Source organism: Silene latifolia, chromosome Y (assembly GCF_048544455.1).
Source record: "Silene latifolia isolate original U9 population chromosome Y, ASM4854445v1, whole genome shotgun sequence".
NCBI classification, from domain to species: domain Eukaryota; kingdom Viridiplantae; phylum Streptophyta; class Magnoliopsida; order Caryophyllales; family Caryophyllaceae; genus Silene; species Silene latifolia.
The window spans coordinates 289966597-290110775 of record NC_133538.1 but is presented as its reverse complement, the minus strand read 5'-3'; the positions used below and the strand labels follow the sequence as shown (position 1 = coordinate 290110775).

The window sequence follows — 144179 nt, the reverse complement described above, 5'->3', positions numbered from 1 at the left end:
ACACAAATGACAATTGAGATTGCGCATAGTTTCTGACAAAACCATAATCAAAACACATTAGGATGGTTAAGATACCATTGTGGCTATGTTATTTTTTCTAGAATCGTTCTAGGCAATAAAGAACAATGAGAAATATTTACAACGGAAATTGAGTACACTTGAAATCATGGGATGTGCAAGAGGGATGAATCACGCACACTGTGAAAATAGTGGGAGCTATTCTAAGGCTAGAGGGCCTATGTCTAGATTGGATCTAGACACGTACTCAGAAAGTTTTGTAATGCAAATGTATACATTACAAAGGAAAATGAGTATGTAGTAAGGTTGAGCAAGGTACAAGAAGTTGATAAAACCTACTAACCAAAGCCTTCTCATAGGCTTAACATGATGAGTCATGTCATATGTCATTTCAATTGGATTGAGATGAACAACTACATACAAGATCTACATTGGATTATAGAATATGAAGTAGTAATCAAGTATTGACTACTCATATGATAATCACATTTGTCGTTTGAGTTTTTAAATCAAAAACTCCTTTTTATACTTTGTTACATCCAAACGGGTTGTGGAGACAATATTGAACCCCGTTAAAGTGAACCCGGATTAACATGGTATTTGCCCATAGTCACTTGTATGAGGTGACGTCTCGAAGTGACTAGAGTGTGATGCGATTGATGGCAACTTCAAGTGCCATAGAGTCATATGAGATGACTAGTCGATCACATAGGCAGACTGTTAGGAACACTTTATCGGGCCTTATGACCACTTATAGAGTTCTGGCAAATTTATATAGCCTGGTCGTGGCGAGAGCTACTATAGTATTCTAATGATTCGATTCTTTTGACTAAAGACCTGTCGCCTAAGGTGGCACGATTTGATTAACTTTGATTTGTGTTACTACGACCTTCGTAAATGGGGTTAAATGGGCATATTTTGGGTTATGATGGTTGTGGCTAGTCGAAGGGAATAAGTGCGATAGGAATTGTCCACCCCCTTGTCAGGGTTAAAACAATATCTCAGGGCCACTCGAGGAGTAATGAACTGGAAATGCGTGGCCACGCTCGGAAGGTATCTATGGTAGATAATTCCGGTCAATAAGTTATTCTCCAGATCGAGGAAACCACTCTTGATATGATCACTTGCAAGTACGACCTGAAAGACACCTTGCATTGAGTGGGAGATAGTAATAGGACAAGAGAATTGGTGACGCACACTTGTCGAGGACAAGTGGGAGATTGTTGGAATATGTGTCCTCCGACAATAATGCGATCACAACTGTTGATCATGATGATCACATGTTTAAATCTCATTTTAAGAATACATGTGGGATGTAATATTTTACAGTCAACTGGTCCACACATATCGGTAATGATTGGCTGACTAGAGTTTGACATTACTTGTCTGCGACGGTGGTGATCAGTTGATCCCCTTAGGTCATACCTATAGGGAAATACTCTTAATTGATTATATAATTAATCGTATGCCGATACGAGTTAATTAAATTGCTTAAAATTGACGGGTTATATTGTGAGTAAAATTAACGTGTCTTATTGTAATTCGATTATATTAGATACGGTCTAAGTAATTGAATTATTTTATTACTTAGATAAAATTATTGTTTACGAAACAATTGAAATTGAATGAATAATTTATTATAAATACAAGACGTTGTGATTTATAATTCAATAAACCATTTTGGTACAAGTAATTACGAATTACTAGTCGATTTTGTATATGACATATTTTTATTAGTATGTTGATTTTTAATGGGTTAAAAATGCATAAATGTGAGACATAAACATGTAACATGTTACATGTGACATTGTGACAAAATTGACAAATTGACAAAGATAAAATGGAACCCATTTTATCTTATAAATACTGAAATAATGGAGGGAGTATGAGGATTAATATTGTGTTTTTATTTTAAATAGGAACATGATTATTACCTCTAGGGACTAGCCTTACATGCCTATTTTCTTGGGTAGAAAAACAAGCCCATGCATAGGGCACTCTTTTCCCTCCAACCGGTTTTGGCATGAGAAAAAGGCCCTCTCTATGTTCATTCATTCATTTTTGATATAGAATTTCTAGTGTAAGAAATTACTATTATTCTCTCTACATCTTATGAAAATTCTAGAGAAATAAACTTCACAAATACTCCCTCTTGAACCGATTTTTCAAGAGCAAAAGTAATAATTTTTGTGTCAATTTTATAGTAAGACTTATATTATTTCTAGTACAAAATAATATTAGTTATTAAGAGGTTTCCTTGGGTATATGCTTTTGGGAGAGATTCTAAACTTGAATCTTGTTCATCCATTATTGGAAAGCTCAAGAACTAACAAGAAAGAGATCTTGTTGGTGCCCATAAAGCCGAAATCATATAGTAAGAACAATGATTTCTTCTCTTATCTTATTTATGTTTGCATTCTTAAGATCTAGGTTTAATTTTATGACTAAATTAAAATGTCACATATATGAATATGTAAATTAATTAGATTAATTATTCTAACAGTATTCATCATCCTCAGGAAAACAAATTTTAATTATTATGTATCAAAACAAATCTCTCATCTGATTTCTATCTTTCTTTTTTAAACGAATAATGATTTAAATTTGACTGAGATGGTGTTGTGTGAAAGTGCTGAAAAAGCATTAATGGTTGTGTCTGTGAATTTAGTTTATTAATTTGTGTGAATATTTCGTAAAATGTGGACGGGTTTTTCTTAATTAATGAGGAATGTGCTGCATCATCATCTTTTTCTGTTCCTTGTACATGTTTTGCTCATATTTTGCCTCATTCTTCTCTTTTTCTTATATAATACAGTACTACTGCTTATTCAAAGTTTGAGCTGTTCATATAAAAAAATTGTTGAGATTGAAATTATCTTAATATACTTATTAAGATCTATATTTTATTTTATTTTTGGTAGATTGATGTAGATGCAAGTATTGATATGGAAACTGCCCTACACCCATCTAATTCCAAATCTCGTGTACAACTTGAGAATGAAGCCTTTAACAAAGTAATGTACGGCAAGGATACCCCTACACGTCCAGTTGGTTATGGATATGGTGTAAAGCAAAGTGATGTGTTTGGAGTACATAGTTTCTTAAGAAAAGAGGGATTTGGTTGTGGAGCCAGTAGTAGTCTAGCCTTAGAAAATATGAAGAAGGATGTGGATGATGTGACCAAAGAAAATAAAGAGCTAAAAACCCAGTGCAATGAGAGTAATGGACTGTTGAAAAAAAATGACGACACAGTTTGCTCAAATACTGGACCTCTTTAGTACTGGAAAAGCTACGACTGAAGTTATAGACATGGCAAAATCAGTCTTGAACATGAACATGGGCAGTACACGGGTATGAGTAATTTTTTTAACTTCTCCTTGTATTTTTTTTTTTGCCATAGCATAGAGCATTGCTTTGTTTATTAGTTTGAATGCCGCTTAATATGTGGAATTCACCCTATTCGCTACTCATTCCCGACGTATTTTGGTGTTGATGAATCCCTCATTGAATTGGGCTTGGTGAATTGTGCTGTGAATCCCTCATTGAATCCGCATTCATGTGTAATTTTGCTTCTTTTGTTGATAGCTTGGTCATAATGCAATTTAGAAGGTGCTTTTCCTTTGAATCAGTAACTTAGGGTAGAATACCGGTGCTTTTCCCCTCCTACAATATAATGTGACAGAAACTAGGCAGTTGGATTGGGTTTTCAGTTGCAGCAGTTGCATTGGGTTCTTGACTTTTGGTAGTATACTAGCATAACAATATATTCGGAAATTTTATAAAAATCAACTAGTGTATATTTTTTTTAACTCGCCATCTATTATCTGACTAGAATGTTTTATAATGCATAGTGATGATACAAGAACTTCTATTATCTTTCCGTTAGCTTGCTGTTACTTTTTTTCTTAATTTTATTATGCAAATAATTAATAATGACGGTCAGTTTTCATCGTTGCTGCAAATTTTTGTTGGTACAGGGTAAGTTCTATAGGGCGTGATAGGTTTCGGAAACTTATATCGAGTCTTAGTCCATTAATAGAGAGAAATTTAAGAAAGTTTGGGGTTGTTTCGTTATTGTTCGGTTGTTCGATGTCGAAATTGACATGCTTCTTCGTGGGTCTAGGTTTATAGTGAAGCCGGATGTTCGTGCTTGTGCTTCTACATTTACTTGTTCAATTTAGTGCTTTAGGGTCATTTTCCCATTGTTGTTGTGGTTGCTAATGGAGAATGATAAGAATGGTATGAAAATTGCAGAAGAGGCAAAGATAGAGGATGAAAGTGCCTCAGAAACTAAATGGCAAAAAAAGTAATCCACTACCAACACCTCGATCTGTAAGATCGTATGCATTAGACATGCCTGAGTGAAGAGACAAATTAAATTTATCTAATACAAGTAATTGAATAAGGGAAGGATGTATGTAATTAGTAAATTAGATTTTGATTGTTTTTGTGCTTTATTGAGCTGAATCTGAATATTGTTTAGTAGTCTCATCCTTTCGCTAATTTTCTCTCTTCTTACCTTTTGATGGGTAATTCTATTCAGCACAATTTTGAAACATTGTTGTGAAGTGTATATGTACTAATCAAATATATTCATATAAATTATATATTCTTTGCCCGTTATAGGTTTCAGATTCATTAGATGGTGATGATGCCCCTTCAAATGTTGATTGAAGATGTGCCTTCATATGTTGATTGAAGTCTCTTTGACATTGCGCCTACATGATTGAAGCCCCTACCACATTCAAATTATATTCAGTGTCCTTGTCTAGCTAGTTACGTAGCATTTTTTACGATTTTTTGGACTTTTACTATCTTCCGGATCCCTTTTGATATTTTTGATTTTGGTACTATAAATTACGTACTAGTTTATATTAGTTAAATTGTCAATGCTAGCTAGCCATAGTATTTGTGACGGAGACGGTATATGTATCAAATGTATGATTATTTATACAAGTACGTGGGTACGTTATTAATTATATATGGAGTATATTGCATTATTATGTTTTTTTTTTATGATTTAGTAATGATAGCTAGTAGTACTCTATTATTTATAGATGTATTTAATTAATCTCTACGTACGATTTTATCAGAAATCAAAAAGCCGAAATTATACACAAGAAGAAGTGTCAATATATAAATAGTTGACGCCTAATTCCGTCTCATCGAGTGACATATAAAACTATCAATAGTCGCTGATGACGCTTAAAAACATCAAATTTGTCGACAATTAAAAGCGTCAACGGTCCATGAAGACGTTTAAAAGCATCAAATTTGTTGACAAAAAAAACGTCAATAGCTACCAAAGACGCTTAAAAGCGTCAATTTTGTTGACAATTAAAAGCATCAGCAGTCCAAGAAGACGTTTAAAAGCGTCACATTTGTTGACAATTAAAAGCGTCAATAGTCCATGAAGACGCTAAAAAGCGTCATAACTATTGACTAAAAAAAGCGTCAAAAAATAACGACGGCCCAAAAATTGACGCTTTTATAAAGCGTCGGTAAAAAAAATTGACGCTTTGAAGCGTCGAAAAACGCCTGAAAAAGCGTCACCATTGCAAAGTATGTGTAGTAGTGTCACAATAAAACAGAAATCAATACAGCTCAATCGTCACATCATCCCAAACTCCATCACCAACTCCTCAATACTGACTACACACCTAAGTGTGTAGCCCTGTCAGAGTACCCATCGCAGCAGGTTACTCCTCGCCGCCAGTAGGGGACCGCCGCTGTTCCCACCTAAGCCCCGCTCATCTCCATCGAGCGATAAACCCAAATCCATTAATGTGCACATCCCTTCTGTGGCGGGTTCCACAGAAGGCGAATCATGGGCGTGAAGCCACTCCCGCAAGTGACTCAACTCGGCCAGGGATGCACCCCGAAGAACACAGACAGATACAATCAGCAACAACCAACAACGATAAAATCCACAACCGTCACAATACCTACATGATATGATACTTTAACAACAATCACAGTCAACACCAAACCACATTATGTGACTAATACTGAGTAGGGAAACCCTACCTGGAATGCAAACACAAGCAGACGATCTCAACAGCTGAATCAAAACCTCTCCTCTGCGAATCCTCCTCCTATCACATAATCACATAATTACTACTAGCACAACTAACCATAAAAACCCCCCAATCCCCCAAATTAGGGTTTAAACAAAGTCAATTAAATGCTATAAAATTGGTAAGTAGATCTTACCCTTGACGCAAGGATCACTAAGACGCAAAGAATGATGAAATCCGACCTCTTAAGCTCCGGGATTTGTTAATAACACGGATGAAGCGAACAACGTAGTTTCAATATCCCTTTTAAGTTTATTAGGTTTGTAAAAGTGTTTAGGGAAGAAGACGATAAGAATTATATACTAATTCGTGTTATTAACAAAACCCGTCAAAATAATAGCCGTTAACCGGCCTACTCGATCGAGTAACTAACGTACTCGATTGAGTGCCACTTACTCGATCGAGTACCCAGGCTACTCGATCGAGTAACCTACAGGCAGAATACTGTTTCTAAAATCAAAACACCCTTACTCGGCAGAGTAAGGCCCACTCGATAGAGTACCCAGAGACTCATAAAACTGTAGTATTACAGTCTTCCCTCCTTAAAAAGAACTTTGTCCCCGAAGTTCAAACCACAACAAAACAAAACACACTACCACACTCCCGACACTACAGCCAAAACAAAACTCAATACAAAAACTCCGACACATGCTACCAACCCAAACTCAACCCGACACAACTCACTACTAACTATACCAAAAACAACATAAAAAGATGCAAAAACTCTTCGCGATCATCTGCTACCCCCTAAAAGAAACAAGGTTACGTCCCCATAAACATACATACCTGATAAAAAAGGAACGGATAGCGCTCTCTCATGGACTCCTCTGCCTCCCATGTAGCTTTCTCAACCTCATGATTAGACCAAAGAATCTTAAACAAGACTGTCTCACCATTTCTAGTCTTCCTAACCTTCCCCGGTCAAGAATTTTCTTAGGCACCTCAAGGTAAGACAAGGACTCATCTAGCTCTATGTTCTCTGCCTCTAACACATGTGACGGATCACTCACATACTTCTGCAACTGAGATACATGAAACACATTATGCACCCTATCCAAAGAAGACGGTAAAGCCAAACGGTAAGCAACCTCTCCAACCCGGTCTAAGATCTCATATGGTCCTATGAACTTCTGACTCAGCGTGCCTTTCTTCCCAAATCTCATAACCCCACGCATAGGAGACACTTTCAGAAGAACCTTGTCCCCAACCTGAAACTCTATATCCCAGCGATGTAGATCTGCATAACTCTTTTGCCTATCCTGAGCTGCTCTCATCCTCTCCCTGATCATCTTAATCTGCTCAACCATCTCATGTACCATCTCTGGTCCTAAAACCACTGCCTCAGCACTGTCGTCCCGACAAATCGGACTCCTACATCTCCTCCCATATAAAGCCTCAAATGGCGTCATGCCAATACTAGTGTGATAGTTGTTGTTGTAGGAAAACTCAATCAAATCTAACCTCTGTTCCCAGCTACCACAAAAATCCATCACACAAGCTCCTAACATATCCTCAAGAGTCTTGATTGTTCTCTCTGTCTAACCGTCTTTCGCAGGATGAAATGCTTTAATCATCTTCAATTTCGTTCCCAAAGACTCCTGCCACTCTTTCCAAAATCTTGAGATAAACCTCACATCTCTGTCAGATACTATGTCTTTAGGCACCCCATGTAACCTTAGCACATACTTCCGATAAGCCATAGCTAATTGTGCCTTAGTCCATGTATATTTAATTGGAACAAAATGAGCTGACTTGGTCAATCGATCCACTATAACCCATATCATGTTGTTACCCTGCTGACTCTTTGGAAAACCCACGATGAAATCCATGGAAATGGATTCCCACTTCCACTCAGGTACCTCTAAGGACTGAATCTTACCTTGTGGTTATCGCTGCTCCCCTTTAACTCTCTGACATGTTAAACAACGGGCCACAAACTCAGCCGTTTCTTTCTTCATCCCAGGCCACCAGAAAGTCTTCTTTAAATCCTTGTACTTGTCACCACCTGGATGTACCGAATATGGTGTACAATGTACCTCTGTCATGATTGTCTTTTTCAGCTCCTCATCATTAGGGACACACCACCTCCCATAAAACCTCAAACTACCGTCTGCATGAATAGAGAATTTGGACACTATCCCTTTCTCTACTCCAGCTCTCCACTCCACCATCTTGGGATCTGACACCTGTTTACCTCGAATATCATCATATAGATCAGGCTGCACTGTCAAATCTCACATGGCATCGCCTTTCTGGATCATATGTATCCCAAACTTCCCAACCTCATCTCTCAACCTCATCAAGGATATGGCTGTGCACAAAGAATGTACACTTTTTCTGCTCAAAGCATCCGCAACTACATTGGCTTTCCCTTCATGGTAGATAATATCCATGTCATAATCGCAAATCAACTTCATCCACCTCCTCTGTCTCATGTTCAACTCCTTTTGAGTGAAGATGTACTTGAGGCTCTTGTGATCTGAAAATACCTTAAAGGTCGCCCCATAAAGGTAATTTCTCCAAATCTTGAGACCAAACACAACTGCACCCAACTCCAAATCGTGTGTAGGATAATTCTCCTCATAAGGCTTCAATTGCCTAGAAGCATAGGCAATCACTTTACCGTTCTGCATCAACACACATACCAACCCATTCTTTGAGGCATCAGTATAAACCTCAAAGTTCTCACTCCCTTCAGGCTATGCTAAGATTGGAGCTGTGGTCAAACGCTCCTTTAATGTTTGGAACGCCGTCTCACAACTCTCATCCCAACGAAACCTGATCTCTTTCCTCATCAAAGCTGTCATAGGTCTAGCAATCTTGGAGAAATCTTTCACGAATCGTCTGTAATATCCAGCTAAACCCAAGAAACTTCTGATCTCAGCTACATTCTTTGGTGCTTCCCACTTGGTAACTGCCTCAATCTTTGCCGGATCCACAGCTACCCCATCTTTAGAAATCACATGCCCCAGAAAAACAACTTTCTCCAACTAGAACTCACACTTGGACAACTTTGCATACAACTCATGCTCCCTCAAGGTCTACAACACAATCCTCAGATGCTCCTCATGTTCCTCCTTAGTCTTGGAATAGACTAAGATGTCATCAATGAAAACCACCACAAACTTGTCCAAAAACTGACTGAAGACTCTGTTCATCAAATCCATAAACACAGCCGGCGCATTAGATAACCCAAAAGGCATCACCACATACTCATAATGGCCATACCTCGACGTGAAAGCTGTCTTTGGTATGTCCTCCTCTCTAACTTCACCTGATGGTACCCCGACCTCAAATCAATTTTGGAAAAGACTGATGCACCACTCAACTGATCAAACTGGTCATCTATCCTTGGCAAAGGATACTTGTTCTTCACCGTCACTCGGTTCAGCTCCCTGTAATCTATGCACAATCTCAGACTCCCATCTTTCTTCTTCACAAAAAGAATTGGTGCTCCCCACGGTGATACACTAGGTCTAATGTATCTCCTCTCTATCAGATCATCTAGCTGCTTACTGAGCTTCTCCAACTCCTTAAGACCCATCCGGTACGGTGCCTTAGAGATTGGCTCCGTCCCCGGTTTCAGCTCAACACTGAAGTCTATCTCCCTCTTCGGTGGCAACCCCGGAATCTCCTCTGGAAAGACATCTGAAAACTTCCCCACAACTGGTATCTGATCAACTGTCGGACTCTCCATCCTGTCATCTCTCACATGGCACAAGATCATCGGGCACCCCTTCCTCAGATAGGACTTCAAGGTCACAGCTGCAATCAACTTAACTTTGGGTTTGACAACAAACCGACTATAAGACACACTAATGCCCTTAGGACCTCTCATAGACACTTTCTTTTGATGACAGTCTATCTTAGCTTTGTACTCTCCTAACCAATCCATCCCGACTATCATCTCAAAACCGTCTAAGGAAAACTCTAGCAAGTCCACAGGTAGATCAACTTGCCCAAATATCATAGATACATCCATATACAGCCTCCCACATGATACAGACTCCCCCGAGGGTATAAAAACTTTCTCACTTACAGACTCATATTCCCTCAGACCCAACTGTTTAACAAGACTCGAAGATACAAAGGACTGTGATGCCCCCGAATCAAACAAAACAAAGGTATGAACACCATTAACAAGAAAAGTACTAGTGATAACATGTGCGTCGTCCTCAGCTGCTGGTCTTCTGCCCACCTCCCTGGATAGTACTGGCAGAGGTAGTCGGCTTAGTACCCGACCCTTGATTGTTGTTGGTGTTCGTAGCTGACTTCTGATAAGAATTACCGCCATTGCGGTTACCTCCACCGTTGTTGCTCTGACCTCCCCGGTTGTTTTATAACCCAGCTGGTCTGTTGCTCGCATAACTCTGTGCCGGACCCTGAGAATAGCTCCCCTGAGCCGGTCTCTGAAAACCTCCCGGCAACACACTAGTACACTCATGCCTCTTGTGGCCTACACCACCACAGCCGAAACCGGTCATTCCCCAGCTAACACTCCCACTCCCACAGCCACGCCCAAAGGAAGCCCCAGCACTAAACCCCGAACCAGATGAATATGATCTAGCCTGAGTGTGGTTGCCCTTCTTGTAATTGGATTGGCCACCACCCTCACTCTCAGCCTTTCTTTTCTCAGCTTCTCTCTCTCCGGTCATCTCTACCAGCCTCTCAGCTCTCCCAGCCCTCTCATAAGCTTCCTTAACATCTGTAAGGATTCCCACGGGTAGATTCTCCATTATCTTGGGGGTCAACCCCTTCTCAAACCTCAGAGCTAGGTTCTCATCACTCAATCCCATATCCTCAGCATACCTAGACTTCTCATTGAACTGTCGGTAGTACTCAGCTACCGACATGTCAGATGTCATCTTAAACCCATCGAACTCCTCTCTCAGCTTACTCCTCACATGCTCAGGTACAAACTCCCTCCTCATGGCCCTCTGGAACTCTTCCCAAGGTATAGCAGGCAGCCCCTACTTCGCATACATGTCCCTAGCATTCACCTTTACCTTGTCCCACCACTCACCTGCCGCTTCTCTCAAGTAGAACGCAGCTTGTTCTACCCTCATCTCATCCGGACAATGCACCAAATCCAGGATATTCTCCATCTCTCTGTGCCAATTATCTATAAGCATTGGCTCCCCGGTCCCCTTATACACTTTCGGGTTAAACCTCGCTATGTAGAGACTGATCTTTGAGTGATCAAACTCCTTATCCTTCCCCACTCTCTTTAAAGCTTCCGTAAGAGCATCTTGGTGCTCCAACATCTTAACTATGTCATCGGTGGTCATGCTCTCAGCTCTAGCGTACAGGGCGTTTCTCTTAGGCGGCATCTTGAAACTATATAAGAAAAGCTAGATATAAACACGCATACCACATTCCAAAACACGTATATAAACTGCACAGAACCCACTCGACCGAGTACCAGAACCCACTCGATCGAGTTGAGGCTACTCGATCGAGTGCCCAACCTACTCGATCGAGTGCCTCGACTCCAGAACCTAATCAGACCTCCTTATCACACACATACTCGACCGAGCTGACATGCCACTCGATCGAGTGACTCCTACTCGATCGAGTGCCCCTATGTACTCGATCGAGTACCCAAAAATACGGTTAAAAAACATCAAACTAACCACTCGATCGAGTCAGACCCACTCGATCGAGCACCTCACCTACTCGATCGAGTGCCCCCCACTCGATCGAGTCATGCAGACTCGTAAACAACTACCCGCATATTATCTCACTTTCCCAAACATACTATGCAATCTTTATAATTTTAACCAAAATAAACATGACTACGCATGCAAATCTACGCAACTCTTATATAATCACCAAAATGATCTATTCATGTTATCAAAATGCCACATTATAAACATCCAACATACTTTTCATTCAGTTCAACATGTAAATACATCTACTCCAACGTTTATTCATACTTCCAATTCTCCACATCTAACATCCAACAATTCACCACACATGCCGTTATGCACACATACAAACCAAAAGACAACACACACGAACCTGACACATATCCCCATGTGACCGGTTCAAAATTGCAGGGCGAGTTTGCGACTTTAGGACGTCTCCCAAGCCTTTGCATTAGCTCCTACAACTTTTACCCCGGGTTCATTTTAATTGACTCCCTATGTTCATTAGATTCATTGGTTATAGGTTTTAGGATCGTCGCTCTGATACCACTTTGTCACACCCCCATACTCCAAGTGCCTTACCAGTACCACTCAGGTATAAGAACGTCACCATCACAGTTTCCCGAGGCAATGATAATCAAAAGACAATAACGAAACATAATTTAAATAGTAATAAAGTTTAAGTGATTAAAATCCAAAACCAATCTGATGAAAGTATAATACATGTTCTCCAAAAACCAAAAGCCCAATAACTAAACAAAATATCTGACAACAGCGGAAGACTCTTCTAACTGCAAGTGATGACTCGTCCCAGCTAGCCCATAAACACCATATCAAATCTGCTCAACAACTGCTCACCATACCCGAATGGATCACCACAGTTTTATAAAACAAAGACGGGGTCAGTACTAATCACACAATTATATAATCACAATAAAACAGAAATCAATACAGCTCAATCATCACATCATCCCGAACTTCATCACCAACTCCTCAATACTGACTACACACCTAAGTGTGTAGCCCTGCCAGAGTACCCATCGCAACAGGTTACTCCTCGCCGCCAGTGGGGGACAGCAGCCGTTCCCACCTAAGCCCCGCTTATCTCCATCGAGCGATAAACCCAAATCCATTAATGTGCACATCCCTTTTGTGGCGGATCCACAGAAGGCGAATCATAGGCGTAAAGCCACTCCCACAAGTGACTCCACTCAGCCAGGGACGCACCCCGAAGAACATAGACAGATACAATCAGCAATAACCAACAACGATAAAATCCACAACCGTCACAATACCAACATGATTCTTTATCAACAATCACAGTCAACACCAAACCACATTATGTGACTAATACTGAGTAGGGAAACCCTACCTAAAATGCAAACACAAGCAGACAATCTCAACAGCTGAATCAAAACCTCTCCTCTACGAATCCTCCTCCTATCATATAATCACATAATTACTACTACTACAACTAACTATAAAAACCCCCAATCCCCAAAATTAAGGTTTAAACAAAGTCAATTAAATGCTATAAAATTGGTATGTAGATCTTACCATTGACGCAAGGATCACTAAGATGCAAAGAATGATGAAATCCGACCTCTTAAGCTCCGGGATTTGTCAATAACACGGATGAAGCGAACAACGTAGTTTCAATCTCCTTTTTAAGTTTATTAGGTTTGTAAAAGTGTTTAGGGAAGAAGTTGATAAGAATTATATACTAATCCGTGTTATTAACAAAACCCGTCAAAATAATACCTTTTAACCGACCTACTCGATCGAGTAACTAACGTACTCGATCGAGTACCCAGGCTACTCGATCGAGTACCCTACAGGCAGAATACTGTTTCTAAAATCAAAACACCTTTACTCGGCAGAGTAAGGCCCACTCGATAGAGTACCCAGAGACTCATAAAACCGTAGTATTACATCACAACCACATATAACTCATGTCCTCCCCACCGAACTCATATCCATCACAAGGTGTTACTCATTACATCATAAGATCTGGTAACTTAAACATCAGAACCAACACATACGTAAAACAATGCATAAAGAAGCAAAAGAACGCCTTTGAATTAAACATGATATGCGACGAGGTAAAAACATAAGCATATGACCCAAAACAGGGGTTACTAAATCGAGTACAACCTACTCGATCGAGTAGGTGAAGGTCAGAAGCACGTTTAAAAAATTACTAGGGCTACTCGGTCGAGTAACAAGAGATGCACTCGATCGAGTAAGGGCCACTCGATTGAGTACCCTACGCAGTTCTCAGCACTGTCCAATTTTTGTAAAACGGTCATATCTCACTCGTTTCTTGGTCATTTTGGGCGTGTGACCTATCGTTAAAATCGTAAAAGAAGAAGCTATCACCTCTAATTAGAATCACGTCAATATCACTAATACATCTCAAGTTATAACAGTTTAAAGACAACTTCTCTATAATTGGACAACATAACTATTTAATTTTTACTTCCAAACAACTTAAATAACAACAAAGTAAACAAAAACAACTCAATGCGCATAAAACCAGTATCCCTAACCACAAGTTACTATCTTCAAAAGCCAAGCAACAACATCCATCATGCACATATATTATTCAACTTGTTAATCATGTATTACCCACATGCTGTTATTCTATAATTTTCCGTAAGAACAATAACATAATATATAACATCAAATTCTCCATTCATATGTTACTAGCATAACAACATTATAAAAATTCACTTCCGTCATATAACCATGCTTAAATCATGAAATCATTATAACAACATTACTTCACCTTTTCCACCGAATCATCCATCATACACTTTATCCAACATATGCATATGAAATAACAGTAAACAAGTAGCTTAACGACTAATCATATTACTATATACGATTACTTTCATCCTTTCCACCACATCCTCCATTCAACCACATACCATTCATCCAACAAATTCATATATACATATTCATTCAACATATGCAATTGAACATTAGTAAACACATAGCGATCCCATGACACCCCATAGTGCCTGGTTTAAAGTTGTAGGGTGAGTTCCCGACTTTAGGACGTCTCCCAAGTTTAGCTCATAACAACTCCTACCCGGGTTCATTTTAATTTGACTCTCTATATTCATTGGGCTCATTAGTTACAGGTTCCAAAATCGTCGCTCTGATACCACTTTGTAACACTCCCATACTCCAAGTGCCTTATTAGGACCACTTAAGGCATGAGAATTTTACCATCTCAGTTTCCCGAGACAATGTATATCAAATAGACAATAATGAAACGTACTTTAATAAATAAATTTAAAGTGATACATTTCCAAACCAAAACTGTTAAAAGGAAATACAACTGTTCCAAAATGCTAACTCAAATAAAGTAAATGTTCAAAACACAGCGGAAGAATCTAGAAATCTCGTGGTGACTCAACCCAGCTATCCCATGCGCTTCCATCTCATACATGCTCAATAATTGCTCACCACCCCCGAATGGATCACCACAGTTTTCAAAACATTTAAACGGACAAAAATAATACAATAGAAACAATATACAATTATTCAATCTCCATCATAACTCCACACACCTGACTACACACTAAAGTGTGTAGTCCTGCCAGAATACTCATTGCAACAAGTATTCCACACCGCCAGTGGGGGACCGCAATCGTTCCCACCTAAGCCCCGCTCATCTCATCCGAGCGATAACCCATGTTCCTTAATGTGCACATCCCCTCATGTGGCGGGTTCCACAGAGGGCGAATCAAGGGCGTGAAGCCACTCCCGCAAGTGACTCCACTCAGCCGAGGACGCACCTCGAGAACCACAGACAAACAATCACAACCAACCACATTATACAACAACAATTACCAATCACCAATTCCATCACGATATGAATCAACAGCAATAAACAACCATCAACAACACTATGTAATCAATAACCGAGTAGGGAAACCCTATCTGGAAAGGCAAACATCAAGATCGTCATAATCAGCTAATCAAAACCGTTCTTCAACGCAATCACCTCCTATAATCACACAATCATTTAATCACTATCTAATACACATCATACTCCCAAAAACCCCCAAAATATCCAATTAGGGTTTCAACCAAACTCAACGAAACGACATAAAAACTGTACAAGGATCTTACCCACAATGCGACGGTATCAACGGCGTAAAGAACTCAACGATCCGACGACTCTAGCCCTTAGGATTTGATAGCAATGTGAGAAGGGAAAGCTACGTAACTTGTGTTCTCTTGTGAAAAGTTTAGAATGAAGTAAGAGTGAAAAAGAAATGACAAATATGTTTTTATAATCTTCTCGCGTTGCTATCAAACCCCGGCAAATAACCCGTAAAAAGTAACTTACTCGATCGAGTAAGTAACTTACTCGATCGAGTGACCCTTACTTGATCGAGTCCCCAACTTACTCGATTGAGTACCCATCAGCAGAACACTGTTTCGTAAACCAAACATACTTACTAGACAGAGTAAGCCCCATTCGATAGAGTACCCAAAGACATAGAAAACCGTAGTATTACACCAAGTGTAAAGGATCTTAAAAAAAGTTGAAGGTTGGTGATAGAAAAGTTGTGTCGTCGATTAGGTTTAGGAAGAAATGAAAAAGAAACTGATTTGGGTTTACGACTTCACGATTTAGAACTTATCGTTGAACTCGTCGTACTCAATCGAGTATGGGACTTACTCGATCGAGTGGCCTCTATTCGATCGAGTCACTAGACTACTCGATCGAGTAGCCTACGCTAGATCGAGTTCCCACATCCCATAGGTTACTATGACGCAAGGTCGCTTGTCTAAAAGGTTCTACGGGTCTAACATGTGTTCAAGGTCAATCAACAGGCAGTCAACGGGTCCCTAACAAGTCGGGTATTACAGTCTTCCCTCTTAAAAAGAACTTCATCCCCGAAGTTCAACCCATCGTCTCCCACAAACCAAAAGTGTATTCTAAGTTAAGATAGCCAACCACAACCTAACCTCCCACGCCGACTAATCATCATCATCCTCTCATGCGAACATACTATCAACCACAACTTGATTCCGAGTCATCATCCACATGTTAACAATTAAGAAGGTACACAGCCACAAACTATTACTTCCATTTTACCAAACGGATTTAACACCATAAAACGTCATACACCATACCAATTCGACACAATCAATTTACTTATTCAACAAACAATTAAACTATTAAATACTCCATGCATAAATTATTCAACAAGCGTTTAAATCATCTAATCAATAATTAATATTACCTACCATATGATTAAATTACTTCAGAAATGATTAAATTACTTGAACAACAATTAAATTATTTAACAGGAATAACAAATAAATTACCAATAAAGTACTTAAAAGACGACATTTTTGGCATTTTTCACGCGCGACATTACTCTTCCCCTCTTAAAAGGAACTTTGTCCCTGAAGTTCACCTTTAAGATGAACCATATTACGATAACACGTAACCATCACCTATCCTTGACATTACGAAATTAATATGCATTCATGTGGGCATATAGGAGGAAAATAAATAACACAAAATCATTAAATTATGCGCAGCAATACCACCCGATATATGTAAAAATTAAAAGTAATCTGGCCATGTGACATCATTATATTATTGCCGTCAACATAGTGCCAACGTAATCATCCTAAAAAAAATCACCAACGATTAAAGGAACTTAACAACTTCATAGAACGATCATTAAAGAAAATAAATTAGTAACCATACAAAATTACGACCACTGTTTATCTCTTGGATACAACCCATACAAAAGTATAAAACTCGATATAATGATCAATAATCATAATAACAACATGTAACGTCAACAAAGTACTCCCATAATGCCAAGTAAAACTAGAAAACGGTTTTTAAACACAAGCAGAGGCACTCGATCGAGTACAGAGTTGGGTACTCGATCGACTTAGACATACTCGATCGAGTATGCACAGGTCAGAATGCTCGCAAAAATGCATATACAGGCTACTCGATTGAGTTGAGGGCACTCGATCGAGTATCCTTAGTTCAGAATGCCCTCTTATGCGATATCAAGCAAGGAAATACACCCAATTCCGGGGTTTCATCCCGGACATCATGTACCTACATCACAAGTCTAGAAAATCCAACAAAAAATAAGGTCGTATGGTCAATTACAAACCGAATAAAATCCAATTACCAACAAAAAAAATGTAACAATCCAACACAAGTCCGCTAAAACAAGCATAAACAAGAAAGATCAGTCGAGGTCACCGCCTCGATCCTCCTCCATATCATCATCTCCTCCTGCTCCGGAGGTGCCAGCTCCTGACATGTCGCCTCCAAACCCTCCTCTGGTAGCTGCTCCCGTTCCTGGGTCTCCTCCACTCCTCCATGGCGCTAGGCATCCGTAAAGGTAGCTCTCAGGAACTCCCCATGTAGTCGGATCCACTCCGTAGGAGTAAAAAACACCACTATCATTTCCTACGCCGCGCCACCAAACCAGTTGGGCCAGGTTGGTCCCCACACCCTGCACATAAGCCATCTCGTGAAGGTTCCGGAGCACCAAGGCGTTGGACACTCTCTCTGTAAGCTCGCTCACATGCATCTGAGGGCTAAAGGAAGAAGGGTAGCCTGAGTACTGGTACTGAGGAGGTCCCTACTGCACAAACTGAGACTCCCCAACCACCTCTCTCACTCTCCGGGGTCCTCTCCCCTGTTCCTCCTAGCATGATCTCCCCCAAACGGCTCAGACATCTCTGCCCAAAGATCATCCATGATCAAGTACATCTGATCAGGAAGGGAAGCCTCCGCACTACCAGGGGCAGCCTCAATCAACGACTCGATCACAGGTAGGTGGTCTGGGTCGGGCACTCTCATCCAACTCCTTCCTTGCACTCTCCAAGCTAAACCCCCATTATCTAAAACTCGCAACCACTTCTGATGAATGAAGTAGGCCTTATCCAAGGTCGGGACAACCGGGGCCAAAGGTTTGAGGTCCGAAGAAGCCCCAAAACTGGTCAACCTCTCAGCTAGGCGAGTGGCGATAGCGCCGCAACTAAGGTAGCGGGCCGAAGACCTAGCCATCAATGCTAAACTGGCACATACTATCGCTGGGGCTCTGTAAGCAAACCTCTTCTCCCGGGTGGGGTTAAGGTAAGATATAAACAACATCACTTCATGCGAGTTAAGCTTACTCACATCCTTCCTCTCGTAAAGTAAACAAGTCAAGGATCGGAGAAAGATCTTTAAGGTCATGTGCTGAACATCATTGATCAGCATAACACTCGAGGTCGGGGCAGATCTACCGGTAAACAAAGGTAGGTAGCTACTAGCACCACACTCAGTCGGCACATCACTAAGATATCCCTTCTTGGCCCGGGTAAGTCTCAGGTGATCGGCAAACTGGTCAAGGGTTAGATAAAAACTCGTGTTCATCAGCCGAAAACCCACCATCTTCTCAGCCACATCATAGGTAAAAGAACTCATAAACTCAAAGGTCAAAAAGGCATACGAATGCTTCCTCAAGTGGTACAACCCCTCCAAACCCAACACCTCAAAAATGTGACGGGCATCTACCTCTATTTTCAACTCCTCCAAAATAATCGGGTCCATGCACCTTGTTGGTCTCAAGGTGCGGTCTAGCAAGCTAACAAAGGCACCCCTCTATTTAAAGTCCGCAAATATTACCGTCGGATACCCAGGTACCGGCGGAACAATGGGTCCTTGGCTTCCTTCCCCCACCTCTACCTCGGTGGCCGGTGTTTGAACGGGTCCCCTTGCTCTGTCGTGTAGCAGCAGTTCTCGGCATCTGTTTCAACATAGTTTAGCCATACATCGGGTTTTACAAATTCAAAGCAGAAACTTTCAATTGTCATATACAAAAAAGATGATTCTTAAGACGTATTTTCTTGCCAAAATATGTAGAATTGAGAGCAAAACATGAATTTACCAACTCCCTTACTCTTTGCAATCTATAAAAGATGGTTCAAAATCTCAAAATACGAAGTTTAAGCAAGTTATTGAAGTAACCGGGCTGCACTTTCACCAAAACTAAGCTCAATAAGTCGATTATTGTAGTGAAATTGGGACAAAATTTCAGCTTTGTGCACTTTTAAGGCGGAGTTTTAAGACGAAATTTTTGATGAAAATAACCAAAATCAAGCACCAAATATGATACTACTAGCATCCCTTACCCTTTTTCAACACTTTAAGATGAATTTGATGAACAAAATCGAAAATTTGGGGCAAACCCTAGAAAAATACGGGTTGATTATTGTCACAAATCGGGTTTAGTTTGTAATTCCTAACATCAATAACAATGATTCAAGGTAATTTCTATCAAAATCCGACAATTACAACACAAAATTAGGGTATAAAAACGGAATTTTCAGAAGATCCAACACCAACACCTGCTTCAAATTGCTTTAAAATCAAAAAAAAGGGTAGAAGTTTACCTTGAATTAGTTTGCAAACGAAATTGAAGGATGAAGTAGGATGATTTGGAATAAAACCAAGCACAAATACACCAAAGCTTTGTAGAGAAAGAAATTCTATGAGAGTTTTGAGGTTTTGAAAGAAGTAATAAGAAGAAAGAATAAGGAGAGTTAGGGATTTAGACCCCGAAAAGTATAAAACACGTGTTCTGTAGCAGCGGTACTCGATTGAGTATCTGCGGTACTCGATCAAGTAGCCTCTACTCGATCGAGTTGGGGTTGCTCGGTCGAGTTTTAACGTTGACAAAATTAACATTGATTCTGTTTCCTAGCAAACTCAATCGAGTGACCCACCTACTCGGTCGAGTAAGGCCTACTCGGTCGAGTACACCCTCGTACTCGGTCGAGTAAGTCAAAATACTCAACGAAGATTACGAATTGTTTGGTTATTCCTGCAAAATAACAAATCGTTCGGAGTCTAAGATATACTTAGAACTCATTACTAATTATCTATATACTATTACTACTGATTATCATTACTTTACATATAACACAAATACCGCAATTAAAATATTATAACTCTACTCTATTACATTCCAAACAACATACGATTCGATTCTGCCATTACGTATTTTAATTCACATATTCACTCATAACACTAACGATATTCTACCTTGTTCAGCTGCATGTCAAATTTTACAACCCAACATAGCACAACATGTTCGTATAATCTATCAAATATAGCAAACTCGTAAACCATTTACCAACTTTCATGTCACCACATATCCTCATGTATACTTCTAACACACCTTACCGTTCATCCACACACTTACGCATATATAACTATATAAGCAATTACGCATCACAGGTTCGATCATCTACACAGAAGACATTACCTTTATACAGATATACACCGAATATTACACACAATTCCCGACTCCATATCCCCGTTCGAAGTGGCTAGCTTAAGCATATTGGGGCCAGGATTTTGGAATGAGGGTGCCTTCTCACCCAAAATCAAACAATTCAAGGGGATCCCAACACACATATACTAGGTTCATTTTATTAGACAAACTACGTTCATTATGTTTATTGGTTACAGGTTCCAAAATAGTCGCTCTGATACCACTTTGTAACACCCCCATCTACCAAGGAGCCTTAACAAGATCTTCCCTAGCAGATACGGGCATTACCATCTCGGTTGCCCGAGGAATAGTATATCATAACGTCAATAAAAGAACTATTTAAAGTTTATTACAAGTTCAACTCCAAAGAAAGATACAACTGATTAACAAACAACTATCAACTATGGTGAGACTACTCCATGCCATGACTCGGTGAAAGACTCGTCCCTCCAATGCACCCAGCTAAGCTCCACATATCAACACCTGCTAAGACTGACTGCTCAGCATAATGGATCACGGCAGACACATAACAAGAAAGAAAGACAAACAAAACCACGCAAGGTCAGTAACTGAAGAACAACAAAACAAACATAGTACAACACAATCACCAATCTCCAACTCCAATACTCTGTCAATCACCTGACTAACCCGAAGGTAAAGTCCTGCCAGAATATCCATCGCAACAGATATCCACATCGCCAGTGAGGACCGCATCCTTACCACCTAAGCCTTGCTCAACACCATAGAGCAAATAACCATGTCCATTAATGTGCACATCCCCCGTGTGACGGGAACCACAAGGGGCAAATCAAGGGCGTGAAGCCATTCATGATGATGACTCCACGCAACCAGGGACGCACTTCGCACAGAAACACAATGATACTATCACACATTCAACGATGCTACACATCACACATAACAACCAATCAACAGTACTGAGTAGGAAAACCTACCTTTAGCAATTAGCAACAACACCGCATACATCCATATGAAGACAAGACAATCTCCATCAACACCTATCACCAACAGCAAGGAAAACCCTATTACTAGCAACCATAACCATAAAGGAACCTGAGGATGATAATGATGACTTACCTATACTCGGCATTCCGGCGACAAGACCGCTACCCGACTCAAATCTCCATCCCCATGGTGTCTCCAAGTGTAAAGGATCTCAAAAAAAGTTGAAGGTTGGTGATAGAGAAGGTGTGTCGTCGATTATGTTTAGGAAGAAATGAAAAGAAACTGATTTGGGTTTACGACTTCACGATTTATAACTTATTGCTGAACTCTCCGTACTCGATCGAGTGGCCTCTACTCGATCGAGTCACTAGACTACTCGATCGAGTAGCCTACGCTAGATCGAGTTCCCACATCCATAGGTTACTATGATGCAAGGTCGCTTGTGTGAAAGGTTTTAAGAGTCTAACATGTGTTCAAGGTTAGTCAACAGGCAGTCAACGAGTCCCTAACAGGGCGGATATTACAATTAGCGGGTCAGGAATTTCAATGTTTCTACTTAAAAATTTCAAACTTACTTTTTCAAACATTTTTTAAATCATTACCTGTTTGTCCTTGTCGTGATCAATTTCTGAGTCCGCAACTGTACATGAGTAAATGTCCTAAATCAAATTTTGTAGGCTATTTCAAAACTAAAATTAATGTTTTTAATTGGTCAAATATATACGTTCTATAGTATGCGTTTTTTGTACGAGGAGAGTAGTTTCAGGCTAATTAATTTTCTACGAAATTATCTTTAAGGTCAATTAAGATTCAAACAAACTCCTTCAATTCGATCTCCAAGACAGCAGAACACCAACTAATTTGTGCCCAAAACAATTTGAAACTTTCTCTCATGCATAAAGAACCTCACAAATCGACTCTCGTAGAATTGTGCTCACTAAGAGGTGATAACGTGTAATACTCCGTATTCCTTGAAGTGACTCGGTCGAGTACAAGAGGGTACTTGACCGAGTGGGTAACTTACTCCGTGGGTAACTTAGAATGTGGCTAATTTACTCGGCCGAGTAACTCACTTTGTGGGTAACTTACTCGACCGAGTGGGTAAATTACTCGATTGAGTCGATCTGGTCAAGGAGAGCTCCCTCGGTTTTCTTCTATTTTAAGGCGGGTTTAAGGGTTCTTATAAATAGCTTACATTCTTCTAAGACCACCACAATCAGTTTTACTCATTCCAAACACATTTCTAAAACTGTATACTCACCCCCAAACACATCTAAGGAGAATATTAGTAGATTTAATTAGCAAGTATTCATCTCTTCCTAAATCATCTTTTGGTAAGTTTTCTTCAAACCTTCATCTAGATTCTAAGTGTATGCTATATACTTCTATTCTAATCATCCTTATGAGGATCTAGACTGAAGATTGGGGATTTCTTCTAATGTTCTTGAGTTCTTGAGTTTTGACCTAGAAATTGGGAATTTTCTTATGTTGTTGAGTCTTATGAGACCAAACCTTAACTTTTGGGGGGTTTGGGGGAAATTAGTATATAAATGGGCAATAGATTAAGAATGGAGTATGATTGTATGTTAATATGTTCATATAGGTGCCGAATTTGTGTGGAATCGGTTTAGATTGCTTGGTTGTTAATTCATGGAGCACTTTAATTGTTGCTAGCTTTGAAGAAATGCTTAAAAAGGTAGAGACTTTCTCTACTCAATCCTTGGAATTATGTATATGTTTATGTGATAATTATGGTTGTTATTGTATTTGTGACAATGATTCTTGATATTATGACGATGGATGAGGGATATTGATATTATATGGATGAGATATTGATGTGTTTATTGACTAGGCTTTGGACTTTGTATTGTTGGGGACCGATACGAGTAACTAGGAGGCACAGTTGTACGCGGAGGGCCGCCTGCTGAGTCTCCCCTTGTTGGCCCGCCATAAGGGGGATGTGCACATTTATGATCCGGAGAGTGATTGTAGTCGAGCACGTTCGCCGTGTGATTTGAGTACCACTGTGGTTGAGTACGTTCGCCGTGTGATTTGAGTACCACTTATTTGTCGTGTGAGTTGTAGCACGTTTGTTAGGGCCACTGTATGTGTTGTAACACGTGCCCGAGTCCATTAGCCTAGTCAATCATATGCCTTGATAATTACTTTGTTGTTGTCATATGTTGGTTGTGATTTGAGGAAATGAAATTTGATTGTGCTTAAGGCACGGATTGAGATTGTTGGTAACATGTATTGATTATTCTCACTTTAGAGGTTTATTTGTGCATGAAATTTCTCTACTCAACCTTGTGTTGACTTGTGTGTTGCTTGTGTCCAAATCATTTTTAAAATCGTGATGATCCATATGATATTTCCGATCATATTGGGGAGCAGCTAGACTTGTAGGTATTGGATGATGATGATGCTATGGATGTGGTTGGGGCCATGGGACAAGCTCGACGTCACGTATAGAGTCTAGCTTAGATTGTCAACATGGTGACTATAGGCCTATTTCTTATTTTCGCGGCTAGTTGTATTTTGTAATTTGACATTTGGCTTGTATTAATCATTAATCTTTGGACTTTTATTAAATGTTTCTTAATTGAAATTTTTGATGCATGCACTAGGAAACCGAGATGGTAGCATCCCCGTTTACCTTGACCGGGTAAATGGGGATGTTACATAACGAGTCGATCCCGAGCTTGGCCTTACCCAGCTTGTGGTCGTAAAACAAAACTCGAGCTCACCCGAACTTGAAAAAATTGAGCTCATTACCATGCTCGCGAGTTTTAACCCGAGCTTGAGCCGAGTTCCAACTCAACTCGAATCTATATATAATTGTTAAATTGTCTTTTTTTTTTTCTTTTGATATTTCCAATCTAAGAATTTCAAGGTAATGTATATAAATATTGGACAAATCGGTGGAACATTTAATATGGTTATACAAATATATAATCATGATATATATATTTTTATAAAATAAGACGAAGATATTATTTTATAGCACAAGTTCAGGCCGCTCACGAGCTTTTCGCGCCGAGCCAACGTTAGCTCGGCTTGATTCTTTACGTTATCGAGTCGAGTACAAACAAACCGAGCTTTTACCGAGCCGATCACTCAAGCTTTCTCGTCTCATTATCACCCCTAATGCTCACCAATTTTCTTCCTTTCATAAAAAATCTCACAAAGCGGCGCATAATCAGATGTTGGTAGCGTGTCTTGAGGATCCATTAGCTTGGCTTGTACATGAACAACTCAATCTTACCGTCAACACTACCTTCCTTACACAAACTCATCAAAAGCAAACCAGCTTTCAAAATATTCGCTCCCAACATCTTTTCACCCGAAAATCAACAAACCGAAATAATGCCTAAAACACAATGCGGAAGTAGAAGAAATCCAAGTCCGAACATTGGATTCTAATACCAATTGTTATAAAAGAGACGTCATGTTACTCAATAGTTAATTGATTAATGGCAACACGGACAATAAATTAACGAATGTAAAGAACCTTGACGTGAAGATTTACGTGGTTTATTATAAAATCAGTAGCTACGTGCACCCTGCGAGGATATCAAATTTCATTATTGTTAGAGAAAACTGTTAATTACAGCCTTTTAAAAACCACTTTTTGAAAATTACAGCCTTATATAATTTTTTTTGTAAATTACAGCCATAATATCACTTCTGATCAGAAATTACATCCAAAACATTAACTCCGGCGGAAAATTGACGCAAAATTGAATTTTTGTGACTTAAGTTCATTTTTTAAGATCAAAATACCCTTATCTTCAACCTTTGTAACCCCACATGTTCATCCCCTTCATGAGATTTCACAACTCCATCTTCTCTAATTTTCCATTTCTTCAACAATACCACATAATCTAATTCATCCATTTTATTTAAATTCTAGCCTAATCAGTTTAATTGAATTCTAGTTCTATTATTTCCATTTTCTAGGTAGTGTTTGGATACTTCAATTTTATTCGATAAACATAATTTTAAATATAAAATCTGAAATGAGGATTTCAAAATCCAAATCTTCTGTTTGGGATGGCCAAAACTTTCAAATCCTCAACTCTTAATTAGACTATCGATTCTCATTTACTATTGTAAATTTGAAAACAACAGTAATCTAATAATTTCTGGAAAAAAAAAGTTTTTTGCAACAATTTGCTAAAAATACCCAAAACAAGTAATCGAGGAGAGAGATTAGAAAAAGTTATCAGAGAGAGGAGATGATGGAGCTGCTCTAAACAAATGACGGAGGAGAACCAGACCTATGTCCTTGATGAAGAATTTCAGAAAGACAGCGGGTTAGGGTGTCATTTCAGATTGTATGTTTTCATGAAGAGTCGGAATTTACTTGAATTTAAATCAAATCCAAATTCAAATCCTCTCATCTTCCAAACACTAGATTTGACCCAAATATGTATTTGCAAATTAAATGTCTATTTCCAAACATACCATAAATTAATGGGCAATCTTCATCATCAATTTTCTCCAAAAAATAATTAGGGTTCTTCATGTTTGGTAATAATGGTGAGGAATATGAGAGGGTTTGGGGTTAAATGAGAAGTAAATGATAGGTAAAGTGAAAAGATTTGGGTAGGGTAAGTAGGCAAACAAATATGCAAGGGTATATCGGTCACTTTTTGACAAAATTCACCGGAAACGTCATCGTGGTGCAATTTTCAAAGAAAAGTGATATTATGGTGGTAATTTTCAAAAAAAAATTATATAAGGCTGTAATTTTCAAAAAGTGGTTTTTATAAGGCTGTAATCAACAATTTTCTCTTATTGTTAAGATCATTAGTACAACAGCAGAGCGATTGGTATACACACGTTTTTAAGACAACACAACACCAACCAATTAAAGCTCGGGAAAGAAAATCTCAAAATCACAACAAACATAAGATGGGTTGGGTCAAAAATAGTAAAAGTAAACCTGCCTGCTAAAGGTCGTCGACAATTTACTAATTATCGTCGACAATTTTAATGAACTTCCAAAACTACCCCTCCCTCACCCCCCCCCCCTATATTTTTTCCGTCTTGTTTTGTTTTCGTAAAAAAATAATTAATAATTACTAATAAACCCCGTTCGGGGATAGTTCGTTTTATTTTAATTTTTTAATTTATTGAAACTTATTTTAATTAGCAATTATCGATCCACGCACCCAAAACTAATTTAAGACGGAAATTAATAATTTTTTTTAAAAAAAAAAATTGTTGAAAAAGGGCCTGGATGAAGAAATTTTTCGTCCGAGGACAAAGTCCTGGACAAAGAAAATTTTCGTCCGGACCATGGTCCGCATAAAAATATTTTCCGTCCGCACCAGTCCAGACATGAAAATATTTCCGTCACTGCAGACGAAAAATATTTTCGTCCGGAAAAAAAAAAAAATTCTAAATTTTTTTTTTTAAAAAAAAAAAAAAAAATTCCGGACGAAATTTTTTTTCGTCTGGACCTGGGTCTGGACGAAAATATTTTCCGTCTGGACTTGGGTCTGGACGAAAAATATTTTTGTCTGGACCATGGTCTGGACGAAAATTTTCTTTGTCCGGACCATGGTCTGGACGAAAATGTTTTTCGTCCGGATTTTTTTTTTTTTTTTTTTTTTTTTTTTTTTTTTTTTGAAAAAAAAATCATTTTCTGACTTAGATTAATTTTTGGTGCGGTAATCGATAATCGCTAAGTTCTCGTTCATGTTGTTAATTACAAATCCCGCTTTTTTTTTTTTTTTTTTTGAAAAACAGTCTTTTTTTTTGTTTGAAAGATTTTAGTGAGACGTTAGTGAGATGGAATTTGACTTGTGTTTCAGTGAGACGGAAATTGCATTTTAGTGAGACGGGAATGGAGTTATGTTATAGAGGGCAAACTTGAAAATTTACATTAAATGTCGACGATAATTAGTAAATTGTCGAGGACATATAGCAGGACCCAAAGTAAAAAGGGCAGCCCAACGTAGAATGAATCCAAAGGCCTAAGATAGACGACATTCTGAAACACAAGAGTTTGTATAAAAATGCGATTGAGTAGGGTTTTAGATTTGTAGGGTTCTTATCGCTTGCAGTCGCTTCGCTACACCACAAGCCACAAGGTTATCTCTCTTCTACACTTTGTCTTTCGATCTCAATCGCATTTTTTGTTTGGATGTGGATTTGAAATGTTTGTAATCTAGATTGGAATGAATACTTCCGTTGTTTCGATAGTAATTTTTTGTTTGGATGTTGATTTGATTGTGTGTTTTTGGAATGAATGAATGAATGTAGGTAAGAGAAGAGAAGAGAAGAGGAAGATGTCTCACAGGAAGTTTGAGCACCCAAGGCACGGTTCCCTTGGGTTTCTACCAAGGAAGAGGGCTTCTCGCCAAAGAGGCAAAGGTTCTCTTCATTTTCTCCTTCCTTCTCTATTCTGCCACCATCTGTTGATGTATAATATTAGTAATCATTGTTGGTGGATGTGGGACTAAACTCCATAGTTGATCGCTCTAGATTTGGACCCCACTACCTTTGTCCATATTGTAGAGGATTGTGGTTGTGGGTCACGTGAGGGTTGAGGTCATTGTGCAAGAGTGTAAATGCAGAGCAAAATAGGTGCTCTGCTCTTAACATGTGAGTCTTGAGTTAGTGAAGGGGAATAGGGCGCTGGAAAGCTGGTTGAGGGGAAAGATTGAGGTTATATGTGGGTACTGGCCCAACACTCTGTAGTTAGCTTTTCTATTACTGTCATTAGAAATCTCATACAGAACTTGTTCATTTGTTTCCAGTCAAGGCTTTCCCCAAGGATGACCCCACCAAGGAACCAAAGCTCACTGCTTTCTTGGGTTACAAAGCTGGAATGACCCACATTGTCAGGGAGGTTGAAAAGCCTGGTTCAAGTATGTCACTTATCCATTATCTACTTGATTCATCATTCGTTTCTGTCTAAATTTTTCTTCAATGAGATTTATGGTTATGTTTGTGTTTCTATGATGCAGAACTCCACAAGAAAGAAACTTGTGAGGCTGTCACCATTGTTGAGACCCCTCCAATGGTTATTGTTGGTGTTGTTGGTTACGTGAAAACACCTCGTGGCCTACGCACATTGAACACTGTCTGGGCTCAGCATCTCAGTGAGGAGATCAAGAGGAGGTTCTACAAGAACTGGTGCAAGTCCAAGAAGAAGGCATTTACTAAATACTCCAACAAGTATGAAACTGATGAGGGAAAGAAAGATATTCAAGCTCAGCTTGAGAAACTCAAGAAGTATGCTACTGTCATCAGGGTTTTGGCTCACACTCAGGTAACTTACTAAATATGTCTCTTTTTATTTTTTGTTTTCTTAAATCTGAAACTTGCTAGTCCTATGCTGCCAATAGATAGGTTTGGTTAGTTTCTCGTGTACTAGTTCCAGGTATCACATAGAGCTGGACTTTTTTTTAAAAAATTCTCTTTGAGAAATTAATGGTTTCATTGTTTAAATTGCTTGACTAAAAACAAAGTAAAATGGGGACAAAAAATCCGATGAAGGTTGTAGTTTTGAGCTGTTAATGGTTTCATTGTTTAAATTGCTTGACTAACAAAGTAAATCGGACAAAAATATCTGATTATAGTAGTATTTTTGAGCTGCAAGTCATGTTACTTTTTATCAACAGATTCGGAAGATGAAGGGTTTGAAACAGAAGAAGGCTCATATCATGGAAATTCAGGTCAATGGTGGCACAATTGCCCAAAAGGTTGACTTTGCTTATGGCTTCTTTGAGAAGCAAGTACCAATTGACGCTGTTTTCCAGAAAGATGAAATGATTGACATTATTGGTGTGACCAAGGGTAAGGGATATGAAGGTGTTGTTACTCGTTGGGGTGTCACTCGGCTTCCTCGTAAGACTCACAGAGGTCTACGTAAGGTTGCTTGTATTGGCGCTTGGCACCCTGCCAGGGTTTCATACACTGTTGCCAGGGCTGGTCAGAATGGTTACCACCACCGTACCGAGATGAACAAGAAGATCTACAAGCTCGGTAAGGTTGGTCAAGAGGATCATACTGCCATGACCGAGTATGACAGGTTAGTGCAAAACAGCAAAACTCTTCTATTTTCTTAACAATCTATATATATATACCTCAATTTCTTCGTGTTATCATTGGTCAAGATATCCTGCCATGACCGAGTAACTACTGTCTGTTTTCATAATATGTTCTCGTTTGGTGACACTCCCTTGGACCCTTAATATCTGAAAAATACTAGTAATAAAAGGTTGATAATAAAATTGGAAGTCAAATGCTCTGACAGACGTTATATTATAGACATCATAGAGAGGGATTGTCTCATACGGTATAATATGTGTCAATCTTCCCATATCAGGCAGCTTCATTAATTCATTTTGTAATATGTGTTATTCATGTATCACTAATCTTATTGTTTTGGTCTATTTGATAATTTAGGACTGAGAAGGAAATAACTCCAATGGGCGGTTTCCCTCACTATGGTATAGTGAAGGATGATTACCTTTTGATCAAGGGTGGTTGTGTTGGACCTAAGAAGAGGGTAGTAATCTTGAGGCAGTCTCTTCTGAAGCAAACATCTCGAGTTGCTCTTGAAGAAATCAAACTCAAGTTTATCGACACTTCCTCAAAGTTCGGTCATGGTCGTTTCCAAACTGCTGATGAGAAGGCAAAGTTCTACAATCGTGCGAGTGCGAAAGCCTAAGTCACTGAGCACTTGAGCAGTTCCTGTTTTTAGTTTATTTATCTAGTTCACTTCGAGAGAACTTGAATTTCCTAAGGATTCTATTGTTGCCAACTGAAATACCTTCTGTTTATTCGAATTGAATAGCTGAAGTGCTCTGCTTTATTGGTCGTATATTATTGAGGACCTTCGACATCAAGTTGGATCTAGAGTTCATTCGAATTGAATTATTGGCTCAATGAATGAAAGCTCGCTTTCTCAGTTTGCCCCATTGCCAAAAATGGTTCTATGATGATGTCTATTATAGTAACTAAAAATTCATGTTCCGCAATAAAAACAGATATCTGTAAGACTGTAATATTGAACAGTTAGGCTTGGAGATTCGTTCACACTAACTCATAGAGGTCTGCGTAAGGTTGCTTGTATTGGTGCGTGGCATCCTGCTAGGGTTTCATATACTGTTGCCGGAGCCGGGCAGAATGGATACCGCCATCGTACTGAGATGAACAAATAGATCTACAAGCTCGATAAGACTGGCCAAGATCATACAGCTATGACCGAGTATGACAGGTTAGTGCAATTTTTTTCCTTGATGGTACTTAAGCGTCCGTAAAATTATGTTCCCAGTTGGGATTTTGATAAATAAACTTTCGCAAGTTTTGTGCGTAAAAATTATTTTGAAAATTCCCCAAAAGTCTATCATCATACATGACAATTATTGATGGAATCCGTCACTCAATGGGTCCCTTCAAACAACTCGGGTTGCACCCAACCCCGTTTTCTGGTTTCCTTAGAGTCTTAGACCCTTTTCGTTATAGTTTGCTCCCAACCCCGTTTTCTGGTCATTCCGGTTGGAAACATTCGGGTGTCTGAAAGGTTATTCTGTGTAGGGTTATTATACTCGCTTTCATTATACAGGATAGTTTGCACCCAACCCCGTTTTCATTATACTTGCTTTCAGATTTGAGTAGGTTCAGATTTTGTGTAATGGTTAGTTTGGGCTGTTGGTCCTAAGAAGAGGTGGTCACCTTAAGACAGTCCCTTCTTAAGCACACATCTAGGGTTTCTCCTGAGGAAATCAGACGTAAGTTGATCGATACATCCTCAAAGTTTGGTTGTAGTTGCTTCCAAGACTAGTGATGTGAAGGCGAAGTTTTACAATCTTGTCAAGACCAAAGTTATTTACCATATAGGAGGGGCAGAAAATGGCCTTCAATTAGATACAAGGAATTTTAGTCTCTAGATATGGAAGATGTTTTGAAACCGACTCTTGAGAATAATTTCCAAGTTCCGAAAATACTCCAAAACTTTACACGAATTTCAGCGGGATCATATCTTGTGCAGTCAGATTACCTACCATGACATTAAAAATTGGTAACTCGTGCCAACATTATTGAAACTGAATTTTGGGTCGTTTTATCATCCTATTGATAAGAACAGGTCTTGAACGCAGACAAGGCTGATGGCAGTTTGCCAGTGCTGTTAACGACTAACCAGTCTCACCTATCATGACATTGTTATTGTGATTGTAAGCCCATATGAAAAAGCAACAAAAGAGCTCTCACAACATAATGTTCCAATTTAACGTTCAATAGGTTTTGGTATAGACGGGTGGGGCGAATCTACATATATAAAAGCCAAGTTTTTTCTTGGCTTTTGATTGGCTGGTTAGTTTTACATGTGGGCCTCGCCATGTCTCCTATACTATTTAATTACCTTCTCTCCTCAAATCAATTCCTCTTATTTTTATCTCTTATTTCTATTTTAATTGCTTATGTTAAAACATAAGTTAAAATGTCATAATTTATATAAATGTTGCAATTTACAATTTTACATACATTCAACGGGTCTAACATGTCAAATACCTTTAATATAATTCTAACAAAATACGGTTGTATATTATCTGATATTTAAATCTCCAAATATGGACTATTTATACGTATTGAACGCTTAATCAGGCTCAATTATATATTCATGTATCTAATAATAGCGCCTGCTATTACGGCACGTGCATTTTATGGCAAATGAGTATTTTGTGAGAGGAAATGGTATCCGTCTATACGTATAGACGGATAGTGTCCGTCTATAATGAGAATTTGTGTTTAAAGTTAACTCTACAGCACCATCTTTTAAGGATAATGTGTTGTATGATTGGGAGAAAGAAATGCGGATAATTGATCCACATTGGGAGTTGCGTGCTTACAAACAAGGGCTTCAGTTGCAAGTTCTTCTGTCTCGAACAAGACCAAAGCTTGTTTCTTCCCATTTACCATGAAAAGCTTCGTGCTAACAACTGGCCCATGTTCCTCGAGGAGGTCTAAGATTTCATCCTCATTTATGTCTTCCGGAATGCTCGATAGATGGATCATTTTGGTAGGAGAACAACAATATCGGTAGTATTTTGCAGCGTTCCGGGTAAAACGGTTGAGGTTTGAATTATGAAAATCCCGAGTCTCAGGAGACGGTGTTATGCTTGAATACTTGGAATAGTTCACCTCAAGTTGTTTCCCAAACAGGAGCACTCCCTAATGTATCTAAACATGAGAAAAAAAAAGGTTTAACATGAGAAGAAATTGTTTTGAGAAATGGGGTATGGTAAAAAAAAATGCACAACTAACCCGATCCAGATGATCTAAGCTGAACCCAAAACAACCTGACATCCCAGCCACAATCCACTGACGCGATATTGTCTAACCAAAAACACAATAGTAGCCACCCCAAATGGCCCGACTGACAACAAATGGCCGCAATGACCCGTTTCCCACGTCAATCGTATCTCGTAGAGGGTACATGAAAGGGTTATAAAACATCAAAAACTTGAAAATTTATGGATGCACAAGTCAAAAGGTCTATAAGCATATGAAAGGCCCCTGATAAACATATACTCCGTATTAAGTAACTTCATTACTAGCTATTACCATGCATTTTCTTAAGATAAACGGCAACTCGGCAACCATCTAACAAATTTTATAAAGAATAGACAAAAGTACTTTTTAAGAGCTGGATGCATGGGATAGAATCGTAGACAAGAAAACAAATCAAACCTTTAAAAAATGGACAGTCAATTCTGCCTGAAAGCCATCGGACATCTCAACAAGCGCGTGATCAGGTTTACTTCGAAGAAGCTTGATCCTTAAAATGTTTCCATACAACGAAAACAAATTGAAAAGCTTGTCTTCATCTATTTTCTGACAAATTTTACAGACAATAAGGTAAAGGAGAGGAGACAATATCAACCTGATAAGAGAAACTCATTAGATTAGTCAAATTGCAAATTTACTTACATCAGGGTTCAAATTGGATACTATGACCGTACATCTGTCATTCATGCCACTAACACCAGGAGGAACACCCCCAGCAAAAGCCGCAATAGATGCAGAGTTTCCCATCTGTGGAGATAAGCAATAAGGATAGACATTCACGGTGTGTTTGGATACAAAAATGGTAGGGAAAAAAGGGGAATGGAGAGATTTTAATTTGCCTTTTAGGAGGAAAATGAAGGGATCCATTTCCACTCGCCTTCTAAATCCCTCCACTTCCATTTTACTAACCAAATAAAGGAAATTGATTCCCTCCACCCCCCTTCCCTCTAAACCCCCTTATCCAGACACACACATACACGCGCACATTTGCTTTTTATGGCCAAGTAGCTAAGCATCTTTTATATATATATATATATATATATATATATATATATATATATATATATATATATATATATATATAGAAATTGAATCATGTGAGACACTCTTCTTAGGGTGAGGTAGAAATTGTACTAATCTTAAAACCGTCGATTAAAAAGCCATAGATACACCAGATGATGCCACGTGTCCCCATACAAAACCCCATCAAACACACATTTCCCTCTTCAACATTCATTTACTCCGACTCGCACAATCCTCACTTCTCTTTACTTTCTCTCTCTTCATCTACTTCTCTTCAACTCAAATTAAATGTTCACTCTCATTCGATCACCATTTTATCACTCTGATTTTCATCGTCCACACCATAATCATGCTGCGATTCATCATGTTTTTTCGATCTTCACGTTTTGTTCTTGACTCTTATTATGTGTTAATCATCAATCTCGAAGTAAGTACGGAGTATTATTCTCATTCTCGCTTTTATTCTTTTTTGTTTTTAATTTTCATTTATTTGAATGTTAAACTTGTACTCGCAATATCATGTGATTTCTGCCAGTTATTTGATAATATACTTGCTCTTTTATTGTTCGATTTTATTATTGTTAGTAATTTCCGCTTTTTAGGTTTTATTATTGAATTTGTTCATGTTTCACAACTATTATTTTGTTTATGTATTATTCTGGTGAAATTATGTGATTAATTGATTAGTTAAATGATCGATTGTGTAAAATTTAAGTATTTAGGTATTTGATGATGATTATGATGAAAATCACTCGTGATTCACTACGCGATGATTTTCGACGATCTCATAGTTCTTTCGATTGATTCTCCTAATTCTAGTGGCATTGATCGTCCTCATCTTCACTTTTGTTTGCTTCGTCTCTTCACTTTTTTATCTTGTGTGATTTCGTATCAACAATCGGTTTAATTTATTCACGTTTATTTGATTGAAATTGTTGTGTGCTTTTCTGTCATTTTAGCATTATTTCTTTGTTATTTTAGTATATCTACGGTGTATTTTAGGCGAAAGGCGAGAGTGTGTGAAAGGAATATGACGTATGTATAGCGAATTTGGAAAAGCGTGCTAGAACGCCAGAAAGCATACTAGAACAACAAATAAATATTACTGAAATTTGAATTGGTATGATATTGGTACGAACTAGTGGTGATTTTTGCGTCGTGAAAGGAATATGTTAGTGTATGTCAATAGTTTTTTTCACAATTTCTGTCATTCTAAAGTTTGATTATGTGAAACCTGGACTTTATTTCTGTCATAATTGTTCTACTTGGGACTGTTAGAACGACGGCACCGACAGTGATACGTCTCCTTCTCGAAATGTGTGCACATGCATCTAATGATGCGTAAACCGATGGTGAGAATGCTATTAGAGAATTAGATAACGGTGTCGGGCTTGGGAAGACCGTTATAATGTCATGGTCTTGTTCTTTCACAACTAGCAACGATGACGACACATCCAAAGACAACCACATCTATTATCTCACCAAATGGCGGGGGCAAAATCAAGATAACTCAGTGGGAAAAGGGTAAGCTCTTGGGGCAGGGATCATTTGGAACCGTCAAAGACTAAGCTTGTACCTAATGGTAAGCATTCAAATTGTGGCCTTCTACTACTTTACGCCAAGTGGTTGGTTGTCAATTCTCTCAAATTCTTCTTATGTTTACATGATTGTTTAGTTTATTGTTAGGGCTTAAGTAAATTCATGTCTATCCTCTCTTTAGAACTTTTGTCGGTGCTCAATGAGACTAAAAAAGGCTTGTGTGTTAATTTTTGGAGGAGATAAGGTTTTTCCCTTCGTTGATTGCAGTAAAATTTGATTTATATTACAACATTTTGATGTTTCTGCGCTTGTCATGTCATGTTTGGTGCACTTCCTTTCTTTAGGAGATCTTTACTTTATGTCGGTCCATATTTTTGTTTGCTATTACAATTCTAGTAAACTTGGTATATGTTATTCCATAAAGCTGAAAATGACCTATCTGTTTTAACTTCTTGCATTTGCATTCACCTTTATAGAGAGCAGCAGTTTCAAAGATATACAATTCTAGTAAACTTGGTATATGTTATTCCATAAAGCTGAAAATGACCTATCTGTTTTAACTTCTTTCATTTGCATTCGCCTTTATATAGAGAGCAGCAGTTTCAAATCGCTTCAGCCAACTGCAAAGATCCCATCTGCTATTCATTCATTATGCAGAAGTATGGATGGGCACGACGTGAGATCATATCTTATAGAGCATGTCAAGGAGTACAAAGTATTACGTGACAAGATTTTGGATGCTCGAGATATGCAATCGACCCAAAAAAACTTGTCCTTGATGTCTCAAATTTCGTGATGATCCCGACAAGAATCGTTCGATGTCAACAACACTGCTTGTATCTTTCTCTACGAACAGTTGTTGAAACTGTCCCCATCAATTGCCAATGAGGTGACGCAGAGGCAAAAAAATTTGCTTGATTTTTTGAAAGCTAGATTGAAGCGGAAAGACATTCCCATAGTTAATTATAAATTTTTACAATTTATTGCGTCATACAATTTGGCAAAGTCATACCCACCAGATGAGCTCCTTTCATATCTTAAGGTTTTGTACCATGGGATTGAAGTTTACAGACCAGATGAAAATGCATATTTATGCTTTGTTTTGGGAATCGCAAAGAAAATCCCAGGTACGTTCGTTAATTTTCTTTGTAGACTGTAGTGCTATATATCTGAAAAGCCGCAACATGACAATGATCGTTACCACTTTCTTTAAGTTCACCTATTTTGCTCTTTTTATTATTTTGTGAATCATAGACCTTGTTTCGTGAATCTTAGGCCCTTATATTGTGAAACTTGGTCATAAATGGTCAAAATCGCCTATTTTCCTCTTTTTCTTATTTTGTGAATCATATACCTTATTTTGTGAATCTTAGAGCTTATTTTGTGAAACTAGAAGGTAATATTGTGAAATTTGGTCATAAAATGGTCGAAATCACCTATTTTACTCTTTTTCTTATTTCGTGAATCATAGACCTTATTTCGTGAATCCTAGGCCCTATATTGTGAAACTTGGTGTCATAAATGGTCAAAATCGCCTATTTTCCTCTTTTTCTTATTTTGTGAATCATATACCTTATTTTGTGAATCATAGAGCTTGTTTTGTGAAACTAGAAGGTAATATTGTGAAATTTGGTCATAAAATGGTTGAAATCACCTATTTTGCTCTTTTTCTTATTTTGTGAATCATAGACCTTATTTCGTGAATCCTAGGCCCTATATTGTGAAACTTGGTCAAAAATTGTCAAAATCGCCTATTTTCCTCTTTTTCTTATTTTGTGAATCATATACCTTATTTTGTGAATCTTAGAGCTTGTTTTGTGAAACTAGAAGGTAGTATTGTGAAATTTGGTCATAAAATGGTTGAAATCACCTATTTTGCTCTTTTTCTTATTTTGTGAATCATAGACCTTATTTCGTGAATCCTAGGCCTTATATTGTGAAACTTGGTCATAAATGGTCAAAATCACCTATTTTGCTCTTTTTATTATTTTGTGAATCCTATACCCTATTTTGTGAATCTTAGAGCTTCTTTTGTGAAACTAGAAGGTAATATTGCGAAATTTGGTCACAAAATGGTCGAAATCATGTATTTTCCTCTTTTTATTATTTTGTGAATCATAGACCTTGTTTCGTGAATCCTAGGCCCTTATATTGTGAAACTTGGTCATAAATGGTCAAAATCGCCTATTTTCCTATTTTTCTTATTTTGTGAATCATATACCTTATTTTGTGAATCTTAGAGCTTGTTTTGTGAAACTAGAAGGTAATATTGTGAAATTTGGTCATAAAATGGTCGAAATCACCTATTTTGCTCTTTTTATTATTTTGTGAATCATAGACCTTATTTCGTGAATCCTATGCCTTATATTGTGAAACTTGGTCATAAATGGTCAAAATCGCTTATTTTCCTCTTTTTCTTATTTTGTGAATCATATACCTTATTTTGTGAATCTTAGAGCTTGTTTTGTGAAACTAGAAGGTAATATTGTGAAATTTGGTCTTAAAATGGTCGAAATCACCTATTTTACTCTTGTTTCTTATTTTGTGAATCATAGACCTTGTACATGAAGTTACTAATGTTTTCATGTCTTTGTTACTTGTTGATGCATAATTTAATTTTGGTACAATATCATCTATTAGCTCAAAAGGTAGAGCATTGTGCTATTGCGCAAGGTGTGGGTTCGAGACCCACATAGATGAACAAATATAAATATACGATTATTATGTCTAAAGTCACCTATTCAAGTCTTAGATTCACAAAATAAAGTGCAAGATTTACAAAAACATGCATAGGTTCACAAAATCAGGTCCAAGCTTAGATAAATTAAGTAGTCTCACAAACTGTAGCTTAAGAATTTGAGCTTTTGTGTGAGAAAATGTTTGGGCCAAAAGAAAAGTATTTGGGCTTTTGTGTGAGAAAATATTTGGGCCAAAAGAAAAGTTAGGAATGACCCTAAGTTTCCAGCCCAATAAACATTGAAAATCAGTCCATGAAGGAATATGGTGAGGCCGGCCGCCTCGCCATAATTAGCGGCCTCACCGGATTCGGCCTATATATAGAAATTGAATCATGTGAGGCACCCTTCTTAGGGTGAGGCAGCTGTACCCATCCTAAACCATTGGATTAAACAACTACAAGTGGCTCAGATGTTGACACGTGTCCCTTTATATAACCCAACAAACTGTTGATTTCCCCTTATTCATTTACTCAATCGCGTTTACTCCGTTCAATTTCCCTCTATTCAGCCCAGATTTCGCCGCCATTTCTCACCGAGCTTCCGTCCACCATTATCACTGAGCTTTTCGATCTCCATTATCATCCGAAAGTTAGGTAATTTCGATTCACTAATGTTCAGATGTAAGAATTCTTTGTCCAGCTAGCTGTAAATCTTACCTTACACCTGTCTAATGCGATCATGATGCTCTTGTATTTTCTTCATGTTAATTCTTATTTTATTGCTTTTTGTTGTACTTACAATGACTAGCGTTGTTTACATCCAATTCTAGGATTCTGTTTTACTTTTTGAACTCTGCTGCCCAGAGCAGCTCATTAGTTTAATTTAGGATATGATTCTGGCATTAGATTGATATTTTAAGCTGTAGTTACTGTTAATTGCTGTGTTATCTTTGTGAATTGTGTGTTTATTTGAGTTGTTGTGTAATATCGGAATGATCAGGTTTAGGGGGAAAATTTGGATACGCACTTACTCACTCAATCTTCCAACTTATCTTGCATTAGATTGATATTTTTAAGTTTAATTTAGGATATGATTCTGGCATTAGATTGATATTTTAAGTTTGATACAAAACTCTACATAAAGGACTCTTAGGAAGGTGGGTGTATTTCTCATTTCTTATTTTATTGGAGCTTACCCTTTTAGAGTTTTTATGATAACACTCTTGTGAGTTCTGGTTTTTGATGTGTAACTTCAGTTTACATTGTTTTGACAGACTTGTTCTCGCGGATCAGCTTGCAATTTTATCCACTGTTTCCGGAATCCTGGTGGAGACTATGAATGGGCTGACTGGGAGAAACCTGCTCCTAGGTATTGGCTGAAAGAGATGGCTGCATTGTTTGGATACAGTAACGACAGATTCATAGATGAAAATCTGAGGTATGTGAGTTATCACCTGAACCTAGTACGTGCTACCATATGTCAATTATTTATTTCCATCGTTACTCTGAAATTTGAGCAGCCTTTCTTCCAAAACAGTAACTCGTGCATCGACTACATTTTGACTATATCATCTTTCACTACTTGAGATTTTGTGTATATGTATTTTTTTTTTGCGTTTGCGTGTGCGTGCGTGTGTGTGTGTGTGTGTGTGTGTGTGTGTGTGTGTGTGTGTGTGTGTGTGTGTGTGTGTGTGTGTCTGTGTGGTGAGCGCTATTATAAATAATAATGTTGTTTCACGGGACGTTAAGCCACGGGCTAAGGGCATAACAATCTGTTAGTTTGCCTTAAAAACCTAATGGAGAATGGTCTGAGTCTCATGGTTCGGAGATAACCTTCCAATTGAAGTATAGAAAAAGATAACTTTCCACTTCTTTCCCTTCCGTTTTCTACATTGTCCATGTGTGACATACCACATTTATAAAAATTTCCCTTTATTATATTTTGTAATCCAATAATCATGTGACACATGGGATAAATGAACAAAAATTAAAGAAGCAGGACTCCACACTTCCAATTTGGGTAGAAGTATATCAAAAAAAAATGGGTTGGCAGTTTTTTCTGATAAAAAAAAATATAGGATGTTAATCGTACAATGACTTTGGAGCTAAGATAGTAAAAAGATATATATACTCGCCTAGTCTCCTTTATTATAATATAAAACATATATATTTTTTTTCCATTTTTAACACATCGAAAATATAAATCAACCCATATAATTATCTTTTAATTATAGGCCGGAAATGATTTTTTCTTTAAAAAATTATTCGAATATCATTTGTAAAAATAAAAAAGTTAAATGAATTAGATGGTAGAGAAGGTGGACTGATTTCATAATAGTGAACAGAGAGCTGATTAGAGTGATGTGTTTACTCTACAAGCAAGAGAGTGTGTGTTGGAGAGCAAATCTTCACTAGAAAATATCTAAGAGAGACTGTGTTAGAGAGCAAATCTTCATTAGAGAATATCTTCAGATGCTGTGGGCAGTGATTTGAGGATATCTACTAGTGAAGGGTGTATCAGTGTCACTATATATTCTGTTTTAAATCATAATAAAACTCACAATCCTTTTGTTGTCCTTCTAATGTACTGAGTAAGATTTTTCTATTAACATCTTTTTTTGTCCCATTGTTTCAATATTTGGGGCTCAATATGATGGAATAAAGCAAAATGACACGCTAATTTTGTGTGATTCTATTTACTATGAAGTAGCATTGGGTCAACACAAACCACGGCGCAATTTTCATTGTGGGTTATTTAGAAATAGTATCAGTGTCAAATCACAAGGGTAAGATTGCATACATCCGCCCCCCTCTTATCTCGCTATGGACGGGAGCCTTTGTGGCATCGCGTGATGCAGTGTCTCCTTGCCACCCTCCTTGTGTATAATTTTTGACGTGCTGTCAGTCAGGATTCTGATCTTCTTTATAAATAGGATTTGGTTCTCACGATTGGTGCATGCTATCATGTTGCTAACTTTTTTTCCCCTTTTGAAGCTATCGTCGAAAGAGATCAAGGTCCAGGGGCCCTGATAGCCCTCACAAGAAAAGCCCTTCTGATGAGGATGGTTTAAGCAGGAGCAAATATCTGCAAAGGCACAAAGGTGATCGTGAAGAAAAAATAAGCACTACTGAGAATGGCCACATCAAACGTAGGAAAACTGATAAACGTGAACATGAAAGCTCTTTGAGGAAAAAGAAAGAGGCATATTCTTCATACAATGATTCTAGTGGGGACAGTCCGCTGAGAGAAAAACACACACACGATAGCCGTAAAAGGTCAAAGATGAAGGATGAGGCGGCTTTGTCAGACAGTTCTAGTGGAAGTAGGTCTGGAAGGGATGGAAGTTCTCGAAAGAGAATAAGAAGTATTTCAAAGTCAAAGAACAAGTCAGACTATAGAGAGTATAAGAGAAAGAGTGATAGTTTGGAGAGAGATGAAGATAGGTCCCATAACCATGGCAGAAAGAGCTCAAGAATGATGAGCGTGATTGATGAGAGTATAATCAGAATAAGCATCAGAGGAACAGGACACAATGTCAAGGTTTGGGCAAACAGTCAGACTTCACTGACAGTGAGAGTGAATTACACCGGTATAGAACTGATGGTAAACGCCGTAGAAGTACAAAGTGCTCTAGAAAGGGGAAACATGATGCAGAATCATCTGACAATGCCTCTAAAGGGAGTATGTCTCTTAGAAGTGAGAAAAGGCCGAAAAAGGGGAGAAGAAGATCAAGGTCAAAGAATGATTTTGACTTCTTAGATGATGAAAGCAATGTGAAACCTGGACTTGATTTTGTGAAACCTGGACTTGATTTTGTGAAGCTTAGACTAGATTATATGAATCTAGGGCTGTTCATGTGAGACTTTCAGAAGTTCGTTCCTGATGCCCGTTCTACACTCACGTAGTCATATGGTAATGAATCTAGGGCTGTTCATCACATTGACAATCAATCGCAGGTTAGGCTTTTCATTGTTGCATATCTAAAGGCTATTAGCTTAAGGTTCCCCTTATTTAATCTTTGTTATATACTCGTATATCTTAACGGCTATTAGCTCAAATGGGAGAGCAATGTGCAAATCTTGCACAAAGGTATGAGTTCGAATCTCATATAGCCTAGTTAATTTAAGAATTATCTAAATTGGGTGCAATTGGACATGACAAAAAATGCCAAAACCTAAAAGTCCACTAGAGAAATACCAATTAGGCTTTGAAATAACAGTAGCAGTAAATAACCAACATGGGAATCGAACCCACACCTTGTGCATTGCACAACGCTCTGCCATTTGAGCTAATTGGTTTTAAAATAATTAAATCATTCCACTAGTTTTCATCATGTGAGTTGTTCCCTTATCTCTGCTCCCCCTGCCATTAGAGGAACGACTGAAGAAATTGATTCTCGAGGTGTGCTCCAGTCCTTACCTTGGAACTTTCCATTTTTTTTGGTTAACTGCTACGCTGAAAAGAAATAGTTGTCACTTTGGTATTTTGCTCTGTACTAGTATAGTTGTGTATATAGCTTCTGATCTTTTTCTACGTTCATGTTGAGGAACAAAATTAATTGCGATTTTTTTGAATATGTGCTGCTTTAGTTCATTCCATCTTGAAAGAATGTGAAAGAAAATCATACCACCATTAATTTTAACCACTTATGATGATCAAGTTTCACAAAACAAAGTCTGAGATTCACCTAATAAAGAAAAGAGCAAAATAGGTGATTTTAACCACTTATGATGATCAAGTTTCACAAAACAAGCCTTAGATTCACAAAATAAAATTTGAGATTCACCAAATAAGGAAAAGAGCAAAAAACGTGATTTTAACCACTTATGATGACCAAGTTTCACAAAACAAGCTCTAAGATTCACTGAACAACGTCTGAGATTCACAAAACAAAGTCTGAGATTCACCTAATAAAGAAAAGAGCAAAATAGGTGATTTTAACCCTTATGATGATCAAGTTTCACAAAACAAGCCTGAAGATTCAGTGAATAAGGTATGAGATTCACAAAATAAGGTTTGAGATTCACCAAATAAAGAAAAGAGCAAAAAACGTGATTTTAACCACTTATGATGACCAAGTTTCACAAAACAAGTTCTAAGATTCACTGAACAAGATCTGAGATTCACAAAATAAGGTTTGAAATTCACCAAATAAGGAAAAGAGCAAAAAATGTGATTTTAACCACTTATGATGACCAAGTTTCACAAAACAAGGTCTGAGATTCACCTAATAAAGAAAAGAGCAAAATAGGTTATTTTAACCACTTATGATGATCAAGTTTCACAAAACAAGCTCTGAGATTCACAAAATAAGGTTTGAGATTCACCAAATAAGGAAAAGAGCAAAAAACGTGATTTTAACCATTTATGATGACCAAGTTTCACAAAACAAGCTCTAAGATTCACTGAACAAGGTCTGAAATTCACACAACAAAGTTTGAGATTCACCTAATAAAGAAAAGAGCAAAATAGGTGATTTTAACCACTTATGATGATCAAGTTTCACAAAACAAGCCTTAGATTCACAAAATAAAATTTGAGATTCACCAAATAAGGAAAAGAGCAAAAAACGTGATTTTAACCACTTATGATGACCAAGTTTCACAAAACAAGCTCTAAGATTCACTGAACAAGGTCTGAGATTCACAAAACAAAGTCTGAGATTCACCTAATAAAGAAAAGAGCAAAATAGGTTATTTAAACCACTTATGATGATCAAGTTTCACAAAACAAGCCTTAAGATTCACTGAATAAGGTATGAGATTCACAAAATAAGGTTTAAGATTCACCAAACAAGGAAAAGAGCAAAAAACGTGATTTTAACCACTTATGATGACCAAGTTTCACAAAACAAGTTCTAAGATTCACTAAACAAGGTCTGAGATTCACAAAACAAAGTCTGAGATTCACCTAATAAACAAGCCCTAAGATTCACTGAATAAGGTATGAGATTCACAAAATAAGGTCTGAGATTCACCTAATAAGGAAAAAGGCAAAAAAGGTGATTTTAACCACTTATTATGACCAAGTTTCACAAAACAAGCTATAAGATTCACTGAACAAGGTTTGAGATTCACAAAACAAAGCTTGAGATTCACCGAATAAAGAAAAGAGCAAAATAGATGATTTTAACCACTTATGATGATCAAGTTTCACATAACAAGTCCTAAGATTGACTGAATAAGGTATGGGATTTACAAAATAAGGTCTGAGATTCACCAAATAAGGAAAAGAGCAAAAAAGGTGATTTTAACCACTTATGATGACCAAGTTTCACAAAACAAGCTCTCAGATTCACTGAACAAGGTCTGAGATTCACAAAATAAGGTCTGAGATTCACCAAATAAGGAAAAAAGCTAAAAAGTAACAGCAAAAAATTTTAACCACTTATGATGACCAAGTTTCACAAAATAAGGTTTGAGATTCACCAAATAAGGAAAAGAGCAAAAAACGTGATTTTAACTACTTATGATGACCAAGTTTCACAAAACAAGCTCTAAGATTCACTGAACAAGGTCTGAGATTCACAAAACAAAGTCTGAGATTCACCGAATAAAGAAAAGGGCAAAATAGGTGATTTTAACCTCTTATGATGATCAACTTTCAAAAACAAGCCCTAAGATTCACTGAATAAGGTATGAGATTCATAAAATAAGGTTTGAGATTCACCAAATAAGGAAAAGAGCAAAAAACGTGATTTTGACCACTTATGATGACCAAGTTTCACAAAACAAGCTCTAAGATTCACTGAACAAGGTCTGAGATTCACAAAACAAAGTCTGAGATTCACCGAATAAAGAAAAGAGCAAAATAGGTTATTTTAACCACTTATAATGATCAAGTTTCACAAAACAAGCCCTAAGATTCACTAAATAAGGCATGAGATTCACAAAATAAGGTCTGAGATTCACCGAATAAAGAAAAGAGCAAAATAGGTGATTTTACCCACTTATGATGACCAAGTTTCACAAAACTAGCTCTAAGATTCATTGAACAAGGTCTGAGATTCACAAAACAAAGTCTGAGATTCACCGAATAAAGAAAAGAGCAAAATAGGTGATTTTAACCACTTATGATGATCAAGTTTTATAGAACAAGCCCTAAGATTCACTGAATAAGGTATGAGATTCACAAAATAAGGTCTGAGATTCACCAAATAAGAAAAAGAGCAAAAAAGGTGATTTTAACCACTTATGATGACCAAGTTTCACCAAATAAGGTTTGAGATTCACCAAATAAGGAAAAGAACAAAAAAGGTGATTTTAACCACTTATGATGACCAAGTTTCACAAAACAAGCTATAAGATTCACTGAACAAGATCTGAGATTCACAAAACAAAGTCTGAGATTCACCGAATAAAGAAAAGAGCAAAATAGGTGATTTTAACCACTTGTGATGATCAAGTTTCACAAAACAAGCCCTAAGATTCACTGAATAAAGTTTGAGATTCACAAAATAAGGTTTTGAGATTCACCAAATAAGGAAAAGAGCAAAAAACGTGATTTTAACCACTTATGATGACCAAGTTTCACAAAACAAGCTCTAAGATTCACTGAACAAGATCTGAGATTCACAAAACAAAGTCTGAGATTCAACGAATAAAGAAAAGAGCAAAATAGGTGATTTTAACCCTTATGATGATCGAGTTTCACAATACAAGCCCTAAAATTCACTGAATAAAGTATGAGATTCACAAAATAAGGTTTGAGATTCACCAAATAAGGAAAAGAGCAAAAAACGTGATTTTAACCACTTATGATGACCACATATAATTACTCAGATAACCATATTCTTCATGCTCTCCGTGGCCATATTTAACAAATCAGGATTCGACATCATCTGCATCATCCACAACACAATGTCACCAATACCACACAACATCACTACATCCCTCATCAACATGCTCGCTGCCGACATCCCTAAGCGGACCAAAATGAATGCTACACCGTGTTTATAATGAAAAACATGTCATCATTGTCAACAGTAGGTCATCTTTACAATAACTAGCTCTTCTACTGCTCACTGGCGGCTTCCTTCATATAAGTCCACAGGGCGGGGTTCAATAACACTGCTACACTCTCCCACCCTGAAACTTTGCTCTTTTTTGCAATGGTCATTAGCTACAGTCTTAAAGCATATCTCCTTTTTTTTTACCCCTATCATTTTACCCCCCAACCAAACTCCCTTTTACACTCTCAACCTGCACCTCCCTTTACCTTATGCTCTGAAACTTATGTCCTCTTTTTATTTACGCTTTTGTTTTTTTCCTCTATTTTTATCCCTTCTTTCTGCCATTACCAGAAATCAACATTTGGTGTTTTTCATGCATGCAAAGCCATTCAACCAAGTATTTCATTTAATTGGAGATAACTACAATACTATAATAAACGTGCTTGCAAAAATGTATATTTTTGTGTACAAAAATATGCCCACAGGACACAATTGTGACTGAATTGAGACATTAATGCTCTCTAGATTGTAGACTAATTACATCACAAAATTTTCGCATCAAAATCAGGGCTTTCTCCCTACTAAAAGCCTCGTGTATTCTACCACAACACAAACGATTATCAACGACTCGACAACTATATAGAGACCAAGCAGCAGGTTCACAACAATCGATTTGGTTGCTCGATATGCTCAATCAGAAACTTTCAACAATCATCCAGTCCATCATTAAATACCTAAATTTGACTAATATAGACGTCCGTTCACTAGCTACATTTCAAAACGCTTGCCAAACACGTGATTATGACGACAAACATGTCGCCGTTTGTCAACAATAGCTCATTCTTACATTAACTGCCTTATCATAGCTATCTTATCAATCCAAAACCTTCAACAATTGTCCAGTCCATCAATAAACAACTAAATTCGACAAATTTCAGTGTCTTTTCCCTCAATTATACAAATAAATATCATGATTAAACTAATAGTAACAATGAACATCAAACTAACAAGTACAGTAACAAATATCAAACACGAATCACAAACAACGATGATCACATTTCAAATCACCGCTCTTTGAATCACGATTCTAAACTCGCGAATAAAACGATCATCAAACAAGCAAAAATCAACACAGTAACAAAAATCAATGCAAAATTAATCAACAAAATCAACAAAAACTTGGAGAATATTCGAATCAAACCCGTTGTTGAATCTTAGCTAATTCATCGGGAGACATACGACTCATCTGTTCTTGTGCAAGCTTAAATAATTCAGGATCCATCATACCGTTAAACATCTTCGCAAATAAAATCCCTAAATTTCAAAAATTTCGGGATTAAGAAGCTATAATTATAAGTGGTCATCTTCGCAAATAAAATCACGTCTTTTGCAATTTCATGAATGATATAACTTGTCTATGAAGAATAGCTTATCCATGAAGAATAGAATAATTGATGCCAAATTTTCAGATTTATAAAATATTTGGGCCAAAATTTCAGCCCAATTTGGACTCCGCGCTAACAGTCCATTCTAAGTCTAATGAAGGAATTTGGTGAGGCCGGCCGCCTCGCCATAATTAACGGCCTCACCGGATCCGGACTATATATAGAAATTGAATCATGTGAGACACTCTTCTTAGGGTGAGGTAGCTGTACCAATCTTAAACCGTCAGATTAAAAAGCCATAGATACACCAGATGATGCCACGTGTCCCCATACAAAACCCCATCAAACACACATTTCCCTCTTCAACATTCATTTACTCCGACTCGCACAATCCCTCACTTCTCTTTACTTTCTCTCTCTTCATCTACTGTTCTTCAACTCAAATTCGTCGTTCACTCTCATTCGATCACCATTTTATCACTCTGATTTTCATCGTCCACACCATAATCATGCTGCGATTCATCATGTTTTTTCGATCTTCACGTTTTGTTCTTGACTCTTATTATGTGTTAATCATCAATCTCGAAGTAAGTACGGAGTATTATTCTCATTCTCGCTTTTATTCTTTTTTGTTTTTAATTTTCATTTATTTGAATGTTAAACTTGTAATCGCAATATCATGTGATTTCTGTCAGTTAGTTGATAATATACTTGCTCTTTTATTGTTCAGATTTTATTATTGTTAGTAATTTCCAGTTTTTTAGGTTTTATTATTGAATTTGTTCATGTTTCACAACTATTATTTTGTTTATGTATTATTCTGGTGAAATTATGTGATTAATTGATTAGTTAAATGATCGATTGTGTAAAATTTAAGTATTTAGGTATTTGATGATGATTATGATGAAAATCAGCTCGTGATTCACGGCCGCGATGATTTTCGACGATCTCATAGTTCTTTCGATTGATTCTCCTAATTCTAGTGGCATTGATCGTCCTCATCTTCACTTTTGTTTGCTTCGTCTCTTCACTTTTTTATCTTGTGTGATTTCGTATCAACAATCGGTTTAATTTATTCACGTTTATTTGATTGAAATTGTTGTGTGCTTTTCTGTCATTTTAGCATTATTTCTTTGTTATTTTAGTATATCTACGGTGTATTTTAGGCGAAAGGCAGTAGTGTGTGAAAGGAATATGACGTATGTATAGCGAATTTGGAAAAGCGTACTAGAACGCCAGGAAAGCATACTAGAACAACAAATAAATATTACTGAAATTTGAATTGGTATGATATTGGTACGAACTAGTGGTGATTTTTGCGTCGTGAAAGGAATATGTTAGTGTATGTCAATAGTTTTTTTCACAATTTCTGTCATTCTAAAGTTTGATTATGTGAAACCTAGACTTTATTTCTGTCATAATTGTTCTACTTGGGACCTGTTAGAACGACTGGCACCTGACAGTGATACGTCTCCTTCTCAGTGTCGTGCACATGCATCTAATGATGCAGAAACTGATGGTGAGAATGCTATTAGAGAATTAGATAACGGTGTCAGGCTTGGGAAGACCGTTATAATGTCAGGGTCTTGTTCTTTCACAACTAGCAACGATGACGACACATCCAGTACAACCACATCTATTATCTCACCAAATGGCGGAGGCAAAATCAAGATAACTCAGTGGGAAAAGGGTAAGCTCTTGGGGCAGGGATCATTTGGAACCGTCAAAGACTAAGCTTGTACCTAATGGTAAGATTCAAATTGTGGCCTTCTACTACTTTCTGCCAAGTGGTTGGTTGTCAATTCTCTCAGCCTTCTTATGTTTACATGATTGTTTAGTTTATTGTTAGGGCTTAAGTAAATTCATGTCTATCCTCTCTTTAGAACTTTTTTCGGTGCTCAATGAGACTAAAAAAGGCTTGTGTGTTAATTTTTGGAGGAGATAAGGTTTTTCCCTTCGTTGATTGCAGTAAAATTTGATTTATATTACAACATTTTGATGTTTCTGCGCTTGTCATGTCATGTTTGGTGCACTTCCTTTCTTTAGGAGATCTTTACTTTATGTCGGTCCATATTTTTGTTTGCTATTACAATTCTAGTAAACTTGGTATATGTTATTCCATAAAGCTGAAAATGACCTATCTGTTTTAACTTCTTGCATTTGCATTCACCTTTATAAAGAGCAGCAGTTTCAAAGATATACAATTCTAGTAAACTTGGTATATGTTATTCCATAAAGCTGAAAATAACCTATCTGTTTTAACTTCTTTCATTTGCATTCGCCTTTATATAGAGAGCAGCAGTTTCAAATCGCTTCAGCCAACTGCAAAGATCCCATCTGCTATTCATTCATTATGCAGAAGTATGGATGGGCACGGCGTGAGATCATATCTTATAGAGCATGTCAAGGAGTACAAAGTATTACGTGACAAGATTTTGGATGCTCGAGATATGCAATCGACCACGCAAAACTTGTCCTTGATGTCTGTCAAATTTCTCGTGATGATCCCGACAAGAATCGTTCGATGTCAACAACATCGCTTGTATCTTTCTACTGGAACAGTTGTTGAAACTGTCCCCATCAATTGCCAATGAGGTGACGCAGGAGGCAAAAAAATTTGCTGATTTTTTGAAAGCTAGATTGAAGCAGAGCAGCATTCCCATAGTTAATTATAAATTTTTACAATTTATTGCGTCATACAATTTGGCAAAGTCATACCCACCAGATGAGCTCCTTTCATATCTTAAGGTTTTGTACCATGGGATTGAAGTTTACAGACCAGATGAAAATGCATATTTATGCTTTGTTTTGGGAATCGCAAAGAAAATCCCAGGTACGTTCGTTAATTTTCTTTGTAGACTGTAGTGCTATATATCTGAAAAGCCGCAACATGACAATGATCGTTACCACTTTCTTTAAGTTCACCTATTTTGCTCTTTTTATTATTTTGTGAATCATAGACCTTGTTTCGTGAATCTTAGGCCCTTATATTGTGAAACTTGGTCATAAATGGTCAAAATCGCCTATTTTCCTCTTTTTCTTATTTTGTGAATCATATACCTTATTTTGTGAATCTTAGAGCTTATTTTGTGAAACTAGAAGGTAATATTGTGAAATTTGGTCATAAAATGGTCGAAATCACCTATTTTGCTCTTTTTCTTATTTTGTAAATCATAGACCTTGTTTCGTGAATCCTATGCCTTATATTATGAAACTTGGTCATAAATGGTCAAAATCACCTATTTTGCTCCTTTTATTATTTTGTGAATCCTATACCTTATTTTGTGAATCTTAGAGCTTGTTTTGTGAAAATAGAATGTAATATTGTGAAATTTGGTCACAAAATGGTCGAAATCACCTATTTTGCTCTTTTTATTATTTTGTGAATCATAGACCTTGTTTCGTGAATCCTAGGCCTTATATTGTGAAACTTGGTCATAAATGGTCAAAATCGCCTATTTTCCTCTTTTTCTTATTTTGTGAATCATATACCCTATTTTGTGAATCTTAGAGCTTGTTTTGTGAAATTAGAAGGTAATATTGTCAAATTTGGTCATAAAATCGTCGAAATCACCTATTTTGCTCTTTTTATTATTTTGTGAATCATAGACCTTGTTTCGTGAATCCTAGGCCTTATATTGTGAAACTTGGTTATAAATGGTCAAAATCGCCTATTGTCCTCTTTTTCTTATTTTGTGAATCATATACCTTATTTTGTGAATCTTAGAGCTTGTTTTGTGAAACTAGAAGGTAATATTGTGAAATTTGGTCATAAAATGGTCGAAATCACCTATTTTACTCTTTTTCTTATTTCGTGAATCATAGACCTTATTTCGTGATGCCCTATATTGTGAAACTTGGTGTCATAAATGGTCAAAATCGCCTATTTTCCTCTTTTTCTTATTTTGTGAATTATATACCTTATTTTGTGAATCTTAGAGCTTGTTTTGTGAAATTAGAAGTTAATATTGTGAAATTTGGTCATAAAATGGTTGAAATCACCTATTTTGCTCTTTTTCTTATTTTGTGAATCATAGATCTTATTTCGTGAATCCTAGGCCCTATATTGTGAAACTTGGTCAAAAATGGTCAAAATCGCCTATTTTCCTCTTTTTCTTATTTTGTGAATCATATACCTTATTTTGTGAATCTTAGAGCTTGTTTTGTGAAACTAGAAGGTAGTATTGTGAAATTTGGTCATAAAATGGTTGAAATCACCTATTTTGCTCTTTTTCTTATTTTGTGAATCATAGACCTTATTTCGTGAATCCTAGGCCTTATATTGTGAAACTTGGTCATAAATGGTCAAAATCACCTATTTTGCTCCTTTTATTATTTTGTGAATCCTATACCCTATTTTGTGAATCTTAGAGCTTCTTTTGTGAAACTAGAAGGTAATATTGCGAAATTTGGTCACAAAATGGTCGAAATCATTTATTTTCCTCTTTTTATTATTTTGTGAATCATAGACCTTGTTTCGTGAATCCTAGGCCCTTATATTGTGAAACTTGGTCATAAATGGTCAAAATCACCTATTTTGCTCCTTTTATTATTTTGTGAATCCTATACCCTATTTTGTGAATCTTAGAGCTTCTTTTGTGAAACTAGAAGGTAATATTGCGAAATTTGGTCACAAAATGGTCGAAATCATGTATTTTCCTCTTTTTATTATTTTGTGAATCATAGACCTTGTTTCGTGAATCCTAGGCCCTTATATTGTGAAACTTGGTCATAAATGGTCAAAATCGCCTATTTTCCTATTTTTCTTATTTTGTGAATCATATACCTTATTTTGTGAATCTTAGAGCTTGTTTTGTGAAACTAGAAGGTAATATTGTGAAATTTGGTCATAAAATGGTCGAAATCACCTATTTTGCTCTTTTTATTATTTTGTGAATCATAGACCTTATTTCGTGAATCCTATGCCTTATATTGTGAAACTTGGTCATAAATGGTCAAAATCGCCTATTTTCCTCTTTTTCTTATTTTGTGAATCATATACCTTATTTTGTGAATCTTAGAGCTTGTTTTGTGAAACTAGAAGGTAATATTGTGAAATTTGGTCTTAAAATGGTCGAAATCACCTATTTTACTCTTGTTTCTTATTTTGTGAATCATAGACCTTGTACATGAAGTTACTAATGTTTTCATGTCTTTGTTACTTGTTGATGCATAATTTAATTTTGGTACAATATCATCTATTAGCTCAAAAGGTAGAGCATTGTGCTATTGCGCAAGGTGTGGGTTCGAGACCCACATAGATGAACAAATATAAATATACGATTATTATGTCTAAAGTCACCTATTCAAGTCTTAGATTCACAAAATAAAGTGCAAGATTTACAAAAACATGCATAGGTTCACAAAATCAGGTCCAAGCTTAGATAAATTAAGTAGTCTCACAAACTGTAGCTTAAGAATTTGAGCTTTTGTGTGAGAAAATGTTTGGGCCAAAAGAAAAGTATTTGGGCTTTTGTGTGAGAAAATATTTGGGCCAAAAGAAAAGTTAGGAATGACCCTAAGTTTCCAGCCCAATAAACATTGAAAATCAGTCCATGAAGGAATATGGTGAGGCGGCCGCCTCGCCATAATTAGCGGTCTCACCGGATTCGGCCTATATATATATATATATATATATATATATATATATATATATATATATATATATATATAGGATCCGGTGAGAACAATAACTCGGTGAGAACAGTGAGAACGAACTACCCATCCCATTTATTAACAACAAACAACACACTGTTAGCATAATATTAGCAATCTCTTCCTAATATTCTGTAATTAGCTAGGATATTTGTTCACATATTATAGTAATTGTATTCACATAGGATTTTCCTAGTTTAGAGGATTTGGTTAAAACTAATTCCTATTTGGTAGGATATGCTTGTTGTATATATACGATGTTTAACATAATGAGAAAAACACAACAAAAACATTTTCCACAAAACCTTCTTCTATGCTTCTTCATCTTATTTGCTACATGGTATCGTGAGTAAGGTTTTATCTTGCGATATTAATTTTTTATTTTTCCTTTTTGTTGATCCTTTACAATGGTTGACGACAAGCTAACCAGTGGTGAAGGGAATAGTAATGTTTCTGTCAATCCGATTTATTCCCTTTCGAATCAGGATGGTACGGGGGCACGAATTACTCATGTTGTTCTTACGGGACCCAAAACCTATGCTGAATGGGCTAAGGGTTTCCGGGTTGCGTTAGGGGCCAAGCGAAAGCTCGGCTTCATCGACGGCACACTCCGTCTAATCCAAAAGACATGGACGATTGGGAGGCTGTAAATTACACTATTATTGCGTGGATCTTTAATACTATTGAATCACGCCTACGTTCGTCGATTTCATATCGTGAAACATCATTTGATCTATGGGAGGATATTCGGAGGCGTTTCTCGATTGCAAACGGCATTAAAGTCTACCAGCTTCAATGTGATCTTGCCGATTGTAAGCAAAAATCTGGTGAGTCTTTAATGGATTATTTTGGTAGAATTAAAATGTTGTGGGATGACATCAATGATTATGATGCTCTACCCACCTGTGATTGCTGCTTGCAATGCGATTTGCAAGGCGTGATTCGTAAGCGCAGAGATGCTGAACAAGTGCGAGGTTTCTTAATGGGTCTTGATCCGGTGTATGCTACTGTCCGCTCTAGCATACTCGGTACTTCTCCGTTGCCTGATATACATATTGTATATTCACGCATTGCTCAAGAAGAGGAAGTTCGTACTGTTGCTCAGGCGCGTGAAGAGGCTGTGACTCAGATGGCGTGTGCAGTGACAGGAAAAGGGCAGCAGGCCAAAACAGAGGGCAATACTCGTCCTCGGTTTAAATATGCTCATTGTAATAAAGACGGGCATACAGTGAGTCGTTGCTGGGAGGAACACGGTTTTCCTGTTGGTCACCCTCGTCATGTCGCAAAAACGGGGGACTCTTCGACATCGACTTTCGCTGCCAAAACTAATGCTATTTTTGGTGAGACTCCAGTTGTTGCTAATGTGGTTCGATTGAGTGGTAAGCTGCCTTTCACATGGATAATTGATACGGGTACATCCACCTATGTTTGTTATAATGAAGAATTATTTGATTCTTGTGTTAATATTGCTCCTGTGAATATTGGTTTACCAACTGGTGCACGTGTGACAGCCACGAAGGCAGGGACTATCAAGCTCAATGATAAATTGTCTATTTTTAATGTTTTATTCGTTCCGTCTTTCACGTGTAATCTTTTTTCGGTTTCGCAGATGTTATCCACACAAAATTTGTGTGTAAAATTTACTAATGCTCAATGTATGATCGAGGACCATGCCTTGACGACGATTGGAGTGGGTGATCTCTTGGATGGGCTGTTCTACTTGACGATGATGAAACCTACTCGTGTTAATGCTGTGACCGGGGAAGAAAGTGCAGCACTATGGCATCTAAGAATGGGACATCCTTCATCTCGGGTTATGAAGCACATTCCTTCTATTTCTAGTTTTTCGTGTGATTTTTCGAATTGTGACATTTGTTTTCGCGCTAAACAGACTCGTACTCCTTTTCCGTTGAGTGATAATAAAGCCGACTGTTTATTTGAATTAATTCATTGCGATGTTTGGGGTCCGTATCATCCTAATCGTGCTTGTGATTCCCGTTATTTCTTGTCTATTGTTGATGATTTTTTTAGATGTGTTTGGGTTTATTTAATAAAAACAAAGGATGAAGTTCCCAAATTTATGCGTGATTTTTTTGCCTTAGTTGCTCGAAAATTTAATAGTCATGTGAAAATTGTTCGGAGTGAAATGGGACGGAATTTCGGGGACTTATTCCTTATTATCGAGAAAATGGTATTATTTTTCAGACTTCCATGGTTAAGACACCCCAACAAAATGCTCAAGTTGAAAGGAAGCATAGACATATTTTGAATGTCGCTCGTGCCCTACGTTTTCAAAGTTCGTTACCTATTGAGTTTTGGGGGGAGTGTGTTTTAACAGCGGCACATTTAATAAATCATACCCCTACTCGGATTTTAAATAACAAGACTCCTTTTGAATTGTTATTTGGCAAACTTTCTGATATGAGCTTAATTCGGGTATTCGGGTGTTTGTGTTACGTTAAGAATATTTATTCTCGCGACAAGTTTGATTCCCGAAGTCGTCGTTGTATTATCATTGGCTATCCTTTTGGGAAGAAAGGTTGGCACTTATATGATCTTGAGACGGGTGATTATTTTCAATCGCGTGATGTTCATTTTATTGAGGACCAAATTCCTTTTGCCACGCCCGAAAATAGCTCAGAAAATCCTGCCATACACGAGGGTGTTTTTGAGCCTAATTACATTATTGTTCCATCCTCGTCGTCGACTCAGAATGTCGAGGCTAGGGAAACAGGTAGTCCGTCTACTGAGTCTGCACATGACATAGCTCGAACTGAAATTGGGATGTCTATGTCTGATGCGTCGAATGGTGATAATCAGGTTGATATGTCCACTAATGATATGTCCACTGATAATATTGACAATAAAAAAGATGCTCCTTCTGATACAACTCACGGTGAGGAAATGGGTCGAGGGAAACGACCGAAATTTGATAATTCCCGACATAAAGATTTTATTCGTTGGAGAAGATAAATGAACACATTAACACAACTATGGTTCCGTCAAGCTCATCACCCACACCAACGACCGTCACAAGTACTCCGTATCCTATTTCTCATTATGTTAACTGTAAGAATTTTTCGACTACCCATCAACATTTTCTTGCAGCTATTACTAATGACACAGAACCCAATTCTTTTAAAGAGGCCATTTGTGACCCAAAATGGAAACAAGCCATGGAGGAAGAAATTGCTGCATTAGAAGCAAATAATACTTGGTCCATAGTGGATTTACCATCAAATAAAACCGCTATTGGATGTATGTGGGTTTATAAAATCAAGCGAAAATCGGATGGGCCGGTTGAGCGATACAAAGATTAGTTGTTTTTGGTAATCATCAACAAGAAGGGATTGATTTTGCCGAGACTTTTGCCCCTACAGTCAAGATGGTGACCGTTCGAACTTTTCTTACTATCGCTGCGATAAATAATTGGGAATTGCACCAAATGGATGTTCAAAATGCTTTCCTCCATGGGGACTTAGAGGAGGAGGTATACATGCGACTTCCACTTGGATTCGGACATGGGTTGCGAGGAAAGGTATGTCGTCTTCATAAATCTTTATATGGGCTTCGTCAGTCACCACGTTGCTGGTATGCTAAATTAGCCACTGCATTATGTGACTGCGGCTTTTCTCATAGTCCTTGTGATCATTCTCTATTTATTTTTCGTAAGGATGATATCGTTATCAATATTCTAGTATATGTGGACGACTTGGTGATTGCTGGTAACAATAGTGTTGCTATTCAAGAGTTTAAAAATTACTTAAGTCAATGTTTTCGTATGAAAGACTTGGGTAAGTTGAAATATTTTTTGGGCCTTGAGGTGGCACGGAATTCCAGCGGCATTTTTCTCTGTCAACTCAAATATACTCTTGACTTGTTGACAGAAACGGGGCTTCTAGGATCAAAACCAGCTCCTGTTCCAATGGAAGAGAAGCATGATCTTGCTCTGCATGTAGAGCCGTTATTTTCCGAACCCACGAAATATCGTCGTTTGGTCGGTAAGTTAATTTATCTCACTCTTACCCGTTCTGAGATTACCTACTTGGTTCATATCCTATCCCAATTTATGCAAGCTCCGTCTAAAGCCTATTGGGATGCGGTTGTTCGTGTTGTCCGTTACCTTAAAGGGAATCCGGGACAGGGTATTCTATTACGCGCTGACACGTCCATGGTACTTGAGGCCTATTGCGACGCTGATTACGATAGCTGCCCTATCACTCGACGCTCCTTATGCGCATATTTTGTTTTCCTCGTAGGTTCCCCAATTTCTTGGAAAACAAAGAAACAAGCCATTGTTTCTCGCTCGTCGGCTGAGTCTGAATATCGCGCCATGGCTGTAACACCCCCTCATACCAAGGTACCTTACCAAGGACTACCCTAACATGAAAGGCTGTTACCATCTCGGTTTCCCGAGGTTAGTATATCAAAGTTACAATTTCCAAACAACATTTATTAAAGTATAAAGAGTTAGCGAATACATTATCTCAAATCAACTCAAACTAAAAGTGTAAGAACTTCAATACAACTGAAATCATTGACGGCTAAACTCGTAACGACGGAAACTAGACTCGAAGTGATGTCTCCCCATGTCTGTCCCATAACTAAACATCTGCATTACCTGTCATATCTGCTCACCATCCCCGAATGGATCACCGCAGTTTTACAAAACAACAACACGGGGTCGCACGCATAATTCAAATAAGACAAACAAATAATGTAACCGGCTGATCATCCTCCATCCCCGGTCTCCCAATTTCACACATTAACCGACTACACACCGAAGTGTAGCCCCGCTGATTACCCATCGCAACAGTAATCCTCGCGCCGCTGGGTGACCGAAGCCCATCCCCACCTAGTCCAGCTCATCAACGAGCGACTAACAATCCTTGTCCCTTAGTGCACATCCCCTCCCGTGACGGGTTCCACGGAGGGCGAACTAGGGTGTGAAGCCACTCCCGCAAGTGACTCCATCACAATCACACATACCACAGTATCACAACTGTCACAACACCACTTCCGTCACAACACAACCACATCACCACCGTCACCACAACACCAACACTCCGATGATCAGCAGACAACAATCATACACAATACAACAAATATCTCAATTCAATTACACAAGAACTGAGTAGGGAAACCCTACCTTTTCGCAATCCGCTTACGCTGCAATCAACCATACAAATGCATAACAATTACCACATCGTCACCTACAACAACAATCATATAGTTCCAATCCCTAACTGCAAAACCCCATTTCCCCCAATTCATGAATAAAGACAAACCCTATAATTAATCATCAACAACATAGGGATAAAGACTTACCGGCGAAAGAAACAAAGGATGAATGCACTTGCTATGATCACACACACACACACACACAAGGGGAGATTTAGAGAGGATTAGAGCGTCGTTTGAGTGATTAGGTTTTATGAAATGTAATAGGAAACTGTTTTGCGTTTATAAATAACTCTAATCTTTTCTAAATCAATCGCGGAAAATATAACCCGTCGGACCGGATACTCGGTCGAGTAAAATGTATACTCGGCCGAGTATCCTCTACTCGGTCGAGTATTCACCATACTCGGCCGAGTATTCCTCAACCCAAACAAACTACACTCTTGGCACTACTCTACCGAGTAGGCTCTACTTGTCGAGTACTTAGCTTATAAAATCCATAGTATTACAGCTTTTCCCCCCTTAAAAAGAACTTCGTCCCCGAAGTTCCAACCCAACCTATAAAACATGGACACTTAACACTAACTCCACAAACCACTCTTCCTTCCACAACGTGGCTCATGATATCGTCTCAACTATAGCATAGGCTCCCAATACTAACTCCATAACATTACCAAATAACCACAATATAATGTTGCCAACCTTGTCTCACTTCCATAACACTCAATAGCACTCAATCCACAAAAGAAGATCAACCATCAAAACGGAATGTTACATTCTACCATCCTTAAAACGAACTTCGTCCTCGAAGTTTACTCAAACACATAAATATCATCTTCCAACTGTCAAAACTATCGGACTCATAATCATCATCATTCAACTGTCAACACTATTGAAATATTCTCTCATTCCTAAACATCGAACTACTACAAGCACGGTCATGACCTTTAACAAAAATCAAAACAAATATCCGTCCTTTATGCTACACCAACACTCTACTTCCAATTATAGTACCATATGCACAACCATCAAAATCTCTTTTATCGCATCCTACTCCTCTTAAGATAAATGTTACGTCCTCGTAACTCACTAATACTAAATCCTAGCTATATCTTCTCATTATCCCCATCACCACCGCATGTCAAAGATAACCACTTATAATCCGAATGTCCGCCATGCATATATCTTAGGCTCTCTTACTTAAACAACTCTCATCCTTCAATTCACTCATCACACCCCCTAACCTATACCTCAAAATCTTTAACTTAACCCAAAACTTCAACTCTTCCACATTACCGCAACATGACACACCTCTCTATATAAACTATATAAAACTCATATCACCAAAAGCATAACTCACACTCCACACTTGTTACGTACACTCACACTAGATCCTCAAGTTCTTTTCTTTCATTACCGCAAAACTCATACATAACTTAACATGACACCAATTCCCAATATCCTGCACTTACTATCTCAACAAAAGATTATGAACCACCTGCCGCTTTCAAATCATTACAACACATATTCCACGAATCACTTGCCATGACTATGACTACCGATGCCATCTTAAAATAAGATCAAAATTACTATAACAACTTCTCACAACTGTGTCCCATCAACAGAATATCACTATACCATGACAACAACGAAAACATATACAACTCTCTTTCATATCCTACTCTACTCTCATTCCCAAACCGAAACTCGGTAAGAAACATCAACAAACAAAACAACAAATACATGTTCAACCAAAACTCACAAGGAACAAAAAAAATAAAACAACAATCTATGTTTAACTGGTATGCACTTTCGAAAACTCGTATCATAATCACCTCACCTACTCCACCACAACCGGTGACGGATCGCAACACCGCCACCAACAGCCGACCGATGGCGAAAATACCCGCATCACAATACTAAGCACCGTGTCTTGGATCACCACCCGAGGCACCACAACCACACCGATAGACATCACAACATACACAATCCCATAAACACTGATTCAATATAACATCTCGGACAAGAAAAACTTACTTAAGACAAATGACTTTACCGATCACAACACCATATATCATACGGAATAAATAGACAAGAATCTCATGCATACCATCCATACTTTTTCATGGAATAAACATATATCATGAATACACATGCAAGTATAACCAGTCTTGTCAGACCACCCAAACTATGACTTTTGATCATCATTCCATTAAGTTACCGTATCCAACATATCTTACGTAACATTCGGATAACAACATTATAACTATCACACCATACCGCTTCTCGTGAGGTCACAACCTCACACAAACATTTATATATTTCTTAGACCCATAATCACATCCAACTAGTCAATCCCGATCACGTAAGTTACCACTTGACAATGAATATCTCTTATCCTGACTTAACTCGGTACCCTTCCTAACATATCTTCTCTTACACACAAGTATCACCCTCCCAAGAAATGTAGCCATAACATCAAGCACTAACTTCCAAATAACACCTCGTATATCCACATCTTATACTTCCTCACAACCAAACATACTAACCACCTCCACAAAATCAACCTCATTAGAACAACTAACTTCCCTAAAGTAACATCACCTCACCACTAGTGACACTACTATGACACCAACATCCTTCATGTGACTACTCTCTTACTATCACTTCTTAATATAACAATCTGTTTCCTCTCTTTGGTTATCATCCCAAATACGAACATCCAATCCATAAACAAAACATACCTCAACATTATTCTCAATTCTATCCTTTATCATATCGCTACCTAACTCCCCACCAAAATCTCAGATCTTGCAACACTCCACAAGCTTCTTATTCCCTTAATACCTCGAAACTCACGGCTAACACGTCGTCCTGCTCTCCTATATAACCATTAACTCACACCCTCTAGTGGGGATATCGTACATTTCATAATTTCCTACCTTCATGCTCCTTAACTCCGGTCAACGTTCTCTCAACTTACTTCCATCCCTCTTTCCCTCCTTTTACTCAATAATGCCAATTAATAAGTCATCTCCTTTCTCTTTCTACCTAACCCTTTAGTCATTTGTTTATTTTTCATAGCTCTACAACTCTAATTCCATTAATTCATATCAATATCTTATAATTCTTCTTATCTTTTATCATCTCTCATCTTGCTTCACACTCACCCTTGTCACCATCAAGTCCACGCACTAACAGTTACTCTTCAATTAGTCGTATCTCCCTTTCGCATCTCTAGAAACCAAAATTCACTTCATACCGTTTGTCCAAAGAATTACACACTAGGCTCACCCCTTGATATTCCAACTTCCCAAACTTAGCCACTTTCTACAAATCCACATCGCGACATAACTTCCTTTAAGTTCACTATATACCTCTCTTTCCTATCTTCTTACAAAAACCTTCCATTACATATACCCTTAAGCAACTCTATCCTAGCTGTCTTCCTCCATAAATCCTTACACATCCAAATATGCCACTATTCATATCCCTTATCTCAGTCTTTCATTCTTATGCTTCTTTACACTTACATCACCCTTGCCCATATACACTTACTTTTATACTACTCAACACACGACTATATCACTCATCATATCTCACAAAACATGCTCTTTACCTCGATTAGCTCATCATTCTTCCCTTTTCTTTTTCCACTATCCTTCACAACCACATTAACACATGTCTTCCTTACCCAACACATGTCCCTCATAAGCCGTCATTCTCCATGTCATAACTTCCGGTAACTTACGTATCAAGACCGTCTCACATATAAAAGAATGCGTTAAGACTCAAAACATACATGTGTATATACCCTACGACTCAAAACAATGTAAAAACATAGCCACCGGCTCAAAACAAAAGTAAGAACATAGCCACCGACTCAAAACAAAAGTAAGAACATAGCCACCGACTCAAAGTGGCCGCCCAATGAGGTACTCGGTCGAGTACATAACATAATAGGTCGAGTACAAGGTAATCGGTCGAGTAACTATATTACTCGGTCGAGTTTTCGACTCCAGAAGCAAACTCAATTGTCGCATAAGGATTACTCGGTCGAGTATTGGGAATACTCGGCCGAGTAGACCTTACTCGGTAGAGTATGAGACTACTCGGCCGAGTTCACGACTCCAGGACGCTAAACAAGATTATCACGGAGAGATTACTCGGCCGAATATGGAATACTCGGTCGAGTATAAAAGATACTCGGCCGAGTAGGGACTACTCGGTCGAGTATCGGCGCAGTTCTCAGCACCGACCAGTTTTCGTAAAACAGTCATATCTCACTCGTTACTTGGTCATTTTGGGCGTGTGACCTATCGTTAGAATATTAAGAGGACACGTTATCACCTCAACTTGGAATCACAGCAATATCAATTCCAGAACTCGACTTATGGCAGTTTTAAGACAACCCTTCCCTAATCGTTCTTTATACAAATCAAGTTTCCTAAGCCAAAACAACTTGAACATACATAAGGCAAAAATAATAATTCAATACCTCTAAAAACCAGTACATAGTTGAATAATTATCATACTCACATTAAAATTAAACACGACATTTACATATATAGACGCATGACCTTAATCACATGCTTCTACCAACAATCAAGCATTAAAATCATCATGTTCATATGCACATGTAACACTACCATACTTCATGCTCAACATTGTATTAAACAGATAACATGATCACATTCTTCATAATCAATATCAATCAGATACAAATTCACAATTCACCTTTCATATTTTACCATGTTCCAACACTTAACATGCCAACATATTCCTTCTCAAAGTTTAACATGAAAAATCCTCGATGCATCTTTCAACAACTATCACATTCCACTTCTTTCATCATTTCATCCAACCATGCACAAGGTTCAAACTATAGATATCACACTCACAGAACTCAAGCATACAACAGTTTTCCCCCCCCATGTGACCGGCTTGAGATCGTAAGGGCCTTAATGCGACTTCGGGACGTCTCCCAAGTCCTTGCGGTAGCTCCAAACAACTCTCCCCGGGTTCATTTTATTTAGACTCCCTAAGTTCATTGGATTCATTTGTTTTAGGTGCCGGAATCGTCGGCTCTGATACCACTTTGTAACACCCCCTCATACCAAGGTACCTTACCAAGGACTACCCTAACATGAAAGGCTGTTACCATCTCGGTTTCCCGAGGTTAGTATATCAAAGTTACAATTTCCAAACAACATTTATTAAAGTATAAAGAGTTAGCGAATACATTATCTCAAATCAACTCAAACTAAAAGTGTAAGAACTTCAATACAACTGAAATCATTGACGGCTAAACTCGTAACGGCGAAAACTAGACTCGAAGTGATGTCTCCCCATGTCTGTCCCATAACTAAACATCTGCATTACCTGTCATATCTGCTCACCATCCCCGAATGGATCACCGCAGGTTTTACAAAACAACAACACGGGGTCAGTTACCGCATAATTCAAATAAGACAAACAAATAATGTAACCGACTGATCATCCTCCATCCCCGGTCTCCCAATTTCACACATTAACCGACTACACACCGAAGTGTGTAGCCCTGCCAGATTACCCATCGCAACAGGTAATCCTCGCCGCCAGTGGGTGACCGCAGCCCATCCCCACCTAGTCCAGCTCATCAACGAGCGACTAACAATCCCTGTCCCTTAATGTGCACATCCCCTCCCATGACGGGTTCCACGGAGGGCGAACTAGGGTGTGAAGCCACTCCCGCAAGTGACTCCACCACAATCACACATACCACAGCATCACAGCTGTCACAACACCACTTCCGTCACAACACAACCACATCACCACCGTCACCACAACACCAACACTCCGATGATCAGCAGACAACAATCATACACAATACAACAAATATCTCAATTCAATTACACAAGAACTGAGTAGGGAAACCCTACCTTTTCGCAATCCGCTTACGCTGCAATCAACCATACAAATGCATAACAATTACCACATCGTCACCTACAACAACAATCATATAGTTCCAATCACTAACTGCAAAACCCCATTTCCCCCAATTCACGAATAAAGACAAACCCTATAATTAATCATCAACAACATAGGGATAAAGACTTACCGGCGAAAGAAACAAAGGATGAATGCACTTGCTATGATCACACACACACACACACAAGGGGAGATTTAAAGAGGATTAGAGCGTCGTTTGAGTGATTAGGTTTTATGAAATGTAATAGGAAACTGTTTTGCGTTTATAAATAACTCTAATCCTTTCTAAATCAATCGCGGAAAAAATATAACCCGTCAGACCGGATACTCGGTCGAGTAAAATGTATACTCGGTCGAGTATTCACCATACTCTGCCGAGTATTCCTCGGCAGAACCCAAACAAACTACACTCTTGGCACTACTCGGCCGAGTAGGCTCTACTCGGTCGAGTACTTAGCTTATAAAATCCGTAGTATTACAATGGCTTCCGCTACTTGTGAAATTCTTTGGTTAAAAGGTTTGCTTCAGAGCTTGGGCTTTGAACATCCCACGGCTGTTATGTTTCATTGTGACAATACGACGGCTATACATATTTCTAATAATCCCGTTTTTCATGAACGTACGAAGCATATAGAAATTGACTGTCATTTCGTTCGTGATGAGATTGTACGAGGCACTATTAAGCCATCCTATGTTACCATTAATACTCAACTTGCGGACATTCTCACAAAGGCGCTCGGGCGTCCTCAGTTCCACCGTTTGTTGGGCATTGCTAATCCCCATGCTCCAACTTGAGGGGGGGTGTTAGCATAATATTAGGAATCTCTTCCTAATATTCTGTAATTAGCTAGGATATTTGTTCACATATTATAGTAATTGTATTCACATAGGATTTTCCTAGTTTAGAGGATTTGGTTAAAACTAATTCCTATTTGGTAGGATATGTTTGTTGTATATATACGATGTTTAACATAATGAGAAAAACACAACAAAAACATTTTCCACAAAACCTTCTTCTCTGCTTCTTCATCTTATTTGCTACACACACAAAACCAAATCTCACTCATCGATCATCCCAATCAACTATCAGCACCAATTATCACTCCCACCACCAGACGCCGGCAACCACTACCAGTCAGCCGACCAGCCGTTAGCACAGACGCAGGCGAACACCACTACCACTCATTTCCGTCATTTTTGCCTGAGTTCTACCTATATCACCCCTTTTTTTCTCTCCCTCTTCCCTTTTTAACCATTCGTTGTTCCCCACTTCTCCTTCGCCGACGACAATATCAGATACCACTTCACCATCAAACCACATACCTCGCTGGCAACAAGACTTGGCACCACTTCAAGTCAGCTAACAACTCGCCGTCGATAATGAGTAAGGACCTCAATTTGGAGATCGATATAAGGAATGGTGTACGTTTCCTTGTGCATGGTGACTCGTAGTGGTGATCGCACCACCTAGGTGCAACGTCGTTAAAGTTGTCGGCGCCGATTGATGATGATTGTTATTTGTTTGGAGATGTCTATTCATCTCCTCGCCGACGTTGTGTTTGGGGCGAAGGCGGCTGTTCTTCTCCTCGCCGGCGTCGTGAGGTTGTTGGGACGTCGGAGGTGCGCCGGATTCTGGTCTGCGGTAGGAGGTGCTGGATAGGGATGCGTGGTGGTGATGATGCGGTGGTAGTTATGGTCGTCGATGAGTTTGCTACTACACTCGTCTTTTACACTTTTGTTGGCCTCTCTTTATTTGTCAAATAGAAAAGCCAACACAATATCAAACCAGGATGTGTATTTGTGTTTAGATTCGTTAAAAATATTATTAGATACATTAATTATCTATCGTAGGGGTAAAAAAAATGTATTCACAGTGTCAAAAAGTGTATCTAGTATTAAGAAAAAAGTGTATCTACATATATTTCTAACATATATTTCAAGAACAGTCGCCCTGAGAACGAAGTAGTTACTTAGAAATAAAACTTAGATACACTTTTTCCTTTTTGAAAAAAAAAATCTCTGATTTTTACCGGAATTATAGGTACATTTTTTAACTATGTAGATACATTTTTACCTATTTTAGATACTCTTTTTTTCTCACTTACGATTATGTGTATGATAGAATTATTAATGTATCTAATAATATTTTTAATGTAAGAAAATACGAATACTCCTCCTGATTACCATAGTACTCCGTATGTGGGATATTTCTACTTTAAACAAGTGACAAACAATCAGATAAGATCATCATTTCCAAAAGTCTACAATTGGTGCGCAAGGGAGAAACAAAATACGTGACCTAAAAAGTTACCAGTATAATAAATAAATAGCTAAATAACCCATTTAAAAGGGCGATGACTTGACGGAAATCGGAATCGATGTTGGTTGTGGCTACTGGAGCTCCAACGTCGGCACCAGTACGTCGTTAATAGAGGGCCGAGTACTGCGCAAAGTCAAGGTTGATTGACGGTCTTTGTCGTTGATAGTCTTGATACCACGGCATCAAAAACGGTGGTAGGAGGTTTTGGCTGGGATTTGTAAAAATCAAGTTTATTTTTTGTGTGATGTAAAGGATAAGACGGAAACAGGTTGTCGGTGGCCGGAAATATACGGCAAAGAGGGTTAGTGCGGTGGTGACAGTGGTGGGGACCAGGGGCGGAACCAGAAATTGCTAGCTACTAGGGCTAAAATTTATAACTTCTAAAAATTGGTAAAAAAAAAATTAGATGTCCAGGCTTATCTACCACTGTTTGACATTATCATTAAATAATAATGGGTACAACATAATTAAACTCTATTCAATAAGGTTTAGCCATTTCAAACTTAGAATTTTATATCATTTTTTTTCTTTTATGCATCATATTTTTATGTTTGTAGTTCTCGTTTCATGAAATGACGCAACACAATTTCGTATCTCATTAAGTTGACAAGCGGCAAATACTCTTTTCAAATTGCAGAATCTCGAAAAGACGGCAGTTTGAAAAAAAAAAAAAAAAAAAAAGAATCTTCGTTTTCTGATTTCGGAAATACGAGTTATGGTCACTTACAGTTTTTCGTTTTGAAAAAATAGGCATTTCGTGCAAAGTAGCAAACCTTAAGGGCAACACGTAAATTTTTCGAATAAACAAAGAATATTTATGATATCAATTTTGTAATTAATTGACTTATTATATGACATTAGATGTAAAAATAGACAAAACGAATGGTGTAGGAAGGAAAGAATACGTATTCTAGGCAACAAAAACGACTAGTAGTCTAGTAGACCCACAATATGTAAAAATAAAAATTTAAAAATATTTGTTGGACTTGGGAGTCGAACCCCGCATTCAAAAATCTCCTACCTACCTTAAGGCAAACAGATCTGCCATTTGTGCAAGCTTGTCAGAATGCCTTCTTAGACTTCCTAATTTTTATTTAACTGAAAATCATCTAGGGCTATAGCCCTAGTAAAAATGGGCTAATTCCGCCCCTGGTGGGGACGACGATAGCTCGGTGGTGGATTTGGTTTCTCCAGGGTGCCTCGTGTTATCGTCAGCGTCATTCGAGGTGGTCTGTGACAACGTCGGTGATCTCTGGTGGAAGGTGATGTCGCCGACGTTGGATGTGGAGGCTACCGGCGATGGTTGTCTGTGATCGTGTTAATAGGCAGTGTTAGTTGTGATTTTAAGGAAGTAGATGAAAGATGTCAGATGTGGGGTGAATTGTAGGTGATCTTAGCCTTTTATTTTATTCTCCCCGAGGCTTGTTCTCACTGTTCTCATCGATTGATCGTTCTCACCGGATCTTGACTCTCTCTCTCTCTATATATATATATATATAGTAATAAGATTAAGTAAGTCTCCTCTTACATGTGAGTCCATAAGTCCCATTATGGGTCATTGGATCTTGGAAATGGAGGGCTAAGATGAGAACAAAAAAATTAAGGTTAATGGTCTAATTTTGCCATCTTCCTCTAATTTTCTCATTAACTACATTAATCCTCCTCATCTTTCATTCATCATCTCATTATCACATCTCCTCATTCTCTCTCTATATCTCACTTCTCTGCATTCTCTCCAAAAAAACCAAGAAAAAAAAACACAAAAAACCAAACAAATAAAAAACCGAAAAAATCCAAATAAATCATTTACTCATCTTTTCCTCATTCATCATCTATCTACCACCACCCACCGGAAACCACCACAGTCGCCAACCACCACCGCCGCCCCGACGTCATTTTTTTATTTTTTTTTCTTTAAACTTGATGTTTGGGTGTTCTTTTTATTTATTTTTGTTGTTTTTTTCTCCTTATATCGTCTTGCTATATAATATTGTTTTAAATTTGTGAGTTTTTTTTGTTATAATCTTAGATCTACTAAAATAGATCAATTTTCATTGAGCCGTTTTTTTTTCATTTCCGTTTTGTTTTTTTTTTTTTCAATTTTGATGTTTTGGTCTTTTTTTTTTCCGGTTATTGACATTCTTACAAATTATAGTGTGATTTTAGTACTAAATCTATTAGTTATGAAATCTCATTTTTTAGTTTTTTCTTGTTGATATCACTTTGTTAATATCCGTCTTGTTATATATATTTGCCAAATCTCGTATTTAAAATTTTGTCTTGGTATTGTGTGATTTAGGATCTATTAAACTTACTTGTTCGGTTAAAATTACACTTTTTCGGTTAAAATTACACTTTTGCCCGTTAAAATTACACTTTTTTCCGTTAAAATTACACTTTTTTCGGTTAAAATCACAGTTTTTTTCCTGTTAAAATTACATTTTTTAACGTTAAAATTACACTTTTTTCTGTTAAAATTACACTTTTTAACGTTAAAATTATACTTTTTTTCGTTAAAATTACACCTTTTTTCCGGTTAAAATTACACTTTTTCCCGTTAAAATTACACTTTTTTCCGTTAAAATTACACTTGTATTCATTAAAGTTACATTTATCTATATTATTAAAGTTACACTTATCTCTACTAAGGTTACCCTCTCAATGACTAAAGTACGCTTTTGGACTAAAGTTAGACCAATTTGGACTGAAATTACACAAATTTGGACTAAAATTACACAATTTGGACTAACTTATGGAGTTATTTGGAATATAGTTATACAATTTGGACTAAAATTACACTTTTATGGACTAAAATTACACTTTCGTGGACTAAAATTACACATTTGTAGACTAAAATTACACTTTTTTGGACTAAAATTACACTTTTATGGACTAAAATTATACTCATAAAATGATAAAAGATATACACTATCAATGTACTAAAGTTACACTTTAGTGGACAATGATTGAAATTGCATAATATCAATGAGCCAAAATAAATGAATTGCGTAACTTTAGTCCAAATTTAGTCGTAAATAGTTTAATTTTTAGTCCAAATTTAGTCGTAAATAGTGTATTTTTAAACCAAATTATGTAATTTCAGTCCAAATTTGTGTAATTTTAGTCCAAAATTGTGTAATTTTAATCCAAATTGTGTAACTTTAGTCCAAATTGTATAACTTTAGTCCAAATTTCACCATTAGTCCAAATTATGTAATTTGTGTACTTTTAGTCCAAATTATGTAATTTCAGTCCAAATTGGTGTAATTTTAATCCAAATTGTATAATTTTAGTCCAAAATTGTGTAATTATAGTCAAAATTGTGTAACTTTAGTCCAAATTGTATAACTTTAGTCCAAATTTGTGTACCTTTAGTCCAAATTTGTCTACCTTTAGTCCAAATTGTGTAAATTACAAATAAGTCCATTAGTTAGTCCAAATTGTCCAAATTTGTATAACAACCGTCCAAATTTGTGTAACTTTAGTGCAAGAGTGTAATTTTAAGCAACAAAAGTATAATTTTAAACAACAAAAGTGTATTTTTAGCTAACAAAAGTGTAATTGTACCAGACAAAAGTGTAATTTTAAGCAACAAAAGTATAATTTTAAGCAACAAAAGTGTATTTTTAGCTAACAAAAGTGTAATTGTAACAGACAAAAGTGTAATTTTAACAGACAGAAGTGTAATTTTAGTTAACAAAAGTGTAATTTTAACAGGAAAAAAGTATAATTTTAACAGACAGAAGTGTAATTTTAGCTAACAAAAGTGTAATTTTAACAGGAAAAAAGTATAATTTTAACAAAAAATATATATAACAAGACGGATATTAGCAAGGCGAGATTTGTAAAATATAAAACAAGACCATATAATAATAAGACAAGTAAATATAAAAATTCACAAGTATAAATTAAAAAACGAAATTAATCCAATAAAAACGAAACTGAAATTTAAAAAAAAACAAAGAAATAAATAGATCTGAATTTAAAAAAAAATAAAAAAAAATACTGAAAAAACCGAGATCCAAAATGAAACATCCAACAACAACAACAAATATCAAATCAGAAAAATAAAAATAAATAGGAAACAAGAAGGTATGCAGTATGCTGTATGCTAGTTTTTTTTGGTTAACTCAAATATGTTTAGGCAACTCAATTTAAGAGTTCCTACAAGAGTAATGACTTCCATGTGCGGCTACTTGAAAAGCGGTGGGGCCTCAACAACTCAATCCAACATTAATGACTTCCATGTTTTCAGTGAACTTATAAGATACTACTCCGTATGAACAACGGTACTTGAAAAAGACGAAAAAGAAAAATAAAGACGATAGTGGTGTGCGGCGGATCTGGGCATTTTGGTGGGGTTGCAGGAGAAAGTGTAAATCTGAAAACGAAATCACTGGTGGTGGTTTATGCGGATCTGAAAACGCTTCGAAGAAAGGAGAGGAAGGAGAAGGGGGTTGTTGTTGGGGGCGGTTCGTGGCAGGTCGTGGCGGTTCGTGGCAGGTCGTGGCCGTGGTGAGGTGTTGTGGTGTGAGAGATATGAGAGACGGTGGTGGTAGATGGTTACGGTGTGGTGGTCGGGTGCGTCCTGCGGGGTGGCTGTTTCAGGGGACGGGAGGGAGGGAGGGGGAATTTGTTTGTTTGAAATTTTTGGTTTGATTTGTTTTTGGGTTTTTTTTAGGTTTTTTTTGAGTGGGTTTGCTGATGAGAGAAAGAGAGGATGAGAGATTTGTTTTTGTTTTTGGAATGAATGGATGAGAGAGGAGTGAATTAATGTTAAGAATGAGATTAGAATGAGGAGGAGGTTAGGAATGATTAGGGAGGAAAATTAGCTAGATGCATTTCTAGCCTTCCATTGAGATGTAATCTCCTCCCTCCATCTCCTTCATCCAAAGGCTCATAATAGGACTAAGGGTCTCAAAAGATATAAAGGACTTATAAGAACTTCTCTCTCTCTCTCTCTCTCTCTCTCTCTCTCTATATATATATATATATATATATATATATATATATATATATATATATATATATATATATATATATATTGCATCCTAGAAATCTAGGTATCTTAGGTGAGTCCGTCCTGCGATTCTCCACCATTAGATTTTTGATTGAATGAGCGGCTGAGATTAAATCTAGAGCCAAGTATATAATCTGCGTTATTAAGGAATTATACGCATAATCGCGCGTTCACTTTCTCTCTCTTCGTTCACTCTGTTCTTCTCTCTATGAAATTCTCTGTTTCCTTTCTTCGCACTCACGTAACAAAAATCCAGCAAATTCACGAATCAATTCCTATTCAACAATTCTTATTCAACAATTCAATCAACTTTCCGTCATATCGTTCAATTCAATCAACCTAATTTTGATTGACCGCGGTTTTCGAATTCAATCCGTTCATACAATTGTTTTTTCCTTTTTTTTGGCTTCCTTTTGCTAGTATGGATTCCGAATCTACAGAGAACACCATGCGCGCAGGCCGGCTACCTGGGGTCTTCCCCACTTCTATCTCTCGGCCATTGCGCGGTGTTAAAGTATTGGGAGGACCTGTCAGTACTTGTCCTGGGATTAGCAGTGAGATTGTGGAGACGAGAGTAACTAAGACCATTGAGCTAATGGACTTGGTTGCGAGGATTGAGGACCCGCAATGTGAGTTGCTTCTTCTTCGAGCTTGTACTGGTATTTCTAAGCTCTACTTCTCCCTTCGTAGTTGCTCCCCTAGTGTTTTTGGGTCTGTCCATCTTCCTTTTGATACCGCTCTGCGTTCTAGCTTGGAACGTATTGTCACCGCGTCAGGGCCGGGATTTGGGGATTGGCAGTGGCGCCTTGCTACATTCCCTTTTCATCTTGGTGGACTTGGTGTCTATGCGGCGGGAGATGTTTTATTTTATGCTTTTATTGCGTCCCCTTGCCATCTGCCGGTTTTGCGAGCTAAGCTCCTCGGCCCTTCTCGTGTTGTAGCTGCTGGCCTGCTTTTGATGATGTTTGCGCAGTGTTTTACTGCGACTACAGTTCTCGATATTTTAGGTCACCCTAGTGAAATTGCTGCCCCCAAACTTATGAAGAAATTGGCGACATTTATTTCACGACGGTTCTTCTTTGCCTCGTAGTCTGTTTTCTCTTTGACACCGCGCCAACTTGCTTTATGGCGCCTCAAAGCAGGTTCTCACTCCTCCGATTGGTTACGTGCGGTTCCTATCTCGGGGTTGGGGCGGACTATGAACGGAGGACTTACCGTAGTGTCTTTGGGGTATCGTCTGGTGTTCCGTTATTCACGGTATCTAGGCCCCGTCCCGCTTGCTCTCGGGTTTTTTGAGGGATGTTTTTGGGGACCACGCTGTTTCTTGTCTCGGTACTATGGGCGTTAAACATCGGCATAACCTTGTCCGGACACGCTTTTCGACATCCGCTATAGATCCGTATTTCGCGGGGAAGGAGGTTGATATCGGTTTGGTTGATGGGCATGGTGGCTCTCTTCGTCCTGCGGATTTATTGCTTTCTTCTTGGGACAGGGGGCGTGATGTGTGTGTCGACCTGACATGTTCTTCACCTTTGACTCAGACTGGGTTGGCATATTTTGTGCCGGGCCGGGTTGTCGCTGATGCTGCTCAGTGAAAGTGTGCTAAGTATGGGGATTTGTGCGCGGTAGCGGGTTATGGTTTCCTACCTTTCTCTTTCTCTTCACCGGGAGCCGAGTTCGGATCTGTTGCCTTGCTCAAGCGGATCCGAAATTCTCGGTATCTCGGATGCTTTTGGGCTCGGGTAGCCGCTTACATTTTTACTCGTCTTAGCTTTACTATTGCTAAGGGTGTGGGAGCCCAGATTCTCTCTCGGCTCCCCACCAATTTCATGTAAACCTTTTATTTTTATTTTAATGAAAGCTGCACGCATAATATAATAAAGTAATAATAATAATAATAATAATAATAATAATAATAATAATAATAATAATAATAGAATTTGCCATAAAACAAGTTATCGAATAAGGAAAAGATTTTCATACCTTCTCCTATATAAGAAGACTACCCTAAAGCTATATTCTCCATAATTATAATCTGAAAGTTTACATTAAAGAGAGAGAGGGAGATTAAGAAAGTGTTGGTGACAGAATTAGCAAGCGTTAATTAATTCAAGGTAACTTCTAATCTCGTTTTTATTTTCTTATTAAGCTGAATGAACCGATCTTAAGATGCTTAGAAACTGATCCAAACCTTGACGGAATCAGACCAAACTTTGGAAGGTGGTACATGGGATTGCAAGGGTTGGATTAGGTACGGTGGTGGTGTCAGGAAAGGCGTAGGGTGGCGGTGGTAGAAGATTTTTCGAGGGCTGTGGAGGCAGGTTTAAATCAGGGGAGCAGAGGGCTTCGACCCAATTTTGACCCACTTAGCGTCACTTATCTGTCCTAGGGTTGCGGGTGGTGGTTTCTGGGTGTAAGTTAGTCCTAATGGTGCTGGTAGGTTTTTTTATGCGAAACAGGGGTATTTTAGGGGGTTTCGACCCGAATTGGGATCTGTTAGGGTCGTGTCGTGGTCTGGGGTTGGTAGGGTTGTAACCTAGGGGTCTAATCGACCGTCGTGGGGGTGGTTTAGTGGCCGTAGGTGGTGGTTTGTGGCGGTGGCAGGTGTAAAACGCGAAAACAGGGTGGGTCGAGTGTCTTTGTGGGTGCTGATGTTTGGTGGATGCCGTGGTGGTTGTTGTAGGGTCAAGGGTATGTGGGACTACCCCTAGAAGCACCGTTGGTCAGTGGTGATGACGGTGGTGGCTAGAGGTGGTGTGGTGTTGGGTAGATGTGGTGTCGGAGTTGGTTTTTGTGTCGGGTCAGGGGTGTGCTGTTAGGAGTTCGGGTAAAGGTCGATGTATGAGTGAGGTGTTGAGGCGAGGTGCCTGGGTTTGGTGGGGGAGCTGGTGGTGCTAGCTCACGGTGGAGGTGGTGGATGGTGTTAATGGTGGCCATGAGAGGGTGTTGTACTCGGGTTTTGGCGTGGTGGTTAACACGGGTTCAACCATGTTTAGCTAAAGGTGTTATTGGATTTTTGACTCTGGTTTCAAATTAAGTCGGTTTTGATTCATTAGTTGAGTCAGGATAATTAATTAATTAAATAGTTAATTCATGTGTGTCTGGTTCTAAGTTGAGTTGATCCGGTTTTTCGTATATCGTAATAATCAATAATAATAAGTTATGAATAAAATATAATGATTAATAATGATAATTAATATTGAATTATAAATAAAGTATAAATAGTTAATATGGAATAAATCATCATTTGTTTTAGGTGACGGTTTCGAGGTGGAATACTTTTGATTGATTGCTCGGATTTGCTATTGGGTTATATTGCTACGAGGTAGGATAACTACTCAACTGGCTGTGTTATTAATGTATTTCACATGAGTGTGTTGGCTGAAGTATGTTGGTTATATTGTGGTGGAGTGTTGTTGTAGTATTAACAGATTTATTCTGGAAGACATTACTTATAGTAATGTGGAGTGGTTTAACAGATTTATTCTGACAGACGATATTTATCGTGTTTACTCGACGCAGGCCCCAGATTGGTCTGCAGGCCATCAGGTGGATATTACTCAACTATGGGTTGAGGCAGACATTACCTTGTGGTAATGTAGTGTGTGGTTACTCACCTTCGGGTTAAGGCTGCCCCGGCCAGGGATTGGCGGGATGATTAGTGTAACGAGTAGAGCTCGGCTGAAGTGTGCTAATAAGCCATATATTGCGGAGTTATATTGTCGTTGTTATTTACTGTTGTTAGTTATTCTACTCAACCTCGTGGTTGACAGTGTATTCGTGAACACCTGTGATGAACCATAATGGGGAGCAGATTTGACAAGTACTAAAGATTAGCTGACTTGGGAGCATTTGGGACGTGAGCTTGACTTGGACCATAGTTGCTATCTAGATCACTTAGATTAATTTAATCACTTATTTATTCCACTGCGAGTTGTATCAAGTTTTATATTAAGTTTTAGTTGATTAAATTGTAATACATATGTAATCATTAAAGTTTTAATCGTAAAGTACTTTGGTGAGCTGGACTTTGTTATTCACTACCTCGGGAAACCGAGATGGTAACAGTCCTATTTAGTTGGGAATGTCTAGCTAAAGGCTCCTGATTAAATGAGGGTGTTACAATCATTATTTTCTAGGAGGAAGTATATATTTGTGAGCTTACATACAGCAGCTATAATACCGATACTGGCATATTGCATAAACTTTGCAATAGAGAAAACAGGGTACTCGCGTTTGCGGTTACGATTGCCCATGTATATGTGTAACTGTACTTCATATTTCATGATCCGCTTGACGACTGAAACCCTTAAAAGATCAACAAAGTTATTGTGACGGAAGCGTCCCGTTACCCAATAGTTAATTAATTAGGGTGATAAGAACAAAATATAACAAATAACAAATAAAGATGACACAAGATATACGTGGTTCACCAGTAAAATAACTGGCTACGTCTACCCTGAAGGATAGTAAAATTCACTATTGTGGAGATAATAGTACAAAAGTAGACCGGTATACACGCGCTACTAAGAGCCAAAAGTATACCCTATTCTACCAACAAATATAGTAGTCTCAAAGGAACAAAAAAGATTACCCCAATAAGACAAAGGAAAAATAATCTTGAGGCCAGCATGATCCGAACATACTCCTTCGATCTCCAAATTCAGACGAACGCCAATCTACTTGAGCCCGGAACAAACTGAAGCTTCCTCTCCAGAGGGAACCTCATAAATCGACTCTCATAAGACTATGCTCACAAATACTATCTCCACCTCCTTAATTAACCTCGACTAATATATAGGTCTTTTTATAGATTATTCCACCCTTAATAAAAGACCTACACTAATTAGGAAATAAAGATTATTAGGAAATTAAATAATTAATTTCCTAAACCAATACTAATACGTAGCAAACTAAAGAAACCTAAACAAAGTCACTTAGCTAATTAAGGTAATAGTGAAACCACTAACTTTCCTAAAATAAGCAAAAGTCAACCTTTAAACAAAGCACCAAGACCAACACTGCTCCTATCACTCATTCATGCACCTTATACAGCAACATACTACGGAAAACATCAGGAATGCAAGCAACTCGCATAGCACCTGCCGCTGCTTCCTTCTTCTTATTGGACTTTGTTCCTTCGCTTTACTCTACGTATTAGTTTAGTCCGCCTTCGACACAAATTCAAGACATAAATTCCTAACAATCTCCACCTTGACTTGAATTATCCAAAAAAGAACCAAACCCAAATCAGCTTCAGACATGATCATATTTTCAAATCACTACCTGTCCCGGTAGTCTCCACTTTGACTTCACAACCCACAAAATGGACAAACGAACCAAGTGTGCAACAAACTGTTGGAATATGTGTCCTCCGACAATAATGCGATCACAACTGTCGATCATGATGATCACATGTTTAAATCTCATTTTAAGAATACATGTGGGATGTAATATTTTACAGTCAACTGGTCCACACATATCGGTAATGATTGGCTGACTAGAGTTTGACATTACTGTCGTGCGACGGTGGTGATCAGTTGATCCCCTTAGGTCATACCTAAAGGGTAACACTCTTAATTGATTATTTAATTGATCGTATGACGATACGGGTTAATTAAATTGCTTAAAATTGACGAACGATTTTGTGAGTATTATTGACGTGTCTTATTGTAATTCGATTAAATAAAGATACGGTCTAAGTAATCAAATTGTTTTATTACTTAGATAAAATTATTGTTTATGAAACAATTGAAGCTGAATGAATAATTTATTATAAATGCAAGACGTTGTGATTTATAATTGATAAACCATTTTGGTACAAGTAATTATGAATTACTAAGTCGATTTTTGTACATGACGTATTTTTATTAATACGTTGATTTTTAATATGTTAAAAATACATGACAATTTCACATGACTAGTAACATGTGACAATTGACAAATGACAAATATAAAATGGACCTTCCATTTTATATAAGTGCCGAAATGGAGAGAGTATTAGGTTAAAATTGTGTTGATTATTTTTAAGTGGAAAACATGATGATTGCAACCTAATATAGCCATGCATGCCTCTTATTTATTGGGTAGAAAAACTTGCCCATGCATTGGCTCTCCTCCACCCCTATCCACCGGTTTTCAAAGGGAATAATAGAGGGTTTTTCCCTCTAATTATTCATTCACTACTTACATTATAATTTCTAGTGTAAGAAATTATACACATTCTCTCTACATCTTATGAAAAATTAGAGTGATAAAAACTCCAAAAATCCTTTCTCTTGACCGAAATAACAAGAGACCAAAACAAATATTTTGGGTCAATTTTTAGCAAGATTAATATTATTCTAGTTCTAATAATATTAATCTTTTAAGAGGTTATTTTGGGTATTCATCTTTGGGAGGGATTCTAATCTTGAATCTTTGTTCATCCATATAAGAAAAGCTCAAGAAAAAGTAAGAAGGAGATCTTACTTGTGCCTTTTAATCCGAAATTCCATAGTAAAAAAGGCGATTTCTTCTCTATTCTTATTTAAATTTGCATGCATAAGATTTAATTTTTAATTTTATGACTAAATTAAATGTCACATATATGAATTTGTAAATTAATGAGATTAAATTTCTAACAAGCGGTATCATGAGCCTTAGGTTGTTTGCATGCAAATCGGCTTATAGTTTTTCCGAGTTATATGATTAACATACAAAACTAATTAATTTGGTTTTATGAAGATAAACCTAAAAATAACCTTGCATGTTAAAAGTTTCTGGTCCTAAGTGAATTTTAGGATATTTTGGTTTATTTATGGATTCTATTGTTCATTTTATATAATAATGGCATTAAAATGTGATTTTTATGATAAAAATGTCATTTTTGGACTAAAAGTAGCTAAACTTAGATTTTTTTCAGTAGTTCTTGGATATGTTTTGACATATATTATCTTCTGATGACCTGAAAATTTTCATAATAAAATGAGTTGTTTTGCTCGAAATATGGATTTTTCAATTTAAAATCGTATTTGAATGGGTAAATAGGTTAATATGAGTTATATTTCGAATCTGGTCATGGAAATTTAGTATATTGCCAAATGCAATTTTACAAGATGTGTGTAAAATATTTGGCTATAATGAAGTCTTTATGCATGATTTATGAATTTTTGATAAAAAATCACATAAATAGTGACTAAAATTAGTAATAATGCTAAAACATACTTCATGACTTAAGAAAAAACGTCACATGTTGCATTATATCATATATTTCAGATCTAAAAGTGAAAAGTTGATAAAAATAATTTTTCTCATATTTTTATGGTAATAATTGTTACAATCGATAAACCGCAACATTGTTTTTCTCGATAATTTTTCGAAATTTTTAACCTAAGTTTTGAACATTATGATTGTCATGGTATTTTTCCAGAATGGTCATGAGTTTAAATTTCAAATTTTGAAATTATTTGAAATTTTTATGATTTAATTTGAAGTTTATGGCATAATTTTGTATTTTAGGTCCATTTATGAACAATATTAAGAAATCTAGGTTAATTATTGTCAAATGTTAGTGTAGAATAATTTTGAGTCCTATGTTGGTTAGGGTAATTAACTTGTACATAAATATGAATTTATGTAATTATTGTGATTTTTAAAAGGTTAAATCACGCAAATCCGTAAAAACCGATTAATATACGATATTGGCTCCTTAAAGGCGATTTAGCATAAAATTGGGCATGTTCATACATATTATAATGCTGCATTTTATTTATGATTGTCATATTTTAATTTTATGTAATTTTTGAATTATGTAATTTTACTTAGTATGGCCCTAGTTTTAATTGATATTACCCGAAATGTATGGGAATACCGATTCGGTTGTAATTTATTGTGATCTCGTATCACCGTTTTGTAATTTAATAGATTTATTTTTATTTTTAATTACAAATGTATAATAGGAAATTATGTAATTTATTATGTAATTTATTTATTCCGTAGTTCCTTGAAGACGGTGCCACTCGAGAAGGCGATCCATCAAAGAAAATGTTGCCTTGAAATGCGTGCCATGACCGAAGTTCAAGGGACCAAAGGAGTTGGTTTCCGAATTTGTAATAGTTAATTAGATTTACTATTTTAGGAAGGCCATACTAGGATTTTATTTATGCTTTGCATTTTATTTATATGTTGCATGCATTGCTAAATCGCCATAACTAAAACATACATTATCATTTAAATCGAGTTTATTGACCGTGTCAATTACAATTATCGTAGTTCACCGCTTTAGTTCACTTAAAACGTGATAGATAATAAATTGACATGACCTCTCGCTAAAATAAACAATTGAGACTTAGCGTTACCAAAAAGTAGAAACCATGAAAACCTATTTCGTGAGGGAGTGCACTCGGCCTTACCGGGGTACAAACCTTGCTACGTAGGGAAAGTGGGTGATAAATGTCTACCCATCGAATTTATAAAGATAAGGGTTGTATTCGGCTTTACCGATGCCCAAGTTGATGTAAATTTGGATCATGGACACATTTATTCGAAATTTGGGTTGAACTCAACGAAAGTATTCTCGACGGTTGCCATCCGTGTTTCGGGCTAAAGATAAATATTAATGTAAATTAACCGACCAAGAGTTCTAAGAGTAGAATCGATTAAAAAGTTAATCCACCGAGTTATATTGATGAGGGTCTTATTCGGCTTTACCGATGCCTAACTTAATATGAATTTGGGTCTTGGAATCATTTATCAAAGTTGGGTAGAGGTCACTAGATAAATGCAATAACTTGTTTAAATTAAAAATTTACGAGTGTTATTATTATTTTGAAAACGACAAATGTTTTATTCCTTCTATTTTGTTTTGTAGACCACCTTTATTTCTCATAAAAAATGGCCGCACCAAACACCAACGCTGCACCTCTCACTAATGTTTCATGGCTCCGATCCTTCATGGATCGTTGTAAACTTGAAAAGAATGGGTCAAATTTCTCCGATTGGGATGCCCAACTCAAATTAGCCGCCCAAGGTGACGACAAGCTTCGTTACCTCACCGAGGCCTCTCCACCCAAACCTAATGCTAGGTCGAGTGCCGCCACTAGGGAAGCGTATGAGGCTTACCACAAAGAGTCCGCCGCTATGAAAAATATGTTGATTTTTGCTATGGAGGCGGATCTCCAAAGGAGAGCCTTTAAAATGGGCACCGCTTATGAAATCTATTCCAAACTTGTGACAATGTTTTCGCAAGCTCCGAGGATCGTCCAATATGAGGCGACCTCGGCATTCTTTGATCTCGATTTTAAGGAGGGCCAAAAGGTTAGCCCTCACGTGCTCAAATTGTTGGAGCTAGTCGAGACTTTGAAGATTCAAAAAGTTGAAATCCCCAAAGAGCTCATTGTAGATAGGATTCTACACTCCTTATCCAAAGTCAAAGCATATGTTCAATTTCGGGTGAATTTTAACATGCAAGACAAGGACGTGTCTCTTGAAGAGTTGCACAAGTTACTTGTGCAAGCCGAAAGAGACATGGGGTTGAATGTTAACCCACCTAAGGACGTGCTTAATATAAGCACTAAGAGCAAAGGGAAGTTCAAAAAGAATGGGAAAAAGGGTAAGAGGCAAGCTCCCATGTCCACCAAGGCTAAGACTTTTGAAGCTAGGACTTCCAAGACAAAGAAGGGTCCTCTTGAAAAATTCCATTATTATAATGGTGTTAGACATTGGAAAAGGAATTGTTCCTAGTATCTTGGTGACATCAAAGCTAGAAAGATCACTCCAGTAGGTAAATGACTATCCTTTCTTTTATGATTCTAATTCAACTATGGTATTTTGATACAAAGTTGTGATAATGTATCCCCTTTCTATTGTAAATAGAGCCTCCTCTAAGCAAAGACAATGGAAAAGAGAAGCAAGCTTGAGAAATCATGAAGGAGCTAGGAGTAGCTACCAATGAAGCTTAGCTTTTATTGTCTTTATTTTAATGTTATGAATTGTTTGAACTATTTTGATTTCCGTGTTCGACATGGAAATGGTTGATCCTTTCTAAACGATGGTTGTATTTTGGATTATGGTGGCTTGGCTTACAACCCAAGTCACCCCTTTTATCGTATTTCCTTGATCCAATAGATAACTATAATGATGGGATTCATTATATGTCCACAAGCTTAAGGTTTGTGTATGATCAATTATAAAGTGATGTTGAGTTGATGAACTCTCCTAAAGAAATGTCAATTACCAAGTACAGTCATCAAATTTAAAATCTATTAGTCAATCTATGAGATAGTCCTCCTTCTACTTCAAAATAATTATTTGTGTCTCATAAGCTATCTTTGAATATTTAGTGTATTTATTCTAAAGATAGAGTGGGAGAAAAATGAAGACACAAAGAGTAATTTGTATGCTTGAGTAAATGAGATCTACGAAAGAAAGAATGATTTGTATACCTAAATAGATAGTATACATAAATAGATGAGATCTATGGTCTCGAATAGATGAGATCTACATGACAAAAGAGACCAAGTGAAGTAATCAAAAGAATATGTTCTCAAGATAACTACACGAGGAGACCAAAATAAAGTTTTGAAAGAAAAAGACTAAAGAAAAGTCTTAACAACAGATTTGGCTATTTTATGAATAACATATGACCAAGAGTTTCAATATTGATATTTACTTAAGAGTCTAAATGAAACAGAGTTGCATCTTCGAATATAAATGAGATTTATGATTAAAAGTTGCAAAGGAAGATATGCCGATATCTACAAAAGCTAAGTTAATTAATAACCACGCGAGTGTCATTACTTAACCTCATTATGAAAATTAAATGGTTAAATCTCCTTCCGAAAAAGGGTATTTTGAGAAGGACGTGTATTAAATGGAATTTCACATTTAAATAATGACATTGCTACGCATCATTATAAAAATGAATGAGTTAGAGATTAAAATCTCTTTCCATAAAGTTTAAGACTGAAACCTTTTCAAAATAGGTATTTTGAGAGGATATGTTGGGAATATATATGGTTTTAATCTTAATAACTTGGCAAAGCAATATTTTAATTCTTGAAATGTTTCGATTGGGTAGTCAATTACGAAACATGTGGAATTAAGTGGGATTTTGAAATTATCATGTGAAGACATGAAATTTAGTGGGAGCAATCATCTTGTAAAATTTATAACTAATTACTCATTGAAAATGACGAGCTAGTACTATCTTTCATAAAGAAGTATTTGAGTTTTCAATTCTGGATGAAAATGGACTATGATGAATCCAACCACATCATGGAATGTTGGATAAGTATTGAGATATACACATCAAATCAACGAGAAACATAGGTTATTCATATCGATGAAAATGGAATTACCATAAGCAGTCATGGTCATTCAATGAACCTAAGAATGGTTGATCACATGATTAAAGATTACTAATGTTTCCGCCATTAGAATAATCATGCACATGTCCAATAATGAATCATATGCTTAAGAGCATGATGAGTCATTGGTAAGCCATAGAAGAATCGTCATGAATTCCCGAGGAGAACTAATGAGCTATTCTAGTGTTTGACAGAACACTCTGTTATGTGACAAGAAGTTGCACATATTGAAATTCGAAAATGCGTAAGGATTGATGAAGATCCTAAGCTAATTAAGCTTAAAGAGAAATAAGAAGTTGGAAGGATACTAAGTTATAGTAAGAGGTTACTTAAAACTAGTATTTTCTAATATGTTAGGACTTATGAGAAGTGCTAGGCTAATTATCTTGGCAATTATTGCAAGACCCTACAAAACGTATACCTAGTGCATTGCGAGTTGGTAGAACACTTGACCAGTGCAAGTTATATCATCCACCACAATTCGTTGGTTATGTGATAAACAACTAGAAAGTTCTTTCAAGATAAAGAACCTAAACCTAGGTTGGGAACCTAGATGTGTACTTGGTAAGGTTCATGCTATGAGAGATAACATGAATATAAAGGAAAGTGCAATACAAGAAGTATGAACACATGGACACATGGTATGTTAAACTTCTATTGCAATCAAAAAATGTTTTCACACTTATATACATCACAAGGTAGTAATATTGTATTGACTACCCGAATATGATGTCCACATTTGTCGCTTGAGTTATTATTAACTCGCCTTATACTTTGTTACATCCAAACGGGTTGTGGAGACAATTGAACCCCGTTAAAGTGAACACGGATTAACATTGTATTCGCCCATAGTCACTTACATGAGGTGACGTCTCGAAGTGACTAGAGTGTGATGCGATTGATGGCAAGTTCAAATGCCATAGAGTCATATGAGATGACTAGTCGATCACATAGGCAGACTGTTAGGAACACTTTGTTGGGCCTTATGACAACTTATAGAGTTCTGACAAATTTATATAGCCTGGTCATGGCGAGAGCTACTATAGTATTATAATGAGTCGATTCTTTTGACTAAAGACTGTTAGCCTAAGGTGGCACAGTTTCAGATTAACTTTGATTTATGTTACTACGACCTTCGTAAATGGGGTAAAATGGGCATATTTTGGGTTATGATGGCTGTGGCTAGTCGAAGGGAATAAGTGCGATAGGAATTGTCCACCCCTTGTCAGGGTTATAACAATATCTCAGGGCCACTCAAGGAGTAATAAACTGGAAATACGTGGCCACGCTCGGAAGGTATCTATGGTAGATAATTCCGGTCAATCAGTTTTTCTCCAGATCGAGGAAACCACTCTCGATATGATCACTTGCAAGTACGACCTGAAAGACACCTTACATTGAGTGGGAGATAGTAATAGGACAAGAGAATTGGTGACGCACACTTGTCGAGGACAAGTGGGAGATTGTTGGAAGATGTGTCCTCCAACAATAATGCGATCACAACTGTCGATCATGATGATCACATGTTTAAATCTCATTTTAAGAATACATGTGGTATGTAATATTTTATAGTCAACTGGTCCACACATATCGGTAATGATTGGCTGACTAGAGTTTGACATTACTGTCGTGCGACGGTGGTGATCAGTTGATCCCCTTAGGTCATACCTAAAGGGTAACACTCTTATTTGATTATTTAATTGATCGTATGAAGATACGGGTTAATTAAATTGCTTAAAATTGACGGACGATTTTGTGAGTATTATTGACGTGTCTTATTGTAATTCGATTAAATAAAGATACGGTCTAAGAAATCAAACTGTTTTATTTTTTAGATAAAATTATTGTTTACGTAACAATTGAAGCTGGATGAATAATTTATTATAAATACAAGACGTTGTGATTTATAATTGATAAACCATTTTGGTACAAGTAATTATGAATTACTAAGTCGATTTTTGTACATGACGTATTTTTATTAATACGTTGATTTTTAATATGTTAAAAATACATGACAATTTCACATGACTAATAACATGTGACAATTGACAAATGACAAATATAAAATGGAGCTCCCATTTTATATAAGTGCCGAAATGGAGGGAGTATTAGGTTAAAATTGTGTTGATTATTTTTAAGTGGAAAACATGATGATTGCAACCTAATATAGCCATGCATGCCTCTTATTTATTGGGTAGAAAAACTTGCCCATGCATTGGCTCTCCTCCACCCATCTCCACCGGTTTTCAAAGGGAATAATAGAGGGGTTTTCCCTCTAATTATTCATTCACTACTTACATTATAATTTCTAGTGTAAGAAATTATACACATTCTCTCTACATCTTATGAAAAATTAGAGTGATAAAAACTCCACAAATCCTTTCTCTTGACCGAAATAACAAGAGACCAAAACAAATATTTTGGGTCAATTTTTAGTAAGATTAATATTATTTTAGTTCTAATAATATTAATCTTTTAAGAGGTTATCTTGAATCTTTGTTCATCCATATAAGGAAAGCTCAAGAACAAGTAAGAAGGAGATCTTACTTGTGCCCTTTAATCCGAAATTCCATAGTAAGAAAGATGATTTCTTCTCTATTCTTATTTAAGTCCGCATGCATAAGATCTAGTTTTTAATTTTATGACTAAATTAAATGTCACATATATGAATATTTAAATTAATGAGATTAAATTTATAACACAAACGTGACCAAATATACGAAGTACCAAATGTAGCAAGCTGCGACTACCAAACGTACCAAGTACCATATATCTTCATACCAATAGGAAAGCCAAACGTAGCAAACTCCAAAGAGGACAAAAGCTAGCGAACACCAGCACAAATATATGAGATACCAAATGTCACCAATGATAGAACGGTGTACCAAAAAAAAACACACACTATATTCCAAACAAAATATCCTCCAAACATCATGGCCAAATGTATCGTCGTACCAAATTCCCCCCCCCCTCCCCCCAAAAAAAAGGACACCAACGCCATGAACAAAACAAATGTCTTACCTGGTACAGAAGAGAGTGTCGCGAACACTACCAACATGCCTACACCAAGGCAACAAATACCCAAGTCGAAACCAAAAGAGCATTCTATGCAAGCACAAATCACCTACATCAAAGATGCAAATTGTTAGACTAACAAGTCCAACCCAAAAGCTCCACAAAACAAACTCCCGTCAAAGTTTCAGATGACCCCTTATGAGATCTAAATATCTCTTTTTCAAGAACTCAAAAAACTCCACCTGAAGCCCAAATCGCCTCATCGAGATGCCAAAAACAGATGTAAGTTTGTCTTGAGGATCTATTAGCTTGACCTGTATAGGAGCAAACTCTACCTTACCGTCAACACTACTATCCTAATATAAACTCACGAAACCAAAAAGTATGTCAACTTTGAAAATTTCACTCCAAAAATCTTTCCACTCATAAGTCAACAAACCCAAATTAACGCCTAAAAGACAATAACAGCGGAAGCAGATCCCAAATCAGAACCTGAGCTCTGGTGCCAATTGTTGTGCAGAAGCGTGAATATCCCGTGTTAGGCCTCTACTCCACCGGTGTCCATTGTCCATAATAGTACGATATTGTCCGCTTTGGGCCAAGCCCTTACGGATTTACTCTTGGGCTTCTTCCCAAAAAGCCTCGTACTATTATATTTTATAGACACATATAAAGATGATCTTTCATCTTCAATCTACCGATGTGGGACATAGGTTTGCACCCTAACAATACTCCCCTCAAACCAAGGACCATCTGTAATACTCCGTATTTTATATCGCTAATTGAGTCGAGTTAATTGTTTAGTCGTGTTGATATCATAAGACCGAGTTAGCTAGTTCTTTTACCAACCACGCTGACACATGACATTTACCCATTTACCCAGGCACGTTTACCCATGACCCATTTACCACCTAACCTAATTTTAACCTAATTTCACCCTAACACTACAAAACCCTACTCCCTCACCCGCCTCCCTCATTTCAGCGGCACAAATCTCAACATTCACGCAAATCGATAGAGAGAGAGTGAGCGTGGGTGTTGACGGCGCAGCAAGGAAGGGCATAAAGTGGTTGTCGACGCTTTGAGGCGGCCGTAGTGGTGGTTTACGTGGCAAATTAGGTAAGCAGTTCCCCTTTCTTTTTCTCTTTTGTCGTTTGTCGGGTGGTTTTGGTTGTCACCGTGTGTCTCAGGGAGGTGGTAATGGTGGTTGGTGTCGGGAAATTTTATTGGGTGGTTTGAGGCGCCCCTGTTGGTGGTGGTTAGGGTGATTGTAGGCGGTGAAAATGGCGGCAGGAGGCTTTGTCGACAGAGACAATTAGATGGGTTTAAGCAGGGGTTTTCAGGCGGGTTTAGATGGTTAGGTTGGGGTGGCACCACCGTGGACTCGGGGGAGGTCGAAACGGTGGTGCCACGGCGTCTGGGTGCGTGGTCTGACGGCGAGCAGGGCTGTGGTGGTTTGGCAGGGGTTGGGTGATGGCTGCGGTGGTTGTGAGTCGAGGACAGGGGGTGTTTGGTGAGGCACGGTGGTGAACCAGGCCAAATGACGGCCCTGGTTCGACTCGCCGGCGGCAGTCGACCAGGTTGGGGTCGGTTGTTGGTGGTGGGGTCGAAGAGGGGAGCATGCCTGGTGGTTGTCGTGGTGGTTCAGGCGGCACGTGAGGGGTGTGGGCGAGAGTGAAGGCGCGGGTTGTAAGAGTCGGGTTGGTAGGATTATTCAATGTTTGTTTCGATTCTCTTGATCGTATAACTCGTTTTATCTTTTATTTATCGTATTATTAATTAGGTAATTTATTTCCCGAGTCATTTAAAATGTTTAGAGACGGGTTTGAGTCGGGTTTGTTAAAATGGAAAAGCTGCTAGATCGGGAAAGTTTCCATTGAAGGAAACTTTCCATTTCAAGAGGTTTCTATTTTAGTAACTTTCTATTTTGGGAACGGGAAAGGTTTAAGTAATTGGTTATCATTTATTTATCTTTCAGAGGGCGAATTTGTTGTGGAATATTACTGAGCACCCGACTATTTGACTGCAGTACTGAGGTAGGGGAATACACTGATTGAGTTCTTACGATTATAAAGAGTTGGCATGTTCGGTGATTATATGACATATCTGATTATCTTATTTATCTTGTTGAGCATTATTGTTTCATATGTTTCATACATTGCATTTGCATCGGAGTTGGAGTTGGAGGAGATGAGATTATTGCGATTAAGGCCCAGCGGGTTCTGGGAGACTTGCCCTGGTGTCCTTAGTCATGAGCCGGTATATCGACGACGGTCGATTGATATAGTCTGCCGGGGATCGGTATGGCTGGGCGTTCTGGGGATGTGTGTGATGGAGTTGAATGGAGGATCATAGCATTGCATTCTTTATTATATCGTATTACCTACTCAACCTCGCGGTTGACCCTGTGTATTCGTGTATGCCTGTGATGATCCATTTATTGGGGAGCAGATTGACAGGTTGTTGAGACATTGGGAGCTGGCAGGGGAGAGAGCATGGATCACCAGACTTAGAGCTAGCCCACTTTTATTTCTGTTTAGTTATCAGACTTTATTTCCAGTTTGAGACATGTTTCATTTCAGTTGTAAACCTTTATAAACTTTTAATTTAAAGTACTATTTATCTTTCCTTTGTTATCAACTGCCTCGGGTTTCCGAGATGGTAACACCCTTCTTTATCTGAGGAGTCCTAGTTCAGGCCCTTAAATAAATGGGGGTGTTACAAAGTGGTATCAAAGAGAACGATCCTCAGGCCTAAACCAATGAATCCAATGAATATAGGAAGAGTCTAAATAAAATGAACCGCGGGATAGAACTGTTAGGAGCACACTAAAGGTAAGGGATGAGTTAGGGGCCCCCTCACACCGAACCATTGGCCCTCTCAGTTTGACCCGGGAACTCTGAGTGCAAATGAGAGAAAGGGTAGAGAAGCTGCATGATGTTGAGTATGAATTCATATATCGTTGCCTAAGTGTTAAGTGATTGATATGTTAATTATTGCATAAAAGAGTTGATGGGGGGTTGTGGCATAATACTTTGCATGTTTTAAAGTTGATTCATACTTATATCTCTATAAAGTTTGTGTTAGAAGACTATGTCTAGTGATATGCGGTTATACGATCCCTAAACCATGCTAGGTAGACAAGTAGGGTAAGAATTGATAGAATTGGCTAGAGTTGCCAATGTAATTTTGTGTTGCAGCTAATTCCTAAAATTTTTTTTTTAGTCATGCCTCCACGAAGGAACCCGGCTGTAAACATCACCCAGGAAGAGTTAGACCAGCTACTGGCTGAGAATGAGGCCCTAAAGGCCAAAAGAATGGACCCTGCTAAGATGAGTACAATAGTGGCGAGGCATAACCCTACCATTTTCACTGGAGAGGGGGAACCTCACTTGCTGGGAGATTGGTGTCGGGAGTTCACCAACCTATTCGAGCTGATAGCTTGTCCTGAAGAGTGCAAGTAGACCAGTGCCCACTACCTCGGGGCCACACTGGGAATGGTGGACTAGGAACAAGGCGGAGATTCGACATGTTGCTAGAGATATTGAGGAAGGATACGTGTCTTGGTTGGAATTTCAAGTGATACTGACGGACCAGTTCATGCCAGAGTCCGGGAAAGCTAAGCTAAGCGAGGAGTTCGATACATTTAAGATGACAGAGGACATGACGGTGGACACATACCATAGGAAGTTCCGACTGTTGGCTTCATATATCGATGAATTTGCTAAGAACGAGACCATGATGGCTATGAGGTTTGAGGGGGGACTGACGGTGGATATCAAGAAGAGGCTCACGGCAGCTCCACCTACCACCGTTCAGGACATCTATCTGAGGGCCGGTGTCTTGAGAGAGGCTCTCCGAGCGGATCAAGGAGGATAAGAAAGGAAAAGCCGAGAAGAGGAAGCCGAAACTCGTCGGTGATAATACTGGAGCCAAGAAGCCGAATTCGTAAGTCCTGGTGGATACTCCACCAATAGTGCTCTGGGGATAAGGAATCAAAGCGGAGCGATTCTGAGAGGTGCTAGTATTGGAGGTAATGCGCCCAGGGTCACTTGTTTTGGCTGTGGGAAGTTGGGGCACAAGAGATTTGAGTGCTGAAGTTCTGGAGGAAACCAATCTGGGGGTTTCCGAATACCTACATCTGGGTTCAGTGGGTCTCGGACAGCAGGATCAGGGTACAACAACTACCGTACTCCTAACACTGGCTATGGAGGAGGTGCCCGATCTGGGGCAAGTAACAGTTATCAAGGAAGCTACAACAACTATCAGAAACGTAGCCAGCCGAACCAATCCAGTGGGGGAGGTAATTTTCAGAGGAACCAGAATGAGGTGATCAAGCAACCTGGTACGGCTTCATCAAGTTAGTCTGGAGCTAAGTCCAGTGGCAAGCTCTTTGCCATGGGAAAGGAAGCAGCTAAGGAGGATGCTCACGTGGTGACTGGTACTTTTCTTGTCAACTCTAAACCCACCTTTGTGTTATTCAATTCTGGTGCCACACATTCATTCATATCTAGGGAGCATGTTAGAGCCTTGAACCTTACTGCTTATGATAGAGTCGTTGATTCTGTTATAGTACCCTCGGGGGAGTCTATGCCTTGTGATAGAATCTATACTAGTGTACCTATTCAGATTGGGGAGGTTGTCTTTCACTGTGACCTTATGGAGTTTCCTTTGGGTGGGTTCGAGGTGATTCTAGGGATGGATTGGTTGGGGAGGTACAAAGCTTTCATTGACTGTTACCAAAAGAAAATATCTTTGAGAGGACCTAAGGGAGTCAGAGTAACCTACAAGGGATACATGGTCAAACCCAAAGTCAAATTTATTTCTGTAAATACCCTAAAATCGAGTCTGAGGAAAGGAGACCAGTTGATCTTGTGTCAGATGTGGGATAGAGAGTCTGAGACCCCTAGGATTTCTGACATACCTGTGGTGAGAGACTTTGAGGGGGTATTTCCGGAAGAGATTCCTGGGCTACCACCTAAGCGCGACGTTGACTTTTCCATTGATCTAAAGCCGGGAGCTGGACCTATTTCTAAACCACCATACCGTATGGGACCAAAAGAGATGGAAGAATTGAAGAAGCAATTGGATGAGTTGGCTGAGAAGGGTTATATTCGACCCAGTGTTTCACCTTGGGGAGCACCTGTCCTATTTGTCAAGAAAAAGGATGGAAGTTTGAGGCTGTGTATGGATTACCGAGAGTTGAATAACGTGACTATCAAGAACCGATATCCCTTGCCAAGGATCGATGATTTGTTTGACCAATTGAGTGGGGCTGGAGTGTTCTCAAAGATTGACCTGAGGTCGGGTTATCATCAACTGAGGATAAAGAACGAGGATATCCCTAAGACTGCATTCAGAACCAGATATGGACACTATGAGTTCGTGGTCATGCCCTTCGGATTGACCAATGCGCCAGCTGTGTTTATGGACCTGATGAATCGGGTGTTCAGTCCTTACCTGGACAAGTTCGTGGTTGTATTCATCGATGATATTTTGGTTTACTCCAAGAATGAGGAAGAGCACGAGGAGCATCTGAGGATAGTGTTGAGAACTCTGGCAGAGAATCAGTTGTATGCCAAGTTGAGTAAGTGCGAGTTCTGGTTGAAGAAAGTTGCCTTTCTGGGGCATGTGATTTCCAAGGAAGGGGTGTCAGTGGATCCTAGCAAGATCGAGGCCGTGACTAGATGGCAGAGCCCAAAGAATGTGGGCGAAATTCGAAGTTTCTTGGGACTAGCTGGATACTACAGGAGGTTTGTCAAAGATTTTTCGAAGATAGCAAAACCATTGACATCCCTAATGAGGAAGGAGAACAGGTTTGTTTGGGACGAGAGTTGTGAGAAGGCTTTCTTAACACTTAAAGAGCGCCTAACCACAGCTCCTGTCCTTGCTTTGCCAAACGGGAATGATAACTTCGAAGTGTATACTGATGCTTCCAAGAAAGGGTTAGGGTGTGTGTTGATGCAGAACGGTAAGGTAATCGCGTACGCTTCTCGACAGTTGAAGATCTATGAGGAGAATTACCCTACCCATGATCTAGAATTGGGAGCCGTGGTGTTTGCTCTTAAGTTGTGGCGACATTATCTCTATGGAGCGACTTTCAAGGTATTTTCTGACCACAAGAGCCTGAAGTATATCTATACTCAAAAGGAGCTGAACATGAGACAGAGAAGATGGATCGAGTTGATTGGCGACTATGACATGGACTTACTCTATCATGAAGGGAAAGCGAATGTCGTAGCTGATGCTTTAAGTCGGAAGTCTATCCATGCCCTGATCAGTGCCAGATCCAGGGTGAGAATGCTTGGTGAGCTAAGGAAGATGGGGATTTACATGATCCGACGAGGTGAGACCATTGGAGATATGACAATTGAGCCGGAGTTGTATGAGGAGATTCGAGAGCTACAGAAAGAGGATGCTATGATTCAGAAATGGCGCAATGAGGTAGAGGAGGCAGGTGCAGAACCTTACTCTAAATTCAGTATCCATTCAGATGGGAGCTTGAGGTTTGGACAGAGGTGGTGTGTGCCGGCTAACAAGGAACTGAAGAAGAAAATTCTCACTGAGGCACATGCTACTCCTTATTCTGTACACCCTGGAGGGGATAAGTTATACAAGGACCTCAAGAAGACGTTTTGGTGGCCTAATATAAAGAAGGAAGTCGCTGAGTTCGTGTCTCGATGTTTGACATGCCAGAGGGTGAAGGGTGAGCACAAGAGACCACAGGGGAAAGTTCAGCCGCTAGATGTGCCAGAGTGGAAGTGGGAGAGTATTTCCATGGACTTCATCGTCGGGTTGCCTCGGACTCAAAGAGGTAACAACATGATTTGGGTGATCGTCGACAGGTTGACCAAGTCAGCTCACTTTATTCCCATAAAAGATACTTGGAGTAAGGCTGAGTTGGCTAAGGCTTATGTTCAGTACGTGGTAAAGTTGCATGGTGTGCCTAAGGATATCGTCTCCGAGAGAGATTCCAGGTTTCTATCCAAGTTCTGGCAGGAATTGCAGTCATTGATGGGTACTAAACTAAAGATGAGCACCGCTTTTCATCCTGCTACTGACGGTCAGACAGAGAGGACTATTCAGACCCTCGAGGACATGTTGAGAGCTTGTGTTCTAGAGTTTGGCGGATCTTGGGAGGACAGACTGGGGTTGATCGAGTTTTCTTGCAACAACAGTTATCACGCTAGCATTGGGATGGCACCATTTGAGGCGCTTTATGGTAGGAAATGCAGGAGTCCTGTGTGTTGGGATGATCGATCTGACGCTGTCGTTTTGGGGCCAGAAATGATTCAGGAGATGGTTGAACAGGTACAGATTATCAGGCAAAAGATGAGAGCTTCTCGGACGTATGAAGAGCTATGCGACACTAGGAGAAGTGACATTTCTTTCGAGGTGGGAGAGAAGGTACTACTCAAAGTGTCGCCGAAGAAGGGAGTTATGAGGTTCGGGAAGCGAGGAAAGCTGAGTCAGAAATTCATCGGACCTTATGAGATTTTGGACAGAGTTGGAGAGGTGGCATATCGTTTGGCTTTGCCACCAGCGTTAGCTAGAGTTCACAATGTCTTTCATGTTTCCCAGTTGTGGAGGTACTTGAGCGATCCATCACATGTGTTGAGTCCTGAGGTGATCGAGGTGGATGAGCAGTTGTCCTATCTGGAGACACCTAAAGAGATTTTGGACAGGAAAGTGAGGAAAACCAGGAATGGAGAGACAGCTTTGGTGAAAGTCTTATGGACTAACCACAATGTTGAGGAAGCTACATGGGAGACTGAGGCTTCCATGAGGGAGAGCTATCCACACCTGTTTGCATGAGGTAAGTTCCGGGACGTAACTTTCTTTTTAGGAGGGTAGAATGTAACATTTTGTTTCTGACCTAAATCCATGAGTTATCTACATTAGAAAATCTGTTTTGGTACCCACATTGATGCGTGGGGGTTTGCTGGATGAGCGAACTTCGGGACGAAGTTCATTTTAAGGGGGGAAGACTGTAATACTCCGTATTTTATATCGCTAATTGAGTCGAGTTAATTGTTTAGTCGTGTTGATATCGTAAGACCGAGTTAGCTAGTCCTTTTACCAACCACGCTGACCCATGACATTTATCCATTTACCCAGGCACGTTTACCCATGACCCATTTACCACCTAACCTAATTTTAACCTAATTTCACCCTAACACTACAAAACCCTACTCCCTCACCCGCCTCGCTCATTTCAGCGGCACAAATCTCAACATTCACGTAAATCGAGAGAGAGAGAGAGAGTGAGTGTGGGTGTTGACGGCGCAGGAAGGAAGGGCATAGAGTGGTTGTCGACGCTTTGAGGCGGCCGTAGTGGTGGTTTACGTGGCAGTTTAGGTAAGCAGTTCCCCTTTCTTTTTCTCTTTTGTCGTTTGTCGGGTGGTTTTGGTTGTCACCGTGTGTCTAAGGGAGGTGGTAATGGTGGTTGGTGTCGGGAAATTTTATTGGGTGGTTTGAGGCGCCCCTGTTGGTGGCGGTTAGGGTGATTGTAGGCGGTGGAAATGGCGGCAGGAGGCTTTGTCGTCAGAGACAATCAGACGGGTTTAAGCAGGGGTTTTCAGGCGGGTTTAGATAGTTAGGTTGGGGTGGCACCACCGTGGACTCGGGGGAGGTCGAAACGGCGGTGCCACAGCGTCTGGGTGCGTGGTCTAACGGCGAGCAGGGCTGTGGTGGTTTGGCAGGGGTTGGGTGATGGCTGCGGTGGTTGTGAGTCGAGGACAGGGGGTGTTTGGTGAGGCACGGTGGTGAACCAGGCCAAATGACAGCCCTGGTTTGACTCGCCGGCGGTAGTCGACCAGGTTGGGGTCGGTTGTTGGTGGTGGGGTCGAAGAGGGGAGCAGGCCTGGTGGTTGTCGTGGTGGTTCAGGCGGCGCGTGAGGGGTGTGGGCGAGAGTGAAGGCGCGGGTTGTAAGAGTCGGGTTGGTAGGATTATTCAATGTTTGTTTCGATTCTCTTGATCGTATAACTCGTTTTATCTTTTATTTATCGTATTCTTAATTAGCTAATTTAATTCCCGAGTCATTTAAAATGTTTAGAGACGGGTTTGTTAAAATGGAAAAGCTGCTAGATCGGGAAAGTTTCCATTTAAGGAAACTTTCCATTTCAAGAGGTTTCTATTTTAGTAACTTTCTATTTTGGGAACGGGAATGGTTTAAGTAATTGGTTATCATTTATTTATCTTTCAGAGGGCGAATTTGTTGTGGAATATTACTGAGCACCCGACTATTTGACTGATAAAGAGATCGAGGTAGGGAATACACTGATTGAGTTCTTACGATTATAAAGAGTTGGCATGTTCGGTGATTATATGACATATCTGATTATCTTATTTATCTTGTTGAGCATTATTGTTTCATATGTTTCATACATTGCATTTGCATCGGAGTTGGAGTTCGAGGAGATGAGATTATTGCAATTAAGGCCCAGGCGGGTTCTACAGGACTTGCCCTGGTGTCCTCAGCTGCGAGCTGGTATATCGACGACGGTCGATTGATATAGTCTGCCGGGGAACGGTATGGCTGGGCGTTCCGGGGATGTGTGTGATGGAGTTGAATGGAGGAGCATAGCATTGCATTCTTTATTATATCGTATTACCTACTCAACCTCGCGGTTGACCCTGTGTATTCGTGTATGCCTGTGATGATCCATTTATTGGGAGCGATTGACAAGTTGTTGAGACATTGGGAGTCCGGCGGGAGAGAGCATGGATCACCCGACTTAGAGCTAGCCCACTTTTATTTCGTTAGTTATCGACTTTATTTCCATTTGAGACATGTTTCATTTCAGTTGTAAACCTTTATAAACTTTTAATTTAAAGTACTGTTTATCTTTCCTTTGTTATCAACTGCCTCGGGTTTCCGAGATGGTAACACCCTTCTTTATCTGAGGAGTCCTAGTTCAGGCCCTTAAATAAATGGGGGTGTTACACCATCATCTTTGACTCGAACCTTGACCTCAACGGAGAAATTCCCACACCTACAGCCCCAACTTCTAGACACTCGAAACATCACAAATCTTGATAACCTCCCCTTAGCCGACACATCATGCTATCACGAGCCATGTCTTGCACCACATGTCACTGCCTGGTCAAGTGAGTGCCTCCACATGCTTCTGAGCCCTGCATGTCCATGTGCCCTTCTTGGGAATTTGCTACATATGCATATCAAACATCCTATAAATCCAATATACCATGGACCGGGTCCGCCACTTCAGAAGTTCTAGAACACAAATGGTCTCTGGCATCCAACCTGGAAAGGACCCACCAGACCTGTGGCAGCCAACCTGATAAGGGTCCACCTAATCAACAGTTATAGTACATAAATAGTTTTTGTCCCACAAGACCTATGGCGCCTTTCATCCATTTAACCCTGGACCGGGCTTGCTCAAAGACTTGCCCCGAGCTAGGAGTTCCATGACTTATAGTGTACGATTTCAAGTATTGGGCCTGCTGATGCATCCTCGTGTCTAGCCCAAGTCGAACCTGGCTCTGATACCACTTGTTGTAACGGAGGCATCCCATTACCCAATAGTTAATTGATTAGGATGATAAGAACAAAATATAGCGAATAACAAATAAAGATGACACAAAGATATACGTGGTTCACCAGTCAAATAACTGGCTACGTCCACCCTGAAGGATAACATTATTGTGGAGATAATAGTACAAAAGTAGACCGGTATACACGCGCTACTAAGAGCCAAAAGTATACCCTATTCTACCAACAAATATAGTAGTCTCAATGGAACAAAAGAGACCACCCCAATAAGACGAAGGACAAATAATCTCGTGGCCCCTCCTTCGATCTCCAAATTCAGACGAACACCAATCTACTTGAGCTCGGAACAAACTGAAGCTTCCTCTCCAGAGGGAACCTCACAAATCGACTCTCATAATACTATGGTAACAAATACTATCTTATTGGACGATATTTTCCTTATTGTATTATATCTTAGATAATGTCGTCATATGATTATTGTATAATATCTTTAATATTTGATGTATCTTTTAGATACCTAACTTGTAGGATGAGTTAGGTTAAATATTGTAGGGTTAGTCGAGTATATAACCCAAGTCCTGTATGACGTTGTTATTCATTCAATATACAAAAACCCGAGTCAATCAATTAATGAAAAATTTCTTCCAAATGACCATTACCCAATTTGGAAAACAAGTTAAAATCATACAAAGTGACAGTGGTACCGAATTTCTTTCCGGACCATTGAAGGAGTATTATAAAGAACACATAATGTTGTTTCAACGGGCAACATCGACACCCCGCAACAAAACGGTAGGGTAGAGCGGAAACATAGACATATTCTTGAGAAGGCTAGAGCAATTCTTTTCCAAGCTAACCTACCAGTTCGGTTTTGGGGGGAGAGCATTTTTACCGCTGCTTACTTAATCAATAGGACCCCGACTCGGATTTTAAATAGGTTAACACCCTATGAAATCCTTGATGTTAAACTCCTACCTTTGACAATATGAGAGTTTTCGGTTGCCTTGCCTATTCCCATAGTAAAGATAAACCAAAAGATAAGTTTAGTGAAAGGGGAAAACGTTGTGTTTTTATCGGGTATCCACTTACTAAGAAAGGATGAAAATTATATGATTTAAAGAGACGGATAATTTTTTAGTCACGAGATGTGGTATTCTATGAGCACGTATTTTCGTATACTGATTCCGCTATGCAAAAGGAAACAATTGGGCCCCATGAAAATGTTCATGAAAGTATTATTCCCATACCACCCGAGACACAAATTATGGTGACCGAAATAGAGCCAATGGAAGAGCTGGTCGAAGAAAGGGGGAGTGGTGACATTGGCAAGAACACTGGGGAATTTGATGCTAATAATGGGGACACTATCAATCCAAAAGGCAAGGAGGAAGTACGGGTTGATAATGAACCAGTCGAAGAGGATAGGGGAGTTGGTAGAGGTGCTCGACAGAAATTTGAGCCTTATTGGAAGAAATATTACTACTACAAATCGACATGAATTGTAAACCCCATGAAGCATACTCACTCCGGTCAATCAAAATTCTCAAAAGGTACTCGCTACCCAATAATTGATTATATCATAAACAATTGTTTTTCTTCTAATTAGAGGAGATTTTCGGCTAAAGTCGATGCTATTAAGGAGTCCTAGAGTTACTTAGAGGCATCTTCGCATTCTGAATGGAGATTAGCCATGGCAAAAGAGATAGAGGCGCTTGAGCCTAATGGAACCTGGAAAGTCATTCATTTACCCAAAGGCAAACGACCCATTTTTTGAAAGTGGGTTTATAAGGTAAAGTACAACGCATACGGCACAATAGAGCGATATAAAGCGAGGTTAGTAGCTCAAGGATTTACCGAGGTAGAGGGAATCGATTATCATGAAACCTATGCTGCGGTGGCCAAAATGACGAGCATGAGGTGTTTATTGGCTGTGGCGGTTGATGCGTCCATTTTATATAGTCTTTATAAGCCTTATTTTCACGCATTTCTATGCATATTACGTAGTATTAAGCTATAAATGTCCCCCGAATTGTCTACTTTGGTTTCTCTTGTCCTATTTGCAGGAATGAACCAAAGAGAAGCGGAATCAAGCTTAGAACATGTACCTATGCATACATTTTGGAGATGAGTTGAGTCGGAGCCTGGAAACTACTATTTGGTGATGCGCGTAGAAGTAAAGAAGCTAGGCGAGCAAAATAAGAGCTTGATATTACTAGTGCCTACTTTGAGGAGCCATATCTCGAGTTCTACAACTGATATTCAAGTGAGTCCAATTGGAGATGAAAGTTTATCCTCTTATCTTTCCAACGCCACGAGAATCGCTTGTTTCCGACAAGTTAGTAGTAATTTAGGGTGGATAGCGGACCGAAAGGAAATTTCCTTTACCCTTCTCACATTAGACCGACTGATCTCATTATGACCGAATTGGTTAATTATCAATGTGAACCGACATCCTAGCATTTCTCTCTATTTTTGATCACATCTTATTTCATCCTTGTTAATTTTATTGTTGTCTTTCTCTCTACCTTATTCTCAGTTTAATAGTTTAGGAAACAATTTAAACACTACAAATTGTGACCATAGACAGATTAGATAACAAGTAGGTAGTGACCGCCTCCCAGTGGATACGATACCCGACTTACCTCTGCTGCATATGTTTAGGCCGGTTGGTTTTATTTTTGATAGGGTTGCGACAACCGTGTCAAATTTTGGCGCCGTTGCCGGGGAGGCAACTATTTTATTTCCTTGTTTTATTTGTCTGTCTTTAGCCTCAAGGAATTTAGTCCTTGAGGCAGTTCTTATGTTTTTCCTCCATATTTGTTTTGATAGGTCCTACCTAGACAACATTCTAGGAGAAAGATTGTCAAAGGGAAGACTTGAGTACCTTTGATTTTTCTGCCAAGATGTCTAGCGTTTCCATAATTATAGCACGGTTTGAAGCTCAGAATGCAACATCTGACAAAATGGAGAGTAGACAATCTTGGAGTAGTCCACCTCAGTTCCATACTATGGCACAACAGGTGGTCCACTATGAGAGATGTGGTGCTGCAGGGCACAATGCTGTTATTTTGTTTGCCAGAGAACGACGAAGTCTATGCGTTTAACAAGCGTAGACAAGCTAGGCATTCTTTTGCACATGTGCCGCCACATCCGCTTCAGCAACAAGGCTATCAAAAGCCTCCATTTATTTGGCCGCTGCAACAACAAACCCCTCCTCCCCCTAAAAAGAATGAAGAGGTTGCTGAATTGAAGTCTTTGGTGAAGGCACTTGCACTCAAAAAACAAGAAAATGAGAAATCTACAGAGGCTCATTTCAAGCTATTTGAATCTCAAATAGCTCAATTAGCTGCCGAGTTGGATTTTAGGCAATCGGAGACGGTATATGCTACCTGCAACGAAAGCGGTCTTTCTTATGAAGCGACTGAGTTGCCTATTGACAATTATGATATGTATGACTCGGAATTTGAAGAGTTAACTGAAAATGAAGCATCATATGAAGGCTTCTGCATTGTACAGCAACAAAAATTCGATCGAACAGCCAACAAGGTTCGATCGAATGACTTATATGAGGAGGTGTTCGATCGAATATATTACAACATTTGATCGAACATTTTGTACGAAGAAGACCTCGATCGAACTATTGCAAGTGTTCGATCGAGCAGTTTTGGTGAAGAAATCACTCGATCGAGCACTATTCATTATCGATCGAGTGATCTGGCTATGAACAGTGTTTATTTGTCATTTACGCCTATTCCGGATAACGATAAGAAGGTAATTGAAGATCAATCCTATCAAATTCGAGGTAATGCTACTCTTTCTGTTGAACTCAATGGGATTCCTTCTATTCCTTCCGTTAAATCATATACTGCTGTTGATTTGACACCTCCGCCCCAGTGTGGCAGCAAGTTGGAGGAATATCATTTTGTTTCTTCTTATACAGGTCTTGACAGGTTAGAAGACCCGGGAGGAGGATTTGAAGATTCCGTCCTACATAAGAAGAAGGCGTGGGATAAGGCCAAGAGAAGGCGTGACGTGGTTGCTGCTGTAAAGAGTCGTTGTTCTTCCAATGCTGTGCTGTGGCGACAAAAAGTAAAAATCATGGACGCCGAGGGGACTTCCTTCAGTCAGAAGCCTTGTTTTGGGCCATTGATTTCCGTGGGTGGATGAAGAAGAGAAGGTCGAGCTGGGACCTATCTGAAACTAGCGCTATCCGGGAGGCAACCCGGAGTTTAAAACTCTTTTTAGTTAATTTTCGAACATTTCAGTTTTGTTGAACTTGTAACAATTGGTTTTCAGACGATAGACTGGAACGTTTGGTTTTGTTTTGCTAGTTTTATGGGTTGGTTGCTGCGTGTCTGCAGGTACCTCTCGATCGAGTATTCTTTTCACTCGATCCAGTACCTGTGCTTCCTCGATCGAACATTTCCACGGTCCTCTTTACTTGATCGAGTAATCTATTCTCTTGATCGAGTTCGCTTGCTTAGATTTGCGTCCAGTGCTATTGTTATGAAGTTGTTAGCGACCTCCCTTGTTGCTGGCTGGTTTGGGGAGGTCCCTACTTCGCGTGTTCTTGTAAGTTTTCTGCAGCTTCACTGTTTTTTTCAGTTTTCATTTCCTTTCCCTATTTTTGGGTACAATGAGGGCATTGTACGGTTTGGTTTGGGGAGGGTATATGCATCCATATCTATGTCTGCATATTGTTTTTATTGCATTTTTATTATTACGTTTAATTTTTGTATGCATTGTTATTTATTTTTATAAAAAATCAAAACTCCCATAAAAATTAAAAAAAATTCGAAAAAACCTAAAAATTTCACGTTTATTTTCGCAAATAGGTTGAGTCGGCATAATAGATTTTGATGATGAAATTGCACTATAATTGATCCTTTTGCTTAAGCCTTGCAAAAACTAATATTCTTTTAGCTTTGTCACTGCATATATACGAGTTAATGTTAAAATATAGCTGAACGAATAGACTTGACCTGAAATTCTGGCAACCTACTCATATATTCTAAGTTTTAGAGCCTTAAAACTGGTGTAATTCATGACCAGTTCATGTAGGATTGTGAGTAGTTACTCCTTGCATAACATGTATCATTTATTTGCACATATATGAAATTCAATTGCTTATTGCCAACATACATTCGGGTTAGTGGTTGGTGTCATATGCAGGGAGGTGCTTACATTCCCTTTTTCTTTCATTTTTACTCATTAAACTCCACATTCAATCAAATTTGCCTTTTGACCCTTAACTACATCCAAATTTAGCCTGCCTTGTCTAGCTAGTTTAGTGTTTTTTTTGGGGGTATTTTGTCTATTGATCCGAGTTTGGCATTGTAGATACCCTGTATCTGCACCTTCCAAAAACCACCCGATGATGATCGACTATAACGTGTTTTTGATATGCGTGCGTGGATTGACTATATATGAGACGGTTTAATGCGCTACTCGGATATGGAAAATGATTTCAAAAGTTTTCTAACTTCATTTGCATTAAAATAACACTATTTAGAGTTAAATACTCTTCGGACCCAAAACCGACTCAGAACCCGAAACTCAAGTCAACCTGAGTCACCCCGAGTCAAACCAAATCTCGAATGTCGAAAATAATGCCATGAATAGTTTTATCTTGGCATATGTATTAAAATGACCTTAATTAGAGTCAAAACCGACACCGAGCCAAAAATCGACTCAAAATTCAAATCCCAACTCACACGGGTCAAACCCGAGTCAAGGACACAAAATACCTACCCCAAATAACACCCAAGAGTAAGCATACATGGCTAAACAACCATTAAAGACCATAAATCACAACCAACAAAACATTGGTTAGAACAAATGAAAAATCCAAATTTCTGAAAGGGACAATACACCCCTTTCAGTCACTAGGTAGCTCGCGCCTCTTTGGGGTGTCTGCTTAGCCTCCAAGCAAACTCAAGCGACCTACCATCCCACATTTCTCTATAAATACCAACCTTCACACACAAGAACTCTCATGCGAGAGTACGCCCCCTCCTTCTCTCTTAAACTTCTAGACCCGACTTCCTAACTCACAAAATCGACACGTGTTTACGACCTACCGATCATGAACACAAGCCTTACACATTCGACCAACTCAACATTAATCAACATGTTTTTCAACAACATATTTTCAAAAAAAAATCCTTTTTTAAGGCACTTTTTTAAACTTTTTGATCGTGAGTAATCACTACGAGAAAACTGTCTCTAAAGTCGTCTACATCGCAAACATTAATACACGTAAGTTTGAGGGTGTAAACAACTCATTCATTTCATGTCTTTACTGTTTTTATGAGTTTATATGCATGAACAATGCATAACACGATTCAAATATTGGGAGACTGCCTACGTATTCGCGTTTTTGCGAAATCAAACCAGATCGTAGTTCTGAGCTGTTTTTTCGAGGGTTGAAAATTGGAATTGTTTTGAAAGGGATGTGCGGTTGTGCCCTTGTAATAGGACTGCCTATGTATTCGCGTGTTTGCGAAATCAAACCAAATCGTAGTTCTGAATGTGTGTTGATAATTGAAATTGAGGCGTGTGGTTGTGTCCTTGAAGGACTGCCTACGTATTCACGTGAAGTGAAATCAGATCAGATCGTAGTTCAGGATGTGTGCCTAAGCGAGTGGTTAGGACCTTAAAATGTGAGGGTCACGACGGTAAATTCCGTTTGGTGACTCGTCTGAATGTGTGCCTAAACGAGTTGTTAGGACCTTAAAGTGTGACGGTCATGGCGGTAAACTCCGTTTGGTGACTCGAGAAATTGATTTAAGATATTTCCTCCTTGATCATGAATCCAAAAGGTGTAATTTGTGAAAATGTTCCTTATCATGTGAGCACACTAAAAAGTGGACCCTAAGGGTAGATTGGGTATGTCCCGTTTTCGGTAGCAAAGCATTCGAGGACTCCGTATCTGGGTCATGGTGAAAATGGCTTCGACATTATGGAATGTGGAGCTTGGTAATAATAGGTTTGTTTGAGAGATAAAAATCTGGAGTTGAGGGTCACGATGGTAAATCTCGTTTGGTGACTCGAAGGTTGATTGGAGAGAATTTCCTCTTGATCATGGATCGAAGAGTCATAGTTCTTGAAAATGTTTCTTGTTATCTGAGCACACTAAAAAGTGGACTCTAAGAATGAAATGTACATTTCCCGTTCCGGGGAGCAATGTTTTTTTTAAGACTTCGTATCTGGGTCAAGGTGGAAATGGCTTCGACATTAGGAAATGTGGAGCCTTGTAATAAAAGGTTTGTTTGACAGATTAAAATCTGGAGCTTGTATTTGTGGTGTTTAGGCCGATGGGTTACGGCTTGTAATGTTGTGCGGAATGGAGTCTCATGCTTGATGTGGTCTGAGCACGAAATAGTTGGTAAATAATTTGGGATAATAATCCCTCGTCTGGACCTTAAAGGTTAAGGTGTGATATTACGAGCTTGAGGGGAATCCTCATAAGCCTAGATAGGTCTCCCTGTAGTAGTCTCTGGAAGGACTTAGAGGTGAAGCACTGTTGGTTAATGTTTTGGTGTTTGGTGTTTTGGACTCATTGGTCCGGAATTTTGTGTGTTGGACTCATGGGTCCTGGGCTTTGGACTTGTTGGTCCTTGACTTTATGGGTCCCGGGCTTTGGACTTGTTGGTCCTGGACTTGGTGTTTTGGTTTCATGGGTCCTGGATTTTGTATGTTGGACTCATGGGTCCTGGGCTTTGGACTTGTTGGTCCTGGACTTGGTGTTTCGGACTCATGGGTCCTAGATTTTGTATGTTTGACACATGGGTCATGGGCTTTGGATTTATTGGTCCTGGACTTGGTGTTTTGGTCTCATGGGTCTTGAGCTTTGAACTTGTTGGTCCTGGACTTGGTATTTTGGTGTTAGACTTGTTGGTCCGATGTTTGAAAAGTGACAGTTTTTTATTTTTAATTCCGTCATTTGAAATTGAGAGGAAATAACGAATTTGAATTTCGCTATTTTGTTTTTTTGTTTGAAAAGGACGGTTTTTAAAACCGTCGTTTGGAATTGTGGGAAAATAACGAATTTGAATTTCTCTATCTCATTTTTGTTTGAAAAGGACGGTTTTTTTAATTCCGTCGTTTGGAATTTGTGAAAATAGCGAATTTAAATTTCACTATTTCATTTTTGTTTGAAAAGGACGGTTTTTTAATTCCGTCGTTTGGAATTTGTGAAAATAGCGAATTTGAATTTTACTATTTTGTTTTTTTTTTGGCTTTTGCTTTGGCTTTGGTTTTTGCTTTGGCTCTGGGTGAATGGCTTTTGGCCTTGGGCCTTTGATTTTGGCCTTGAGTGAGTAGCTTTGATTTGGCTCTGGCTTTGGCTTTGGGTTTGGAGATTGGCCGTATGGCTTTATAGGTTCTATGCTGTCCTTCGTTTGAGGAAGGTGAAGGTGCAGACGGGGATGTACCCGTTGGTGAGAGGTTGATACTTGGTGATGGGATGTTTTTTGTGGGGAATGGGCTTGCCTTCCCTCATTGATCGTGAACAAGGAGATGTTCTGCTAATGAAAGGTTTCTATAGTCAGACATGGAATAGGTAAAGAGAATGGACACGTAGTTTCGAGTCCTCTGCTTACTCAGTACGGAACGTCACTCGAGTGTACTCACATTGAATTGGAACATGTTGTTTGTTATAAATCAATTCTCAAATCAGTTCTCGTTGTTAACGCCAAATGGTAAAGTGGAGAATGACTTATGGGGACAACACCCAGTTTGTCACTTAGGAATAAAAGGACAGACACTAGGATAGATATGAGAAAGCCTAAGACTCGGACTCGGACTAGGACTCAATCGTAGATACGGACTCCTAATTATCATTTTCCTACTCGAAGGTCTCCTTCGCAACATCCAGCGGCTTGAATGTCTGGTCTTGAGCATTGACCCACTTTAGCACTTCACTCTCGTTGTTGGGAATGATATGAGGACAATAGTCCATGAGGCTCTCATCTCCTTTCAGAAAGAGATGTTCAGGAGGGTTGTTTTCATCACTTGGTTGGCCTAGGGATGATGCTATCAGTTGATGAGTGTCGATCATATCTTGAATAACATGTTTTAGTTTGAAGCATGTATCAGTGTCATGACCTTTTCCTTGATGATATTGGCAATAGGCACTGCCATCCCAGAAACGGGTTTTCCTCTGTTCAGACGGGTCCGGAGTGGGCCCAATTGGTTGTAGCTTCCCTTCAGTCACAAGATTTTGAAGAGCTGCGGCATAGGTTGTGTTGAGGATGGTGAATGTCCTTTGAGAACGTTCAACCTTGCTGTTTGACTTGAGACATCCAGAAGGATTGTCTTGACTGAGAGGTACAATTATGATTTTGCCAGCTTCAATTATATCTTGAATGGCATGCTTTAGTTTGAAACAGGTTTCGGTGTCATGGCCCTTGCCTTGATGGTATTGGCAATATGCATTACCATCCCAGGATCGGGCTCTTTTGTGTTCTGGTTTGTCCGGAGTCGGACCAATGGGTTGCACCATTCCTTCTGAGGCAAGTATCTCCAGAGCGGTGCCATATGTTATTCCCAGATCTGTGAAAACCCTTTGATGTTTTCCCGTGGTTCCAACATTTGTGTTTTTGGGGATGTTTTTGTGAGTTTTTTTTGGTAACCTTGAGCGGAAGCAGGATTTGGTTGTTGTCAACGGGAAGTTTTGAGGAAATTTCTTTGTATTTTGAAGGGGATTTTGGCGAGCCAATTAAGTGTTCTTTGTTGATAGGTTCATGGATGTGGGAACCATCGGATGACTCCTTATTTTCAACAGTTGTTGGTTGGTGAAACAAGGGTTGGTTTCCTTGATGGTCAGATTCATTTTCAGTATTACCCAACCTTTTCTCAAAATTAGCTACTCGAGTGTTCAAATAATCGATAGTAGGGGTGAGCAAGTTTAGGTCCGGACCGGACCGGACCATTTGGTCTGGACCAAACCCAGACCGAATTTTTTAGGTCCGGTCCTCGGTCCCCATTTTTTTAGTTTTCGGTCTTCGGTCCGGTCCGGACCAAACCCGGATATTTTAGGTCCGGACAAAATGGACCGAATTTTATGTTTCTAAAGACTATCATTAGAATATAATAAACTAAATTACCATTTTATCTTCACAAGACATTATAAATTAATATTGAGTATTTTTTCTCAAAAACAACCGTCTAATTATTCATCGACATTTAATTTAGTGAAACTTAAATGTAATTATCATACACGAAATAGTGAAAAAATTAGTTCTAGGTCCATTTCGGTTAAGACCGGACCGGACCGAATATTTCGGGTTTGGTCCGGTCCAAGACCGAAAGTTTTAGGTCCGGTCTTCAGTCCACAAAAAAATTATTTTCGGTCTTCGGTCCGGTCCGGTTTGGTCCGGTCCGGTCCGGTCTTGGACCGATGCTCAGCCCTAATCGATAGCCACTTGTAGCTTTGAGAATATTTTTTTGATCGAGACGGAGAGCATCATTATAGTGCTTTGTACGCCATCCTCATCAATTGCATGAATTTTCTCATCGTCAGGAGAGTTGAGATGAGAACAGTCTAGGGAAGATTCCTGACTGTGTCCAATATGGTTTTCTGGAGGGTTGTTTTTGTTGTTTGTTGAGGGAGGTAATGGTAATTCTCCCTTTTCAATCATATCATTGATGACACCTTTTAGGGGGAGACAAATTTCAGTGTCATGTCCGCGACCCTAGTGATATTGACAAAACAGTTTTCCGTCCCATCTACGTCCTCGCTTGTTTTGTATAGGGTCTGGAGTTGGACCAATCGGTTTGGACTTTCCTTTAGAGATAAGCCTTTTCAAGGCTGTGGCATAAGGCATACCCAAATCAGGGAAGGACCTATGAGGTCGTCTGGTTTTGGTTGGTGGAGCGCTTAAGGAACTGGTTTCAGTGGTTTTAGTAGTCCTCTAACTATGGTTGATTATGTGGTTGGCAAGCAGCCGACTTTCAAGGAGCTTAACCCTTTGCTCAATATCAGAAAAGGGATAATTCCCGATTACCATTTTGTCCTCAACTTGCGAGAGACAAGTGCTCAAGTTTTCCACGGTAGCTAGAAGTCGAAGGATCATGTTGTTGGTTTCGGCAGAAGTCATGGCGGATGAAGGTTGATCAACTTCTTGAGTTTCTGGTTGGTAATTGACGGCACCCAAGGGATTCCTATTTGACATAACGATAGGCGTTATAACTTGTCTTGGCAAGGTATTGCACAAACAAAGGCAAGTGCGACACATATGTATAAAAGGCAGTTATGTCGTGAAGACGCGACGTTGTGACTAGGTTATGAGTTCATTAAAGATCGTGAATGACCTCTTGTGTTTGAACTCTTGGCGCATGACTTTGAACTTAGACTCGAGTATCAACTTTGGTATAGTGATGCCTAGGCAGACGACTTCTGACTTAGTTTGGAGGTTTGTCGATGGCGTGACGCCGTTGGACAAGACGCGTACGCAAATTTGACCTTTGACTCGTAATGTAGGGGAAATATGGGTTTAATACTCGAGAGGTTTTTACTCTCCTAACGCCATTGAATATGTCTCTACAATTAGGCGACGCGACCTAGACAAGAAGGTAGGTACTAACTTCGGCAGAGACTCGACGTTATCGAGACGACTTGACTTGAAATCGACTGGACTCTAATCGACTCGAGGCTTAATCGGAAAAGTGGACTGAAATTTCCGAAAATAAAATTTTTCAAAAGGATTCATTTGTCGTTTTATGGTCTGCTTCCGAAGAGTAGAGATCTTTAGAAGGTCGGCCATTTGAAAGGGTTGTCTTAGGTATGTTTTCAAAAGACGGTTTAATTTGAGATTGCGGCTCTCAAAACAACGTGTTGTTTCCGAAGACGGTTTTTGAAATTCCGAATCACGGATTTGAAAATCGAGAATTGGAGAATTTGGAATCGTCATCACAATGGCCATCAAAACGGTTAAATTTGTTTTCAAAGATTTGATTTTGAATTGAAATTTGAAAACGGTTAAATTTGTTTTCAAAGATTTGAGATTGGATTTGAAATTTGAAAACGGTTAAATTTGTTTTCAAAGATTTGATTTTGAATTGAAATTTGAAAACGGTTAAATTGGTTTTCAAAGATTTGATTTTAAATTGAAATTTGAAAACGGTTAAATTTGTTTTCAAAGATTTGAGATTGGATTTGAAATTTGAAAACGGTTAAATTTGTTTTCAAAGATTTGATTTTGAATTGAAATTTGAAAACGGTTAAATATGTTTTCAAATGATTCAAAATTTGATTTGAAATTTGAAAAAGGTTAAATTTGTTTTCAATGATCTGAAATTGGAAATTATGTGGATTGAATTCGTCATTACGACGGGTTAGAAAACCGTTTTAACCTTTGAAAGACGATATCCAAATCGAAAATTGTGAGAATTGAAATCATCATTACGACGGCTTAGAAAAGCCAAATTTGATTTCGAAAACGATATTTGAAATTTGGAAAGTTGCATGGGTTGAAATCGTCATTACAACGGTTTGAAGAACGTTTTTGTTTGAAAATTGATTTCGAATTTTGAAAATTCGAGGGTAGAATTCATCATCACGCCGATGTAAAAGGACGCTTTGAGAATGCAACAGTCGGTGAGAGACCGAGGTTTGAAACGGCCATTACGACGACATAAAAGGGTACTTTGAAATGGTTTGTTAAAATCGAGGTTTGAAATCGTCATTACGACGGCATAAAAAGGTGCATTTGAAATGGTTATAAAAAAAAACCAAGTTTGAAAATCGTCATTACGACGGCATAAAAAGGTTTCCAACGGTTGGCAAAAGACCGAGATTTGAAACGGCCATTATAACGGCACAAAAACATGTTTTTAAAAATTTGAAAATGACACGGAAGGACTTATGATCAAAAAACACATAAGTACTCACAATTCATTATTATGCATAATGCTGACACGGGTTTTGACTTAAAAGGGTGGGTTACACAGAAAGCAATCAAACCCCGATTTTTGAGAGGGATACCAATCCAAACAAAATGTGTAAGGAGGGTGCCCTAGCCTCATAATCAAATGTGATGAAAGCTCTTTGACGAAACAGAAATGTGTAACGTCAACGGTATGCTTGAATCAATCGGGATTCGAAACGCGGGGATGAGAAAACTCATGCCGACGAGACGAGCCAATTGGTCGATAAAGGTTAGGTTGTGGGCCCGGACAAGGAACCCGACTTATGATCGTAATATCAATTAGTGCACTTTAACCACGACCTTGTTCGAGTTTCACCTATAAGGATCACAAAGACACAAATGTCCTAGTTTTCCCCAGCGGAGTCCCCAATCAGTGGACATGGGCGACCTGCACGCCAAGCAAAATTGTGGACATGCAGCGGTCTTTTGAAAGCCACGCTCGGCGGCGTAAAAATGCTTTCGTTCGGATCGCTTTAGATCAGTCGGTTTCATCTCGGCAATGGTCTCGAAACGATTAGAGATTATCGTAGTCGCCACCAAGAATTTATGGGATGCTTGGAACCCGTTCGAATCCACTTTATACCTAGGTCAATCAAGGTAAAAAGCGGTGTTTGACATAGGTACTAAAGATAAGGACTCGTCCCCCTTTTAATATTCTATGCCTAAAATGACTCTCGTATGCCCTGGATATGTCCATACACTATCCAAAGGTTCTAAGTAAGGGGTGAGGGTATGTATTGGGAAGCCCATTAATCGGACACCCAATCCCGCCCGCGTTAGCGGCCTCTACTGATCGATCGTGGATGTTTAAGTGCAATAGTTGATAAAACGGTTTAATTCTCAAATCAGTTCTCGTTGTTAACGCCAAATGGTAAAGTGGAGAATGACTTATGGGGACAACACCCAGTTTGTCACTTAGGAATAAAAGGACAGACACTAGGATAGATATGAGAAAGCCTAAGACTCGGACTCGGACTAGGACTCAATCGTAGATACGGACTCCTAATTATCATTTTCCTACTCGAAGGTCTCCTTCGCAACATCCAGCGGCTTGAATGTCTGCTCTTGAGCATTGACCCACTTTAGCACTTCACTCTCGTTGTTGGGAATGATATGAGGACAATAGTCCATGAGGCTCTCATCTCCTTTCAGAAAGAGATGTTCAGGAGGGTTGTTTTCATCACTTGGTTGGCCTAGGGATGATGCTATCAGTTGATGAGTGTCGATCATATCTTGAATAACATGTTTTAGTTTGAAGCATGTATCAGTGTCATGACCTTTTCCTTGATGATATTGGCAATAGGCACTGCCATCCCAGAAACGGGTTTTCCTCTGCTCGACGGGTCCGGAGTGGGCCCAATTGGTTGTAGCTTCCTTCGATCACAAGATTTTGAAGAGTCTGCGGCATAGGTTGTGTTGAGGTTGGTGAATGTCCTTTGAGAACGTTCAACCTTGTTGTTTGACTTGAGACATCCGAGAAGGATTGTCTTGGTGACCGAGAGGTACAATTATGATTTTGCCCGACTTCAATTATATCTTGAATGGCATGCTTTAGTTTGAAACAGGTTTCGGTGTCATGGCCCTTGCCTTGATGGTATTGGCAATATGCATTACCATCCCAGGATCGGGCTCTTTTGTGTTCTGGTTTGTCCGGAGTCGGACCAATGGGTTGCACCATTCCTTCGAGGCAAGTATCTCCCGGAGGCGGTGCCATATGTTATTCCCAGATCTGTGAAAACCCTTTGATGTTTTCCCGTGGTTCCAACATTTGTGTTTTTGGGGATGTTTTTGTGAGTTTTTTTTGGTAACCTTGAGCGGAAGCAGGATTTGGTTGTTGTCAACGGGAAGTTTTGAGGAAATTTCTTTGTATTTTGAAGGGGATTTTGGCGAGCCAATTAAGTGTTCTTTGTTGATAGGTTCATGGATGTGGGAACCATCGGATGACTCCTTATTTTCAACAGTTGTTGGTTGGTGAAACAAGGGTTGGTTTCCTTGATGGTCAGATTCATTTTCAGTATTACCCAACCTTTTCTCAAAATTAGCTACTCGAGTGTTCAAATAATCGATAGTAGGGGTGAGCAAGTTTAGGTCCGGACCGGACCGGACCATTTGGTCTGGACCAAACCCAGACCGAATTTTTTAGGTCCGGTCCTCGGTCCCCATTTTTTTAGTTTTTCGGTCTTGGTCCGGTCCGGACCAAACCCGGATATTTTAGGTCCGGACAAAATGGACCGAATTTTATGTTTCTAAAGACTATCATTAGAATATAATAAACTAAATTACCATTTTATCTTCACAAGACATTATAAATTAATATTGAGTATTTTTTCTCAAAAACAACCGTCTAATTATTCATCGACATTTAATTTAGTGAAACTTAAATGTAATTATCATACACGAAATAGTGAAAAAATTAGTTCTAGGTCCATTTCGGTTAAGACCGGACCGGACCGAATATTTCGGGTTTGGTCCGGTCCAAGACCGAAAGTTTTAGGTCCGGTCTTCAGTCCACAAAAAAATTATTTTTTAGGTCTTCGGTCCGGTCCGGTTTGGTCCGTCCGGTCCGGTCTTGACCGATGCTCACCCTAATCGATAGCCACTTGTAGCTTTGAGAATATTTTTTTGATCGAGACGGAGAGCATCATTATAGTGCTTTGTACGCCATCCTCATCAATTGCATGAAATTTCTCATCGTCAGGAGAGTTGAGATGAGAACAGTCTAGGGAAGATTCCTGACTGTGTCCAATATGGTTTTTCGGAGGGTTGTTTTTGTTGTTTGTTGAGGAGGTAATGGTAATTCTCCTTTTCAATCATATCATTGATGACACCTTTTAGGGGAGACAAATTTCGATGTCATGTCCGCGACCCTAGTGATATTGACAAAACAGTTTTCCGTCCCATCTACGTCCTCGCTTGTTTTGTAGAGGGTCTGGAGTTGGACCAATCGGTTTGGACTTTCCTTTAGAGATAAGCCTTTTCAAGGCTGTGGCATAAGGCATACCCAAATCAGGGAAGGACCTATGAGGTCGTCTGGTTTTGGTTGGTGGAGCGCTTAAGGAACTGGTTTCAGTGGTTTTAGTAGTCCTCTAACTATGGTTGATTATGTGGTTGGCAAGCAGCCGACTTTCAAGGAGCTTAACCCTTTGCTCAATATCAGAAAAGGGATAATTCCCGATTACCATTTTGTCCTCAACTTGCGAGAGACAAGTGCTCAAGTTTTCCACGGTAGCTAGAAGTCGAAGGATCATGTTGTTGGTTTCGGCAGAAGTCATGGCGGATGAAGGTTGATCAACTTCTTGAGTTTCTGGTTGGTAATTGACGGCACCCAAGGGATTCCTATTTGACATAACGATAGGCGTTATAACTTGTCTTGGCAAGGTATTGCACAAACAAAGGCAAGTGCGACACATATGTATAAAAGGCAGTTATGTCGTGAAGACGCGACGTTGTGACTAGGTTATGAGTTCATTAAAGATCGTGAATGACCTCTTGTGTTTGAACTCTTGGCGCATGACTTTGAACTTAGACTCGAGTATCAACTTTGGTATAGTGATGCCTAGGCAGACGACTTCTGACTTAGTTTGGAGGTTTGTCGATGGCGTGACGCCGTTGGACAAGACGCGTATGCAAATTTGACCTTTGACTCGTAATGTAGGGGAAATATGGGTTTAATACTCGAGAGGTTTTTACTCTCCTAACGCCATTGAATATGTCTCTACAATTAGGCGACGCGACCTAGACAAGAAGGTAGGTACTAACTTCGGCAGAGACTCGACGTTATCGAGACGACTTGACTTGAAATCGACTGGACTCTAATCGACTCGAGGCTTAATCGGAAAAGTGGACTGAAATTTCCGAAAATAAAATTTTTCAAAAGGATTCATTTGTCGTTTTATGGTCTGCTTCCGAAGAGTAGAGATCTTTAGAAGGTCGGCCATTTGAAAGGGTTGTCTTAGGTATGTTTTCAAAAGACGGTTTAATTTGAGATTGCAGCGGCTCCGAAAACAACGTGTTGTTTCCGAAGACGGTTTTTGAAATTCCGAATCACGGATTTGAAAATCGAGAATTGGAGAATTTGGAATCGTCATCACAATGGCCATCAAAACGGTTAAATTTGTTTTCAAAGATTTGATTTTGAATTGAAATTTGAAAACGGTTAAATTTGTTTTCAAAGATTTGAGATTGGATTTGAAATTTGAAAACGGTTAAATTTGTTTTCAAAGATTTGATTTTGAATTGAAATTTGAAAACGGTTAAATTGGTTTTCAAAGATTTGATTTTAAATTGAAATTTGAAAACGGTTAAATTTGTTTTCAAAGATTTGAGATTGGATTTGAAATTTGAAAACGGTTAAATTTGTTTTCAAAGATTTGATTTTGAATTGAAATTTGAAAACGGTTAAATATGTTTTCAAATGATTCAAAATTTGATTTGAAATTTGAAAAAGGTTAAATTTGTTTTCAATGATCTGAAATTGGAAATTATGTGGATTGAATTCGTCATTACGACGGGTTAGAAAACCGTTTTAACCTTTGAAAGACGATATCCAAATCGAAAATTGTGAGAATTGAAATCATCATTACGACGGCTTAGAAAAGCCAAATTTGATTTCGAAAACGATATTTGAAATTTGGAAAGTTGCATGGGTTGAAATCGTCATTACAACGGTTTGAAGAACGTTTTTGTTTGAAAATTGATTTCGAATTTTGAAAATTCGAGGGTAGAATTCATCATCACGCCGATGTAAAAGGACGCTTTGAGAATGCAACAGTCGGTGAGAGACCGAGGTTTGAAACGGCCATTACGACGACATAAAAGGGTACTTTGAAATGGTTTGTTAAAATCGAGGTTTGAAATCGTCATTACGACGGCATAAAAAGGTGCATTTGAAATGGTTATAAAAAAAAACCAAGTTTGAAAATCGTCATTACGACGGCATAAAAAGGTTTCCAACGGTTGGCAAAAGACCGAGATTTGAAACGGCCATTATAACGGCACAAAAACATGTTTTTAAAAATTTGAAAATGACACGGAAGGACTTATGATCAAAAAACACATAAGTACTCACAATTCATTATTATGCATAATGCTTGACACGTTTTGACTTAAAAGGGTGGGTTACATGAAAGCAATCAAACCCCGATTTTTGAGAGGGATACCAATCCAAACAAAATGTGTAAGGAGGGTGCCCTAGCCTCATAATCAAATGTGATGAAAGCTCTTTGACGAAACAGAAATGTGTAACGTCAACGGTATGCTTGAATCAATCGGGATTCGAAACGCGGGGATGAGAAAACTCATGCCGACGAGACGAGCCAATTGGTCGATAAAGGTTAGGTTGTGGGCCCGGACAAGGAACCCGACTTATGATCGTAATATCAATTAGTGCACTTTAACCACGACCTTGTTCGAGTTTCACCTATAAGGATCACAAAGACACAAATGTCCTAGTTTTCCCCAGCGGAGTCCCCAATCAGTGGACATGGGCGACCTGCACGCCAAGCAAAATTGTGGACATGCAGCGGTCTTTTGAAAGCCACGCTCGGCGGCGTAAAAATGCTTTCGTTCGGATCGCTTTAGATCAGTCGGTTTCATCTCGGCAATGGTCTCGAAACGATTAGAGATTATCGTAGTCGCCACCAAGAATTTATGGGATGCTTGGAACCCGTTCGAATCCACTTTATACCTAGGTCAATCAAGGTAAAAAGCGGTGTTTGACATAGGTACTAAAGATAAGGACTCGTCCCCCTTTTAATATTCTATGCCTAAAATGACTCTCGTATGCCCTGGATATGTCCATACACTATCCAAAGGTTCTAAGTAAGGGGTGAGGGTACGTATTGGGAAGCCCATTAATCGGACACCCAATCCCGCCCGCGTTAGCGGCCTCTACTGATCGATCGTGGATGTTTAAGTGCAATAGTTGATAAAACGGTTTAATTGCATGAATGCGCGTCCAAAAGCTTAACCTAACATGTGAGAATTTCCTAAGTCGGTTTGTTTATCCATGTACCAAGAAATTGGTGTCAAAGTTCTATTTAGATTGATTTGCATGTGAAAACGGAAATTAAACATCCATTTACCAAAATCGGATTATGGTGCTTAACACGATCCATTATTTGAAATAAGGTGTCAAATGACAAAGTGTAAAAACGTAAGCTTGTCAATCTCATTCGTCATGTATTCAGTTTAACCGTAATCGGGATCGTCCTAGACAAGTGATAAAAACGAGACAGAACAGTGCCAGGCAGCCCAATAGGGGCGCGAGCCTATCGGCGAGGGAAGGGTCTCTGCCCAGGTTTTGGAAGATGGAAATAGGCAAGCTCTTGGGGCGCGAGCCATGGGGCGAAGCCAAGAGGTGCTTCCTGGTTGTTAAAATGGTTGTTTAAAACCGTTTTAAAAGGTTGTTAAAAAGGTTATTTAAAACCGTATTTGTGATTAAATGATTTGCAAGTATTGTTTGCATGACTCGGAATAATTACTATTATGTTACTATTTTTCGTTGTCGGATTTTCAAGTTTGAAAAGCATAGTTTACAAATAAAAATGTAAAATGTTTGATTTGAACTAATTATGTTAAGTTCAATTATTTGTAATTAGTCAAGTTTGTCATCGTACTCGGATTAAACCGACATGGTATAAAGAAGCAAGGATGATTATCAATTATGACTAATATATTTACAAATGTAAATAAATGAGAAAGATGCTAAGTAAAATAAAAGGGGGTTAAAATACCCTTTAATTTGTAATTAACCAATGATATAATCGAGTCACGGAATAAACCGTCATGGTATAAAGAACCAAGGATGATTTTTGTAATGGTCAAAATATGTTGATCATAATAATGAATTAAAATGGTAAATAAAAGAAGAGAATTTGCTTTAAAACATAATTAACCAATTAATATCACCGAGTCACGGATTAAACCGTCATGGTCTATGGAACCAAGGGTGATTATGATTTATGGTTAAAAATTTTGTCATAAAAATGATTTGGAACATTTGAAATGCTAAAAACCGATTACAAATAAGAAATGAAATAAAGAGGAAAGACGAGAACAAACACGACCGGATTAAGGCCTGAGAGGGCATTGAGGCGCGAGCCTCCCTGCTATACAAGTAGCCCCTGTCTCAGGCCAAAATCCAGTTTAGGCTCGTCAAGGACACAACCGCACACCCATTTCAATCTCAACCATCACCATCAATCTTCAAGAGCAGCCTATTGAGCTGCAAAAATTAATCTTATACCTCTTTACTGGGGACTTCTTCCTTAGGACGTCGCCCATTCCCTATTTTGTCAAATTCCCACCTACTCACTCTGGGGGCTTCTCTTTCAAGACGCCACCTGTCCTTTATCCTTAAACATCTTTTGAGTCTCAACTACAGTCCAAAATAAAACCGCCTATAGCCTAGTGCTCGGTTCAGACGATGACAAGATGTTGGTTCCACTCTCCGAATCATCATACCTCGAGAAGGGATCTCAAGCAAGCAAACAGGGGCAAAGATGTCTGGAGAAGATAATCAATTCGTGTTCCCCAGCTGAGCGGACCTTCTACCTCAGGGATTTGATACGCGTTTGTTGGAATATGTGTCCTCTGACAATAATGCGATCACAACTGTCGATCATGATGATCACATGTTTAAGTCTCATTTTAAGAATACATGTGGGAAGTAATATTTTACAGTCAACTGGTCCACACATATCGGTAATGATTGGCTGACTAGAGTTTGAGATTACTGTCGTGCGACGGTGGTGATCAGTTGATCCCCTTAGGTCATACCTAAAGGGTAACACTCCTAATTGATTATTTAATTGATCGTATAACGATACGGGTTAATTAAATTACTTAAAATTGACGGACGATTTTGGAAGTAATATTTACGTGTCTCATTGTAATTTGATTAAATTAGATACGGTTTAAGTAATCAAATTGTTTTATTACTTGGATGAAATTGTTGTTTACGGAAACAATTGAAACGGAATGAATATGTCATTATAAATACAGAATGTTGTAGTTTATAATTCGGAAACACTTTTTGGTACAAGTAATTATGAATTACTAGATTAGTTTTATAAGTGACTTATTTTATTAATATGTTGAATTTTAATTGATAAAAATACATTTTATACACATAATGTTTTGGAACATGTTACATGTGACAAATTGACAAAATAATGTTTAAAATGGACTTTCCATTTTACACAACATGTGCCGAAAATAAGGAGGGAGTATTAAGCTTAATTATGTTAATTATGTTAAGTGGAAAGCATAATCATAAGACCTAATACATAGCCTTGCATGCCTATAATTCTTGGGAAGAATTGAAGCTCATGCATTGGCCATAGCCCCTTCCCCATACCCGGTTTCCCAACCATGCAAGCAAAGGGTTTTTACCCTTTATAATTGATGCGTGTCTAATATATGATGTTTTGCACCTCATTTTACACGCATTTCAGAGCTCAATTGAGTAGTTTATGCTACTATTTCCCTTGTTTCGTGTATTTCTTCCTTTTCTTGTGATTTTGTAGGAATATGAAGATTTCAGCGGAAAATGAGCCGAATCCGTCTCTAAGTACTTAGCATTGCATTTGACATGGAGTATTGACTCGAGGAATGAGCTTGGTGTGCGTTTCAAGGCCTAAAGATAGCAAAAGCAAGGGTGCGTACGAGTTTAACAAGCAAAGAAGCACTTCACAATGTTGCAGCCTGATTCAGATGGCAATATCTCGACTTCTAGAGCTGATAATCGAGGGATTCCAATTGGAGGTGAAATCTTATCTTCTTAGCTTTCCAACGCCGCGTAGAACGCCGGATTTGACCAAGTAACGAAGAAATGGCAGCTATTTTAAGATCGGTGCGCGCTGAAGGAATCGTCAGAATGCAATTCTGTACAGCACCTTTGGTCGATCGACTGGCCTCAGTGGTCGATCGACCACCACGCGAGCTGATGCACAAATTAAAAGATCAAGAATTAGAAAGCCCAATGTATTCTTAGGTTTAGGAATAAGAGTTGCGTGATATTCCTATATAACGTAACTTATGTTTTCAGAATAGTCATCAGTTTTTAGAGGAGAGACATTAGGTCTCGAGTTTAGCATATTTTACATTCAAATACTTTAGTTTCTCAATAAAGTTCGCTATTTTGCATCAGGATTTCCTTTCGGCCTTCAGTTTCGGTATTTCTCAATCATAATTTCAGTCTTTAAGTTTATTATCTTCATAGTTAGAATTGCTAGATTAGTTTCCTAAAGCCGTAATTTTCTTTATTGCGAATTTACTGTTAAATCGTTTTAATCATGCTTCCGTTTACTGTTTTAATTGATTTCTTAGTTGTAGTTAGAATTATTATGAGTAGCTAAATACCCCGTGCTAAGATGCGAGGGAATCTGTAGCGAAGACGACGTAGATTAGTAAACCTGATGTCGGCCTTTGGTCGATCGACTAGATTAGTCAGTCGATCGACTGGACCTGTTGGTCGATCGACTGGCTTAGCTGGTCGATCGACTGACGCGCGATAGATTAGCACCGTTTCAATGTTTTAATTGCAATATTTGACAACGAGACCGAGAGGAGACTTGTTAAATGCTTAGTATTTGACTGACCCACAAGATCGAGAGATAAGGGAGGGAAAATAGATTAATAAATTGAGACGACTAAATTGCTAAGATCGAAAGATAAGTAATTTAGGCATTAGGAATCACTTTTTAGGGCGAGAGCTAGTATTAGTGAGACCTAGGGACCAGTAGCATAGGCTGAGAGGCGCTACTAGTTAAGGATGGACCGAGAGGACTTCTTATTTGCCCACCTATCGTGATTTATCAGACTTACTTAGATACCGTCGTCGCAGCTGTAGTGAACCAATCGTCTTAGCTTCCCTTTTATTATTTTCTACACCTTTTTATTTAATTGCTTTAGTTATAGTTTTTGTTTTTTTTCGCATTTAGATTTAGTTATAATCCAATCCAAAACCCCCCACAACTGTTACCCTTAGACTAGAATTAATAACAACTATTATCTCCCTACCTCCCTGCGGATCGACCCTTACTACCGCTTGCTAGTAGTAGTTTGGTTTTATAAATATTATTTTTGATACTCACATCGACAGGTATCAAATTTTGGCGCCGTTCTTGGGAGGCGCTAGTTTTAGTTGTTTTTAATTTTAGTCTTTCTTTCTTTAGTCTCAGGGAACTTCGGTTCCTTGAGACCGTTCTCATGTTTCATGATCTATGTTTTCCACAGGAAGAGGATGAAGTCTTTGGTGCTTATTTAGCCAGATTTTGGGAGTTTATTGAGCTCAGGCGAGATGCCTTTTCTGATCTCCAAATATGCTGCACTATTTTCCGGAATATGAATGACCTTACGCGAGCATACCTCGAGTCTATAGGTAAGTGGGACTTCGAAGGAATCCCCGTAATTGAGGTATTAGAATTCTTTAATTGGTTTGCTACTGAATCTCTTAAACCTACTTTTTCTCTTCATGTTGACTCAGATGAGGGGGTGGGTGAGACCTTAGAAACCGATCTAGGAAATGCTGACGGAGACATAGAGGAGACCATTAGCGTGGTTGACAATCCTTTTTATGAGGATAGTTTAGAACCCCTTTATGATTCTTGCACTGATAGTGAGGTCGATTTGGAGGATCTCTTTGAGAACCTCCAACTTGATGAGTCTAGCAATAAGGAGAGTGAGGAGGGAAATTTTGACAGTCTTGAGGTTAATTGGGATGTGTATGACGATATTATAGATGAACCTATTATAGAGGACCCGATTGACCCATTTGACTTTACCACCCCCTGCATTTGGGATAATTATCCACCTTCTACTTTAGATGACCAGACTTCTCCACCTCACAGTTCATACCCGTCTGAGCACCTTAATTCTACTCGCGTTATTTTTGAGTCAATTGCTCCTGAGCTCTCTAATTCTCCACCTGTGGTTAACTTGAGCTTTTATATTCCGCCCTTAGCTGGAGGGCAGAATTATTTTGTGGATGATTTTAGGAGCTACCATAGGAAATTTGTTAGGCTTAAATGTTTTTACATTTTGATTTCCTATGTTATTTCTATCTTATGGTGCTACTTACAGTTTTGTGTAGCACATGCGCAGATGTATGATAGGTTGCTGAGAGCCTTGAATTGTTTTGATTGGGCTCCATTAGAGTGAGTCAAGAAAAAAAGAGGTCGAGCGGGACCGGTCTGAAACCAGCGCTAGCAGGGAGGCAACCCGGATGTGATTTGTTTAGTTTTGCGAATAAAATTCGTAGTTGTTTAAAGAAATAAATAAAAACTCTTAGTGTGTGCTTAGTTTAATTTCCGTCTATAGAATATTAATTTGGGCTTTGCGCAATTTTGGGCGCGCTATTATGTGCTTTTGCAGGTTAAAAGACCTCATTAGTTCAATTTATTGAGCTAATTCGAAGAAATCAGAAAGTTACAAAGAGTTTTTCGATCGATCGACCATCGATCGCCAAAGATGGTCGATCGAATCGAGCCGCGCATCTCGGAGTTTCTTTCTCGTTCACTATGGTCGATCGATTTGGGTGATATGGTCGATCGATCACCGATCTTTAGACTGTTTTCGATCATTCCCCTGCTGTGTTTGATCGATTTTTGGAATTAAGGGAGTCCTACCTCCACTTTATTCTCCGCTTAATTTCTGTTTTCTTCCATTTTCTCATTTTCGCACATAATTTTACCGTCCCAATTTTGTTTTCTCGTTTTACGCATGTTATTGTTTGTCTTTTCAGGTACTTATTGGTAGCACTCCTAGCTACTGAAACCTCCTAGCTCACGCTGGTTTGGGGAGGTTACCTTTTTGCTGCGTTTAAAGTCTTGTGAGTTTCCGAGTTTAACTTCATGTCTTTTTAATTAATATTATCGCAAATTCCCATTTCCCTTGATTATTTTCTTACATGATTTTGCACAATGAGGGCATTGTGTGATTTGGTTTGGGGAAGGGTTTTGCATTGCATTCATATGTTTTATTGCATTTACATTTCACGTTTACTTATTTGCCTTGCATTGTTATTTCATTTTCTATATATATATATATATATATATATATATATATATATATATATATATATATATATATATATATATATATATACAAAAAAAAAAATTGAAAAATTTCAAAAATTCAAAAAGAAATTGCACGTTTACTTTAGCATATAGGTCGAGTCGGAACGGTAGTATTTCAATGATGACATTGCATTTTCAGCTGTTTTATGCCTAAGCCTGGCTAATTAACATGTTATTAGTAGAATCATTTGCATATCTACGAGTTTTCGTTAAATATCTTCTTTGAGCTTGAGTCTTGACTTTGATTTTTGGCAAACTACTTATATTTTCCGAGGTTTAGAGCTTATAACTGGTGTCATTCATGACCAGTTTATCTAGATTGTGAGTAGTTACTCCTTATGAGACATGTTACATTAATATGCATAAATATGAACTTAATCTGCTTAATACCTGTATGCATTCGGTTTGTGGTTTGTTGACACATGTGGTAGAGGTCCCCTTTTCTCATTTTACCCATGAGCCTCTCATAGCCAAATTTAGCCTTTTGTCCCTTAACTACATCCTATATTTAGCCCGCCATCGTCAAGCTAGTTGTCTTAGTTTTTGGGAATATGTTTATTGCGGTTTGGTTATATGCTCTCATTGAGATGATGTTGGAAAAAGAATGAAGGAGGAAAAAGAATTGAGGAAGTTGGAAAGAAAGAAAAAAAAAATAGAAAAGAAAAGAGAAGAAAAATGATTCGAAAAAAAAAAGAGAAACAAGTTCGATACATGGTCGATCGACTGGACTCATTGGTCGATCGACTGAAGCCCGAGAAAAGAAAATAAATCACATGGTTGGAGTTTTGATTAGTTGGTGATTTTATTCCCATGCTTTATTATCATCATTTGGGGAATTACAATTATATCGGAGTTTGTGAGATTTGTGCTACATTTTGCACCGTTTCATCGATTTAATTTTGAGTAAGGAAGTGGATGTTGTCATATGGTTTTGTATGGGTACTAGCTTGATCACCTGTACCTCCACATTCCCATAAATGTTTTGCCTCTTCTTACCCATTACCTCACATATCCATATTTACCTCGGCATGTGTCATGGTCATTTGTTTGGTTGGAATGCATATGTACGGTTGTAGAGATTATTTTCATATTAGATTGCAGGCATGTTCTTATAGGTCGTAGTTAGGTGAGAGTCATTACAAAATGAATTCTTTCTATATTTTACATATATTCACCTGTGCTTATGTGTGATTTGAGCGACCCGTGAGTGTCCGAATTGATAAGTCTCTACAGTTGACGGTTCAGCAGTTTTTAACGACTACATAACTCATTTGCATGATTCATATTGCTAATTGATTGTTGATTTGTAGCATTAAATTTGTTTAGGCTTTACATGTTGCATTTCGCTCTCAGATTGAACTCGTTCCATTAGGTTCTAAGATCGAGTCTACTTCTTGCTTGGGGACAAGCAAGGGTTTGGTTTGGGGAAGTTTGATGCGTGTCTAATATATGATGTTTTACACCTCATTTTACACGCATTTCAGAGCTCAATTGAGTAGTTTATGCTACTATTTCCCTTGTTTCGTGTATTTCTTCCTTTTCTTGTGATTTTGTAGGAATATGAAGATTTCAGCGGAAAATGAGCCGAATCCGTCTCTAAGTACTTAGCATTGCATTTGACATGGAGTATTGACTCGAGGAATGAGCTTGGTGCGCGTTTCAAGGCCTAAAGATAGCAAAAGCAAGGGTGCGTACGAGTTTAACAAGCAAAGAAGCACTTCACGATGTTGCAGCCTGATTCAGATGGCAATATCTCGAGTTCTAGAGCTGATAATCGAGTGATTCCAATTGGAGGTGAAAGCTTATCTTCTTAGATTTCCAACGCCACGTAGAACGCCTGATTTGACCAAGTAACGAAGAAATGGCAGCTGTTTTAAAATCGGTGCGCGCTGAAGGAATCGTCAGAATGCAATTCTGTACAGCACCTTTGGTCGATCGACTGGCCTCAGTGGTCGATCGACCACCACGCGAGCTGATGCGCAAATTAAAAGATTGAGAATTAGAAAGCCCAATGTATTCTTAGGTTTAAGAATAAGAGTTGCGTGATATTCCTATATAACGTAACTTATGTTTTCAGAATAGTCATCAGTTTTTAGAGGAGAGACATTAGGTCTCGAGTTTAGCATAGTTTACATTCATATACTTTAGTTTCTCAATAAAGTTCGCTATTTTGCATCTGGATTTCCTTTCGGGCTTCAGTTTCGGTATTTCTCAATCATAATTTCGGTCTTTAAGTTTATTATCTTCGTAGTTAGAATTGCTAGATTAGTTCCCTAAAGCCGTAATTTTCTTTAGTGCGAATTTACTGTTAAATCGTTTTAATCATGCTTCCGTTTACTGTTTTAATTGCTTTCCTAGTTGTAGTTAGAATTATTATGAGTAGGTAAATACCCCGTGCTAAGATGCGAGGGAATCTGTAGCGAAGACGACGTAGATTAGTAAACCTGATGTCGGACTTTGGTCGATCGACTGGATTAGTCAGTCGATAGCTGGTCGATCGACTGACGCGCGATAGATTAGCACCGTTTCAATGTTTTAATTGCAATATTTGACAACGAGACCGAGAGGAGACTTGTTAAATGCTTAGTATTTGACCGACCCACAAGATCGAGAGATAGGGAAGGGAAAATAGATTAATAAATTGAGACGACTAAATTGCTAAGATCGAAAGATAAGTAATTTAGGCATTAGGAATCACTTTTCAGGGCGAGAGCTAGTATTAGTGAGACCTAGGGACCAGTAGCATAGGCTGAGAGGCGCTACTAGTTAATAATGGACCGAGAGGACTTCTTATTTGCCCACCTATCGTGATTTATCAGACTTACTTAGATACCGTCGTCCATTGCAATTCAGATGAACCAATCGTCTTAGCTTCCCTTTTATTATTTTCTACACCTTTTTATTTAATTGCTTTAGTTATAGTTTTTATTTTGTTTTCGCATTTAGATTTAGTTATAATCCAATCCAAAACCCCCCACAACTGTTACCCTTAGACTAGAATTAATAACAACTATTATCTCCCTACCTCCCTACGGATCGACCCTTACTACCGCTTGCTAGTAGTAGTTTGGTTTTATAAATATTATTTTTGATACTCACATCGACAGGTATCAATAATCACTATATTGCACATAATATCATTACTAGTGTTGTGCATCATTTTATTCATTCATCCAAAAATAACTTATAGAAGTTTAGAAAGAGAAATAAAAACTCCAAAATTCATCCTCTCTTGGCCGAAAATTTCAAGAGGACAAAACAATATTTTGGGTCAATTTTTAGTAAGATAAATATTGTTCTAGATTCAAATAATATTTATTTTAAGAGGTTATCTTGGGTATTCATCTTTGGGAGGGATTCTATCCTTGAATCCCTGTTCTTCCATTTGTAAGGAAAGCTCAAGAACAAGTGAGTAGGAGAACTCATTTGTGCCCATATATCCGAAAACTCAAAGTAAGGAAAACGATTTCTTCTTTATTCTTATTCATGTTTGCATGCATAAGATCTAAATTAATTTTATGACTAAATTAAATATCACATATATGAATATGTCGGAATAATGAGATTAATAATTTTTAACAAGCGGTATCATGAGCCTTAGGTTGTTTGCATGCAAATCGGTTATTGTTTTTCCGAGTTATACGATTTACAAACAAAACTCATAAATTTGTGTTTATTATGAAATGTCAAGAAATTTATTTGCATGTTAAAGTTTCTGGTCCTAAAATGTATTTAGGATATTTTGGTTGATTTATGAATTTTTATTGTTCATTTTATATAATAATGGCATTAAAATGTGATTTTATGATAAAAATGTCATTTTTGGACTAAAAATAGCTAAACTTCGATTGTTTCAGTGGTTTTTGGATATGTTTTCACATATATTATCTACTGATGGCCTGTAAATTTTCATAATAATATGGGTTGTTATGCTCGAAATATGGATTTTTCAAGATAAAATCATATTTAATTGAGAAAATAGGTTAATATGAGTTTATATTTCGAATCTGGTCATAGAAATTTAGTATGTTGTCACATGAAATTTTACAATATGTGTGTAAAATATTTGGCTATAATGAAGTCGTTATGCATGATTTATGAATTTTTGATGAAAAATCACATAAATAGTGACTTTAATTAGTAAAAATTGCTAAAACATACTTCATGACTAAGGAAAAACGTCACATGTTGCATTTTATCACATATTTCAGATCTAAATGTGAAAATCTAAGAAAAATAATTTTTCTCATATTTTTATGGTACTAATTGATAAATCGGCTAAACCGCAACATTGTTTTTGTCGATAAATTTCAAAATTTTTAACCTAAGTTTTGAACATTATGAGTGTCATGGTATTTTTCCAGAATGTTCATGAGTTTAAATTTTGAATTTTGAATTTATTTGAAATTTTTATGATTTATTTGAAGTTTATGACAGAATATCGTAATTTTGAGTCCATTTATGAACAATTTTAAGAAATATAATTTAATTATTGTCAATATGTTAGTAGAGACTAATTTTGAGTCCTAAGAAGGTTAGGGTAATTAACTTGTACATAAATATGAATTTATGTAATTATTGTGATTATAAAAGGTGAAATCACGCAAATCCGTAAAAACCGATTAATATACGATATTGGCTCCTTAAAGGCGATTTGGCAAAAAATTGGGCATGTTCGTACATATTATAATGCTGCATTTTATTTATGATTGTCATAATTTTATATTTATGTAATTTTGAATTATGTAATTTTACTTAGTATGGCCTTAGTTTTAATTGATATTACCCGAAATGTATGAGAATATCGATTCGGTTGTAATTTACTGTGATCTCGTATCACCGTTTTGTAATTTAATAGATTTAAAGTTTAAATTACAAATGTATAATAGGAAATTATGTAATTCATTTACAATTTTATTTATTACTTTGTAATTTCCCGGAGTTTCCATGAAGACGGTGTTACCTCGAGATGCGTGACAAGACCGAAGTTCAAGGGACCAAAGGAGTTGGTTTCCGAATTTGTAATAGTTTACTAGATTTACTATTTTAGGAAGGCCATACTAGGATTTTATTTTCATGCTTTGCATTTTATTTATATGTTGCATGCATCGCTAAATCGCCATAACTAAAACATGCATTGTCTTTATATCGAGTTTATCGACCGTGTCAATTACAATTATCGTAGTTCACCGCTTTAGTTCACTTAAAACTTGATAGATAATAAATTGACATGACCTCTCGCTAAAACAAACAATTGAGACTTAGCCTTACCAAAAAGTAGAAACCATGAAAACCTATTTCGTGAGGGAGTGCACTCGGCCACACCGGGGTACAAACCTTGTTACGTAGGGGAAGTGGGTGATAAATGTCTATCCACCGAATTCATGTTGATGAGAGATTTATCGGCCACACCGTGCCCAAATTAATGTGGGTTTGGATCATGGACACATTTATTCAAAATTTGGATTGAGCTCGACGGAAGTATTCGTAACCGTAGTTGCATGTGTTCCGAGCTTAAGATAAATGTTAATGTAATTTTATCGATCAAGAGTTCTAAAAGTAGAATCGATTAAAGATTTAATCCACCGAGTTATATTGATAAGGGATTCATCGGCCACACCGTGCCCAAGTTAATTTGAATTTGAGTCTTGAAATCATTTATAATAGTTGGGTAGAGGTCACTATATAAATGCTCATATCTTGTTAATTTATTTACAAGTATGATATTAAAAACGACAAATGTTTTATTCCTTCTATTTTTTTTTTGTAGACCAATTTAATTTCTCATAACAAATGGCCGCACCAAACACCAACGCCACACCTCTCACTAATGCTTCATGGCTCCGATCCTTCATGGATCATTGTAAACTTGAAAAGAATGGGTCAAATTTTTCCGATTGGGATGCCCAACTCATATTAGCCGCCCAAGGTGATGACAAGCTTCGTTACCTCACCGAGGCCTCTCCAGCCGAACCTAATGCTAGGTCGAGTGCCGCCACTAGGGAAGCATATGAGGCTTATCACAAAGAGTCCGCCGCAATGAAAAATGTGTTGATTTTTGCGATGGAGGCGGATCTCCAAAGGAGAGTTTAAAATGGGTACCGCTAATGAAATCTATTCCAAGCTTGTGACAATGTTTTCACAAACCCCAAGGATCGTCCAATATGAGGCCTCCTCGGCATTCTTTGATCTCGATTTCAAGGAGAGCCAAAAGGTTAGCCCTCACGTGCTCAAATTGTTGGAGCTAGTCAAGACTTTGAAGATTCAAAAAGTTGAAATCCCCAAAGAACTCATTGTAGATAGGATTCTACACTCTTTATCCAAAATCAAAGCATATGTTCTATTCCGGGTGAATTTTAACATGCAAGACAAGGACATGTCTCTTGAAGAGTTGTACAAGTTACTTGTGCAAGCCGAAAGAGACATGGGGTTAAATGTTAACCCACCTAAGGATGTGCTTAACATAAGCACCAAGAGTAAGGGGAAGTTCAAGAAGAATGGGAAAAAGGGTAAGAGGCAAGCTCCCATGTCCACCAAGGCTACGACTTTTGAAGCTAGCACTTCCAAGACCAAGAAGGGTCCTCTTGACAAATGCCATTATTGTAATGGTGTTGGACATTGCAAAAGGAATTGTTCCAAGTATCTTGGTGACATCAAAGCTGGAAAAATCACTCCAGTAGGTAAATGACTATCCTTTCTTTTATGTTTCTAATTCAACGATGGTATTTTGATACAAAGTTGTGATAATGTATCCCCTTTTTATTGTAAATAGGGCCTCCTCCAAGCAAAGACAAGGGAAAGAAAAAGCAAGCTTGAGAAATCATCAAGGAGCTAGGCGTAGCTTCCAATGAAGCTTGGCTTTTTTATTATTGTCTTATTTAAGTTATGTTTCGGATTTTTAGAACTATTTTGATTTCCGTGTTCGACATGGAAATGGTTGATCCTTTCTAAACAATTGTTGTATTTTGGATTTTGGTGGCTTGGTTTGCAACCCAAGTCACCCCTTTTATCGTATTTCCTTGTTCTAAAAATTCGTCTTTATATGCTTGCACATAGAAACATATGATCATCCACTTAAAGTGATATAATAGACAACTATAATGATGGGATTCATTATATGTCCACAAGCTTAAGGCCTGTGTATGATCAATTATAAAGTAATGTTGAGTTAATGAACTCTCCTAAAGGAATGTGAATCACCAAGTACACTCATCAAATCTAAAACTATTAGCCAATCCATGAGATACTCCTCCTTGTACTTCAAAATCATTATTTGTGTCTCATAAGCTATCTTTGAATATCTAGTGTATTTATTCTAAAGATAGAGTGGGAGAAAAATGAAGACACAAAGAATACATAGATAATATGTATACTTGAGTAAATGAGATCTACGAAAGAAAGGATGATTTGTATACCTAAATAGAAAGTATACACGAATAGATGAGATCTATGGTCTCGAATAGATGAGATCTACATGACAAAAGAGACCAAGTGAAGTAATCAAAAGAATATGTTCTTAAGATAACTACACGAGGAGACCAAAAGAAAGTTTTGAAAGAAAATGACTAAAGAAAAAGAGATTTGGCTAGTTTATGAACAACTTTTGACCAAGAGTTTCAATATTGATATTTACTTAAGAGCCTAAATGAAATAAAGTTGTATCATTGAAAATAAATGAGATTTATGACTAAAAGTTGCAAAGAAAGATATACCGATATCTACAAGAGCTAAGTTAATTGTTAACCATGCTAGTGTCATTACTTAACCTCATTATGAAAATGAAATGGTTAAACCTCCTTCCAGAAAAGGGTATTTTGAGAAGGACGTGTATTAAAAGAAATTCACATTTAAATAATGACATTTCTACGCATCATTATAAAATGAATAAGTTAGAGATCAAAATCTCTTTCTATAAGTTTAAGACTGAAACCTTTTCAAAATAGGTATTTTGAAAGGATATGATGGGAATATATATGGTTTTAATCTTAATAACTTGGCAAAGCAAAATGTATTTCAATTCTTGAAATGTTTCGATTGAGTAGTCAATTGCGAAACGTGTGGAATTAAGTGGAAGTTTGAAATTATCATGTGAAGACATGGAATTTAGTGGGAGCAATCATCTTGTAAAATTTATAACTCATTACTCATTGAGAGTGAAGTGCTAGTACTATCTTTTACAAAGAAGTATTTGAGTTTTCAGATGAAAATGGACTATGCTGAATCCAATCACATCATGGGATGTTGGATAAGTATTGAGATATACACATCAAATCAACGAGAAACGTAGGTTATTCATAGCGATGAAAATGGAATTACCATAAGCAGTCAGGGTCATTCATTGAACCTAAGAATGGTTGATCACATGATTAAAGATTACTAATGTTTCCGCCATTAGAATAATCATGCACATGTCCAATAATGAATCATATTCTTAAAAGCATGATGGGTCATTGGCAAGCCATAGAAGAATCGTCATGAATTCTTGAGGAGAACTAATGAGATATTCTAGTGTTTGACAGAACACTCTGTTATGTGACAAGAAGTTGCACATATTGAAGTTCGAAAGACGCGTAAGGATTTATGAAAATCCTAAGCTATTCAAGCTAAAAGGAGAAATAAGAAGTTGGAAAGATACTTGTTATAGTAAGAAGTTACTAAAAACTAGTATTTTCTAATATGCTAGGACTTATGAGAAGTGCTAGACTAATCATCTTGACAATTGTTGCAAAACCCTACAAAACGTATACCCAGTGTAAGTTTTATCATCCACCATAATTCGTTGGTTGTGTGATAAACAACAAGAAAGTTCTTTCAAGATAAAGAACCTAAACCTAGGTTGGGAACCTATATGTGTACTTGGTAAGGTTCATGCTATGAGAGATAACATGAATATAAAGGAAGAAGCAATACAAGAAGTATGAACATATGGACACATGGTATGTTAAACTTCTATTGCAATCGACTAGTGTTTACACACTTACAATATACATCACAAGGTTGTAATATGGTATTGACTACCCGAATATGATGTCGACATTCGTCGTTTGAGTTGTTAATAACTCACCTTATACTTTGTTACATCCAAACGGGTTGTAGAGACAATTGAACCCCATTAAATTGAACACGGATTAGCATTGTATTCGCCCATAGTCACTTACATGAGGTGACATCTCGAAGTGACTAAAGTGTGTTGCGATTGATGGCAAGTTAAAGTTCCATGGAGTCATGTGTGATGACTAGTCGATAACATAGGCAGACTGTTAGGAACACTTTGTCGGGCCTTATGACCGCTTATAGAGTTCTGGCAAATTTATATAGTCTGATCGTGGCGAGAGGTACTATAGTATTCTACTGAGTCAATTCTTTTAACAAAATACTGTTCGCCTAAGGTGGCACAGTTTTAGATTAACTTTGATTTATGTTACTACGCCTTCGTAAATAGGGTCAAATGGGCATATTTTGGGTTATGATGGTTGTGGCTAGTCGAAGGGAATAAGTGCGATAGGAATTGTCCACTCCTTGTCAGGGTTATAATAATATCTCAGGGCCACTCGAGGAGTAATGAACTGGAAATGCGTGGCCACGCTCAGAAGGTATCTATGGTAGATAAATCCAGTCAATCAGTTATTCTCCAGATCGAGGAAACCATTCTCGATATGATCACTTGCAAGTACAACCTGAAAGACACCTTGCATTGAGTGGGAGATAGTAATAGGAGAAGAGAATTGGTGACGCACACTTGTCGAGGACAAGTGGGAGTTTTTTGGAATATGTGTCCTCCGACAATAATGCGATCACAACTGTCGATCATGATGATCACATGTTTAAGTCTCATTTTAAGAACACATGTGGGAAGTAATATTTTACAGTCACCTGGTCCACACATATCGGTAATGATTGGCTGACTAGAGTTTGGCATTACTGTCGTGCGACGGTGGTGATTAGTTTATCCCCTTAGGTAATACCTAAAGGGTAACACTCTTAATTGATTATTTAATTGATCGTATAACGCTACGGGTTAATTAAATTACTTAAAATTGACGGACGATTTTGGAAGTAATATTTACGTGTCTCATTGTAATTTGATTAAATTAAGTACGGTCTAAGTAATCAAATTGTTTTATTACTTGGATGAAATTTTTGTTTACGGAAACAATTGAAACGGAATAAATATATCATTATAAATACAGAATGTTGTAGTTTATAATTCGGAAAAACTTTTTGGTACAAGTAATTATGAATTACTAGGTTAATTATATAAGTGACATATTTTATTAATATGTTGATTTTTAATTGTTAAAAAGACATTTTATACACATAATGTGTTTGAACATGTTACATGTGACAAATTGACAAAATAATGTGTAAAATGGACTTTCCATTTTACACAATATGTGCCGAAAATAAGGAGGGGGTATTAAGCTTAATTATGTTAATTATGTTAAGTGGAAAGCATAATCATAAGACCTAATACATAGCCTTGCATGCCTATAATTCTTGGGAAGAATTGAAGCTCATGCATTGGCCATAGCCCCTTCCCCATACCCGGTTTCCCAACCATGCAAGCAAAGGGTTTTTACCCTTTATAATCACTATAATGCACATAATATCATTACTAGTGTTGTGCATCATTTTATTCATTCATCCAAAAATAACTTTTAGAAGTTTAGAAAGAGAAATAAAAACTCCAAAATTCATCCTCTCTTGGCCGAAAATTTCAAGAGGACAAAACAATATTTTGGGTCAATTTTTAGTAAGATAAATATTGTTCTAGATTCAAATAATATTTATTTTAAGAGGTTATCTTGGGTATTCATCTTTGGGAGGGATTCTATCCTTGAATCCTTGTTCTTCCATTTGTAAGGAAAGCTCCAGAACAAGTGAGTAGGAGAACCCATTTGTGCCCATATATCCGGAAACTCAAAGTAAGGAAAACGATTTCTTCTTTATTCTTATTCATGTTTGCATGCATAAGATCTAAATTAATTTTATGACTAAATTAAATATCACATATATGAATATGTCGGAATAATGAGATTAATAATTTCTAACAGCGTTGTCACCATTCCTTGGCTAGGAGTTGCACTTACATGTGCAAAGTCTGTTAAAGTCACCCCCGTGTTGGTCAATACCGACTTTGTATCACGTTCACAACCGCCTGTTTGTCAGTCTGTCATTAAGCATCCGTGTGAGTCAATGTCCTAACGGTCACGTGTCTCCAATATATCAATTCACGTATCTACGAGCAACCAATTCCAACTCTTAACAGCATTCAAGCTTCACAACTTTCAAAACTTCTATTTCCCCTCACGTGATATATTATGTGCTAGTTGCTTAAATGCTAATTGCTCACATGCTTATATGCTTGCATGTTACGTGCTTGTCTGTGCGGCTGCGGATTTGTGTAGTCACTAACCATGCAGGTAATCTTGAGAAGAAAAAGGTACTCCAACTGAGTACCGGGCTCTTCCCAACAAACGTCGACCCGTCAAGCCCAAGGGCTTTAACCGTGTCGATTACATGGCATACGCTACCTCCCAACGAGTATCAACTCATATCCCCACAAGTCCTGAGAAGTTTCTAACTCCCCAGCGAGTGCCTATTTTCAAATGGATCTCACATAAGTCTTTCAAATATCCTCACAACATCATTTATGATCCAGACGCAGTGCTCACCCTAAATGGTTTTCCATAGAGCTTTGTTTATATGATTTATCCCCACGGGGTTCCTTTAAGACCCCCAGCAAGTTGGAGTTCGTTGCTCCCTAGCCGAACCTATCAATGTCAACCTGGTTGGAAGTCATTACCAGACAATATCTTGAAATAAGCCCGATGTTTCAGGCTATTTCTCACAGTCGATCATTCATCCATCGATGGCTGGCGAGCCTCAAAATTCGTCACCTTCAACATGGCTGGCGAGCCTGAAAACGTACCTCCAATATGGATGGCGAGCCTTATAACGCACATTCGATATGGCTGGCGAGCCTCCCAACACACATTCAACATGGCTAGCGAGACTCAAAACGCACCTTCAACACGGCTGGCGAGCCTTTGCGCGCAAATGATTCAAGGACGTATCCCAAAGATGCCTCAGGTATGATTCCTTCTTATGGCTGGCGAGCCTTTATACGTATTCTAATGGACTTTAAACGACCCGCATCGAAGTCAACAGACTCTAAAATGTTCCGACGTTAGGTCCTTGACTCGAATCCCCTAGTCGCCTCGACGTCGCCTTTCCCGACGGCAGGTCCTTGGCTCAAACCCTTTTTGAGTCGCCTCAACGTCGCAATGGTCTTCAGGTTATAATTTTCGATTGACTTAGAGGCCATACTTTGACTTTCGCCCTGTCCAAGCCTCAGTCAAAGTGGGGGCTCTGTAGATACCCAGTATCTGCACCTTCCAAGAACCACCCGATGATGATCGGACTATAACATGTTTTTCATATGCGTGCATGGATTGGCTATATGTGAGACGGTTTAATGCACTACTCAGATATGAAAAACGATTACAAAAGTTTTCTAACTTCATTTGCATTAAAATAACACTATTGAGAGTTGAAAACGTCTTCGGACCCAAAACCGACTCAGAACCCCGAAACTCGAGTCAACCTAAGTCAAACCAAATCTCGAATGTCGAAAATAATGCCATGAATGGTTTTATCTTGCCATTTTCATTGAAATGACCCAAATTAGAGTCAAAACCGACACCGGACCAAAAACCGACTCAAGATTTAAATCCCGACTCACACGGGTCATACCCGAGTCAAGGACACAAAATACCTACCCCAAATAACACCCAAGAGTAATATTACACGGCTAAGCATCCATCAAAGACCACAAATCACAACCAACATAACATTGGTTAGAACAAATGGAAAATCCAAATTTCTGAAAGGGACAGTACACCCCTTTCAGTCACTAGGTAGCTCGCGCCTCTTTGGGGTGTCTGCTTAGCCTCCAAGAAAACTCAACCGAACTACCATCGCACATTTCTCTATAAATACCAACCTTCACACACCAAAATTCTCACGCGAGAGTCCGCCCCCTCATTCTCTCTTAAACTTCTAGACCCGACTTCCTAAGTCACAAAATCGACACGTGTTTATGACCTACCAATCGTAAACACAAATCTTACACATATTGTTTGGTACCGTCATCGTGCATTCGACCAACCCATTCGACCAACTCAACATTAATCAACATGTTTTTCAACAACATATTTTCAACAAATTTTCAAAACAAAATCCCTTTTTAAGGCATTCTTTTAAACTTCTTTGATCGTGAGTAGTCACTACGAGAAAACCGTCTCTAAAGTCGTCTACGCCGCAAACATCAATAAACGTAAGTTTCAGGGTGTAAACACTCATTCATTTCATGTCTTTACTGTTTTTATGAGTTTATATGCATGAACAATGCATAACACGATTCAAATATAGGTTACACGAGCCAAAACTGGATTTCGGCCTGAGACACGGATTGCTTATATAGCAGGGAGGCTCGCGCCTCAATGCCCTCTCAGGCCTTAATCCGGCCGTGTTTGTTCTCGTCTTTCCTCTATATTTCATTTCTTATTTGTAATCGGTTTTTACCATTTCAAATGTTCCAAATCATTTTTATGACAAACTTTTTAACCATAAATCATAATCACCCTTGGTTCCATATACCATGAAGGTTTAATCCGTGACTGGGTGATATTAATTGGTTAATTATATTTTAAAGGAAATTCTCTTCTTATATTTACCATTTTAATTCATTTTTATGATCAACATATTTTGACCATTACAAAAATCATCCTTGGTTCTTTATACCATCACGGTTTATTCCGTGACTCGATGATATCATTGGTTAATCACAAATTAAAGGGTATTTTAATCCCCTTTTATTTTACTTAACATCTTTCTCATTTATTTACATTTGTAAATATATTAGTCATAATTCATAATCATCCTTGGTTCTTTATACCATGTCGGTTTAATCCGAGTACGATGACCAACTTGACTAATTACAAATAATTGAACTTAACATAAATAGTTCAAATCAAACATTATACATTTTTATTTGTAAACTATGCTCTTCAAACTTTCAAATCCGAAAACGAATATTACTAACATAATAGTAATTATTCCGAGTCATGCAAACAATACTTGCAAATCATTTAATCACAAATACGGTTTTAAATAACCTTTTTAACAACCTTTTAAAACGGTTTTAAACAAATATTATAACAACTAGGAGGCACCTCTTGGCTCGCTCCATGACTCGCGCCCCAAGAGCCTGCCTATTTCCATCTTTTAAAACCTGGGCAGAGCCCTTTCCCTCGCCGATAGGCTCGCGCCCGTATGGGGTTGCCTGGCACTTTTCTGTCTCGTTTTTGGCACTTGTCTAGGATGATCCCGATTACGGTTAATCCGAATACGTGACGGATCAGATTGACAAGCTTACGTTTTTACACTTTGTCATTTGACACCTTATTTCAAATAATGGATCGTGTTAAGCACCATAATCCGAATTTGGTAACTAGATGTTTAATTTCCATTTTCATATGCAAATCAATCTAAATCCAACTTTGACACCAATTTCTTGGTACATGGATAAACAAACCAACTTAGGAAATTCTCACATGTTAGGTTAAGCTTTTGGACGCGCATACATGCATTTAAACCGTTTTATCAACTATTGCACTTAAACAACTACGATCGATCAGTAGAGGCCGCTAACGCTGGCGGGATTGGGTGTCCGATTAAAGGGCTTCCCAATACGTACCCTCACCCCTTACTCAGAACCTTTGGATAGTAGATGGCCTTATCCAGGGCGTACGAGAGTCATTTTAGGCATAGAATGCTAATAGGGGGACGAGTCCTTATCTTTAGAACTTATGTCAAACACCGCTTTTTGCCTTGATTGACTTAGGTATAAAGTGGATTCGAATGGGTTCCAAGCATCCCATAAATTCTTGGTGGCGACTACGAACATCTCTAATCGTTTCGAGACCATTGCCGAGATGAAACCGACTGATCTAAAGCGATCCGGACGAAAGCATTTTTACGCCGCCGAGCGTGGCTTTCAAAAGACCGCTGCATGTCCACAATTTGACTTGGCGTGCTCGTGGCCCGTGACTACGGACCGGTAGGCGACATCACGCCCGCAGACCGGCTTGTGGCCCATGTCCACAGGCATGTATTTGATTATCTGGAGTTTGTAGAAAAGGTAGAAGGAGGATGATGAGAAAAAAAAAAGAAATAAAAAAAAAAGACGAAAAAAACCGTGAAAAAAGAAAGAAAAAGAGAAAAGAAAAATGAAAAATGAACGGTTTTCCTCCTACACATTATTTTTATCTTATGAGGAGTATTTATTTGGTTAGTGAGTTTGTGTGCCGTAATAAGGGACACTTGTGCTTATTTTTAGTGGATTAAGAATTGGATATAGTTCGTTTGGTTTGTTAGGTAGCTAGCTTGACTATTAACCTCACACTTCCAAGTAATATTTTGCCTTTTCTTACCCATTCCCTCACTTTCCCATACTTTTATAAGCCCTCGGCTGTGACGGGACCTTGATTGGTTGAAATGTATGTGTATGGTAGCTAGAATTGTCTATCATATTAGCTGCATTCATGTTTAATTTATGTCGGTCGTAGTTTAGGTGAGCGACTATTTTTCTTCTTCTCTTACAATTCATATGCTTACCCTTTGCTTCATGAGAGAAGAGTGACCCGTGAGAGTCCATCATTAAAGGTCTTGCAAGGTCGATGGTTCAGCTTTAGTATAAACATCTCATAACTCCTTTGCATTTGACTGTTTTGCTATAAGTATTAGTGCTTACATTAAATCGGTTTAAGTGGACAATTTGTAGCTAACTCTGAGTTTTCTTTTCTGTTCTATTAGTTTTGCATATAGTTTGCTTGGGGACAAGCAAAGGTTTGGTTTGGGGAGGTTTGATGCATGCATTTTATACGGTCTTTCTAAGCCTTACTTGCACGCATTTCTATGCATATTACGTAGTATTAAGCTACAAATGTCCCCCGAATTTTCTACTTTGGTTTTTCTTGTCCTATTTGGAAGAATGAACCAAAGAGAAGCGGAATCAAGCTTAGAACATGTCCCTATGCATAAATTTTGGAGATGAGTTGAGTCGGAGCTTGGAAACTACTATTTGGTGATGCGCGTAAAAGTAAAGAAGCTAGGCGAGCAAAATAAGAGTTTCAAATTACTAGTGCCTACTTTGAGGAGCCATATCTCGAGTTCTACAACTGATATTCAAGTGATTCCAATTGGAGATGAAAGCTTATCCTCTTAGCTTTCCAACACCAAGAAAATCGCTTGTTTCCGACAAGTTAGTAGTATTTTAGGGCGGATAGTGGACCAAAAGGACCTTTCCTTTACCCTTCTCACATTAGACCAACTGATCTCATTATGACTGAATTGCCTAATTATTTTTGTTAATTTTATTGTTGTCTTTCTCTCTGTCTTATTCTTAGTTTACTAGTTTAGAAAACAATTTAAACACCCCCAATTGTGACCATACACAGATTAGATAACAAGTAGGTAGTGACCGCCTCCCTGTGGATACGATACCCGACTTACCTCAGCTGCATAAGTTTAGGCTGGTTGGTTTTATTTTTGATAGGGTTGCAACAGCCGTGTCAATGGTAACAAAGGGTTGGTCAATTGCTTAGGTGGACGTAAATAATGCTTTTCTTCACGGCGACTTGAGTGAAGAAGTCTATATGAAGTTGACGCAAGGTTTTGAGGCTAAGGGAAAGCATAAGGTGTGTAAGCTCTTAAAATCTTTATACGGGCTCAAACAAGCTTCAAGAAATTGGTTTGCGAAATTGGCTGATTCACTACAAAGGTACGGTTTTGAACAATCCTTGGCCGATTATTCCTTGTTTACCTATAAAAAAAATGGAGTGGTACTTGGTGTACTAGTTTATGTTGATGATATGATCATTCTTAGCAATAATGATGGAGCTAGTACACTGCTTAAGGCATTTCTCGACTTAAAATTTGGGATTAAAGACCTTGGCCGACTCAAATAATTTTTGGGTATAGAAGTTGCGACGGGTCCAAAAGGTTGGTTTCTTAGCCAATGAAAATATGCATTGGAAATTATTGCAGAGGCTGGTTTAGACAGAGCGAAACCTGTCAATACTCCAATCCTGCCTAATCACAAGCTTGCTCTAGCCAAAGGGTACGTGCTTAAGGACCCAATGAAATATTGGCGGATAGTTGACGACTCATCTATCTAACGATTACACGGCCTGATTTGGTATATTCCGTACACATTTTGTCCCAATTTGTTCACGAGCCAAGAAAAGAGCATTGGGATGCAGTAATGCGAGTAGTACGTTACATCAAAGGAACTCCTAGTAAGGGAATTATAATGAGTAAAAGTTCGGAATTGCATTTGTACGGTTTTTCAAAATCGGATTGGGGAACTTGCCCGCTGTCGAGGCGTTTGTTGACAGGCTATTTTGTGGCTTTGGGTGACACACCCATTTCGTGGACGGGTAAGAAGTAAGCCACGGTTTCCAAATCAACGGCAGAGGCCGAGTACCGAGCAATGGCAGGAGTGACAAGTGAGTTACTTTGGCTTATGCCTTTTCTTCGTTCCTTGGGAGTGGATCACACGAAACCAATGGATCTTTATTGCGATAATCAAGTTGTGTTACATATAGCTAAAAATCCCCTGTTTCATGATTATACTAAACACATTGAGATCGATTGCCATTTTATTCGACATCACTTAATGAATAAGACGATCACAGCGTCCCATGTGCGTAGCAAGGAGCAAATCGCTGATTTATTTACCAAAGCCCTTGGCGGAGAAGCGTTTGATTTTCTACAGTTTAAGTTGGGCATCGGCGTACCCGTGGCTCCAACTTGAAGGGGAGCAATGGACGATATTTTTCCTTATTGTATAATATCTTAGATAATGTCGTCATATGATTATTGTATAATATCTTTATTATTTGATGTATAATATCGGTGTGTAATATCTTTATTATTTTATGGTTAGTCGAGTATATAACCCGAGTCCTGTATGACGTTGTTATTCATTCAATATACAAAAACATTCCCCATATCATTTTCTATATATCTCCACCTCCTTAATTAACCTAGAGTAATATAAGGGTCTTTTTATAGATTATTCCACTCTTAATAAAAGACCTAAATTAATTAGAAAACAAAGATTATTAGGAAATTAATTAAATAATTAATTCCTAAACCAGTACTAATACGTAGCAAACTAAAGAAACCTAAGCAAAGTCATTTAGCTAATTAAGGTATTAGTGAAACCACTCACTTTCCTAAAATAAGCTAAAGTCAACGTTTAAACAAAGCAATAAGACCAACACTTCTCCTAACACTCATTGCATGCACCTTGTACAACAACATACTAGGGAAAACCTCAGGAATGCAAGCGACTCGCGTAGCACCTGTCGCTGCTTTCTTCTTCTTATTGGTCTTTCTTCCTTTGCTTTACTCTAAGTATTAGTTTAGTCCGCTTTCGACACAAATTTAAGGCACAAATTCCTAACAAAAGCGAATTGTAGCATAGGCCTTGTAGGGGACCTGACCAATAAGAGCTTTTTAAGCTCATTTACATTTTAAGTAGATAAACTTCACTTGCCCCTGTTGTTCCAATGGTTGAGTTCGAATGTTCAAAATTTTAGATCAAGAGTTCAATACTTAAACCTCTCTATTTTTTGCTTTAAGATCCGTCACGAAACGCTTCATCATTTCTAACAGCTCAATTGTTCCTAAAAGAGGGGAATTTTCGAGGTAGAGTGTCCTCCTTGTGATTTCATTCAATTTTTGTCATCTATCCTTAGCAGCCAATTTAAATTCATTATTTGAATGGTAGCGAAACAAAAGAAAACAGGAAGAACATAGAGAATTGCATTTTATATTCTCTCAGTTCATAACAACTCACTTCTGTTCTCTGCTCTGCTCCTCCAGAACACCGGAAACTGGAGTTTATTATAATTTGATGTTTGACCGATTTCCTTACTGTAAGAGGCAATATGCCTTGTTGTGCTGAAAATTATTTTACCAAACATTAGTGTAATGGAGCTTATAGCCATATCACTTTTACGAGCTTAATAATTTTTCAATTAGAATTAAACCTTATTGCAGGTCGAGGCCTTAGTGATTCGCTCATCTCGGGTGTAGACGACCATGGTGTGGCTACTCTCTTTGGTCTCACTTCCTTCTCTGCTCCTCCGGAACACCGGAAACTGGAGTTCATTACACTTTGACTAATTTCCTTCCTGTAAGAGGCAATCTGCCTTGTTGAGCTGAAAATTTATTTTAGTAACCGTTATTATACTGGAAAATATAACCATATCACTGTTGAAAGCTTAATAAGTTTATATTAGAATTAAACCTTATCGCAGAACCAGGCCTTTGGGATTCATTTCTCACGGGTGTAGACGGCTGTGGTGTGGCTGCTCTCCTTGGTCTCACTTCCTTATCACTACAAGTGAATATTAGAGAGAGATCTATCAGTATCTGATAAGCTAAAGATAGGAAATATTTCTTATTATTTGAATTATGTTTTTCTGAGGTACAATGATAATGTCTTGCGATATTTATACAAACCCGACTACTATGCCAAAGATCATTATTGAATAATGCATTTACATCATATAAAATTCCAAAGCAAATGTTCATATAACTATGATTGATTGTCACTGATGGCAAGGAATTTGTACATCGTACCATGATTTCCGTAACACCCCCCCTCCCTCAAGCTGGAGCATGTAGATCAAGAATACCCAGCTTGCGAAGAATGTAATAAAATTGTGGCGTGCCTAATTGTAGATACCCGTATCCGTCGATATTGGAATTTATAGAGAACCCGACAAACACCCGATGATGATAGGACACATGTATTTATTAGTTGTCATTGTCATTATTTGGGTTCGTTTTACGATGTACAATGAGCGTTGTCGACGGAGTATTTTATTAATTTAAATGATATTTAAATTAAATGTTTTTTTAAAGTGAATTCATTTTATTGCTTTATTTTGAATTTATTTTCTCAAGTTTATTTTATTGAAAATAAAATAAATATTTGATTTGAAAAATCATTTTATGAGTGTATTTGATTTGAAAAATCATTTATTTTAATGTGTTAATCGATTTGAAAAATCGATTTAAAAATCGAAAAAACCCGTTTTAAACACGCGTTTTGGAGCTCGATTATAACTCGGTTTTTGAGCCCGTTTTCTTTACGAGTTGGCACGAATCTCGAGTACACTAACCAACCTAGGCCTCTACCCATCCAACCCCAGTTCGAACCCCCTTAACCACGGCCCAAATCCCATCCCAAACACTCCCCAACAGCCCGCATAAAAAACACAAGCAGCCCCCCTGTTTTGGTGCCAAATCCCGAGCCCAAAACCCGCTCCAAACAGCCACCAAAACCCGTGCCCATTAACCGTAACCCATACCCTAGTATCCTACCCATATTACCTTAGCTTAACCACCAAGAAACCCCCTCACAAAGCCTCTCAAACCCTCACAAAAGTTGTTGGACAGCAGCTATGCGCAAATGAGCCCGTCTGCCTCTCCCCTCTAAAACCCTACCTTAACTCCTTATAAATACCCCTCCTTCACCATACATTCATTCCTCTAAGTTCTCCATAGATACAATCGTCATTCACAAGCTTTAAACCCCAGAAACAAACCCTAATTGCCTCTCAAAAACCCTCCACAAAACTGACTTACAAACGGAGAATCAGTTTGTGTGTCCTCTTTGAAACCCTTCGTTCTCCCTTCAAACCTCCATCAAAGCTCGAGTTTCTTGTTCCAAATTAACCATACAACATCAATCTACACATTAGACAAAGATTTACGAGCCAAATTGCCCTTTAGAGTACACGAATTCCCTCGAAAAACAGAGTGTTATACACTCTCTTTTCGCGGCTTTTCCTGTCTGTCCAGTTCTGTTTGTGCTCGTTTTTCGTGCCCAATAACTCAAAACAAGCAGGGATTGTTTTAATATCTCTGTTCTCCTCTCTTTCTAGTTTTCAAAACATCTTTTAAATCGAATTTTCACCATGAAACGAGAGAGAAATCGCACTTTGAAAGTTGCTGTCCAGATTTGCAAAAAACGTGTTGTTTGCTTTGTTTCTTCGTCGACGACGACCTCTCGAGATAAAATCTACCATCGATTACGACCCAAGACGGTGTCAACGATACATGTAGGTTTAGGGTGCATCAAATCCTCCTCTTTCTCCCTTTTATTTCGTTTTTTATGTTTGTTTTCTTATAGTTCGTTTTTGTTTGTTTATCGTTTTTGTTTATCGATTGTTATCATTAACTATGAAACTAGTTTAGTCCGAGTATGAGTTAAAGTACCACCATGAACACCCGTGTTGACTTGAGATGGGAAAGAAACCGCTACATCAGTCGGTCGTAACCCCCGTCTCATTTACATATCCTCGTGTTCAAGGTAGAGCATTAATAAAACGAATTCTAACTTCGCTCTTCGCTTTTGACCCCTCTTTTGTTTCGTGTAATTTGACCCACCCTAGGACCATTCACATGTTAGTTTGACCTCTTATTGTTAACATATGACTCAATTAGATGACATTAGATTAATTTAATAACCTAATTAGACACGTTAGGTGGCTTCGACACAAGCTTTAAAAATCAACTAACAATTCTGTAACTTAATTGAATGCATCTCTCTCTTTCACCTAATTTCTCACTAGTATAAGAGTGCGTGATTAGCACCTTCTTATTAACACTCGATGAGTTAAATTAATTAGCGAAGTTGACCTAATTTGACCCCTTTAAGCCGTGTAGAATACGCGTTTGCAAGGCATCTTTCCAAATCGATCAACGTCGTTTCTAACTTGTTTTCTAGCCCGCTTTCGAACTTGTTTCGAAATAAATTGATCTAACTAATGAACCTGACCTAGGACCTAGGGTTGGGCGTGGCTTTAGGCCGTGAGGCTTGGCCGTGTCCTTTGGTCTTTCTTGTTTTGTTTGTTTTACATCGTTTGTTCTTTATTGTTTTGTCGCTTGTAATTTATCGTTTGTTCATCGAGTTGTAATTTTCAAGTTAGCTTTGTTTTATCGAGTCAAAACCTCTTCCAAAAACCTTAGTCTTGTTTGGTTAGATGGTTGTGCCCCAATGCATGTAAGAGCGTAGTAAATCGCATGTTGTTTAAAGCAACATGGCCCGATTTATGCTAATGCATGCTTTGGTG

The 144179-nt window shown here is 38.3% G+C and overlaps 5 protein-coding genes and 1 long non-coding RNA gene across 6 annotated transcripts; 4 read left to right on the top strand and 2 right to left on the bottom strand.

The window, feature by feature from the left end:
• The first annotated feature begins 27997 nt into the window (after positions 1–27997).
• On the top strand, positions 27998–30967 carry LOC141633677 (large ribosomal subunit protein uL3z-like). Its single transcript, XM_074446098.1, has 6 exons — positions 27998–28136; positions 28309–28419; positions 28806–28916; positions 29016–29320; positions 29673–30082; positions 30460–30967. Exons 2-6 carry the CDS (start codon positions 28335–28337, stop codon positions 30722–30724), a joined length of 1176 nt encoding a protein of 391 aa, XP_074302199.1. The 5' UTR covers positions 27998–28136; positions 28309–28334; the 3' UTR covers positions 30725–30967.
• LOC141633678 (polypyrimidine tract-binding protein homolog 3-like) lies at positions 30703–34329 on the bottom strand. Its single transcript, XM_074446100.1, has 3 exons — positions 33988–34329; positions 33748–33891; positions 30703–33237 (listed from the first exon to the last, which is right to left on the bottom strand). Exons 1-3 carry the CDS (start codon positions 34243–34245, stop codon positions 33229–33231), a joined length of 411 nt encoding a protein of 136 aa, XP_074302201.1. The 5' UTR covers positions 34246–34329; the 3' UTR covers positions 30703–33228.
• A 5486-nt stretch (positions 34330–39815) lies between these two features.
• Positions 39816–42344, top strand: LOC141630898 (uncharacterized). The gene is made up of 2 exons (XM_074443640.1): positions 39816–40022; positions 41579–42344. The coding sequence occupies exons 1-2, from the start codon at positions 39970–39972 to the stop codon at positions 42342–42344; spliced, it is 819 nt and encodes a 272-aa protein (XP_074299741.1). The 5' UTR covers positions 39816–39969.
• An 11860-nt stretch (positions 42345–54204) lies between these two features.
• LOC141630896 (uncharacterized) lies at positions 54205–89894 on the top strand. Its single transcript, XM_074443639.1, has 7 exons — positions 54205–55389; positions 56040–56472; positions 56685–56834; positions 56924–57114; positions 57250–57370; positions 57464–57750; positions 89631–89894. The coding sequence occupies exons 1-7, from the start codon at positions 54205–54207 to the stop codon at positions 89892–89894; spliced, it is 2631 nt and encodes an 876-aa protein (XP_074299740.1).
• Positions 89895–90828: 934 nt separating this feature from the next.
• Positions 90829–94245, top strand: LOC141630895 (uncharacterized). Its single transcript, XM_074443638.1, has 4 exons — positions 90829–91818; positions 91942–92017; positions 92654–93244; positions 93716–94245. Exons 1-4 carry the CDS (start codon positions 90829–90831, stop codon positions 94243–94245), a joined length of 2187 nt encoding a protein of 728 aa, XP_074299739.1.
• Positions 94246–140738: 46493 nt separating this feature from the next.
• LOC141626844 (uncharacterized) lies at positions 140739–141520 on the bottom strand. The gene is made up of 3 exons (XR_012536431.1): positions 141344–141520; positions 141084–141254; positions 140739–140994 (listed from the first exon to the last, which is right to left on the bottom strand). It is a non-coding gene; the product is annotated as an uncharacterized LOC141626844 (long non-coding RNA).
• Between the last annotated feature and the right edge of the window lie 2659 nt (positions 141521–144179).

Coding starts and splice junctions, on each gene's coding strand:
- LOC141633677 (XM_074446098.1), top strand. CDS start 28,335: ATGTCTCACAGGAAGTTTGAGCACCCAAGGCACGGTTCCCTTGGGTTT. Junction 28,917..29,015: donor GGTTGAAAAGCCTGGTTCAA/GTATGTCACTTA, acceptor TCTATGATGCAG/AACTCCACAAGAAAGAAACT. Junction 30,083..30,459: donor GCCATGACCGAGTATGACAG/GTTAGTGCAAAA, acceptor TTGATAATTTAG/GACTGAGAAGGAAATAACTC.
- LOC141633678 (XM_074446100.1), bottom strand. CDS start 34,245: ATGGAAGTGGAGGGATTTAGAAGGCGAGTGGAAATGGATCCCTTCATT. Junction 33,892..33,987: donor TATCCAATTTGAACCCTGAT/GTAAGTAAATTT, acceptor AAAATTTGTCAG/AAAATAGATGAAGACAAGCT.
- LOC141630898 (XM_074443640.1), top strand. CDS start 39,970: ATGGCTGCATTGTTTGGATACAGTAACGACAGATTCATAGATGAAAAT. Junction 40,023..41,578: donor TTCATAGATGAAAATCTGAG/GTATGTGAGTTA, acceptor CCCCTTTTGAAG/CTATCGTCGAAAGAGATCAA.
- LOC141630896 (XM_074443639.1), top strand. CDS start 54,205: ATGGACGATTGGGAGGCTGTAAATTACACTATTATTGCGTGGATCTTT. Junction 56,835..56,923: donor AAATAAAACCGCTATTGGAT/GTATGTGGGTTT, acceptor ATCAACAAGAAG/GGATTGATTTTGCCGAGACT. Junction 57,751..89,630: donor TACGCGCTGACACGTCCATG/GTACTTGAGGCC, acceptor TTTGTGTTGCAG/CTAATTCCTAAAATTTTTTT.
- LOC141630895 (XM_074443638.1), top strand. CDS start 90,829: ATGGGAAAGGAAGCAGCTAAGGAGGATGCTCACGTGGTGACTGGTACT. Junction 92,018..92,653: donor TCAGTTGTATGCCAAGTTGA/GTAAGTGCGAGT, acceptor TCTATCATGAAG/GGAAAGCGAATGTCGTAGCT. Junction 93,245..93,715: donor GTTGCCTCGGACTCAAAGAG/GTAACAACATGA, acceptor TTTTGGGGCCAG/AAATGATTCAGGAGATGGTT.